A 140961-nucleotide genomic window follows, 5' to 3' on the forward strand; every position below is an offset into this window, starting at 1 on the left:
GCCTCAGCCTGCAGAGTGGCTGGGATTACAGGTGTACATCACTATGCCCAGCAGACATTGCCATTTAATACCACCACCAATACATTTAGTTTCTAAATCAATCTCTCCAACTTAACTCAAAGAAAATGCCCATACCAGCTATGTTCCCTCAACTCCCAAAGTGTTTTGTTCAAGTCTTAGATCTAGTTTTTCTAGTTTTGAAAACTGATTCCTTGTTCTCAGATTATTCAAATCCTTACTATTTTTCAAGGTCCACCCTCAAGTGATCCTGCCAAATAATCAGTCCTTGGATAATCTTATTCTTCTTGGAACATGCAGCAATTTGACTCGAGTATTACACATTTGGCAATTAATCATATCACATTATATATGCCCATGATTTATTTTTCAAGTCTATTCAACAAAGGCAGAGAGTGTCAGTTTTCTTCTAGTGCTAGGAACTGAATCCAGAGGTGCTCTACATTACTGAGTTACATTCCCATCTTTACGTTGCCCAGGTTGGCCTTGGGATCCTCCTGCCTCAGTCTCTAGTTGCTGGGATTATAGGCATGTAGTATCATGCCTGGCAAAGCTTGTCTTTTCTGAAGGCGGTTGAGGGAGGGAGCACCCTCAAACAGCAAGACTCTAAGTGAAGAAAGACCTCTAGATAGAGCCATCTGTATTAGTGGGAAAGGGGGATAGTAAAAACTTCTAGAAAACCAAATAAAGTGAATCAACATTGAGTAAAAACAGTTCCAACACCCAGGAATCCCCAGTGATAGGTGGCAGCAACTCCTTTCCTTTATTTCTTCCCCTTGTAAAGGAAATCCAAGTTCCGCAGCTTTCCTTTCCTGTCCTCAAGTCCCCAACTGGACAAGTGACCACAGGCACCAAATATTAGGCTGAATAACAGCACAGGCCTCAGAAACTTGCTTCCGGTTCTGAGGTCCAAATGGATATTTGTGTTAAGTCAGCATTAAATCCATCAAAAAAGAAAAGCACCACTCAAAACCAGGGGGAGCTAAGCCTGAAGCTTTAGGGTAGACCAGAGGCAGGCTTCTGAGTAATGAGTCTCAAGACAAAAGGCCACCTAAGTTTGGTTGGATGGAACTCCACAATAACCATGGTCACCTCAGTTTGTATAGAGGGCTGCTGACGGTAAGTCAGCTCAATTGTCTGAAGAAAAGTGCAACACACAAGTCTTTCAAAGGAAGCAATGAAAGCAATATCCTGGTCACAGCTTCACCTTCATGTGCCCAAGTGGTTGCTGGGTCAGTTGCAAGGCAGAGGCAGGCTTCCAAGGAAAGGGGGACAACAAGCTATTTCTAGGCCATGTAAGCCTGTCTCTCAGGAGACTTCCAGGAGGGAAAGCTCATTCTCGGGGTCGGTTGACCATGACTTCACCCAGGGCCTCCAACACCTCCCGCTTGTAGTCCTCAAAGTCCCCATCAATTTGGCTAACACTTTGCTCCTCCACCACCCACAGCTGGCAGTTGGTTTCTGTGATGAGTCGGGCATCATGGCTGACGACAATCACGGCTTGAAGAAAAACGATGAGAACAAAGGGCAGGGAGAAAGGAGAAAGAGGAATCAGAACATGTCAGAAGGGAGTTCTAACCAAAAGACACTACAGCTTAGTCCCCAGTGGGAGAAGGAAGGCATGTTCAGAACTGACTTACCACCCTTGTATTCATTGATGGCCTCTCCCAAAGCATCAATGGATTCTATGTCCAAGTTATTGGTTGGCTCATCCTATGGAGGAGGAAGAATGTCATTACAACTCCTACCTTATATTGCTATTACTCTTTTCCCATTTCTACTCAGTTCACTCACCAAGATGAGGACATCAGGCTCCCGACAGGCCAGCTCTGCAAACACAACTCGAGCTTTCTGACCACCTGTCACAAAGAAAAAGATGATCTATCATAACTCCCACCACCTTGCACTGCTGAAGGTAACCCTCAAGGTGTGCCCATGTGTGTGCTAAGGCTACCCCATTCCTGGTTCCTCCTCCTCCTCCTTTCTGCTCTAGGAACAGTGTGTACATGAATGATGAGAAGGGCACCTCCCCAGCCCCTGGAGTGGTACCAGAGAGTTTGCAGATCTGGATGGTATGTGCATGACTCTCAAGGCCAAAGCGGCCCAGGCACTTGCGTGCATCCTGGTAGGGCAGGTTGAAGCTCCGCTGCAGATACTCAGTGGGCGTCTCCTCCATGTGCAGCTGCTCTGCATACTGCTGGTTGAAGAAGCCAATTTTCTGCCCAGGAGGAAAGGGAGGTAACCAATCAAAGTGGTGCTTCTCCTATAAGATTTTCATTCCCTGATTTCCAAAGCCAACTTACCAATCGGTGGTTCTTTCTCATTTCCCCATGTGTCTGCAAGGAAAAAGCAAGTTGTAAGGGTAGGGAAAGGGCAAAAGGGGATGCACTTCAAGATTCTAACTTTTCTAAAAGGAGAGAAACACTAGAATTGAGCTGGGAACAAGTGCATGCAGTTAAGAGAACATGGACATTTTTCCTAACAGGATGAAGGCACACCCAGGAAATTAGAAGGGGCAAAAGGAGTAAGAGAAGAAAGATAAAGGAAGGAAGAAAAAAAGGACAACTGGGAAGGGACTGACTGTAACCAACTTTCCGTATGGTAAGACTCATGAATAAGTATAAGGCCTCTACCTTAGATAAGGATTTAAGACGGCTGCTGGAAAGACTTAAAAACACCTTTCTAAAGATCTGCTTAGTGTGGCTCCCCTCCACTGGGGGAGGAGAAATGGCTATTGCCTTTCTAAAGCTCCATATAGTAATACTCTGCAAAAACCTATTACCAAATAAATCATGGTAGACCATATAAAATAAATGTATGAGTATATAATAAATAGCACAGAGGAACACTAAATATGTGTTATCCAGAAAAGGCTGGCTACAAAACAATTCATGTGATAGACCCCTTTGTAAGAATAATAATGTATGTTCACAAAGGAAAAAAAGGAGAAAGCTATCCACCAACACAGAAATACCAATCATCTCTATACTCTTCTCTTGGCTTATACAATTCTTTTTTTTCCCAAGATGCAACCTACTTCAGTGTCAGTAGTCTACAGGCACAGAGGCCAGGGCTACAGTATGCTCTGGCATGAGACACTATGAGAGGCCCAGGGGATGGGCCTGCCATTAATCCAAACCCGCATGGCTTATGTAATTTCTAATCATTCTATATTGGATATGTATTTCTTTTATAACCAAATATGGAGAAGTGCCCTCAGTGTAACCCAGGCTCTCCTTTCTTTCCTCCCTGAACTTATCTACACTCTCCTCCTCTAGCACTTCTTAGGGAGATGAATCATCTGTGATGGGGCTTTCAACCCACCCTACCAAGGGGCTTCCCTGATTCTAGCCTCCAGTGGACAGGTGGGCTGTCACACTTCTCACACTCTCCCTTCTTGGCTCCAGGACTTACCGGCGTCAGCTTGCCGGTCAGCAGCAGGAGTAGTGTGCTTTTCCCCACACCATTAGGGCCCACGATGCATACTGAAAGAAGGAAGACAATGATCAAACCAGAAGATCTCCAAAACTCGCCCTCTTACTCCTGCTCCACACCCAAGTCATCCTATACCAACTCACTCCTTGAATCCATGTCGATGCCAAAATCCAGGTTCTTAAAGAGTGGCTTCTGCCCCTCATAGGCAAATGTCACACCTAAAAATCAGGAAATGAAGCAATTTATACTCCTTTCAGTTACCCTGAAGGTGACCCTGAATGTTCTGGCCTCAGAGGAAAGGAAAAGTCCCTGCTTTGGTGGAGTCTGGGTGCACATACTCCTGCTTCCTTTTGGCAGTGTGTAGTACTCACCATGCAGACCCAGCACAGGAGGGCTGAGTGGCGGGGGATTTGGGAAAGTGAAGCGCACGGTGTATTCCTTTGGGCGCTTCAGGAGCTCAGGGGCTTCCTGGGATTCCTCGTCTTGGTTTTTTCCGTCGGCATTTCTGCTGTTTTCGAGTCAGGGCTTCCTTTGTTTGCTTTTCCTGGAAGGAAAAGGGAGAAATTGTTACGCTAAACAGTGTACTGATCTTGGACACTGTTCCCTGCCCACTGTTAGGAGAACAGTGGCAGTGGTGCTCACCGCCTGCTTGGTGGACTTGCCACCAGCCTTTAGCTCCTTTAGCTTTTTTTCCTGCTTCTCATACTGCTTCAGTAGTTCTTTCTGCTTCTGCTGGTACATTTTCTTGAAGGTCACTAGTGTGTAAAAGGGAGATACGTTTCAAAGCTTGCCCCTTTCTCCAGCAGAGGGACAACCAAGGACAGGCAAGACTGGGGGAGACCATCACTGCTGAGAAATCTGCAAAAATGCAGTTTATCACAATGCCCCTACAGCCCTGCTACCCAGGCCCCCTGTCAAGGGTCAGTCTCTTTCCTCCCCCCACAAATGATCCTACTTACTATAATTGCCTCTGTAGTAGTGCAGCCGCTGGGCATCAAGATGGATGATATCAGTGCACACATCATCCAGGAAGCCCTGGTCATGGGAGACAATCAGCAATGTCTTCCGCCAGCCCTGAAGATAGCTGGGTTCAGAGAAGAGTATGAAAGTGTCACAATGGTGAGGGAAGAGACAAGTCAGGAGAAGCAAACAGGCAATAGGGGCAGGAAAAGAGAAGGACTGGACCAGGAGTTCTCAAGGGCATTGCAGACAAGAACTAGAGGGAATGATGGCAGGGAGGGATGGGAAAAAGAACACAATGGGAACCCATGACGCAAAGGCTATATCCAGGGCAACGTACTTATTGAGCCAGATAACAGCATTGAGGTCCAGGTGATTAGTGGGTTCATCCAACATCAGTAGTGTAGGCTCCATGAACAGTGCCCTAGAGAAGAGAATGGTAGATGCAGAGTCAAGGGGAAGAAGATCCCTGCTCAGCAAATGCCAGAGAAGCCTGAGAAAACAAACACTCCTTCTCAACTTTTCTTCAGAGGTCTTGGGCAGATGTTGACAAGAACATATCATCAGTAGGGAGAGAAATGGAGAAAAACTCCAAGCTCTCAAAATGTACATGGTAAAGGGAGATGTTGACCTTGAACCTCCCTACTGGCCTTGAAAGAGTGGGAAAAAGTCAGAGGGCCCTGGTAGTTTGGGGTTGTAAGGGAGGTGGTGAGGTGGATGGCCCACCTGGCCAGAGAGACACGCATGCGCCAGCCCCCTGAGAACTTCTGTGTGGGCCTATTCTGCATCTCAGGGTCGAATCCCAAGCCAGCTAGGATCCGTCGTGCTTTGGCCTCAGCAGCAGCTGCCCCAGTGGCCCGCAATTCCTCATATACCTGGGAGGAAGAAGAGAACACATGCCTGAGGGCCCAGAGACCCCTCCCTACAAGTCTTAGCCCAAATCCCCTGCACCATCTCCTCTACCTTCTCTAGCCTTTCAGCAGCTGTGTCATCTCCCTGCTCCAGCTGCCCCTGAAGTCGTCGTTCCTCTTCCAGAAGCTTTAATCGCTTGGTGTCAGCTCGAAGAACAGCCTGCACTGCTGGTGTCTCATCTGCTACCACCTCTGGAGGGCAGGGGGACAACGGTTAGGCCATGCCTAACTGTTGAAAAAAGAAATTTTTTCTCTTTCCCCTTTAGTTCCACTGCTGGTCTGCCTAATCCTGCCCAGCACTTTGCACTTATTCTAAATAAGATATATTCTCAAGTCCTTCATTTATCCTCCCCTCCTGTCTTATTAACATCCCTTTCTTAGACCCTAGCTTCCCTCATGTCCTTCCCAACTCCACAACCACAACTTCTACTACTTTTGGCTGGCTCTTCTATTCCAGCTGCCCACCCTGTGCCCTTCTCCACACTGGCTCACCCTGCTCACATAGCAGCACATCAATGTTAGGAGGGATGCTCAGGGCACGGTTGGCGATGTGCTTGAGGAGTGTGGTCTTGCCCTTGCTGGGGAATGAGAGCTATGAGGACCAGGCCAACATGGAGAAATCCCTTCCTGCCCCTCGAGTCCCAACTCCTCACCCGTTAGGTCCCACTAGCCCATAGCGGCGTCCAGCTACGATGTACAGATCTGCATTCACAAACAACTCCTTGCCATGGGCGGAGATACTGAATTTTTCCAGCTATAGCCATTAAACAAAGGGCAGAGGGCAGGGACAAACACACGAGAAATCTCATTCTGGGATAGAAGCTGCAGTTTTGGCCCCACAGGGGAAACTGACAAACCACTACTTCCAGAAGAATCACCCTTCATTCATCACGGCAGGCTACTGCCTCTCATGGGAGTCTTCCCATCCTCTGCCAGGATGGTACACTCCACTCTTTTCCCTCCCAGGGTGGACACCCTCTGCTTCCACTGAGTTTTCTGTCTCCTTGCTCAGGTTGGTAGAACCCAAGGTACAGAAAACACCTCCGTATTTTCTTCCCAGTGGAGCAGCCCTTTCACATCCCCATTTCTGAGGTTGCCACAGCCACTCAGGGAAGGTAAGAGAACCCACTCCTCCCCAGGTGATGAGGACAAAGGCCTCTCAGACTTTACCTTGATATCAGATGCATTTTCTAACATGGCCTGTCGGGAGGACACCTCTGCCTGGGATACAGAGAAGTCATTTTCGGCAGCATTAGCTGCTTTTAATGAAGCCACCTGGCGCTCATAATCCATCTGAGAAGAAGGAAAAACTACATTGGAGGCCATCTGTATCATCACCAGTTTCCGTCACCATGATACAATCCCATGTCACCAGGCACTGAGATGACATTCAGAACAAATTCTTTCCTTGTTCTGTTTTACTTCAAGTAGCCCCCAAAGCTCTTCTTCCTGCCCTCAACTTCACATATGCCTTAAAGATTTAAAAAAAAAAAAAAAAAAAAAACACCCCAAAACAATCGCTCCCCCAAAAAACCCCAAATGCCCTTATTTTGATCACTAGGAACCCATAACTTACCTGTTTCTTGAGCTTTTTCTTCTCCTTTTTGCTAAGGTGAGCATAGGGATCATCTGCTTTAGACTCTCCTTCTTCCTCTTCTCCTTCCTCTGAACCCTGTGAAAATCAGTGAATGATGGAAAAAATAAAAAATAAAGACCCTTCTATAACTCAATTTTCTATCATATACACCCACCCTCCCCTCTCCTCCCACCTGGCCCCAGTTCCACATTTGGCTCTGTCCTCCTTCACCCACAATCATGAGAGGTCTTGGGATCCTAGCTTCTTCTCACCCACAGCCCTTGGTCTCTTTGCAGTACTTTATTAATCTCTGCCACCAGGAATAGTACAACACAGATGGTATGAATAAGTGTGTATGAAGTTTAACAATGTTTATGTACCTAGAGATACAACTTTTTTTTTTTTTTTTCTGCAGTACTGGGGATCGAACTCAGGGCCTTGTGCTTGCAAGGCAAGCACTCTACCAGCTGAGCTATCTCCCCAGCCCTAGAGATACAACTTTTAAGAAAATGCAACTGAGGGTGGAATAAATGAGTTTCAAATGAGATTCATTTGTATCAAATTAATTTCTGTAGTTTATATATTAACATGCAAAGCCCTAATATGCAACCACTGAGGATCCAGAACTCCAGAACCAGAAACTACTAGTGGGGTTAGGGGAGTGCAGCTCAGTGATAAAGTGCTTGCTGAGCATGTTTGAGGTCCTGTGTTCAATCCCTAGCATCACCAAAAATAAACAAATAAATAAACCTGCTAGATATACCTAGAAAACACTAGACTCCCTTACATCACTCAGATGTAAAAATGGAGAACAAAGGAGATGGAAGGGTCACAGATAGTGAACAGAAGAGCTGGACCTGACTGAGACAAACTACAGGGCTCTTTCCTCTCTGGATCAGGAGTCAAAAACTATAGCTCTTCAGTCAAATTTGACCTGATGCCTGTTTCTATATGGCCTGTGAGATAAAATGGTTGTTGGATGTAACTCAGTGGTAGAGGATCACTGGGCTCAATCCACATGGTTAAAGTGAATGTCAACATGTGGTCAGGCTGATGTGAGAAGGAAGAGTCCTAAGTGAAAAAACAGAACAAAATACAAAAAGGAAGGTATGCAACAGATTGTTTGTAGACTATAAAGTCAAAAATATTTACTATGTGGCCCTTTATAGAAAGTCTGCAGACTCCTGGCTCTGGTAGTGACAATCTCCCTAAGCACGACTCTCCCAGAAGGGCCACAGAGCCCTTCCTCACATTTCCCTAAGCACAATACATACCTGTTCTGCCTTTTTGGCCTTCTCCTTTCCTTGTTTGAGAGGCTCCTTTTCTTTTGTCATTTCATCTTCTTCATCTTCCTCTTCGCTATCCAGGGCAGCAAATTTATTTTGAGGCTAATTGAGAAAAGATAGGAATTATGAAATACTCTAATTCCTGAGGCCCAATATCCAATCCTGTCAGTCATCTCACCTTGGCCTTCCCTTTTGACTTTTCCTCCTTTCCCTTTTTGCCCTTGAGCCCAGGCTGTTGCTCCTCAGATACAGCCTGCAGGAGACACACATATACACAAATTTGTTACTCTGCTGAGTAAAAGCATTTCTAGGGATCCTATTGTGTTCCAGTTAACTATACTGAGTGCTACTGGGGAGAAATGAGACCCAGAAAAGCCCTAAATAAAGAGAACTAGGAGAGAACAGCAGTAAAGCTGGGTGGGACAGCACATTCTTGCAACCCCAGCAACTCAGGAGGCTGTGGCAAGAGGCTTACGTATTTGAGGCCAGCCTCAGCAATTTAGCAAGACCTTGTCTCAAAATTAAAAAGGGCTGGCAGTATAATCAGTAGTCAAGTGCTCCTGGGTTCAGGGAAGTGGGGGTGGGAAGAGAACACACGTGAGAGAACATCAACAAAACTAAGGGACTCTGAGTCAGGCAAGTGTGCACAAAGTGGGTGGTGGTGTCAACGCAGCACAGCTTCCTTGGGAGAGTCAATCTGGAGAAGAGGTACTGAATGTCGGTTTGGAGGTTTCTAGGGAAAGGAAAGAAGCAACATGAAGAACAAAGGCTTCAACACAGACATGGTTAAAGTGAATGCCAACACATGGTGAGGCTGATGTGAGAAGGAAGAGTCCTAAGTGGAAAAGCAAGGACTAAGGGCCTTTGTTTTAGATCTTGAGTTTAAAGCAACAAGAGTCACTGTAGATATTTATTTATTTATTTATTTTCACTGTAGATTTTTAAATGATAAAGAGTATTTTTTTTTGTGGGGGGCACTGGGGATTGAACTCAGGGGCATTCAACCACTGAGCCACATCCTGACTTTTTTGTATTTTATTTGGTGACAGGGTCTCAATGAGTTGCTTACTGCCATGATGTTGCTGATGCTGGTTTTGAATTTGCTATTTTACTGCTTCAGCTTCCCGAGCCACTGGGATTACAGTATGCTCCACTATGACCGGCGATACAGAGCATTTTTATAGTATGGTTTTGATAGTATAAATAAGACAAATCTAGAACAGTTAAGTTTAAAACAGGAAACTACCACACTGGCCAGAATGGGGTGGAAGTACACCACTTTCACCTTATTGATCCGATTCTTCTCTGGTTTAGCGGGCTTAGGAAGATGTTTTTCTTCCTCTTCCTCTTCTTCACTCTGATCCTGAATTAGGGCTGCAAAAACATTACCACCCTAAAAAAAAGAAAGGGACACAAAAGTCAATGTGATGGTCACAGTAGCATGCTTAGGGTCTTTGCTTACCACGCCAATGGCTCACCTTGGTCTTCTTTCCTCCTCGGGGTATTGGGGCTGGTACTGAAATGACAAGGGGAGAAGATGAGGTAGGTCAGCTCCTCCCATTTAATCCACATCCATGATTAAGACATGAGGCATCACTCATCATCATGCACGGATTCCAGATACCTACTTCCCCTCAGGTCACTTACTCTCATCCTCTTCATCACTGGCAGGTACAGAAAGCTTCTTAAGACGCTCCATGAGTTCTTTTTCCTCTCCATCATCATCCACATCCTTCTTCCGCCGGCCTTTTCGAGTGTCTCGCTTCTTCTTTTGCAGCTGAAAGAAAAAGAAAGGGGAGAATGAACGCCCCTGCTTTTTCTCTGCCCCATGGAGGAATCCCCAACAGATGAGCAAACCAATGTGGGCTGGAGGTGGAACCCATATACTCCAGGATTAGAGGCACCTATCACTTATACCTGTTGCTGCTGCTGCTGTTGTTCTTTCTCCTTGAGCACTTTCTCTTCTTCCCCAGCCTGTTTATCTTCTACTGCTAGCTCCTCAAAGAACTATAAAAGGGTTAAGATGTGAGCAAGTTTGGCTCCAAGATCAAGATCAATCAGGCCCTGCATCCCACCCTCATCTTGGCCCCTTCTCAATTTTCAAAAAAAAAAAAAAAAAAAAGGAAAAAAAGAAAAGAATGGAAAGAAAAGCTGGGCACAGTGCATGCCTGTGATCCCTCAACTATGGAGGCCCAGGCAGGACTACAAGTTTGAAGCCAATTTGGGCAACTAGCAAGACCTGTTTGGTGGGGGTAAAAAAGGTGCAGGACAGGGGGAAGCTGGGGGAATAGGTCAGTGGTAAAGCAACCCTGGGTTCAATTCTAATATGCCACTCCCCTACAACAAAAAGAATATAACATTAAAAAAAGCCCAAAACAAAACAAACAAAAAAAGCCCCCAAAACAACAGTGCATATTTTATTTTTACTCCTAGGCTCAAGTAAGCCTCCTGTCTCAGCCTTCCAAGTAGCTGAAACTACATGTACCCAGCTCTTGGCCCCTCTCTTGACAAAATCTTTTTCTCTTCCTCAGACCTCTCACACCGCTTCAGAAGGCCATTTATTTATTTATGGTACTAGGGACTGAACCCAGGGACACAATCATTGAGAAATTTCAGTCCCTTTTTTCTTTTTATTTTAAGACAAGGACCTGCTGAGTTGCTTAGAGCCTTGCTAAGTTGCTGAAGCTAGCTGTGAACTTGTGATCTCTTGCCTTAGTCTCCCGAGTTGCTGAGATTTATAGGCATGTAGACCTACACCCGACATTGCCATGTATTTTGCCTGGAAACACCCACAGTCATTGCTCTTCCTCAATCCTCATTTTCTCACCGTCTTTTTGGTCTTCTTGTCCTTCTTTCCTTTCTTCACCACCTTGTCTGAAAGGTTAAGCAGACATCATGAATGCTCAGCTACAAATTCCAAAGCTGCCTGATCTACCCTGCTAAACTTGCAGTGGCCCTCACCCAACTGCGCTATTTTTCTAGCTCAAGTACTACTCCCTAGACTGTGTGCTGCCCCACAGCTCCCAGCATTCCAATCCCACCCCACAAGTATTTCTTTACTAAATAGCTACCATGTGTCAAACAAAGCAGCTAATGAGACAACTGTGCTTCCCTCTGAAGTGTGTAGGCTTTGGGAAGATTTTTTTGCCTCCCCTTTTTTTGGTACCAGAGATTGAAACCAGAGGGGCTTAACATCTGAGCCTCAACCCCAGCCCTTCCTATGTTTTTATTAGAGACAGGGTCTCATTAAGTTGCTCAGGGCCCTGATAAGTTGCTGAGGCTGGCTTTGATCCTTCTGCTCCAGTCTCCCAAGCCACTGGGATTACAGACGTCCACCACTGTGCTCAGCTTGGGGGAGAGATTTTTCAAAGGCGATTACAAGCTTGGCATGGTGGTATGCCTGTAATCCCAGCAACTCAGGAGGCTGAGGCAGAAGAATCACAAGTTTGAGGCCAGCTTTGGCAACTTAGTGAGGCATTCAGCAACTCTGTGAGACTGTGTCAAAAATAAAACAAAAAAAAGGACTGGGAGTGTCAAGTGACCCTGGGACCCTGGGCTCAATTCCCAGTACCAAAACAAAACAAAACCAAAACAAAAAAGGTAAAGCCTACTTGGCAGTGTGTACAGGAGGTCAACCCCACTGTCCTCATCTCTGGTACCATCCACTTTGTGGAGATGCATGTAACCTGAAACATGAGTGGGGTTCTAGTGCTGCACACAAGTCCAGCTGTAAGAAAGCATATCCACTGGGCAAAAGAGAAAGGTTTTCTATGGCTAAAGCTTAGGGGCTGAAGGGTAGAATGGCAGAGGTAAGGCTGGAGTAAGGTTTTATAATCAGGCGAGGGGATGAGGCCTTTATATGATCACTTTTTTTCTTGAAGTTTCACTCTGGCTTCAAGTGGAGCAAAGACAGGCGGGAACAATAATGGGCAATCTGTCGGGAGACCACCATAGTAGTCCAGGAGACAGACAACAGTGGCTTGATCAAGGGTGGTGGCAAGGAGAGGGAGAAAAGCAGAATTCATAAGATGGAGGCAGTTGTAAGAAAAAGTGAGGACATTATGACCCTACGTGCAGATATAATTACAATCATGTACAACCAGAAAAATGAGAAGTTACAGTCCATTTATGTATGATGAGTCAAAATGTATTCTATTGTCATGATACCTAATTAGAACAAATAAATTTAAAAAAAGAAAAGAAAAAATGAGAGTAGAGTACTCAAGAGACCATTTCCTATCTTTGTTTTATTTTTTTTGGTACCAGAATTGAACCCAGGGGTGCATAATCACTGAGACACATCCCCAGTCCTTTTTATATTCAATTTTGAGACAAGGTCTAAGTTGCTTAGAGCTAAGTTACAGAGACTAGCTTTGAACTTGTCATCCTCCTGCCTCAGCTTCCAGAGCTGCTGGGATTACAGGCATGGGCCACAATGCCCACTCATTCCTATCTTTTTAGCTACCAAAATTAATTGGTTACTGGTTCCATTCACTAATTTAGGACAGTGGAGACAGTGTACTTCCTTCAACCTCAACTTCCATGGGGGAAAGATAGGAAGATTTTATGAATTCAGTCTGGGATATGTTGTGTGTGAAACCTACAGGCCATGTAAATAGTTATCTGGTAAGTGAAAAACAGCTGGGTCCCTGCCCCATCCGCTCTGCTCACACATTAACAACACAAATCACAGTGTTATATTTACCTGTGTGCCAGTCTTTCACTCTAAAGAGCCACCCGAACAGTTTAATTTGTGTTCACAGGGAACAAAGTGGGAGATCAAAAAAGGTTTGCTGATTGGATTATTTTCAGGTCTTCCCTTCTGTTCATCTGTTTCCTGAAGGTAGAGCACTATGTCTAATGCCCACCACCCATCAGATTGAGAAACAGCAGCCTTTTGATTTCTCTTTATATCAGGCCTATCCACTATTAATGAAAACATATTCAACAAAAGCATTCCTATAATAATTTAACTTAAAAAACAAAAAACCACAGTAGTTTTCCACTATCTAACATATTAAGTATTCTTAGGCCTGAATTCTCAAAACCAGAATTCAGAATTGCATAAAATTTTATTTTTTATTTATTTATTTTTTTGTAGTGGGGATTGAACCAAGGGTATGCTTTCCACCACTGAGCTATATCCCCAATTCTTTCTGTTCTTTATTTTGAGAAAGGATCTCACTAAGTTGCCCAGGCTGGCCTCTAACTTGTAATTCTCCTGCCTCAGCTTCCTGAGTTGTTAGAATTACAGGCTTGTGACACCAAGCCAAGCTACATTTAGGAAAGTTTTACTGAACATCTACTTTGCTAAAAAACCAGAGACAATGAAGGGTAATCCCCATAACTTAGGGCTTCACAGTCAAAAAAGGTCTATCCTATCCTTTCTGTTTCCTACCCCCACTTATGCTCTGGACACTGGCTTCTCCCTGATCCCTGATGAAGTCCCTGGCATTCTTATGTGTTGTTATTCACTGTGTCCTCCATCCAGAATACATTTCAAAATCTGATCCCAGTATTAGAAACTAGTGTGATAGGGCTGGAAAGATGTGTAAAATCAGTAATGAAAGGCTTTACATGCCAGCCCAAGAAGTGTAATCCTAAAAACATTGAGGGAGGACTCACCCAAGTACATACAAAGAAATGATGTGATCAGCTTGCCCTGACAACAGAGTGACTCATTCAATACACTAATTTCTCTGCAAAGACTAGCATAACCACACTGTCTTCTTCCTTTCTCTCCATTTCTACCAGGGACTGTACCCAGAGGCATTTAATCACTGAGCCCCATCTCCAGCCCTTTGTAATTAAATTTTTTTGAAAAAAATTTAAAAAATATTTTTATTTGTAGATGGACATAATACATTTTGTTCATTTAGCTTTTTTTTTTTTAATGTGGTGCTGGTGATCGAACCCAATGCCTCATGTGTGCTAGGCAAGTACTTTGACACTGAGCCACAACCTCAGCCTCCTTTTTATTTTTGAGACAGTGTCTTGCCAAGTTACCTAGGGCTTCATTAAATTGCTGAGGCTGGCTTTGAATTTACAATCCTCCTGCCTCAACCTTCCAAGTTGCTGGGATTACAGACCTTTGCCACCATGCCCAGTTTTAATTCTGTACCCTTCATTTGATCAGTTCCTAGTTCTGGACCACGTCGCTTTCTTAGTAACTCTTTTTAGTCTTCATTCTCTTATTACTTCTTACTTGAATCACTGCCAGTCTCCTAAATGGTTTCCCTTGACCAAATTCAAGGTCATTCTCCACTGATCAGTATTGGCAGGATAAATTTGATCCTGTCATTCCTTCTGTACTTCACTTCCCTCTCAATTCCTTTAGGATTAAACTGTTTGTTTTTTGGTACTGGGGATTGAACTCAGGGGTGCTCAACCACTGCGCCACATCCTCAGTCCTATTTTGTATTTTATTTAGAGATAGGGTCTCACTGAGTTGCTTAGGGCCTCACTGTTGCTGAGGCTGGCTTTAAACTCTTGATTCTCCTGCCTCAACCTCCCAAGCTGCTGGGATTACAAGAGTGCATCACTGTACCCAGCTAGGACTAAACTTCTTGTAAGAGCATATGAAAGATTTCATATCTTTCCCCTGCACATCTTCTCTACCCCTTCACAACAGTCACGAGGTGCCACGAGATACATTTCTGTCTTTACACAAACTACTTCTACTTGGAATGCTCTTTCCCCTTATACTGATCTTTCAAGAATGAGCCCAGCTACTTCATATTTCTAGAAGGCTTTGCTGATATACCTACCTTACCTGAGACACTCCTCTGTAGTCCCATAGCATTCTCAGGCACTTTTGTCACACTCATCAATCACTGTGGTGAAAGTTCTGTCCTTTCTATTGGACTGGGTGCCCCTTGAGGGAAAGGTGTGTTTTTTGTTTTTGTTTTTGATACAGGGTCTCACCATGTTACCCAGGCTGGTCTCCAACTGCTAGTCTCAAGTGATCCTCCTACCTCAGTCTCCTGAGTAGCTGGGACTACATGGATCTGCACCACTACTTCCAGCAAAAAGGCTTATTTTTATTTCATTTTTTAAAGTTATGAATGGACTTTTATTTATTTATATATGGTGTTGAGAACTGAACCCAGTGCCTCACACATGCTATGCAAACACTCTAACACTGGACCACAACCACAGCCCCCAAAAGGCTTATATTTAATCTTCATATTCCCAGTTACTCTGCACAGTACCTGATATACAGTAGCCATCCAATAAAAGTTTGTAACATTAGTCACTGTGTACCTATTGTTATTTGGTCCATTTTATCTACTCCTTGACTTCAAGTCTGGGAAGATGTCTTCAAGTTTTTTTTTTTCTTTCTATTCCCAAAGCAGTATATACCATACCTAATTGAAAACAAGCTCGCCACATTCTTTACTTTTAAGTAAATCTTAACCCCCATTTAACGTCCAAAATCTGTAGTCTTGCTCCAGTTGAATTCGATGGGACTGACACAAAAAAAGCCCAGGAGAAAAAGCACACAAGGAGTCATCCTCTCCTGAAAAACTAATGGGATAATGGGCTCAGGCAATGTGAGCTCGCGCGGTGGGGCAGGGGAGGTTAAGGAGGGGTTTACCTTGTTTCTGAGCTATACAGAGCGACGGAGATGTCCAAAAGAAAAGAATGGAGGAACTTCTCATTTCTCTCCATCTCTTCCTCGGTACCATATGTCTCTTACCTAGACCCTTGTAAGCTCATAAACGATATTCTGGCACTTCCCCTTTTCCCACTTCAAACACCCTCCTGCCAGGGCAAACACTTCTCGGCCCCACAGCACACATGCGCATGACCCCCGGCGCGGGCCTGGTCACTCTCGCGCCCTGAGGTCCCTCCTAAGGCACACACACTCTCCTCTCTCTTGTTTCCTTCTTACACACGACCCTCACCTGCGGGACTTGTGCTCTCTCCGTCCCCAATCCACTCGGGCTCCGGTGGCTGCTGCTTGGGTCCCTTCGGCATTGCGGTGGCAGTTACTGCTACCCTGGCTGCGCCCGTTGCTATTTCCGCTTCCGGTGGCGTGGAGCCCCGAACGGGGTGGGCTCTCCGGGCCGGCTTGGCTGTCTCCGCCCCTGCCCCAGGCGGCCCACGTGCGCGCAGCGCCGTCATCTAGGGGGCGTGGTCTGCAGTTTCGGGGCGGGGCTGTTGTCCACCACCTGCCTAGCGTGGGTAACGCGTTTATGACTGTCGGGGAAGCCTGACACAGTGACCCCGCGACACTAAGAGACTCAAAGAATTTACATAATGATTTCTGGATAGTATTAAGTAGTTGAGGCATAGGCATACTTTTTGTTAAAAAGTCAATGCTATCTTCTACCATCTCCTTATGACGGATCAGGGACAAAAAAGAGCAGAGTTCTACTAAGACATGGCCTTGTCGGTCCAGGGTTGACATGTGTATGACAAAATCTCGAGGTGCACGGGTGTAAACGAGTTACTCCAGCACATAAATCACAGTGCGGCAGAGCTTGGGTTCACTACTTTTTTTTCCCTAGGTGATTACTTGGCTGCCTATGATTCAGCTACGATAAATTGCACATACAATGAAATGATATACAATGCGAAGTGTACACTGATAAATTTTGGCATCCACACACTCTTTAAACCATCACTACAATCAAGATGTGGGTTGATTTCAAACTACTGCTTAATAGATGTTGGGCCCAGCACTGTGTCACACAATGCTAATCCCAGTGCCTCTGGAGATTGAGATAAAAGGACAGCAAGTTCGAGGCTTTCCGGGGTAACTGAGACCCTGTCTCAAAAAAGAGGACTGGGGATTTAGCTCAGTAGTAGAGTGCCTCTGGGTTCAATCCCCAGTACTGCAGCAAAACTATAGGTGTGAGAGCTTGAGCAAGGAGCTTCTGTAGCCCTGTCAGCTCCTGAATCGTGTTTCTTGCCAAAGGCAATAGGCCAATTTTCCTTTTTCTTCTTGGCACTGGGAAAGCACTGAGGGGTGCTTTACCAGTGAACTACATCCCCATCTCTTTTTAAAAACTTTAAGACAGGGTCCAAGTTTCTAAGGGCTCTCTATGTTGCCGAGGCTGGCTTTGAATTTGTCATCTGCTTCAGCCTTCCAAGACTCTGGGATTTTAGGCATACACCACCATGCCTGGCAGGGACCAGTCTTTTGAATTCATCCTACTTACTTTCCCAGCATGATAGCAGTTGGTAACTCCTCTTTTCTTCAGTGACACTGTTTTCCATCTCACTGGCTGCCCCCTTTCATTTTCTAGACAGGGTTTCACTAAATTGTTGAGGCTGGCCTCAAATTGCCATCTTTCTGCTTCTGCCTCCATTGAATAGCTGGGACTATAGGCATGTGCCATGTCTGCCCACGGATGGGAAGCTAGAGCATCCTTAGGACTGTGAATGATTTTGTAGTCTACAGAATTGAAGCTGAGGGTTTGTTGCTTTTTGGTATCAGGGATTGAACCCAAGGGCACGTAACCACAGAGTCACATCCCCAGCCCTTTTTATTTTAAGACAGTTTCAGTAGGTTACTTACAGATTCACTTAGTTTCTGAGGCTGGCTTCAAACCTGCAATCTTCCTGCCTCAGGCTCTGGAGTGCTGGGATTATAGGCATGCACCACTATGCCCAGCAGTTTTGTTCTGAATACCTAAGGACCTTGCAGTGGCATGATTGTCACACATGCCTTGGACTATCTCTTTACTTGTGAGAGAAATTAACTATTTACTTAAGACTAACATGAGGCATTACAACAAATACTTACACCTGATTATCTGAAACATGGTAGGTGCTTTAGAATACATGCATGATTGTGGCTTCAACCATCAACTATATGCAGATAACTCAGATTGATGTTTCTAGTAATCTATCAAAACCTGTATATCCAACTACTTACCTCTGCTTGGATGCCTTAAAAGACAACTTAAAATATCCCCAAGCCAAAATTAGTGGCTCTTTCCTCCCAGTAGCTTTTTAAAAAGAGAACTACATAAGCCAGAATAACCTGGAGAAACCTAAAAATACTTTCATTTTGACCTGTCACTTCCCAATATTCACTTTTCTCCAACTCAAACCTATGCCATCATCCTGCTCACCTGTACTAACTGAAGCAACCTTCCAGCCTCCATTTCTAAGTCAGGCCATCTCCAAATGGATTTTTTTTTTTTTTTTTTTTTTTTTTCAGTGCTGGGGATCAAACTCAGGGCCTTGGGCTTGAGAGGCAAGCACTCTACCGACTGAGCTATCTCCCCAGCCCCAAACAAATGGATCTAAAAAAAAAAAAAAAAAAAAAAATCCATGTGATCCATAATCCTCACTAGTATACTTTAGACTTCCTTTAAAATCTAAATCCTTATGTTCTGCAACCCTGAGTGGTCAATTCATCCTTCATCTCTATCAAAGACCTTTACTGGGACTACTCTCCCACCCCACCTTGTTTCTTTCAGGGCTTATCTTGGGTGTCATTTCCCTTCCTGACTCCCTTTATTATGCTCTCCCCTTTCGCTGTATCTCTCCTTTACAGAAGTTTTGACAGGTATATTTTTACAGCTATTTGTGTGTCTCCACTACTGGGGATTGAACGCAGGGGTACTTTAAAAACTGAGCTATACCCCCAGCCCTTTCTACTTTTTGAAACAGGGTCTCATGCAATTGCCCAGCTGGCCTTGAACTTGTGATCTTCCTGCGTCAGCCTCCTGAATAGCGGGGAACACAGGCATGCAGCACTTGGCTATTTGTGATTTTTGATGAACACTTTAAAATGCACTGGTTTTAGCTATTATCATTAGTGTCTGGAATACTGCCTGGCTCACAGGAACGCAATATTATTATTTTTGTTGAAATACTGTGCTTCATTATATTTACTTCATATACACCAAACTGACAAACATAGGTAAAATGTTTAAAAATTACTCCCCGCCACCAGGTCTTTCCTTTCTTCTATAATACTTCACCCTTGACCACATGTAGCCTGGTTTGGTTGATGCCTGTTGGCTAAAGGGACCCCACAGATTCCCTTGAGTGGGAAGAGACTTAAGCATCACCATCTGAATGACTAGAACACAGGGATTAAGGAAAATGCTGGTTTCCACTGTGTTTATTACTAATATAAAAAAATGTTAAAAAGAAAAAAATTCATTCTCAGTTCAACAGCTCCCATCCCTCCCTCTTGCCCACACAACTCCTGACCCATTTCCCCAGGGCCAGCTCAAAACTGAACCTGTTCACTGCCGTTTTCACAGAAAACAACCAGTGCCAGGGATGTGAGGGAAGAGTGTCAGAAGAGAGCAACAGTACTGTCCAGGTTCCACCCAAAGATAGGCCAGGTGGAGATTCACAGAATTCAAATGAAAGGGCTGGTGGCCTCGAAATGACATCTAACTAAAATGGACTGAAAAGGAGCTGGGTAGGGAGGCCCATCTGAGGCTTTACAAGACATCACTGGCCTGTGTCAGACCCAGAATAACCAACACCAGAAGAAACAGGGAGGCAGTCTTGTGGAATTCCACAATTCTCCCAAGTTGGGAGGTGGGGAAAGTCTATAGGGCACCAAGAGCCTCACTCATTTTGGCAGGAAAAATTATTCTAGTGTTGGGAAATCACAAAAATGCCACGGACACTGAGAAAGGCTACAAGGGGATGCACAGTTTCACAAAGCACAGTGATCACAGACCATAGCGGTGGGGATCATGCTACTGACAGAGAAACTACAAAATCCAAAAGCAGGGGCAGTTGCCTTTCAGGGAGCAACTCTGTACCAGTCACCCAAACCTGCAGAAAACCTGGTGAGTTTCCCGAGCAGCTGAAAACATTGGGATGTCACATAAAAAGGACTTAAAACGCAGCTAAAGGGGGTAGGAAACCACTCCAGGGCTCTCAGGAATTGAGGGCAATACTGGGGACAGGTGGACAGATGCACAAGAAACAGCACCAAAGAGGTTTCCTGTTCAGCAGTCATTTGGCGAAAGGGAAGAAGATCCAGGAGGCAGTTGAGGGAGCAAGAAGGGGTCCCGAAGGCAAGTCTCTGGAGGCTGGATTAGAAGACAGAGCGCACTGTGCACCAGTGATGAAACACAACTCTGGACCCCAAACCAGGGAGGTGGTGGATGGGGGTGGACGTGTCATTGACCGAGGGTGTCGGGTGGAAGAGCCTCACAGTAGCCATCACGGGGCCAGAGGGAAATAAATGGCCACTAGGTCACAAAGGGCTCTTTTCCAGCCTGGATGGGAAGGCACAGTCTCACAGAGGAGGTCCATTGACGCCTGGGTGGTAGAAGGCACAGAGGTCTTCATATCTACAGTGGCCCTTTTTGGAAAAGTGTCGACAGACAGGGCGGTCGGATTTGTCTGTGGACAAGTGAAAATAGGTAAATTTAAATCTGAGTAAGAAAGAAAACGAATGTCATAAAAAACAGAGATAAAACCAGATTTGCTACCCTGTACCACTTCCAGATAGTTTGGCTTTTTTTTTGGCAGGGGGAGCTGAGGACCTGGGCCTTGGGTGTGCTACGTGTATACTCTACCACTGAACTAAACTCCCAGCCCTCTATGTTTTTTGACATGGTAGTCTTTCTCCTGGGAGAAAGAACATTTAGGACTACTTCTATTTCTGGATATAGTGGTATATGCCTGTAATCTCAGTGACTTAGGAGACTGAGGCAGGAGGTAGGAGGACAAGTTTGAGATCATCCTGGGTAACTGAGAGAGATCCTGTCTCTAAAAAATAAAAAGGGCTGGGGGTGTAGCTCAGTGGTAGAGTACCCCAGGTTCAATTCCCCAGTGCTGAGAGGGGAAAAAAAACAACAAAAAACAGTTGGTCCAGGGGCTGGGGGTGTAGTTAAGTGGTAGTGTGTTTACCTGCCATGCCTGAGGTCATAGATTCAATGCCCAGAATCACGAAAGGAGGAAAAAATAAAATAAGTACAGCCCCAAGAAGAAGAGTCATGGGAATCCTGGGAATCAGGCCACTGTGGGATTTAATGGGTATGAAATATGCACAGGCATAACAAAGTGGACCTCACCTTCCATAACCTGGGGGCCATCCTTAGGCGGGCAGGTATTCTTGATAAGAGACCAGCTTTTGAGCCTTCGAGGGTTTCTCTGCTCTTTGTGAAAGCTTTCCCTGGAGGGACCCCCATGGCCTGGCCCCGGAAAAGGGGGTTCAGCATTGACCCCCCACCAACCACGACCATATGGGCCAGACCTGGGGCCGAGGCCTCCCCGGATTGGGCCTCTGCCCCGGGGAGGAGGTGGGAGACTCAGCAGTGGTGGAATCATCAGTCCCCTTGATCCTGGAGGACCTCTGTGAAGAGCTGAACAAAGAAAGACACAGAAAGGTGACCAATGGGCAGCTTAATCCTGACACAGAAGACCTGATCCCTCCCCTCTTTTACTGAAGTACAGCATACAGACAGAGATAAATCAGTTTTAAGTGCACAGCCCAATTATCACAAAACAAACACACCTGTGTTTCCACCACCTAGGTGAAGAAATAGAGCCTTATTAGCACTTCAAAAGACCCGCCCATGTGCCCCTTCCCCCTCCCCAAACATAACCACCATTCTGACTTCAAACACCATAGGTTAATCTTTGCCTGTTTTCAAACTTTGCATACATGGAATCATACAGTCTGTATTCTTTTGTGTCTGGCTCCTTTCGCGCAACATCATGTTTGTGAGATTCATCCAGGTTGCCTGTAGCGGTAGTTCATTCATTTTCATTGCAGTGTAGTATCCCATTGCATGCATACAAACAACTGATTTATCCATGCTACTGATGATGGACATGTGGGTGGTTTCCAGTTTGGGGCTATAACAAGAAATGTTGCTATGAACATTTTTATATATGTCTTTGTTACACATAACGTATGTATTTCTGTTGAGTATATACGTAGTAGAGGAATTACTGGGTCCAAGAGTGTATGCACATTCAAGTGTAATAGAAAAAGTTAAGTTTAACAGATATTGTCAAACTTTGTTTCAAAGTATACCAATTTACACTCCAAGGAATAGTTCCATAGCCTCAACAATGCTTTTTTACTGTGTCTTTCTGTTGTGAAAAGTAGTGGGCTGTTTTTTACTGTGGTAAAAACTATATAATATAAAAATTTACCATTTTAACTATTTTTAAATGCATAGTTCAGTAGTGTTATGTATATTCATATGTTGTGAAACAATTGCCCAGAACTTTATCTTGCAAAACTGAAACTTTATATCCACTAAAAAACTCCCTGCCCCTCCCCTGGACTACTACTAACCACCATCTCACTGTTTGTTTTTCCTTTCCTTTTTTTTTCTTTTTTTGAGATGGGCGGGAGCAGGGGGATGGGGGGAGGGTCTTACCATGTTGCCCAAGCTGGTCTCAAACACCTAGACTCAAAGTCATCCTCCTGCCTTAGCCTCCCAAGTAGCTGGGATCACAGGTCACAGGTGCACACTACAGTACCCAGCTCTATCTGTTTCTCTGAATTTGACTTTAGATACCTCATGGAAGTAGTATCATACAAACTGTTTTTTTTGTTTTTTTTTTTTTGTGTGACCACATTATTTCTTAGCAAAATGTCCTCAAGGTTCACCCAGGTTGTAGTGTATGATAGCATTTTGTTTATCCACTCTTTTGTCAATGGACATTTGGGTTGCTTCCAGCTCTTGGGTACTGTGAATAATGCTACAGCGAATCTACAGATATTCACTCAAGACGCTGCTTTCCATTCTTTTTGATATATATACTCAGAAATGGGACTGCTAGAGCATACGGTAGCTCTATTTTAAATTTTTTTGAGGAATTTCCATGTTTATGGAAGATGATTGTACCATCTTACAATTCTATCAATAATGCATGAGTTCTAATTTCAAAGTGGTATGCTTTTATCTTGCATTTATTTGATAATTAAGGATGTTGAGTACATGTTCACATGTTTTTCTTCTATTTAGATCTCCATTTTTATAAGGTGCCTATTCTGTTCTTTTGTCAATTTTTCTAATGGGCTGTCTCTGAAAGAGGTCCTTAAATATTCTATATATAACTTCTTTCTTTAAAAAATATTTTTATAGCTGTAGATGGACATAATACCTTTATTTACTTATTATTTTATGTGGTGCTAAGGATCAAACCCAGTGCCTCACATGCGCCAGGCAAGCGCTCTACCACTGAGCTACGACCCTGGTCCTATATATAAATTCTTTATTGGTTATATTTGTTGCAAATATCTTCTACTCTAAGGCTTCCAGTTAATTTCTTAATGGTGTCATGATTAACATGATTATCTGAGGTTCAATTTATCAATATTTCCTTTATTATTAGTATACATGTTTAAAAACTCTTAGCTATTCCCAAATTTACTTTCTAAAAGAATAATTCTTTCACTTTTCACACTTTAATCTACAGTTCCCTTGGACTGCCATTTGTATTTGGTCACTGAAATCTGAATAAGTCAGATTTCATTTTTTTCCACATGAATGTCTAATCAATTCAGCTTCATTTATTGAAAAGAGCACTTCTTCAGTTCTACCTTTACATAAATGACGTGTCCCTACATCTGTGGGCCTATTACTGGATGCTAAACTGTTCTATTGACTTATATATGCATTACTGTGTCCAAACTACACTTTTGTAACTACTGGAGCTTTACTGCAAGTCTTGGTTTTCACAGTAAGTCCTCCAACTTTAAAAATGTCATCGCGGTTTTTCACCCCTATCCCCTGCATGTCCACATAATAATGTAGAATGTTTATTTCCACAAAAACATTACAGAAATTCTGACAAGGAATGCAGTGAATCTACAGATTACTTTGGGAAGAAAAGACATTTTTACAACATTGAGTTTTCAAACCTGTGAATACACAACTTCTCTCCATTCATTCAGATTCAGAATCCCTGGTTTTTTCACTTAAGACTTTGATAAATTTTACTCCCTCCCCTGCGCCCTTCCTCTGGACCTCCAACAATGATCTGGGGCCCTTCCTCCTCACCTGACTTGGGGTCACCAGGCTTTCCATTGGCCATGGGGGGAGGGCCCAGAAGGCTGGGTGGTCCTAAGAGTAGACACGAAAATATGGTCATTAGAAGAGACTAAAGAACTTATGTTTCTTTATGGGTTTTTGTTCTATTATTAATTTCTCAATTCATTCAGTAAAAGCAAGTATGTTCTCAACAGTGTTTCGAATTCTCACCCCATCTATCTGCCCTTTGCAAAGCTGCTTCAGGTGTGGCAAAAAGTGGAGTCTTAATCAAAGGACACTGACAATTTCTCTACCTCACACTGCTACTATCCGTAACATCCCAGGTGATTCCAGAGATAATCCAAAGGTTCAACCTTTAGCTGCTGGTCAATCAGACAGTTCTTTGTCTCCTCCCCTTCCCTCAGGGTAGTAGTTTACAGAAGGCTGCACTTCCACCTTCCCTGTGAAATGTGGTCACAAATTGTCAACCCAGTCATCGCAATCTGTGATATCTCTACTGCCCCTCTACCCTGCCATTCGGCGGCTGCGCAAACGGGCTCTTTACCCTCTCCTCCTCCGCCTTGTCCAGCAAGGCTTGGGACCCGGACTGAGATTGAGGGTTCAAGTAAGTGAACTCCTCATTCGAGGTTCCATCGTCAACAGGCCTCCTCTGCCCCACCCCCGCGCGTGCGCCCTTCCTCCTTCCGTTAGAGCCCCCTCCCCCGCACTTTAGCAGTGCTAGCCCCTCGTCTGGAATGGCTGACAAGCATGTGCACACCCTTCCAAGGCCCCTCACCGATGGGACTCTCATCTTCCTCATCTCCAGTCTCTTCCCGCTCGGGCAGTGGTGGCTGCTGTGGCGGCTGCTGCTGCTGCTGATTCTGCTTCTTTCGTTTCGGCATCGTGGCTGCGGCAATGGCTGCAGCGGGATTTGGAGGGCAGTGAGGAAGGGGCACGCTGCGATTCTGTTTCCGCTTCCGGGGGGGCGGTGGGCACTGAGGCCCAAGCTCCCGCCATTCCACTTCCGGAAGGTAGCTGAGAACTTTTGTTGTGTCTGCATTCTCATGTAAACCGCCTCCCTCAGTCTCTGCAGGGAAAACGTTAACTCTTCTCTTTGCCGCGTTTCTATAAGTGCTTAAAAAAATTCCCTCCACGGTGAAAAGCACAAGTAACTCCTCACAGTGCCATAGAGTCGACAAGTTTTCGGGCCAGAAAGCCTGAGACGAAAGGCCTGTCGCGTCTTAAAATCGCCACATCCGGTCCTCGGTTACTATGGTAACAGCTGCAGGCACAACTTCGTGCCCTCTGACCCGTCTCCAAAAGTCCTGTCCCACCTGGGTTTCTCTTCTGGCCTGCGCTTGCACTTATGATCTATGAGCCTGCTTCTTCTCGTCGTTCCCACAGGGAATTTGGGTCCCAGCAGGTCGGCACCGAGGACTCTTCAGACCTCCACTCGCCCCTTAAGACCTGTGACCGTGCCCCCAGTGTAACACAGCAAACTGGCTTTATTCCTTGGACGCGCAGTCTCGGCTTTCCCCTAAGGTCAAGTGCCCGGGTTAGTAGTGTAGCTTCAGCTTGTCCACGCCTCCCTTTCCCCTGGGTAGTAGGACTCGCCCTCCTCTCCACCGCCCCCTCCAGGTGAGTGGTAGCTTCTCTCTGGAGCGCAAGGTAGTGATGACACGCGTCCCCCCTCCTCTGGGCGCGCGTTGGTAGCGTCCGTGACGGAGTTAGTTCGATCCTCCCACGCGCGCCTCCTTCCTTGCCGCCGCTGAGCCTTCACGGTGCCACTGGCTCTCATGTGTCGGTAGCCCACCCCGCATCACCCTCTCGCCTCACTTCTAGGGGGAAGTGAGTGTTTCCCCTGTGCGCCTTCCATCCGGACCGCGGCGGCAAGTCGGTCGTGCCCGCCCGCTGACGTCACCTGCTAGCTCCGCCTCCTCAAGGGTCCCGGGCCCTTGCGGCGGGGGCTACCAGGGGGAGTCAGTTGAGGCGGCCGTAGCTCGGCGGAGGGCGGGCCAGGTGACTGGTCCAGGCCATGCCGAGGAAGAAGCCCTTCAGCGTGAAGCAGAAGAAGAAGCAGTTGCAGGACAAACGGGAGCGGAAGCGAGGTCAGTGCGGGAGCGAGAGGAGGGGGCGGGGCTCGGGCTCCCGCACATCTGGAAGGAGGGGTGTGCCTGCCGCACCTCTGGGGGGGGCGTGGGAGGGGGAGTGGGCTCGCGCGGATCTGCGTGGGCGCCCGCGGAGGGGATTCCCCGACTCCAGCGCCCCCCCATGTCTGGAAGGGGTGGGAAAGGATGGAGAGTTGGGGGAGGGGAGTCCCTCCACCTCAAACGGGGCGCCATCCCAGCAGCTCCCTGGAAGAGTGACTATCCCCACGTACATCCGGAGGGTCCGGGGTAGGGAGGTCCTGAGGACGGAGCTTCGAAAGTAGTTGGGTGGACTGAAAGGAGGGCCAGGCGGTCCAGGTAGGGGGGTCTTTTGGCCCCTGAGAGCTAGCCTGCACTGGCGTCACTGGCCCCTCCCCGCAGGGCTTCAAGATGGGCTGCGCTCCAGTTCCAACAGCCGCAGCGGGAGCCGGGAGCGGCGGGAGGAGCAGACCGATACCTCGGATGGGGAATCTGTAACCCATCATATCCGCAGGCTCAACCAGCAGCCTTCCCAGGGCCTGGGTCCGCGAGGCTACGACCCAAATCGGTGAGGGAGGGAGTGGGGCTCAGGCCTGGGCTTCCCCGCCTTCTTGAAAGTGGGAGTGTTGAGGGAAAGCTAGCTGCTGTTGGTGGACACTTGAAAGTGGAGATAGTGAGGCCGGAACACCAGTGTTCACCCGGAGCAGGCCCCAATCCTCCCTTCCAGAGGGACTGGAGAGTTTGGCTTTTAGAAGGGGTTGGCCTGGTCTTCTGTGAAAGGGGGGCATGGGGGGAGGCCCACTGAAAGGAAATTTGAACAACTGGAGAGAGAAAACTTTGTTTTCTGTAGGGGATGGGGTGCGGGGAGGGGTTGTGGTCTTGCTGTACGTCTGGTCCTTTTCCCCTTAGATACCGGCTTCATTTTGAGCGGGATAGTCGGGAGGAGGTGGAGAAGAGAAAAAGAGCAGCCCGGGAGCAAGTGTTACAGCCTGTCAGTGCTGAGGTGTTGGAACTGGACATCCGGGAGGTCTATCAGCCTGGATCAGGTGAGTGAGAACAAGAACCTGGGCGATTCCCACAGCAAGGGGGCTTGGGGAGTTTGGAAGAGTAAGAGCTGTGAGAAAGGAGTGGTCTGGAATGCACACTTGAATCCTGAAACCATCCTCATACTTGCACGTCTTCCTGTTTTCTCAGTCTTAGACTTTCCCCGACGTCCTCCTTGGAGCTATGAGATGTCCAAGGAGCAGCTAATGAGCCAAGAGGAACGAAGCTTCCAGGAGTATCTTGGGAAGATACATGGGGCTTATACTTCGGAGAAACTCAGCTACTTTGAGCACAATCTAGAGGTGACAGTAGAGTGGGGACAGGAGTGGGGTAGTGTGACCCATGGACAAATCGTTCTGGAATCAGACTGGAAAGGAACTCTGGGTTCAGATTCTCTTACTGATCTTGTCTTTTCAGACGTGGAGGCAGCTGTGGCGAGTGTTAGAGATGTCTGACATTGTCTTGCTCATCACTGATATCCGTCATCCAGTGAGTCCTTGGGATGAGGGTGGGCAAGGGGGAAGAGGGTCAGGTTCTTGTGGGTAAAAATCAGAGGTAGGAGATGGAAGATAGAGAGGTATCCTTCCTTTCTTTCTACCCTTCTTTACTATGTGCTGATACCTGCAGTCAGAAACTCATTTTTCTGTTCATTCTTGCCATAGTCTGTCACTTCTCCTCCGGCTAGCTGACTCCTCTTTACTTCCTCTGATGAAAAACTGCACATCTTGTCTCCCAGCATATCAAAGCTAGACCAATAGAAAATCCCACTCTGTGGGGCTGGTTTGTGGCTCAGTGATAGAATGCTTGCCTAGCACATGTGAGGCACTGGGTTCGATCCTCAGCACCACATAAAAATAAATAAATACGATAAAGGTATTGTGCAAAACAAAAAGAAAATCCTAGTGTGAAGCTCCAGGGACTTTAGTGAAGGCAGCTGGGGGCTTCCGCCTGCCCAGCCCAAAGATGCCCTTTCTTCCTTATTTCATTTTTCTAGCATGTCCACCTCGGTTGCTGCAGAAACTACCTGGAATGTTAGGGTAGTGGTTAAGGCTGTAGGCTGTGCTGCTGAACTGCCCGGTGAATCCTGACTCTGCCACTTCACTGTGGTCCTTCAGTGGAGAAAGGGAGGTCTGTGGGAACATTTAGGTTGGAAGTCCTTAATGAATGTGCACACACGTATGCACAAATACATGCATGATCTATACACAGAGGCACATTTACACATACTCATGTTTGTAGTCATACATACTTAACACATAAACCTGCACTTATAAGCATATATTTGAATGCATGCTCATATGCATGTGTATACACTTGTGCAGTTATGTGCACACAAAACATAATAATTTTTATCCCAATCTCCATTCCTATTCCTGATTTTAGCCTTTACTTATTGTGCTAGGTATCTCTATTTCCTTATCTTATTTTCGGTTCATTTCAAATGCTAATCATGACCTGTAGGAAGCCCACTGAAACTTGCTTAGTTATTACTAACCCCTGCTTTGTCTTTCTTGTTTAGTTTGGCTGACTTACTGTTTTCACCCCAGAATCTGCTACTTCCAGGGCCTTGTCTCTGAACTGTGCTTGGTGAGTGGGGAGCTGGAGACAGAACCCTGGGTTGACCTCTCATTCCTCTATCCCATTACCAACCCTATCCCAGGTTGTGAATTTCCCACCAGCACTTTATGAGTATGTGACTGGAGAACTTGGTCTGGCCCTGGTACTGGTCTTGAACAAGGTAGATCTGGCTCCACCGGCTCTTGTGGTTGCCTGGAAGCATTATTTCCACCAACACTATCCTCAACTCCACATCGTCCTTTTCACCTCTTTCCCTCGGGACCCTCGTACCCCACAGGACCCTAGTAGTGGTGAGTGAGCATTGAGGAGGGCAGCATGGGAGAGATGGTTAACCGGGGGCAAAGGGAAGAACAGAGAGGCTTGTTGGCAAGGGGATACTTAATTTGGGGCCTGAGGGTGGTGGGAGAGATGATGTGCAGAAGCCTTTGTGTAACCCCTGTGTGCATTCTGATTTCAGTCTTGAAGAAGAGTCGGAGGCGGGGGAGAGGATGGACTCGGGCCCTGGGGCCAGAACAGTTGCTGAGAGCCTGTGAAGCCATCACTGTGGGGAAAGGTATGTGATTCTTTGAAGTCACGGGGGAGACCTAAGACCCAGAGTCATTTTGTTCATTTTTCCCAAAGTTGACCTCTATTATAGATGGGCACAAGGAGGGTAGAATAAAGAACAGACTGACTTGGTTGGACAAGAGAGGCAGGAGGTAGGTAGAAGCCTCAGTGGCTTGCTGCTTTCAGTCTTTCTGGTACTTTTCAGAAACTCTGAGAAATTCACATGACTCAAGGGTGGGATCAAGTGAAGTCTGGAGAGATTGTGAGCTGCAGTTGTGCAGATTGGCACTGTGAGACTCCCGAATGTGCTAGTGACATCAGCTGTGCAGCTGTGCCATCATATACAATGGCCCCAGGAAACCTTCTTCTTTTCTGAGCAGTGGACTTGAGCAGCTGGCGGGAGAAGATTGCTCGAGATGTGGCCGGGGCCACCTGGGGCAATGGCTCTGGGGAGGAGGAGGAAGAGGAGGATGGGCCAGCAGTTCTGGTGGAACAGCAGACTGACTCAGCAATGGAGCCAACTAGCCCAACGCGGGAACACTACAAGGATGGGGTGGTGACCATCGGCTGTGTGGGTAAGGAAGCAGTGATCTGCTCACAGAGGCCCCAGAGGTGCTAAGTTTCACTATTTGGAAAGGAGGGATGATCAGTCCTCATTAGGCCCCAGGGTCTTTGAGGGTTGAGTTCTGCCAGTGATCATAGGCAAGGCAGAGGAGGCCATCTGCTCGAGTGGATATAAACTCCATTTCTTCTCATTTGTATGATCTTGAGCAAGTTTTTTTTACAATTGAGTTTCAGTTACTTTGATTTGAGGATGTTTATACCCAGTTCAAAGAATGAATGTGAGGAATGAAAGGAGTAGTGTTGAGAGATTCTAGTGGTGCCTGAAAAATAGTGATATTAACAATAGCAGTGATTATTATTAAATTTTAGTATTTATGTGGTACTGTGTGCCAGGCACTGTTTTGAGTGATTTATACATATTCATTTTTCAGTTGTTATTAGCCTCTAGTACAGGGATCATTAAATCATAGCAGGTTGCAGTAAGTGTTAGTTTCTTTCTGGGTTTTAACACTTTAAGTCTGTGATTGAGGGGAGTCTCTCCTTGATTAGAGCTTTGTCTCAGGTCCCAGTGGGGGAAAATGGATATATGATTAGGTTCCAGGGTCCCTTTTCATTTTGGGTTCAAGAGTTGAAAAGAGACCTTGGCAAAGTTTTATCTGAGATACTACTGAAACCAAAAAGGACACAGCCCATAAATCTAGGAGCATGGAATAGCTAGTAGATAGATAGAAAGAACCCCTGACTTATCTTTCAGTGTCTTGTTTGTGAAAACTATGCTTGATGGTTGAGTGATTACTCTCCTCTTTCCTTCCACTGACTTCTTTCCCTTCCAGCGGCCCTGTTCCTCTCTCAGTAGCCTTTGCCCTAACTTGTCTTTTGGGGTTGTATGATAGTGAGAGTTTTTGCTGTGGTATGCTTATGTGTATTGGTTCTCATTCATTCATCCATTTAACAAATATTAACTGATCACCTACCAAGTGTCAGGTATTGTTCTAAGGAAATACTGGTGTGAAGATAACAGAAAGCTTCTAAAATTCATGGAGCTTGTTTTCTTGAGAGTGAATATATTTGAGATCTAAAATCATATCATTTAGGGGAAATGAAGGAAATAAAGCCATGAAATGGGATAGAGAGTTCTAGGAGAGAAGGGTCTTCTGGAAGGTTCTCAGGTGAGAAGAGGAAGTGAGCCATTTAGAGTTCTGGGGAAAGGGGTCTGGAAGCCAGAAGTGTTAGTGAGGGAGAGAGTCTTGAGGTGAGAATGGGCTTGGTAGTACTGGGACCCCAAGACAGTCATGGGGATTCAGTAAGAGAGGGAAGAGGAAGGGGGAGGAGGATTGCCAGGGGCCACATTATGTAGGGCAATTGTGCCTATGATGTGCATTGATTTTACTCTCAGTCTTATAAGAGAAAAACCATTGGTGGGTTTTGAGCAAGGAATGATAGGATTTGATTTCCTTTTTTAGAAGTTTGTTCTGTCTCTGAGTAGATGAATAGTGGGAGTTGGGTGAGAAAGGAAGCAAAGAGAGCAGTCAGTGGCTACTCCATTCATCTAGGGGAGAAATAAGAGTAGCTTAGAGAAAGAAGGAAAGGGGGAGAGGAAGGAAGGGGTGATGATGAGACAGGTTCAGAAACAGGATATATTTTAAAGGCAAGAAAATGAGATTGCTGATGCCTTGCATTTGGCACATAAGAGGAAGCAAGGTATAAAGAAGGACTTCCAGGTTTTTGTCCCAAGCAACTAGGGATACTGAACTGAGGATATTGGAGAGGATCAGGTTTGGAATACTAATGAGGAAAGGAGAGAGGAATCATAAAGAATCAGAAATTAAATTTGAGATTGTTTTTAAATGTCTTGGGCAGAGTTGTTGAATAGGCCATGGGTATAAGAATCTGGAACTTAAAGGAAAGAAAAGGACTGGAAATTTGAATTTGGGTGGTCTTTAAATTTAGGGAGCCACTGGTAGATATAGGTGGTATTTAAAGCCATGGAATTGGATGAAATGTAGGGGAGAAGAGGAGGAAGCTAATGACTGAGCTGCACTTAGAGGTTGGGCAGAGGAGGAGGAACCAGCAAAGGAGAATGAGAGGAAAGAGGAAAGAAAACCAAGGAAATGTCTGGAAGTGAAATCAACTGTGTCAAATGTGGCTAAAAGGAGTGAGAGGAGAATGAAAACTTGTTCAGTAGGTGTGGTATTGTGATCAGTGGTTTTGAAGGAGGAGGAGGAAGAGTATGTGAGGTTCCCCAATTGCAGCAATATGGGAAACTCACATAATGTGTGATTGGCATCAGACACAGCAATATCCACGCTATACAATTCCATCTGCATAAAGTTCAAAGGCTACAAAATTAGACCACATTGTTCAGAGATGTACAGGTCATAAATTAACAAGAAACATAAGGAGTAGAATCCCTCAAAAGTCAGGATAAGACTCCTGTGTAGAGAGAGGGGATTATTAAGGAGAGGGACATAGGGGGCTTTTGAGGAAGTATGTCACATTCTGGGCTTGTGTCTGGGTGCTTCACGTTCATGTTCTGTGTGGTTTTGTGTATGTTACAGTTTATAGTGATAAAGAAGTTGGTGTGTAAAAGTGGTGATAAGAAATAGTAAATCTTTTAAGGAGTTTTACTATACAGGGGACAGAGAAATGGGCTTGTGGGCTTTCCAAAGAATTGTTTTCTTTCCCCCTCTCCTTTCAAAAGAAGATACTTCATTGTGTTGTGAAGCACAGTCAGTTTGGCAGTGTGGCTTTTCTCAGCTGCCTGGCAGCAGGTGTTGTATGGACAGACAATTGCATTTTACAGAGTTGAGGTTTTGCCTGGAGAATAAGCAGAGGGAAGAGGTAGGACCAGGGAACCCAAGGTCTATAGCTGTAGAACTGGATCATAGACTCTGAGGTGGACATCAATTAAAGTGGGAAGTGGGGTAAGTGAATCAGTATTGTATAGTGTTATCATGCTAGACTCGGGGTGAAGAATTATTGGGATAGAGGAACCAGAATAAGTCAGCTTGAAATATGGGATGTGAGGACAGAGGATTACTTGGAATTGAGGCATTGGAGGAATAAAGTGACAGGGCCTAATGTGACCATGGGTATGGGTAGCTGAGGTGGAGTGAAGGAAACAACTTTGAGAGTGAGATGCAGCATTAAGGAGCCAAAGCCCTGGACAAGAGATCTGTGCAGGAACTAGACTTGACCAGAAAGAAGTTGGTGGTGATTGTGAAGAGAGGGGTTGCCAGTCTTCTTCTTGGACAAGTCATGATAGGTATTATGAAATGCAAGTCTCAACTCTGCTGGTTACTTTGCTGTAGGCCCAGAACCGTGCAGTTGTGTCTGTTGTCAATGTAACCCTGACCCACTCTGAGGTAGGAGCTATCTGTCCTGTAAAATGAAGGAATAAAAAGACTTAGAAAATTGAGTAAATTGCCTTGAGGTTACAGAGCCATAAGTGGAGTGACTGGGATTCACAGCTGGCAGACCAGGACCTGATTTGTAGTTTTCAATGTTACACCACTTCCTTAAATTCTGAGCCCTAGTTCCCCTTTCATCTATAGCCAGTGAGTCCTGCCTGCCATCAAGCAAGGGCCTAGAAGATGTTCAATTTCCTTGCCTCCCTCAGGTTTTCCCAATGTGGGGAAGTCCTCACTGATCAATGGACTGGTGGGGCGGAAGGTTGTGAGTGTCTCCAGAACTCCAGGCCACACCCGATACTTTCAGACATACTTTCTCACCCCCTCTGTGAAGCTCTGTGACTGCCCAGGCCTCATCTTCCCCTCCTTACTGCCCAGGCAGTTGCAGGTATGAGGACAGAGGTGGAGGGGAGGGATGGAAGGCAGAATGCTGAGGAAGGTCCTGAGTGCTGTTCCTGCAGGTTCTGGCTGGTATCTACCCCATCGCCCAGATCCAGGAACCCTACACTGCTGTGGGCTACCTGGCCTCCCGGATCCCTGTGCAGGCTCTGCTCCACCTGCGCCACCCAGAGGCCGAGGATCCCTCAGCAGAACACCCCTGGTGTGCCTGGGACATCTGTGAAGGTGAATTTCATGTCTGGCCGCAGCTGCCCTCCCCTTTCTGCTGCCTCCTGGTCTTCCCCTTTATCCTGCTGTCCTCTCTCCTCAGATTCTGCCATTGGTGAAGTGGCTGTCCACTCATCCTTAGAATTTTATCACAGGACTAGAAAGATCTCTGGCTAGAATGTTTTGGGTGGTGGGTGACTGGTACCTGGTGCACAGGCTTCCCTTCTTGTTGCTTTTATCCTTCCAGCCTGGGCAGAGAAACGTGGTTACAAGACAGCCAAGGCAGCTCGAAATGATGTGTACAGAGCTGCTAACAGCCTCCTGCGGTTGGCAGTGGACGGCCGCCTTAGTCTGTGTTTCCATCCACCAGGCTACAATGAACAGAAAGGTCAGAACCAGATATTTTTCCCTAGCTCCTGCTTTGGGGTGGGCAAAAGGATGTGGGCTTTGTGGCCAGAGGGTCATACCTGGTTCTGTACTTGTTGGCCAGCTTTGTACTCTTTAACATCTCCGAGGCAATTTCCTCATCTGCAGATGAGGGTAACAATCACTCTCAAGCAAAATGGCTGTGAAGATTGAAATTGATATGCCCAAGTATCTGCTCAGGGTTCTATATGTGGGGGGCTGAATGAATGAATGGGTTCTAGCAGCTTTAAGAATTATTGTTATTCCTGGTCTTTGCCTCTTCCACATCTTTCTCTGACTTTAATTCCTTGCTCAAAACGCTCCTACATTCTTTTTCTTGTTTTGGTTCCCTAGGCACTTGGGAGTCTCATCCAGAGACCACGGAGCTGGTGGTTTTGCAGGGCAGGGTGGGACCATCAGGTGACGAGGAGGAGGAGGAAGAGGAAGAGCTGAGCAGCTCCTGTGAGGAGGAGGGAGAGGAGGACCGGGATGCAGATGAGGAGGGAGAAGGGGATGAGGACACCCCAACCTCAGCTCCAGGGTCCTGTCTGGCTGCCCGAAACCCTTATGCCCTACTGGGTGAGGACGAGTGCTGAGTCCCCGCCTAGTGTCATCTTCCCATTATCTTTGCTTTTGGACTGACCTGGAGGCATCTCCCCTCTGCCACCCCAATTGTGAATAAAGATTGTCTGCTTTGTAGCCCCTTCCCCAATTGAACTGAGGTGAGAGCGGTAGTTATGGACTGACAGATATGGGACATTTCTCTCCTCTTCTCCCTTCTATTCTCATGCATTCTCTTTGCGAAGGAAAGTTCTATTAGGAATTAATTCAGTGGGTTCTTAGGCCCTCTGCCCACTTTTTCACTTCGCACCTTAAGAATCCATATTCCACATGGAGAGAAGAGGTCTAAATTCAGCCCTCCTTTGGAGTTTGTCCCATTCAACCCGATTTGAGCTACAGCCCTGTGCGCCCCCTGCTGCCAGACCTGGGTTATACCAGGAGCTTCTGGGAGAAGAAGCAGTAAGAGGAGGAGTCATAAACTAACATCTCCAAGCGAGGTTTTTACAGGAATTTTTCAGATTCAACAAATATTTATTGAGAGTTTACCATGAATCTGTACATGTGCTAAGTACTGATCATATAAAGATGCACAAGCAGGGCCTGGGCTAAATTTGAAGCGTGGCCACAATCAAGACCCCAAACCGAAGTTTTTGGATTAAAAATGGTGTATAATCCTGGGGGCTCATGCAGTATAATTCTAGGACTTTCTATTGTTATAGATTTTTAGTTAAGACAAAAATGCTTGTGAAAACATTGATTAAATGTGTACGAGTAGAGAATTACTGCCAAACAACCGATGTGCACATTTATGATTTGAGCAGAACAGCCCTTAAAATACAGCATTAAGTTTCATTCTTTAAAAGCTTGGCAACTAACAGTGTAAAAAGCACATAGGGGAGGGCACAGAAATAGCCTCTGTAGTCCATTTACCAAAGATGACCCAGTTCAGGGTCTGAGCTAGAAGTTAGCAGGTGGCCAGAGCCATCTTAGGGTGTTATTTCTGCATTTCAGCAGAGATCTGCTCTTTTGTGAGTCAGGGGTCCTTAGGCCTTGCTGGGCTTCACCCTTTCTAAGCAAACAGCTAGACTCTTAGGTTGAATTCCTGGAGAGAAGTAAGACTGAGCTGCATTTTATTGACTGCCATAACATCCTCTGGGGTGGGTGGTAGCAAAAAGTGTAGTTTTCTGAGTTAACCACTAGGTGTAGGGGTGAGAAGACGTGAAAGGATCAGATCCTCTTTGACTCAGAAGCATCACATTGAGTTTCTGGGTCACTGAGCAATTTCTTTAATGCCAGCAGAGACCCTGTCAGTCTAGAAGTAAAGGAAACTACATTGAGAAGAGGCCAAGGTGTTTGGGTCACACATTCTGTCAAGTTCCTTTGATCCAGTGAGGACAGAAGTCCTGCAATTTGCATTGTAGTACAAAGTTTAAATAAAACCAGCAGTGAATGCGCTTGAAGGCTACCCAGAATGTGATAGAAAAGAGAAAAAGTCCTATTTTAGAGAATAATCCGCCTATCTCATCTGGGGGCTCAGCCTCATGAATAGGTTTTTAATGAAGGAAAGGGGATTCCCAGCTCAGCTGAGTTCATGATATACTCAGGCAACTTCTGTGCTGTAGGAGTTGTGGTGGAGACATTGGATTAATTTTACTTCTCTTGATCTTTTGCTGTCTCATAAGTTTCACCAGGAGCATCTAGGGCTAGGGATGGAGTTCTGATCAGTAGCTGGGTGGGCTTGGGGAACTGTGGAGGAGAATTTTATGCTGAGAACCTGGCAGGAGGTAACTCTTATATCCCCAAGGGCTAGACTGTATGTGATTTCCTGGGCCCCTGTCAGTGATTCAGTCCACATGAAAATAGCACCAGGAAAGAACTGTCTTAGGGACAAAGAGGTCAGGGAGAAGGATAATAGTGCTCTAACATTAGTGTCTAAGACTGAGATTAAAACTTATTCGAAGGACAAAGGAAACCAGGGTCTAGTCTCCCTTCTATGCTGAACTACCTAGGACACCTGTCTTCACACCTCTTTTTCCTGGGTCATGTCCACTAAGTGGATTACTTGACCATGGAGGTCTGAAGCTCTGGCAGTACCCACAGCTTGCCAGTCTCTTGGAGAGAAACTGGGGCTTCTCTCATTCATGCTGAAATTTCATTTAGACACTATCTTTTTCCCAATCTTCCCTTTTTCCAGATTGGGTTCTAGTTTTGATCTGAAACAAGTCTATGTGAGGGCCAGGGAGGTTCAATTATCTGAGCCTCTTGTTTAATTTCTTAAACTCATTAATATAGTCAACAAAAACTGGTTGAAAACAGTATTACCAGACATGCTGAGTTCTGGGACAAAAACAAAAATTGAACAAAGTATTGACCCTACCCTCAAGGAGTTGAACTGCCAGACACTAAATAGTAAAATAAATGTAGTACTATATAAGTTATGAAAGTGTAACTTGTCTTGTATCCATTGAACTGTCATACCTAAAGTGGATAATAATCACCCCAAGGATTCATTGACCCACTGACCATTTTTTGAGCATTTACTGTGCCAGTTACTGCTAAGTGGTAAGTGGGTAGAAGCAGTCTTGTGGAGCTCACAATTTATTGGAGAATAAAGACAATTAAGTAGACAATTTTTAGTGTGGAGGAAAATTAGACAACTTTTAAAAAGTGTGATAAGGTCTGTGAGAAAGGTGGTATAAGATCCCTTGGGATAGTGGTGTCTCCATAAGAATGTAAATAATTGCTGTGAGAACAACCAATAGGAGCAGCTAAGCTAGTCTTGGTGAGTCAGAGAAAACCTCCTGCAGGGACAGAGAGGTCCAAGCTGAGCCCTGAAGACTGAGCAGGAATTAGGCTGATGTGGAAGAGGAAAATATTCCAGGCTGAGGGGACGACAAAGGTAGAGAACAAAACTTGGGAAGGCTAACATATTCAACATAGCTGGGGCAGAGAGTGTGTGGAAAAGTGGGGGAAATTGAAGATGGGAGTGGAAGGTTTGGTCCAGCTCTGTGGGGCCTTCTCAGCCATGTTTAAAATGTAGACTACCCAGAAGAACCTTGAAGAACTTTAACCTTAAGATTAAAAAGGAGAGAGTTAATTGTGCCTTAGATCACTGGGTGCAGTGTGGTAACTGATTTGGAAATGGGGAGAGAGATCAGAAACTTTTGTAGCCATCCCAGGAGGAGAGAATGGAAGCTAGAAACAAGATAGTAACAGATGGAAAGAAGATAGTTTATGAAACACTTGGGAGGTAGAATTGACAGGTGTTGGGATAGTTTTGCCGTGTGGGGAAGGAAGAGGGTAAGTCAAGAGTGCACATTCTGTTTCTGATTTGGCAATTGGACAGGTGGGCTGTTTCCTGAGACAGGGTTTATGTAAGTGGAGCTTGGAGAGAGAGGTCAAAGTTTCGGACAGAGATCTGGGCATATCAAGATATAGGTGGGAGGAGAATAACAGATCATCTACAGAGAGAACGTAGCATGAGACGAGAACTTGGTCAAGGAAGAAAGTGCATAATGTATGAAAGGACAGGCAGGGAAAGAGGAGCCAGTGAAACCGAGAAACCTATTTAGTGGAGAGCCATGAAACCAAGGGAAGGGGAGGAACAAAGATTGGGCACAGCATGGATTGCTGAGGGTGATGAAACAAAGAATGAAGAGCTTTCACTGGCAACAAGGGATGCTTTGGCCATCTTGATGAGTTCCATTGGAGAGCTGAGGAGAAAGAAGTGGGGATATAAATTTCAAGAAGTTTGATTGTGATTGCAATGGAAAAAATGGAGCAGAACACGTAAGAATTAAGGAACTTCTTTGTTGTTTAAATTTGGAGTGTTTTAATGTGCTTTTAGGCAGAAGGATTCCCTGGAAGAGAAAGGTTGAAAATGCAGGAAGGTGGGGATTGGTGATGGAACAAGCCTTGGAGAGAGGCAGGGTGGTCCTGGAGTCCCAGTGCAGGAGTAGCCTCAGGCAGGAGCTGTGTGTGGCTTCTGTCATGAGAGGAGGAAACAGCGCTGACATTCAGCCGTCTTGCACTGGTACCGCTCAACCAGTTATTAAAACACTTCTGTACCAGTTAGTAAGTAGTATAAGAGTAACTGCAATAAGCAGTAAAAATAATTTGTAAGTGGGCTTCCCGCTGCATCTGAGAAGCTTTGCAGCGCCATCTGCCGGTGCGGCAGCATCACTGCAGGCTGAGAGATTGCTTTGCACTTTCTTTATTAAACACTAAAACTGCCTGTTTAAATTATAGTTGAACTGTGGAGCTGCTACTGCTTCTAAACAGTTTAGCTTCTTTCTTGATTTTATTGCTAGTACATTGTCATTCTTGTGCCAGTAGCAAGTTTCAGTGTTTTAATATTTACAAATTCAAGAATTTTTAATAAAATATTAAAGCCAAACTTGAATGAAGAGACAACAAAGTTTGCATATGTTTCTTAATGTGCCTTTTGAAATATCACAAATGAGAATGTTTTGGTTCCTCAGAAGAACAAAGAAGAAATAACATTAATGAGCTGCAGCCTGGAATGTTTTCTGTTAATTGTGCAAAAGTTCAAACAGTTTGGAAATTCTTTCCAGTTTTTTATTTTGAACATTTTCTAACACACAGTCAAAAAAGACAATAAACACCTGAACACATAATATAAAGATTCAATGAGTTCCGACGTTTTGCCATATTTGTCTTACTAACCTCTACCCATCTTACATATTCACCTGCCTTCTTACCCTTTTTCTTTTCTGAACCATTTGAAAGCAAGTGGCAGATATCATGACCATTCATACCTAACTACTTCATATATACTTCTTACACAATCACAATACAATTATCATGTCTAATGAGTTAATTCCTAATATCTAACAGTTTATAGTGAAACTTTCCCAACTTAAGTGCCTTTCTTTAAAGCATCTTTTATTTTTTCTGACTTTATTAGGTTTTAATTTTTCAAGCTTTAAGTATAATTGACAAAATTACATACGTACAGCACACAGTATGTTTTGAGATATGAGATTTTCAAATTCTACACATTGCTGTATTTAAATTGTTCTCTCCACTTTTCTCTTTAATCTAGAGCAATCCAGTCTTTTTTCTTCTTGGAATTGATTATTTGAAGAGACTAGGTCAGTGTCTTATAAGAATGCTGTAGGAGCTGGGGTTGTGGCTCAGTGGTAGAGTGCTTGCCTAGCATGTGTAAGGCACTGGGTTTGATTCTCAGCACCACGTATAAGTAAGTGAATAAAATATAGGTCTATCAACATCTAAAAATATCTATAAAAAAAGAACACTTTATATTTTGGATTTTTGTTATTGTTTCTATGATGTCATTTAACTTGTCCCTTTTTCCCCTTGTATTTTGTTTCAATTTTCTAAGTTACTAGGCCATTCTTAATCCATAACCTGTGGCACAATCAACAAATTGCCTCCAAGGAGAAATTGACCAATTACCATAGCTCACCTGAGAAGTCTCCTCTTCAGAACTTTAGATCTTTTAGTCTGTGTTATCTCTGCAACTCTCTGATGTCTTTTTTATTTTTTTAAATTTTATATTTATTTTGGTGGTGCTGGGGATTGATCAACCAACATCCCTAGCCATTTCATATTTTCTTTAATAGAAATGCCATACTTTATTCTGCTGTATAAAAAAATCATCCTTATGTAACATATCCTCTTAGAAGAAATATATTATTTCAGATCATAAATAATCAGCAAACATACAACCGTTGACATCTAAAAAATAAACCAACACTGGTGTTTTTCATTAGTGCTGAAAACATACCTGCTCAGGATTTATTTATAAGATAGTACAGTACTGAAACACAAAAATTAAGATATTTGGTTCTTCTAAGAGTAGACACTAACATTTGTGAAGGCAGACCACCTACAGGAAAAAATATGTATATTCTCATACATAAATGCCATTGGGAATGGTCATAGTGGTAGGTATGTCCAACATGAAGTTTCTAGAAAAAATAGAGGCAAGCAAAAAAAAAAAAATTTCTTTTTGGCTTACATGCGAAGTCCTTTCTCTTCTGTCTTATCTTCTTGATATATGCACTATATATTGGTCCCCAAGCATGCTGAGTTCAAATGTCTTGATGCTTTGTTAGCATTATGACTGCTTAGAGCCCAGTGGAATTCTGGTGAAATTAAATAAGGATCTGCTTTCATGAGCACCTCCCTGGAATTAATGCATTTCTTCTCTGAAAGAAGAGTCTGCAGTCCTGGTGGGATGTGAAGGCCCCCACCTCTATGACATTTCAGCAGCTGGGGGAGGTGACGATAGGGTTCTGAAGGTAGCTGAGGGCATTGTTCATAGAGTGGGCAGGGATGGAGGAGTGGAAGTTGAAGACAGTGGTGGAAGTGCCTTAACCAAGCACAGGCATGGCAGGGCAATGCACCTAGTGGTGTGGGGCCAGCTCCTGGGACTGGAACTGCAGCAGCTGGCCCATGAAGTTGAATTTGGGGGGAGATGATGCTTCTCTTCTTCACAAACTCAAGCCTTTTCTAGTTTCTACCCATTAGTCCTCATGAGGTAAGTGAGGCAGATGGTGGTTGACCAGGAAATAGCCCTAGCATGCAAAAGCACTCTTCTTTCCGCATTCTTGATGGAATCTATGAAGTCGATTGCCTCATTGAACCAGGAGTTGAGGTCTGCCTTGTGATTGTCCTCTACAGGGATTCTCTCCTAATGGTAGTATCCCTCAAAAGGGTTAGAGCAATTGGCTGAGACCAACTGATGAAGGTAGTGATGCCCAAGGCATCCAGCATGTCCTTACGGGAAGCACGGTAGGCACTGCCCAGGTACAAAAAGGACAGGATCTCCACTGGGCCACTCTGTTCGTAGAGCTGGGTGCTGCAAGAACTGCATCCAGAGTCTGCACTGTCAGGGATACTAGTACACGGGGGAAGGCTGAGACCCATCGGGGTCGACTGTTTGCTGTACCGCTCAGAGCCGAAAGCTGAAAAAGCTTCATATCCTCCTTTGAGGAAGATTTGTGCGGCCCGCGCTCCTCACGACAGAGCAGCGCGGTGGGCCAGGCCCGCAGTCGCACTTGACGTAGAGGGCGACGCTGTCCAGCAGGACCACCGCGAAGTAGACGTCGACCAGCAGGCGGCAGCGCAGCTCCGCGTTGTGCAAGATATGCTCCAAGCCCTTGGCGTCCTTTGCCCAGCGCCACACGATGGTGCTGAAGCACGAGTTGATGGAGCCGGCAATCCAGCAACAGGCACTGCACCGCGCGCTCCCACAGCAGCACCCGCAGACCGTTAGCGTCCAGCATGCCCACCTTTATGACCGTAGCCGAACCGAGCGCCCCCAGCGTGACTACACTCGCTACTCTGTCTTCGGAAGCCAAGGGCAGGACGGCGGCTTTCAGGGAACAACGCGACCCTGGGTTTATGCGCGGAAACAAAACCTGCTGTAGGGCCTAGCGAGGGATGCTAGCTGGACTCAGACGTCTCGCTTCCCTTTTTCTGCCCTCTTCAACCTGAGCTCATCTTTCTCACTCCCTTTTTATTTTATTTTGAGATAGGGTCTTGTTCAGTTGCACAGGCTGGCCTCAAACTTGTGATCCTCCTGTTTCAAACTCCCGAGTACCTGGGGTCACAGGCGTGCATCACCATGCTCTAAGCGTACTCTCTCTCTCTCCCAACCCCTCTTGTGATTTTTTCCCCCCTGCAATCTATCCAGTTTTTCTATAATAGTTCTTATAGTGACATATATCCTACCTGTAAACAAGTCCTTGCAGCCTGCCCCTTGGCCTGCCAGTTGGTGAATAAAGACGGTTCCCTCTCCTGCTTTAAGATCCACTTGGTGATTTATTGTAATTTTGCCCTAACACATATTGGTGAAGTGCCCAGTAAATATTCTTGCTTGGTAGTCAACAGTGATGGTCTGGAATGTAGTACAAGGTACTGGGAGATCATGCAGCTGTAGCTTTCAGTACTGATTATAAATAGTGTGGTATGAAATAACTACTTCCAAAGAGTAGAGAGTGACAAGAATAAATTGAAAACTTCTCATGCCTTCTGTAGGCATGAGACACAAAGCAGATACAGCTGAAAACCAAGCCCCCTTTCTCAGTGTGATAATGGGGGTGTTGCGGTACCGGTTAAATATGAAAGCCCATATGTCTATATGCCAAGAAAAAGACACTGATGGAGGACTCTGGAACTTCCTGTTCCTCTTTCTTTTCCTTTCTCAGGAAACTGAACTTACCTCTGCATATTCAATAACATTTTGCTTCATAAGAGGATTCCTGATTCTCTTCAGGATCCACCCTCATCATCTCATTGCCTCTAGGCTCATAATGAAATCATTACAATACTTCTCAGACAGAGGACAGGCATCTGAGACAGCCCTACACCAAAGAGTAGTCGAATGTCACTAATTTGAATGGACACAGCCTTGGGAGCATGTATAGAAGTGTTTTCCAAGGTGTTAATTAAGGACAAAATATAAGACTAGATCAAGTTGAATTTGTGACTATTGGTGCCTTCATTTTAGATATAAAATGTAATGTGTTACCTTGAGCACTTGTCTGATGAGTTAGTTAATTAAAGCCTGCATTTGACAGGTCAGTGAAGTTGAAACACCAGAATTTCTACAGCATAATAGAGAAGCTTGAGGAGAGGGAGATGTCAGAAATTATCTGTTATGTGCAATCTACTCCTTTATTACCTATGTTTATAGCCCCAGGAAAGCCTTGAGTTCAACCTTTTCATCAAGGCTTAAAGGGGTACAGCTGGGTTCCCTAACATTAATGGCAACCTAAGGGAATTTCAGAGTGGCAGAAGCTAGGTTATGGCATTTATCACCCAGTGATAGAGAGATATGATCACCATAGCAAGCCTTGATCAGAATGGTGGTAATCATATGAGGTTCTGCGGAGATGGCTAATCATGGGGCCTGGGAAATAAAAATAAATTAGATGGATAACTTACCAAGATGCTGCTTGATATATATAGGTGGAAATGTTGATGAGCATAAATCTGAATTGAGTCACTGTATTGAGAATTCACAGTCTCTCATCTAGTTCCCTGATTGAGCTGATTCATAACCAGAACTCCTGGATTGATGGAGAGTCCCTTTGAATTAGAAACCTGTAATGGGGGCATGTGTCACTATGACTCTCGCTTCAAGCTTTTCCCTGAGGTCAACTGTACAATAAGAAATGAAAACACTCAGACTCACTGGAATTTTTTAGAACCTATTTCAGAATTGATGTATCATTTGGAAACCCAATATGCTATCTTGGACCATTTATTTTCTGAGTGGGGACTCACTAAAGTTTGGTGATAAATGTAATCTCTTTTTAAATTCATCTAACAGTGGTTTCTATGTTTTTTTTTTCTGCTTGATACTCTGACACCAACTAAAAGTGGACAAGTGTTGCATTATAGCTATTCTCAGCTGTGGTGCCAGGAAACGCTGGTGAAGGGAAATCTTCCAAACAATCAGAACTTCAGGCAGTATATCTGCTTGTCCATTTCAAATGGAAGAAGAGGTGATTGAGTACATATTTGTACTGATTCACTGAGTCATAAATGGGTTGACTGAGTGAGTAGTCAGGGGACTTGAAAACATCAAGATTGTAAGATTGGTGATAAAGAAGTTTGGACTGCCAAGGGTACAAAGATATTGATTTATGTGAATACCCATTGTAAGGCATCCTATAGTAGAAGACTGAAGAGTCAGCTGGAAAGTAATCTATCTAGAAGATGTCAATCAGCCTCTTTAACCCAGTTCCTCCAGGGCTTGTTCAAAGAAACCATGGCTCCAAGAACAGAGGCTACACATGGGCTCCTGAACACAGACTTCCCCTCACTAAAGTAGGTCATGTTCCATCACTGAAAAGCACCTAACCAGTCAATGATAAAGGATGAAGTTGAACCTCTGATTTGGCCAGAATTCCTGGGAAAATCACCTAGTCACTTACTGACAGGTTGATCAGACTCATTGAATCTGTCTTCACAAGGGTAGACATGTATTATGAATACAGATTTGCCTTGTCTGTCCCAAATGTTAATTACTATAACTTTGTAATGAGTTTTGAAATCAGTGAGTCCTTGACTTTATTATTCTTTTTTTTTCAAAATTATTTTGACTGGGCTGGGATTGTGGCTCAGGGGTAGAGTACTGGTTTTGAGCCTCAGCACCACATAAAAATAAAGGTATTGTGTCCATCTACAACTAAAAAAAAATTGACTATTTTGATTATTTTGACATGTAAATTTTAGAAAGTATTTTCTATTTCTTCAAAAAGTGTCATTAGGATTTTTGGAAGGATTGCATTGAATCTGCAGATCACTTTAGGTAGTATTATGGTTTGGATCTGGAATGTCTCCCAAAGACTCAGGTACTTGAAGACTTGATCCTCAGTGATCAAGTCTTCAGCATTGTTCACAGGTGGAGCTTTTAGGAAATGACTAAATCATGAGGTCTCTAACCTCATTAATGAACTCATTTTATGGATTAACAATTTGATTGGATTATTGAAAGGAGTTGGTAGAGGCTATAGGAGGAAGGGCCTCCATGGAGGAAGTAGGCTACTGGAGGTGTGCCCTGGGTATGTTTTCTTCCTTTCTCTCTCTGCTTCCTGGCTGCCATGACTGAGTAGTTTTCTTTTGCTGATTTCTTCTGCCATGATGTTCTGCCTCCCTCAGGCCTAAAACAACAGAGTCAGCTGATCATGAACTGAAAGCTCTGAAACCAAAGCCAAGATAAATTTTCCTTTTAAGTAGTTTGTGTCAAGTATTTTACTCACAACATTGAAAAGCTGACTAACATAAGTAGTGTTGATATCTTAACATTTACATCTTCCAATTCAGAAACACAAGATATCTGTTTATTTGTGCCTTTTAAAATTTCTTTCAGCAATGTTCTACAGTTGTACATTGTACAAGTCCTTTATCTCCTTGATTAATCTAATGCTGAAATATCTTACCATTTTATGGTATTATACATGGAATCGTTTATTAATTTTCTTTTTTATATTATTTGTTAGTGTATTGAAAGGCAACTGATTTTCATGGGTTGATTTTGTGTTCTCCAATTTTACTGAATTCATTTATTATTCCTAACAATGATTTCTTTGGAAATCTTTAGGAGTTTCTACATGTAATCTGCAAAAAGAGATAATTTCACTTCTTTTTTTCCAGTTTGGATGATGTTTATTTCTTTTCTAGCATAGTTGTACAGGCTAGAACTTCTAATCCTTTGTGGAATAAAAGTAATGAAAGCAGGCCTCCTTGTCTTTTTCCAGATCTTAAATATTTCAGTTTTTCACCATTTATTATGATTTTAGCTGTGGGTTTTGAATACATGGCCTTTATTATGTTGAAGAAGGATCCTTCTATTCCTAGTGTTTTGAGTGTGTGTGTGTGTGTGTGTGTGTGTGTGTATCATGGGAGGGTATTGAATTTTGTCACATTTTCTCTGTATTAATTCAGATAATCATGTACTAAAAATAAAATGTGTTATTTTATTTTTGTGGTGCTGAGGATTGAACCCAGGGCCTTGCACATACTAGGCAAGTGCTCTGCCACTGTGCTACACCCCCAACCCACACGGATCAATTTTTGTATGTTGAAATATTCTAGCATTCCAGGAATAAATACCCCTTGGTCATGGTGCACAAATCTTTTAATATGCTACCAAATTCAGTTTGCTAGTATTTTAATTTTTTAAAGATACTAGGAATTTAACCAAGGGCTGCTCTACCTCTGAGCTACATCCCCAGCCCTGTTTTTTGTTTTATTTTGCTGAAGCTGGCCTCAACCTTGTGTTCCTCCTGCGTCAGCCTCCTGAGTAGCTGAAATTACAAGTGTGCGCCACCGTGTCCATTACTCACAGTAATGTGTTTGGATTTTTTTTTTTTTTTTTGCTAATATTTTGTTGTACATTTCTTTTTTCTTTATAATTTTTAAACTTTTTATACCTTTATTTTATTTATTTTTTAGGTGGTGCTGAGGATTGATCCCAGTACCTCACACATGCTAGACAAGCACTCCAACACTAAGCTACAACCATAGCCCCTTTGTGTATATTTCAGTGCTCATAAGGGATGCTAATCTATAGTTTTCTTGGAGTATATTTGTCAGGCTTTAGTATCAGGGAAATGCTGGGCTTACAGAATGATTCAGAAGTATTCCTTTGGGCAAAGATTGAGAGGATAAGTGTTAATTATTTTTTAAATGTTCCAATGAAACCATGTAGTTCTGGGATTTTCTTTGTTGGGATGTTTTTGATTGCTGATTCGATATTCCTACTAGTTCTAGGTCTATTCAAGCTTTCTATTTCTTTATGATTCTGTCTTGGCAGGTTGCGTTTCTGGGAATTTGTCAGTTTCATCTAGGTTATCCAATTTGTTGGTATACCAGTTGTTCATAATACTTGTTCTCTGATAATCCTTTTTACATTTTGAATTGATAACAATTCTCTCACCTTCATTTCTGATTTTAGTAATTTAGTTTTCTCTTTTTTTCTTAGACTGTCAGCTAAAGTTCAGTCAATTTTGTTGATTTTTAATTGTATTTATTTATTTATTTTTAAAATTTTTTTTAGATGTTGATAGACCTTTATTTTATTCATTTATTTATATGCGGTGCTGAGAATTGAACCCAGTGCCTCACACATGCTAGACAAGCACTCTATCACTGAGCCACAACCCCAGTCCCTGTATTTATTTTTTGGTACTAGAGATTTAGCCCAGGGGCAATTTACCACTGAACCACATCCTCAGCCCTTTTTATGTTTCATTTCGAGACAGGGTCTCACTGGTTGCATAGGGTCTCCCTAAATTGCTGAGGTTGCCTTTGAACTCATGATCTTTCTTCCTCAGACTACTGAGTTACTGGGATTACAGATGCGTGCCACCACCAATTTTGTTCATTTTTTAGAAGAATGAACTAGCTTTTCTTGATTTTCCTATTGTTTATCTATTCTATTTTATTTATCTCCCATTTAATATTTATTATTTGCTTCCTTCTATTTGCTTTGGGTTTAGTTTACTCTCAAGGGAGAGCCAATGATGTAGTTTATGTCTGAAAGGTGGCTCCTCCCGGAATTCCTCCTTACTTGGGTGAGGCCAGCCTTTGGTTTTACTTGTGCCTTAACTAATTGGATGAGGGCCATCTCCATTATAGAGGGCAATCTGCTTTCTTCAAAGTGCACCAGTTTAAATGAATCTTACCCAACAATCCTCACAGAAACATCTAGAATAATGTTTGACCAAATATGTGGTCACTCTGGTCCATCCAATCTTAACAAGATCTTCACAAGATGTCCCTGGGATTCCTGTGTACACCAAAATTTGGGGCTCTCTGGCTTTAGATGTGGCACCCAAACTGTGCAGTCTGCTATGGGTGTATGGCCTGATCATACTGCTTAACACAGTGAACACTTCCATGGTTCAGTAACTGTTCCCTTTCTCTTTTTCCTTTGTTTTGGTGTTGCTGGAAATTGAACTCAGAGTCTCAAACATACTTGACAAGTGCTCTTGCCAATAAGCTATAACCCTAGCCCTCCCTTTCTCTCTTTTTTTAAAAACTATATTTTTAATTGTAGCTGAACATAAATAAATAAATCTTATTAATTTATTTAATGTGGTGCTGAGAATCAAACCCAGTGCCTCACACATGCCAGGCAAGCACTCTACCACTAAGCCACAACCTCAGCTTCCCTCCCTTTCTCTTTTATAGCTAATCACTCCCTTGGTGATCTCAATCATTCTCAAGGGTTTAAATATCATTTATATGTTGTCATCTTCTAAATCTGTTCCTCCAGCCCAGGCATTTCTCCTAAACTACAAACTCATATATCCGGTTGTCAACCCAACACCTCACTTATAATTCTAACAGCATCTCAGATCTAACCTCCTCTATACTGAGTGTCTATGATGCCCCCTCCTTGAATACTCTCCTTTCAGAGACTCCAAATTTCAGTTTAGACAGTCTGAAATCTTTGGTGTCCTCCTGGGCTCTTCTCTTTCTCTCATACTTCAGATTTAATCCACTAGGAATTACTGTAAAATTCCTAATGGATTTTTACATTATGGATTCCTAATCCATCTTAAAAATTTATCAGGGGCTGGGGTTGTGACTCAGTGGTAGAGCACTTGCCTGGCATGTGTGAGGCACTGGGTTAGAGTCTCAATACAGCATATAAATAAATGAAAAATAAAAGGTCTATCAATATCCAAAAAAATTTTTTAAAAAACCTCTGTTTTAAAAAAAGTATTCAGAATTTAATCACTTTCTACTATTTCCACTGTTCATACCCCAGTTGAACTAACTGATGTCTCCATCCTGCCTAGTTCCCTCCACTTTTTCCTACTTCCTCACCTAACCCTGCTCTTGCTCTTTTTTTTTTTTTTCTGGGAATTGAGCAGAGGGGTACTTTACTACTGAGCTATAGCCTCAACCTTTTTTGTCTTTTCTTTTGAGAGAGGGTCTTGCTAAGTTGCTGAGGTTGAACTTAAACTTGCTGTCCTCCTGCTCAGCCTTTTGCTGAGATTAGAGATGTGTATGTACCACTGCACTCAGAATCCCCTAGTCTCTTGATTCTGTTCTCAGCACAGCAGCCAAAGTAATCTTTCTCTGCTCACAAATCTCTCTCTCTCTCTCTTTGTTACCAGGGATTGAATCACTGAGCCACGTCCCCAGCCCCTTTTTTTTTCAGAGACAGGGTCTCGCAACTCCTTGATAAGTTGCTGAGGCTGGCTTTGATTTGCAATTGTCCTACCTCAACCAGCTAAATTGCTGGGATTACAGATGTGCACCACCATGACTGGCTTTCAAAACCGTCTTCTGTCAGTTGGCAGAGTGCTTGCCTCACATGTGCAAGGCCCTGGGTTCAATCCCCAGTGTTGCAAAAAACAACAAAAAACTGTCTTCTAGCAGGGCACAGCGCACACCTGTAATCCCAGTGGCTCGGGAGACTGAGGCAGGAGGATTGTGAGTTCAAACCCAGCCTCAGCAACAGTAAGGCAATAAGCAACTCAGTGAGACCTTGTCTTTAAATAAAATACAAAAGAGGACTGGGGATGTGGTTCAGTGGTTGAACGCCCCTGAGTTCAATCCCCGGTACCAAAACAAAACAACAACAACAACAAAAACCTGTCCTCTAACTTCTCTGGGTACTCAGAGAAACTCGCTCAAGGCCTACATGTTCTCCATTGCTCTCTGCACCAGCCATTCAGGCCTCCTTGCTCTCCTGGAGGCACACAGCATGCTTCTTCTTCCTTAGTGCGCCGGCACCAGAGGTTCCTCCTGTCTGGAAAGAACTTGCTCCAGACACCTGGGGATGATTCTTCATGCTTTTCGAATCTTTCCTCAGTGGTCACTGTATCATAAAATTTTAAGAGTTCATATTTTCTTGATGCTTTAACCTCACCACAAACAGAGAATGAACACACCACCCAGGGAACCAGGTGCACCTGTGTGATAAGGGTGGTCCCTGTCATAAGTCCCTCAGCTTGTCTCCCTTGACCATGACTTGAAAACATTCAACTGTACCAGTAAAATACCCTTATGCCTTTTGCTCTGTACTTCACCTGAATGCCAGGAGGCGCACCTGCTAGGATGAGCCCACTCCCCAGGAGTTCCTCCCATCGTCTCCTGTTGGTGTGCCATACATGCCTTTCCTAGTATCTGTGAACACAGTAACTCCTTCCATTTCGTATGACTCTCTGAGTAATTTATGTAGCTGTGTTGGAATGATCCTTAAGGATTCCACAAATAAACTTACTCCCCCATTTACAACCAAGTCGCCTCCTAAATGAGTCCCATACTGGCCACTATATTAAAAGAGCCATCTTCCCTCTCCCAACAAACCCACACTCTGGATCACATTCTTTACTGTAGTTTTTCCTCTAGTACTTACCACCCTCTAATATAAAACTTGAATTTTAAGTGTATGTTTGGTAGTCTGAATAATGGCTCCCAAAATGTCCACATCCCAATCTGTGGTACCTATGAATATATTACCTTATATGGGAAAAGGGAATTTGCAGATGTAGTTAAAGCTATGGAGATGGGGAGAGCTTCCTGGATTAGTTAGGTAGAACAAATGACATAATCATAAAGTCTTTGTAAGAGGAGGCAGGCGAGTCAAAGTTTCAAAAAGAAGAAAAGTTGGAAGCAGAGGTTCAGAGGTGAGAAAAGATTCTGTGCTGTTTGTTTTGAAAATGGAGGAAGGGATCTAAAATCAAGGAACATGGGCAGGCTCTAGAGGCTGGAAATGACAAGCTAAAGGGATTCTCCTCCAGAGCCTCCAGAAGCCTGAGAATCCATTTTAAACTTTTGACCTCTAGGGATAAATTTGTGTGTGTGTTTTTTTAAGCCACTAAACTTATGGTGATGGTTTTATATCAGCAAAAGAAACTAATATGTCTGGGGAGATAGCTCAGTTGGTAGAGTGCTTGCATCACATGCACAAGGCCCTGGGTTCAATCCCAGCACCACAAAAAACAAAACAAAACCAAATACACTGAGTTTGTAGTATAAAGTCTTGTTTCTACCCAATAAAATATATATTCCACAAGGCTGGAAAATGTCATCTGTTTATATTTCCCCAGTGTTTCTCAGACACAAAAATAAGATGTGCCAAATATTTTGCACTGCTCTTGGTCCACACCCAGCAGGGCTGTGGCTGAGTTACAGGGCCATTGTATTTTATTTTTATTATTTTGGTACTGGGGATTGAACCCAGGGGTGCTTTACCACTGAGTCACATCCCCAGCCCTTTTTATTTTAAGACAGGGTCTCTCTAAGTTGCTGAAGGTCTTGCTAAGTTGCTAAGCCTTGTGATCCTCCTCCTCAACCTCCTGAATCACTAGGATTATAGGTATGCACCACCAAGCAGGGCAGCTATTTTGGAATCTATTGTGGGACTAAGGTGAGCAAACCTGTCCTAGGGACAGAGATGGGCAGGCTTCCTCCAGGTGACATCCCAAGTGAGTCAATGGGCTAGTGTATAAAAGCAAGTTTGAACAAATAGTAGAACATAGGGTTTGCTGGACAGCAGGGCACATGAAAGGAAAAACTGGATCAGTTTAGTGACGGTGCTTTCTTGAAGATGTAGATCAGAAAAGCAAAGGGGGGATACTTTCAGAGGACATTATGTTTACTCAGAACCCAAGAGCACATTTTCCAGAGACATCTATGATGGTCATATCCAGCACCATACTTTGATAAACACAATTGAGCTCTGCAGACCATCTTGTGCAAAGCTGGACCTACAGTTGTAATGATGTTTGGTGGTGGTCCAGTCTGTGCGTGAGCATGTTTAGTGTAGAAAGCCTTGCTACCTCCTATTCCTACTGTCTCTCACCAAGAAGCTCCTGATGCAGACAGACTGTAAGATGCTGCTCATTGAACCTCCTCCTGGTTTTCATGCCCTTGTGAAATCTCCCCATGTTGGGAGTGCATGGGACCAGTGACTTGCTTTTAAGCAATGGAATCATGGCAAAAGTGACATGATCATGTGCGATTGTGACTTCTGCTTTGCTAGCTGACACATTTTTTTTTCTGTGCTGGGCCTTGAACCCAGACCCTTGCACATGCTAGTTAAGCACTCTATCACTAAGCAACATCCTCAGCCCTTTTTCTTTTCTTTTCTTTTCTTTTTTTTGTTGAGACAGGGTCCCTCTAAGTTGCTCAGGCTGGTATCAAACTTGCAATCCTCCAGCCTCAGTCTCCCAGGTAGCTGGAATTACTGACACGCATCACTATGCCTGGCACTGATATTGTTTTCTACCTTCCCTGTTTGAAAGCTCTGATGAAGGGGAAAGGCCCACATGGCAATGAACTGAGGTCAGTGTCTGGCCACTAGCCAAGAGGGAAGTGAGACTGTGAGGCTAACAACCCATTAAGACTGAATTCTGCCAACAACACCTGAGCTTAGAGGTGGGTCCTCTCCCATTTCAGCCATTGGGTAAGACCCCAGAGTGGCTGACACTCTGATCGAAGCCATGCAGGTGGGCAAAAGTGTGGCTAGTCTGCGCCTTTCCATCCACCCTGGAGTGAAGCTGGAGGAAGATAGATTAGGGGCCAGCAGGGATTGGAAGGGCCGCTTGATGTTTCTTGGGCCCATGTGAAGCTGGGCTTTGGGGCTGTGGAATAAAACAGTGATGAATAATCTGCTTGGCCACTGCTGGTCTTTCTCCTTCAACATTCTGGACTGCCCGCATCACACACCCTGATGCAAATGCCATTGATTCCAGTGACAGCGCTGATGTCACTCTCCCCTTCCCACCACTTCCAGCAAGCACACTCCATCAGTTAATGTGTCATTTCACACTGAACAACCAACTGTAAGAATGGTGAGAAATGTAATAGATTCCCATTTGGTCTTGATGCCTGCTGGAGAAAGGGAACTGGCCGGAGCCCACAGCGGGAGGTGATCTGGAATAAGGCAGATGGACGGGTGCAGGAATCGACAGAACAGGGTGGTATTTTGACTCAGCAGTCAGACTGTTTCCCTAGAGTCCTGGTTCAGCCCCCTGAGAGTCAGTGCCTTGTTTCCTTATCTGTAAAATGGGATTGAGAGCTATCCCCATCCCATAGGGCTCTTATGAAGTTTAATTGCTTTATTTCATGTAAATCTCTTCAAACATATGGAAATTTAAAGCACATAAAATTTAAAAAAAATTGTTATTTTTAGTTATACATGGTATAGAATATATTTTGACATATTATACATACATGGAGTATAACTTCCCACTTTTGTGGTGTATATGATGTAGAGTTACACTGGTCGTATACATTCATATGTGAGCATAGAAAATTTATGTACAATTCATTCTACTGTCTTTCCTATTCCCATTAACCCTCCCTTCCTTTCATTCTCTTTTGTCTAATCCAATGAACTTTTATACTTTCTCTCCTCACCCTCTCTTGTTATGGGTTAGCATCCACATAACATTCAGCCTTTGGTTTTTTGGGACTGGTTTATTTCACTTAGCATGATAGTCTCCAGTTCCATCCATTTACCAGCTAATGCCATGATTTCATTCTTTATAGCTGAGTAATATTCCATTGTGTATAATACCACATTTTCTTTTCTTTTCTTTCTTTTTTTTTTTTTTTAACTAATTGGACCTCAAAACCTGAGAAAACACTTCTAAGTTTAAACCTTAGCTTAATGAAAGAATGCTAAACCTTTTTGATCATCCTGGGATCACGGCAACACTTTGCTACCTGGGACTTACAAAGACAGTGAATATAAATGAAGCTGCGGGGTCCTCTGAGACTGGTGAGGCTACTGCTACCTCCATAGCTTTGGATTAAACCTGGGGTATGTGGCCTCACATAAAAATCATCCTAGAAAGGAGAAGGAAGAAGGAGGCAATGAAAGGCCTGGAAAAGAGCCAGGGCAGACAGACTACTTTAAAGGATCTATAAAATCTTTCTCTACATGGAATGTGTTCTGATACAGGTCTTCATGGTATATTTTAGCCCCACCCCCAGTCTTAAAGGACCCCAGGAGACATTCTGAAAGACAATACTGTACACATGGGACATTTTTATCCCTAGTTCATTAGTGCCCCATCATCCTTCTATAAGCAAAAAAGTGACTGAGATGGGTGCAGACCTCACGAATTTGGCAAAGCCTTTATTCACCAGTGGGGTCAGAAGTTGGAGGGCTCACTTTCTGAGTGGAAAATGGCTCTGGTTACAGGGGAAGTATGGGTTATATAGGTCACATCGGGGGTGTCTCAGTCCTTGTAAACTTCAACAAGATGTGGGCAAAATGTTTAAAAATCTGGAACTTGATTTTACTGGGCAGTTTTTTTTTTCTCATTTTTTTTTATTGTAAACAAATGGGATACATGTTGTTTCTCTGTTTTGTACATGGCGTAAAGGCATACCATTTGTGTAATCATCAATTTACATAGGGTATTGTTGTTTGATTCATTCTGTTATTTTTTCCCTCCCCCCCACCCCTCCCACCCCTCTTTTCCCTTTATACAGTCCTTCCTTCCTACATTCTTGCCCCCCTCCCTAACCCTAACTCTAACCCTAACACTAACCCCTCCCACCCCCCCATTATGTGTCATCATCCACTTATCAGCAAGATTATTCGTCCTTTGGTTTTTTGAGATTGGCTTATCTCACTTAGCATGATATTCTCCAATTTCATCCATTTGCCTGCAACTGCCATAATTTTATCATTCTTTATGACTGAGTAATATTCCATTGTATATATATACCAGTTTCTTTATCCATTCATCAATTGAAGGACATCTAGGTTGGTTCCACAATCTGGCTATTGTGAATTGAGCAGCTATGAACATTGATGTGGCTGTATCTCTGTAGTATGCTGATTTTAAGTCCTTTGGGTATAGGCCAAGGAGTGGGATAGCTGGGTCAAATGGTAGGTCCATTCCAAGTTTTCTAAGGAATCTCCACACTGCTTTCCAGAGTGGCTGCACTAATTTGCAGCCCCACCAGCAATGTATGAGTGCACCTTTCTCCCCACATCCTCGCCAACACCTGTTGTTGCTTGTATTCTTGACAATCGCCATTCTAATTGGGGTGAGATGGAATCTTAGGGTGGTTTTGATTTGCATTTCTCTTATTACTAGAGATGTTGAACATTTTTCCATGTTTGTTGATTGCTTGTAGATCTTCTTTTGTGAAGTGTCTATTCATTTCCTTATGGGCACAGTTTTTAATTAAGCAGCATTTTACAGGGCAGAGATGGAGGGTTCAGGGTTCAGAGTCCAGTGCTCATTTGACTTCCAGGGGTCATTGTATTGCCATGGGGACAAGATTAATGTGTAGTTTCATTGTCATGTCACTGAGAAATGATTTCTTGGAAGGATCAAAGCTATGGTTTCTCTTTTTCTCCCTTCTCCTGGGTCACATGCTGTTTGGGGGTTTATTATTTTCATATCCTTCACCTTCCATCCCATTACCACTCAGTCCTACCCTTCTTCATGATAAAAAATATCAAATCAGTAAGGAAGGTGTGGGCTTCTTGCCCAGCCAAACCTCTTTGGCATATCTCTTCTTCTTGAGTTCATTAATGGCTTCAGGGTTATAGACTGCAGGATTTGGTGTGGGGTTCATGTTCACTGTTGATGGCACAATGGGAGTCAAGTCCACAACAGGGGCAAGGCTCAGGAATGGCATGGGCAAACCACTGATGAGTGCTGTCCCATGAATGCCATATGGCTGGTAGCCTGCTTCACTGTGCATGGGGGGCAGGCCGCTGTAGAATCCTCTACTGAAGGTAAAGTTCTGCACGTGTCTGCTCCCTGATTCCTCCAGACCCAGGGAGCCAGGGCCCTCCACATGCTTTTTCTACATTGGGACTACTGGAGTTTGCACCATATTCCAGAAGTGACCAACTGAGGGATCCACATCCTCTGGGTTAATGATCTTATCATTCTCACTGAAAGTCACATGTGAGTTCTTCCTCTTCCTCTTTGGTCTCTGAATGTTCAAATTTCTTTCTTCAATGGTGAGGGTAGAAATCCACTTGTTGGGCTGGAATATAGCTCAGTGGTAAAGTGTCTGCCTTGCATTTGCAAAACCCTGGATTCGACCCCCAGTTAAAAAAAAAAAGGAATCTACTTGTTGTAGGTCGTGTTGAATTCTGTCAGGTTATCAAGCTCAGTTTCTTCCTCTGGAAGCCCCAATAGGTCCTTGAGTTCAGCATCCTCTCTACTCATCTTTTAATCTCCTTTCACAGTTGATGGCAATGTTTGAGGATTCTTGTGCAGTGTGTGCCCTTGTGGAAGCACACACATGAGACTGTGGAATCAATGGGAATTTGTTGTGGATTGTGAGGTTCCAACCAAATGTGACCTAAGAAAGTGCCATCTCCTGCATGGCCAAACTTGTGGTACTGGCAAAGGTCAATGGGAGATTAGAAAATAGACACACATGCAGATTGTGAAGATAAATAGCTGGGATCAGGTGGTGTGCTGCTCTCTGAGGGAGAAGCAGATCTAAAGAGTTATTGTCAGCAATCTATTTATATATGTCTCATCATAGGGGTGGGGGAATGAGAGAAGAATGGAGGAACTTTAGATTACATAAAGGGAAATGAGAGGGAGGAGAGTGTCGGGAGCCAGCAGGTCACGCGCCCTGCCTTGCCTCAAGGTCATGTGCCTTGGCTCATGGTCACGCCCCCTGCCTTGCCTCATGCTGAGCTAAGATGGCACCTGCCGGATGCTGGCGGGGCGTGCCTCTACCTGTTTACACACCTGTCAGACTATACCAGGTGCATCAGACTAGATTGCGTGGTGCTTCATGATTGGACAACTACACTTCCTTATTCGAGTTCTGGCGCGAGACTAGTCTTGCCTTCGCGCGCTTTCCTCTGATTGGTTTTTATACTTTATATTAACTGTGTTTATTCCTCTAATAAACGAGACTTGATCAGGCTTTTGTCTTGTCTCCATTTCCTGTGTCTCTTGTCTCTCTCAATCCCCGCTCCCCCCTCCAGGTACCCGTTGATGTCCTGCGGGCCGGGACAGGAGAGGGTGGGGGTATGAAAAATGGTGGAATGAGATAGACAACATTAACCTAGTACACGTATGATTACATGAATGGTATGAATCTACACCGTGTACAACCATATATACAAAAAGATGTACCCCATTTGTGTATAATGAATCAAAATGTGATCTGTAAAAATAAAAAAAATTAAAAAGACAATGAAAGCATTATTATTTGTATTCTGCAAAATTATAGAACAAGAAACATTTATGCAAATTTCACAGTTGCAATGTGCAATATTAGAAGCTCTATGAAGTACTCAAGGAGGTCCATTGTTTAAAGTTACTGTTCAGCAGGCAGGCTCAGAAGTAGCAGAGCTGGTGAAACACTGTGGTTGTCTAGCATGAGAATTCTTCTATCCCCGGGAGCTATGGGCCTGAGATCAATGTTGAAGCTGATAAGACTCTTGCACATAGCCTCCTCAGGCAGGGTGTTACCATAGCAGCTAGGCATCATCTGCCCTTTCATAGAAAGTTTCCCAGGTACCAGAGTGCCACAGTCATGAGATCAATAGAGACCCCCAACCTCCCATTCTCTGTTACCATTTTCAGTTGAGATTTATCAGGAAAGCTCTCTTCAGATGCTTGTGGTAGACAAATGCAGTGTGTACCTGAGAGCAAGACAGGTAGTTAATGGTAAAGTCACACAGATCAGGGCTTCTCTCAAACAAGTAATATTTTTTCTCATTAAAAATGAGTTTCTCAATTAGTTGGTCTCCTTTGACTACATCCAGATGTAAACCAGGTGGGGTCGACCTGCCCAGGTTGGGCAGTTGAACAGCAGGAGGCTGGAGCTAGAGTATGAGGTGCCACATCTTGTCTCCCCTTCCCATTCGGCAGGCCTGAAGCCTGGGAAACTCCAACGTTTTCTTTATCTATTCAACTGTTGAGGGCACATAGGTTGGTTCCGTTGCGTGGTTATTGTGAATTGAGCTGCCTGTACGATTTATTCTGTCTTTCCTATTCCCATTCCCTCTCCCTTCCCTGCATTCCCCTTTGCCTAATCCAATTAACTTCTATTCTTCACTCTGCCCCTTATTATACATTTTATTAAAGTGGAACCATCATTATTCTATGTACAGCAAGGATCTCTTCTCAAAATTTATCGTGGTGCCCTGCAAATGGAGAAGAGTTTTTTTTTTTTTTTCCAACCTGTTGAATAGGGATGGAACAACCAGTATGAGGAAGTCCTAAAGTAACACACACACACACACACACACACATGCGCACAAACACACACACGTCCCTAAATGTGCACAAATGCATAGATATACAAAAGATCATGCATGCTTATATACATACACAAATATACATAAACCCACAAACATACAAGTTTTTTGTTAATATTCATGCATAGGCATGTACACAGACAAGCACATTACATACTCCCTTCAGAGTTGCCAATTCAACCTTGGAGTTTGGTCTATTCTCACTCAATCTCCTTTAGGAAATTTAGGCACCTGAGGAAGAGGGACCATAGAAATTTTGTACCAGAAGTAAGCGCACTTCTCAGGCACTGTGAGACGTTCTAGGCCTTATGTATCCCTGCTCCTAGAACCCTCCTAGAGAAGCAGGAGATCAATCCTCAGATCAAGACTGTGAAGTTTAGAAGCAGTCATGGGACCTGGACAGCCTCTGAACTGAGCACTTAGAACAGTCTCCAGCGAGAGTCTCCAGCATCTCTCCTCAATGGCAGCTTCCTAGCCTTCCCTTCCTCCAGCTAGGTCCCTCCCGGGCTTTGCTACACCACAGGATGTTACCACAGTAGCCCCAGAAGTAAAAGCTGCAGGAGTTGCAACTCAGCCCTCTGGGATGAGACAACCTTAGGCCAGAATGAGGGAAGCCAAACCTCCTTATCGCCTGACATCTTCTCCAGAGCATAATTCCTGGGAGCAGAAGTCCTACAGCAATCAAAGGTACAAGGATCACAGCTTGAAAGTTCTTGTTGGTGTGTTCGTTGGGCTGAGAAAGTGGATCTGAGAAGGGAAGAGAAGGTGAGGGGCCCTCACCACCAGTTTTCAGCTCTGACTTGGCTGAAGGCTTCCTGAACACCTCCCGCTTTCCCCAATAAACAGGCCCTGTGCCTTCAACCCCTCCTTACCCCATCTCAGAGTGAGGGGCTCAGGCAGCCCCTCATGATGCACATGGCACATATATCTCTGCTCCTCTCCAGTAGGCACCTCTATAGCTGCCCACTTCTGGAAGGTTCCATCCCCTGAAGGCCTGGTCTCCACAAGCTCCATGTCCTGGCTCTCATCTTCCCCATCCTGCTGCCAGGTCAGGGAGATCTCTGCAGGGTAGAAGCCCATGGCCCAGCATCTCAGGGTGACTTTATTATGATCAGGTAAGGGATGGTAGGTCACGCGTGTATAGGGAGGCTCTGTGGATAAAGCAGGGAGGACCCATGCAAAGACTTACTGTAACATCTACTCTAATGAGTAAGAAAATGCAACTCATGATGGTTTGGCTGCCAATCAGGGCAAGGGATGGGATGTCAGCTAGGCAGGTGTGGACTAAGCACTACACTAAATAGGGACCCAGGGAATGGTCCTGAGAGCTCAGTCCCAATATTCTTCAGAGCAAGAGCAACTTCAAGACTCTCCACAAGCCACTGGTTAATGTTTCTAGGTAAATGTTGATAGGTGCTCACAGCTGCTATATCTCTAGTGGAAAGGGGGTAGAAGTGTGAGAAACCCCCAAGAGCTTAAGAACATGCCCAGAGGTCATGAGAGAAGTTTTGCCCTGGCGAGGACTTAGAAAAGGGGCAGACAGCACTTTCCAAGAGACTTGCCCAAATCCACATCTCCTGCTCCAAGGAGACTTCAGTACAGTGGCCCCACTCACCCACACAAGTGAGCCTATAATCCTATGCTTATGTAACCCTGGGGAGCCCTCCATCAACTCTGCAGAAAGAACTGAATGGGTGGGCTGAAGGAGGTCATTACCAGTTCGGGTCAAGTTCTTCCCTCCAAGCTTCAAATATCTCTGCAGCCACAAGATGCATTCCTTCTCCAAATAGCTCTTGTCTTTTTCTATGAAATTCCCATTGGCTTCCCACTTCTGCTTGGTATAGCGGGCAATTGAAGAGACTGCAGTGTATTGCAGAGTCTCCAAATCCAAGCTCAGGTAGTCATTGCCGTCATAGCCATACCGCCAGTGCCCCCAGGTCCTGCTGTCTTCCTGCAGCTGGCAGCCATAGGTGAACTGGAGGGTATGCAGGCCTACCCATTCCCCAGACAGGCATGTCAGTAAGGCCAGATGTACCCCCATCATGGTCCCTGCTCCCTCCACAACTGATCCCTTGACTTCACACTTTGAATAACCTAGTTTGGTCCCTGATATTGATCTCTTTTATTTGCCATTAGCTCTGTAGCAGAGAGTGGTCTATGCTGGGTTCCAGGATGTCTTGAAAAAGACTTGGCACTGCCATGAAATATGTCACTTGGACAAATTATTCAACCTCCATAGCTCTCTAAGTTTGGCCTCTGCTTTGTCTAAGGTTTCTTTTTTTTTTTTTTTTTTTTTTTGCGATGCTGGGGATCAAACCCAGGGCCTTGTGCATGCAAGGCATGCACTCTACCAACTGAGCTATCTCCCCAGCCTCAACCTCCATAGCTCTCTATCTTGTGTACAGGAAAAGGTTAGAGCATGACCCCAAAGATTTCCTTCTGTGTTAACTGTCTCAGATTCCAACTGTCGCTTCCTGTAAATAGGATCACTGTACACAGAGTTAATGTCAGAGGACACTGAGCTCAGTGTCGTTTTCCTTGAAATTCTAGAGAAGGCACACTTAACAGTAAAAAGTATGAACTTCTCTTTTTTTTTTTTAACAAGTGCCAACTTCTGCTAAAAAGGTCTCTAGTGAATTTCCAAGTCAAATATAAATAACTCTTAGATTGCCCCAACTTGGATTAATCATGCCCTCCTGTGGGGTCCACAGTCTACAGGATCAAGCCTCTAAACCAACACTCAAAAACTACACCAAACTTTGTGTATTGTCTCTCCCCTTCCACATCATGAGCCCTATGCAGGCTGTGACTCTGCTGTTACCTTTCTCATTGATCTGGCAAATCCTGTTGAACACATTTTCCTACCGGGATCAATTAGTAAAAATCTGAGCAGCTTCACTCTTCAGCTTTCATTATATCTCTCACTAGTTTAAAGGCCCTTCACTAACTTATTTCAATAATCCTAAGCAGTCAGGAAACACTAACTAGAGACTAACTATTAAGTAAGCTACCATTCTGATCCCTGAATGCACTCTGCCCAGTCCCACCCCACCCTTGCCTGCACCCTGACTTCTGGCTACATGAGATGTCTTCATCTTCATAGATCCAAAGCATATACATCCCATAGGTTCTATCCAAAGTTCCATCTCAGTCAGGAAACTCTCCCTGACCACTGGGTTGTCTTGCCTGTCTACTGTAGTAAACTATTTTCTGCTTCTCATTTGGCATTTAAGGAGATACTAGACTTTTACCTGTTGCAATGTCTTATAGGGTCACTAAAGTGTTCCCAATCATATGGGTGCCTCCTCATAGTAATTGTAAGTGCTTTGAGGATAAACACTTGGTTATGTTTTCTGGTTGTCCTCCTCCAGCACTGAAAGATATATGCTAGCTATATGTCTGCAATTCAGGGAGTCTGCTGAATACTGAACCAAAGAATGTCCATAGATCTTGACCCCTGGGACCAAACTGGGCTAGCTTTTATTCCAAAGTGAGGACTTGTCAAAATACTTGCTGAGGGCCTCCGGCCTGTGGGGGCGGATCGAGGTGGTGAGTTCTGCCCACCCCCCTTTCTCAGGAGCACTAACCTGATGGCTCTGGTGAGACCTCTTTGCTCAGACTCCCATCCATGCAGTTGTTGTAGTACTGCTGCACATTTCTCAGACTTAACTGGAAAATCTTCATCCGAGTTTTGAAGATCTTGGTCTCATCATCAAAGTAATCTGGATTTTCCCTCAACCAGTCAACACATGGATCCGCCTTCATCTTCTCGCTGTCAAAGCGAATAAAGACTTGGTCGTCCACGCAGCCAGAGGCAGTAAATACAGGGGTTCCTGGGCCTGGCTCAGACACAGCTGTGTAGAAATACTCCAGAGAGTGTGATCCTGAGGCAGAGACCATGGGTTCACAGTAAGCTTTGGTAATTGTTGAGAACAGGGCACACAGCATAAAACAGCAGGAACACCGGTGTAGAACAACCCACCCGCACAAGTGCATTCAAATTCTATATTCTATACTCAGAGAGAATTCAGGGAATTAATACAGAAACGTTAGTGCAAGATCTCAGTAAAGTTTCTATGAAGAAATTGTTGATCAGGGATTGAGAAGAAGAGGGATCTGGAGCACTGGAGGTTTAGAAATATCCTGAGGGTGAGGACTGAGGTGACAATGCCTGAAACAGGCCTCTTCTCCAGGTCCCTGCTATAATGCTGCATCATTTCAACCGCAGAGGCCACTCATCGCACATCCGATTTAGGTGTCAGTGCTAATCTTGCCACAAGTGTTTTCTGTAGAACACTTTTTTCTTTCTGCTTTTTTTTCCCTGTAGGCCACTTACTGTCTTAATAGTCCAGCTTCTTTATTTATAGAACAAAGCTGAAAATGCACAGCTTTAGCTGTACTTGTCCCAGCTTCTGGATCTGGTTTCTGCTCTTTAAATGTGTCCTTTCTTTCCCAGACTTTGGATCCTTTATCATCCCCCATCTGGAATACTCTACTTCACCTATTGGCCACCTTTGGCCTTGACCTCTTCAGGTCTTTGTTGAAATGTCACTTCCTCTGGGAGGACTCACCTCACTCCCCAACACTCACCGCAGGCAAGGAGAGTTTTTTCCTGCTTCTGTGCCTCCAGGATCAAGGGACATCACATGATTATGGACTCAACCTCAGCCTGCCAAAAAATCCCACAGAAATGGCAACTTTTCCTTCTTGTTGCTTATTGTATTCTTAGTGCCTACACCTACTGTATTAGTCAGGGAGCACCAGAGAAAGAAAACCGTTAGGATGAAGAAACTATCTCATGCAGTTCTAGTAAAAAATGCAAATTGTTTTATGCAGTGGAGGTGGGGGAAAATTCAAAATCTGCAGTGTCGGCCGGCTGGTAACAAAAATCTGACTCAAGACTGAAGTCACTGTGGAGGCAGAACTTCCTCTTCCTCAGGTACCTCAGTCTTTTTCTCTTAAAAACTTCAATTGATTGGGTAAGGCCCATCCACAATTATGGAAGGCAATCTGTTTTACTTAAAATCCATTGACTTAAATGTAAAACTCATCCAAAATATCCTTTCAGAAACATCTGGAATAATGTTTGACTAAAAATCTTCATTGTTCCAGGCTTGGGACAATGGCTTCTCATTAGTTTGTTTAAGGGAGAATGGAAATATGATAGCTACGGGGAAACAAAAACTTTTATATAAATTTAGTGATGGAATTTTCCTGGATGAGACACAATTGAGTACATTAATGATACATTTCCATGTGGATATATTGTTTGTGTGTGTGTATGTGTGTGTGTGAGAGAGGGAATCTCTGTCAGCTCTAACTACACTTTAAACCAAGGATCAAAATGAACTCAGAGCCAGACTGTCAAATATCTGTATCACAAATTGTTAAAGCATAATTTTCTTTTTTTCCCTTCTAGTACTGGGAATTGAACCCTGGGCCTGGCCTATGCTAGGCAAGTACCCTACCATTGAGCTACATCCCCTGACCTTCTTATTTTATTTTGGAATAGGAACTCTTGCCCAGGCTGGCCCTGGGAATTGCCATCCTTCTGCCTCAACCTCCCAAGTAGCATGAATTACAGGCCTGTGCCACCACACCCAACTAAAGCATACTTTTCAAAAATAATTAAGCATAGTTACATTGCTGTCACTTTAAAATATTATAATTAATAACTTTATGAAGTGTTTAATTAAAATTACTTACATTATTTTATTTCTATTCCACCCTTTTGAATTTATATTTTTGGTACTGGGATTGAACCATGGGTACTTTACCATTGAATGAAATTGGCAGCACTTTTTTTTTTTTTTTTTTTTTTTCTGAGAAAGGTTCAAAGTTTGCTGAGGTTAGCCTCGAAATTAGGATCCTCCTGCCTCACCCTCTCTAATGGCTGGGATTATAGGCAAGCTCCACCGTGTCCAGCATGAATTTCTAGTTTTAAATATTTTATAAAGTGCACAGTGTATTGACATACACTAAATATTTCATAAACAAATATTTTTAAAATAAGGAAGAGAAAAAAAAGTAAGAAGGATACTCTGAAAACCTTAGTTGGAGATGGTGGGTCCCGGACACCTAGTTCCTGTCTGGGGTTCTTTCTTAATATTCACCAAGCCTCTTTTTTCTACGTGGCTTTAAAGCGCCAAAAGCGTCTGCGTTGAGCACACAGGGTGCAGCATTCAGAGATCTGCCAGCTTCTGGCTTGTCTGCATCGCCTGCCCTGCTTTGCCTGAGCCCTTCTTCACCAGAAGCTGGGGAGTGGTGAGTAGGGACCTGTAACCACCGCTACGATTTAGGAAAGTTACCCCGGGAATTGCAAAATGCCCTGAAGTTTTTGGGTAAGGGGTTTTCCCTCCCCCTCTAGTTTTTTCCACAATTCTTGGCAGCCCGCAGCCCCTGTCGCTACTGCTGTTTCACTCACGGGCGCGGGTGTCCTTCAGGAGGCTCAGGAACAAATGCAGGAGGACAAAAATCGATAGCATTCTCTAGGCTCTACTGTTGATTGACCGCCAACCCAGGGGCCGCGATCCACACCGCGAAAAGCAGTTCTGCCAGAAACTGAGAGAGAAGGGGAGGCGCTTTGAGAGAAATGGAAGTTAAGTGACTAAGATAAAAACTTGGGGTGGAGTATGTGGAAAGAAGGTTTACACAACGGTCAAAAAAAAAAAAAAAAAAAAAAAAAAGTGCCATTTAGATTGGTTTTCAGGGAAGACTAAGAGCCCGGAGCCAACGTTACATCGACATAGGAAAAACCAGGGACCAACTAAAAGGAAGACCCGCAACTTGGAAAATCGTAGCTCTGTATGTTTAATGAGGGGAAAGTATTAAACATGAAGACCGAGATGGTGCCTATGTTAAAAACAAAAGTTACATAGTGGGGGAAAAAACCTGAAAACAAATACATAGAAATCAGATTCTGCTTTGGTGTTCTGGGTTTGGATGATATCCCGCCTCTAATCGGAACATATCTTTCGTTTTACAGTCTTCAGCCCTGGGTTAAGCTCCCAGTACTGGAGGTGAAGGGGACACACAAAAACCCCCACAACCAACAACTGCAGAAACTCAGAACCAAGAAACGCTCAGGATCGTTCTTTCTCCCACGTCGCGGGAGAGCGGGGCCGGGAAGGTTTCAGCGCAGTTGAGTCTGTGGGCGCAAGTGGGCGGGGTCTCACAGGAAGCATCCTACCCCAGGTCTGTACCGGGACTAGGGTACAGACTCGGAGTACGAGTCTACCGACCTTTCTCATTAAATGTTCTCAACTGATGATTTACATTTTTCTCTACTAAAGTAATTTTGCACACATCTGATTACTATGGGATTCGAGCGCTGCGTCTGGCCGTTCACTTTTCACCCAGTTGGCGGCCGCACTTCCTGGTAAAAAGGAACTTAGATGGCTCTGTTTACTTTGCAGGAAGGAAAAAAGATCTGTTCTAGTTACCCAACCCAGCCAAGTCCCGAATCAACAACTCGCCCAGGAGGTCAAACAGGGAAGATAGGAATCCAGAGAGGAGCCAGGCTTGCTTCTACCCCTCCTCCCTCTCCTCCTCCTTCTCCTTTTTACAACAACCTCTCAGAATTAGCTGAGTGCCAGGTAACTACCTTAATCCCTTTGAAGGGCAGTGCTCCTAAGATCCAGGGGTCTGTCATTAGGCCCCACCTCTTAAGGGTCCCACCACATCTTAACATTGACACACTGAGGACTAAGTTTCCAAACTCGAACCTTTAAAGTTCCCAAACCATAGCAAGGTCTATTCAGATTTTGTTTCTTCTTCATTAATTTCAGAAGTTTGTGTCTTTCCAGATATGTGTTCTTTTCAACCAAGTTACCTAATTTGTTGGCATACAGTTATTCAAAGTATTCTCTTGAACTTCATTTCAGTGATAATGTCCATTGTTTTGTTTTTTATTTTGTTCATAGTTGTTCATTGTATTCCCCTTCTAGTCTTTTAAATTTCAGTGAGGACATTAGTGATCTTTCAGTCCTGACTTTGGGACTTTGGCTGTGTGTGTGTGTGTGTGTGTGTGTGTGTGTTTCTCTTTTGGTCAGTCTAGATAAAGTTTTATAAGTCAATACTGCTGATCTTTTCCTAGAACTTACTTTTACTTTCATTGGACTTCCTTGTTGTCTGTTTCTTACTTCATTAATTTCCAGTCTTATTTTTACTCTTTCCTTCCTTGTACTTGCTTTGGTTTCAGCTTGATCTTCCTTTTCTAGTTTTGGAATGTGGAAGCTTAGTTTATTCATTTTATTTTAGCTTTCCTGTGCTAGGGATAGAACTGAGGAGCTCCTGCACACTAGTTAAGGTCTCTACTGCTGAGCTACCCCAGCCCAGGTTATTAATTTTAAATAGTTCTTTTCCAATATTGACATTTACAGTTATGAATTTCCCTCTAAGCATGATACTAGCTATATCCCATATATTTTTGTGTGTTATTGTTTTTGCTTATTCAGCTCAAAATATATATTTTTTCCTTTCTTTTTTGACCCATTTGTAATTTAGAACTGTGCCATTTAATTTCCAAATTTTCTTCTATTGTTGATTTTTATTTAATTCATTGAAGTTGGAGAATACTTTGAGAATACTTTGCGAATACTTTACATCTATCAAGACTTCATTACTGAGTTTGTGACCTATCCTAGAGAATGTTTTGGTGTGCTTGGCAAAAATATATGTTCTGTGTGGGTGGTTGAGATGTTCTGTAGATGTCAGGTTAAGTTGGTTTTCACTATTAAGGCTTCCACATATTTGATGACCCTTAAGAATTTTTTGGCTACATAGTCTATATTGAGATTAGGGTATTTAGTCTCCAATTACTAATGTTGAACTTTTTCTCCCTTCGATTCTATCAGTTTTGTTTCATGTGTTTTTAGGCAATTACATGTTATAATCATTTAACCTTCTTAATTAATTGACCCTTTTATTATATTACTGTGTCCCTTATTTTCTCTCGTAATGTTTTTCATCTTAAACCTATTTTGTCCAGTATTAGTATAGCTACTTGAGCTTTCTTATAATTACAATTTACATGGCATATCTTTTTCCCCCCTTTTAAAAAAAATTTCATCTATTTGTGTCTGAATCTGAAATGTTTCTTATGGAGATCATATAGTTGGTTCTAGTTTTTTAAAATTTGTTCTTTTCAGTTATAGGATGTATTTTGACTTATCATACATACATGAAGTATAACTTCCCATTCTTGTGGTTGTACATGATGTGGAGTTACACTGGTTGAAGTCAGACATTATTTAGATCTCACCAGTTTGTACATGGGGCCCAACCCAGGATAGAGCACTGAATTCACTCTCATGTCTCCTTCGGTTTGATTTGAAAGAGCTTTTCTTATTTTTCATGACTTTCACAATTTTGAGGACTACTAGTCAGATCTTTTATAAAATGACCCTCAATTTTGGTTTGTAGATATTTTTCTCACGAGTAGACTAGAATCATAGGTTCAGGGAGGAAGAAAACAGAGGCAAACTTCTCATTTTAAGTATATGGTATCCACATAGTGTTTGTCAAATCTGGTTCATGGGTTGTAACGTATGTATTATTCTGACAGGGGATGTTGATAAAGAGGGAGGCTATACACTTGTATATATAGAGGGGGGCAGGAAGTATGCATATTTTAAAAATTTTCCTCTCATTTTTTCTGTTAACATAAGACTGCTTTAAAAAATACTTAAGGAAATGGTAGGTAAAGAGAAAGGGCCAACCTCACTGGCTTCACTAAAAAATGAGTCTTTGTCCTGAGCATGGGAAAGAATTTCCCATTTTTCATTCCCTAAGGATGAATAAATTAGAATTTCTTAGATCGATAGTGAGGTGAAGACATCAAACTGATATGTCTATTGTGGACAAACACTTTTGCCTATGATGTGAAAATTCTTCCTACAAAATAAATATTGAGCATGAATCATACAATCTTGTAATTTTATTAATTCTGACAAACTCACAAAACATGCAAGCAACCACAGCATATGCAGCAAATCATTTTATGTGCCACAAAATATGATCTTCCTAAAAGAGAATTGAGTCAACACAATTTTGCTTTTCACACTGTCTTTGACACTGTCTTCATATTTAAAAACAGAATAAAGTCACATTCAAGAAGATACTTTTGTTTTGGACTAGGGATTGAATCCAGGGGTGCTCTACCATTGAGATACATTCCCAGCCCTTATTTTTTAGACAGGGTCTTGCTAAGTTAATTCAGCCTCCTGAATTAATTAGAATTGCTGGAATTAATAGGCATGTACCATCATGCCTGGCTCAAGTAAAAAATACTTAAAAACACTAAAGTACAGTATTGTTGTCTTCAACTGAGAAGGACTGCCTGAGTTAGAGTTCCCAGGCATAGTTTCCTGACTTAATCCCTGGGCATTTGTGGTCAGTATGAACAAAAGACCTGACAGGGAAATTCAAAGAACCATCAGGGTAATGCCATATAAAGGAACTGTTGGCAACATTCACTGAACTCACACCTCCACCAATCCAGTCCTGAGGCTTCACTATGTAGTGAGGAAACATTGGGGAAGTGATCAAGAGACTTGTGATCATCCTCCCTCACACGCAGGAGGAGAAACATGTCTTCAGATTCAGTCAGTGTGTGACATTCCTTACCCAGGAATTAGTACAGACTCCTAGAGCCCAGTCCCAAGGGTCTTTCACATCTAATTTCCAGTAATATTTTCCAGAGTTGAAACTGTGTGTTCCCCATGCAGCAAAATAGTTAGATCTATCAGAATTCAAAGATGAGTCTGGATGGACATGCCCAAACCTCAAACTTCTCACATCATCAGGTACCCTGAGGTTATGATTGGTTACTGTATTTTTGAAGGAAATCTCCACTTGGAAGCAATTGAGAGTGTCTGTCAGTCCAGTGATGGTCTGGGCAGAAGTGCTGGCTTCACAGGCTGAGGCATGTGCGGCTGTACTCTTTTCTTGTCAGTAGGTCTCCCAAGTCCTGCTGCTGCTCCACATACAGCTTACAGAACATTTTCACCAGCTCCACATATATTTCTCTTAGGTGTTTCCTCTTTTCGACTATCTTGGTTTCACTTTTTTGGAATTGCTCTAAAATCCTTTTGCTTTCCTTTTTAAGACTTTAAATATAGTTTTTCTTCCTCGTGGAGAACTGGATGTAGTTTCCCATACTCAACCCTGTTAGCTCTTCCTGTGGATTCACATAGCAGATCCATGGACTGGTTATATGGTTCTCTTCATTTAGATTTCTCTGATTTACTTGGATCTTTTCCCATAATGATCTTATTTGCTTTAAGAGCTTTTCCCCATACTCCTCAGCAGCCCCTTCTATTGAAGGGTGTCTATGAACTCTATGTTCTCAGAGTTGGAGCAGAGTAAACAGAGCAGGTTCTTAATCTCTTCACTGAAGATCTTCTTTCTCTCCTTATGGGTCACACACATGTTTTCCTCAGAGCTCAGAAATTTCCTGAGATTGGTTTGTCTGGCAATGGATACCAGATTCTTCAAAGGAATATTGGTCTTGAAGTCTCTCTGCTGTGATGACTCCCTACACACAGGGCAACAGGTGGGGGTTTGGGCTTGTTCCCAGGAAAGGCAGAGACAGGGCCATCAAAAACTGTGCCCACAGCCTATGGTGACTGGGTCTAAAAGGTAATTCAGGCAGATGGAGCAGGTGAGTTCTTTCTGGAAGACTTGTGGGATTTCTGAGTCCATTTTTCTAAGGAATGGGTCTATGTTTTCACCAGTGCTTGCTGAAGAAGTGAAAATATGAAGTCAGCTCCAGGATCAGGTGCTTGAGGTGTGGAGGTGGTAGATTTAGATGTCTCTACAGTCAGGTGAGTTCCAAACTCTGTTCTAGAGAACAATCAGTAGACTATATTTTGACATATTTATGTAAACGTGGAGTATATCTCATTCTCATTAGGATTCCATTTTTGTGGTTGTACATGATATGGAGTTTCACTGGTCATGTGTTCATACATGAACGTGGGAAAGTTGTGTCAGATTCGTTCTACTGTCTTTCCTGTTCCTGTCCCACTTCTCTTCATTCCCCTTTGTCTAATCCACTGAACTTCTATTCTCCCCTTCTCTACCTTGTTGTGTGTTAGCAACCACATATGAGAGGATCTAGTTTTTTAAAAAAATTGAGTCATAAGATCTTTGTCTGTTGATCAGTATGTTCAGTTTATACACATTTAATGTTATTTTTCAAATAGTTGTGTGTTAGAAGTAGTACTGAGTCAGTGGAATGCAGTCCAGTAATATTGCTGGTTCACAGGTTTCTTTAAATTGCCTTTAAGTATAATGAATAATCAAGTAATTTGTAGGAAAACAACAGGTGTACTAACCAGAAGAATAAACATGGAAACAAAGGGAACCAATTAAGAAATAATTGATAATCACTGAAAATAATAAATAATTAAGAAATAAGAAGGCAAGATCAATGGGGATAACTTCTGACAGGGCCTACCTAGATCAGTGTAAAGCTAGAATTTATGGCAAGGGTGATGTAGGGCAGAAGAAGCTGGATACCTGAGGAATTTTCAGGAAGTGGGTTTATTAGCTGCCATGGTCCAGAGGAGGCTATTGTCTAAAGTTCTCTGGACCATGAGTCTGAAAATTCTTTGACCTTTATACCCAGTGGGAGGAGAGGTCTAAAGGTTTACATGTAAAGTGTTTTCTGTTCCATTATTTAGGCTAGATGGAGGTTTTACAAGGTTTTTTTTTTTTTTTCCTGCAAACCTGGCATTTAAAAAAAGAGGAAGCTACAAGCCACAATGCCCTCTGCAGAAGTTATTGCTGATATACTATGTAAAAATCTTTCTGACAAGAGAAGCTCAATTATGGGGGGGTTCCCTTGAGAAGCTTATATGTTACAAATATGGTAGGGGATCTCTTTGGTGGGGGTTCCTGGTCTGCTTCAAGGAGTTTCTCAATTTATTTCAGAAGGGGAATTTCATTAGTAGCCAGACACACTAAGATGAAGTTTGCCTGATCCTGGACCTCAGCACCTGCATTAACATAGGATTGACTTGTGATGAAACCCCCCTGAATGGGATGGTCACCAGACAGTTCCAGAAAGGACCAAGTAGGATCAAAAACTCTTCTGATTAATGTGAAGGAGGAATTAAATATTGGATTGCTGAAGGTGCAGAAGGTGAACCCTAGTTCTCTTAGAAAACATCAGACATTAATAAATCTGGAAGCAGTGTTATGTTTCCTTTCTCTGCTTGTCGTCAACCCACTCTCTCTCTCAAGAGTGTTCTCCGCTTGAGCCTTACTTTCACTTACATAAAATTCTCTTTTTTGATTTTTATGTCTGACTTTAAATTTTCTCTTGTTGGAACACAAGAACTGAGGCTTGGACCTTTAGCTTCCCATTTGACTGTAACAGTTGAGTTTATGTTTGCCATTTTTCTTTTTCATTTTTTGTACATCTCATGTATTTTTTTCTTCTGTTGCTTCTTTGATGTCTATTTTTTAATTAAATGGTTTCTTGAAGTTTTTTTTCATAGACATTTATTCTTCCAATTACTTAAAATAAGTAACAAATTTGTGTCCTTCAAGTTATCTAGAGCTTGCATACATATTTTGTTTTCACACTCTTAGCAAAAAATTAAAGTGATAGTTAAAATTTGCAAACCAGTTCTTTTTATATAAAGCTTTAGATTTGTGGAGTCTCTTGGGGAAAAAGTATAATATCTAACAACACTCTTTCCAAATATCCACATTTCCATTGTAACTCTGCTGCTGAAGCAGATCAGGTACCCATCCCCACCATAATTGTAATTATTAACCTTCTCCAGGAACCCCTGCCTCCATAATTAAGCTTCTCTTCTTGCCAGGAAGATTTTTACAAAGAATGTCAGCAGAATTTCTGCAGAGCTCAATGTGATTTGAAGTTTCCTCTGACTCTTAGGGTCAGGTTTCTCTTTCTTGTAAAAGTCAAGTCTGCAATCAAGCTTGCGGCTGTGAAAACTTTTCTGTCTAGCCTAAAATATGAAATGGAGTAACTGCTAAGTACCACCCATTGTTAACGTAAATCCCCCCCACTGGTATAAAGTTCAAAATTCCAGACTTGGGGTCTAGAGACTTTTAGGCATTAGCCCTCTGTACCACTGTAGCTTAAGTAAACCTGCTTCCTGAAAATTCCTCGGTGTCTAGCCTCATCTGTCCTACATAACTGCTTCTAAAGAGAGCATTCACTAGCTGGTTGTGGTGGCCCATAGCTTAATTTTAGCAATATGGGAGCCTGAGGCCAGAGGATTGTGAATTTGAGGCCAGTCTCAGCAATTTAGCAAGGCTCTAACCAACTTAGCAAGACCCTGTCTCAAAATTAAAAAGACTGGGGATGTGACCCAGTGGTTAAGTGCCCTGGGTTCAATACCTGGTACCAAAATAAAATAAAATAAAATATAAAATTAAATTAAATTAAAAATATGAGAGGTGGGAGAGAGAATGTGCTTTCAAGGTTCAACACACTTGGGTTACTCTCATTCTTCTGATCAAATCCCGTTTATGACAGTGCTCAGGCTATTAAATTTTTGGCTATTTAAAAATTTTATTTAAATAAATTATTAACTGTAATTGTTTTGCAGTTGCTTAAAAGCATTTTTTCCCATGCTTTCCAGTGAATCTTTTTTTTTTAATTTTTGAAATTAGTTCCTTTTAGGTAAACATTAATTATTAGGGTTTTAAAATAAATATTTTGTAGTAAACCACATGTAATTTTCTTAATTTTTGTTTATATTTTGGATAACTTTTATAGTGGTTTTGCTAAAAGTTACAGTATACCCCTTAACTTGCCACATTTTTCTTTGATAAGTTCTAATTTAATTCCAATAAGCAGAGTCATCTTGCTGTTTCATGGTTTTGTTACAGCTCCCCCCTTCGTGCTACTGTTATACATATCACATCCATATGTTACAAACCCAGAAATATAGCATCATAATTATTGCTTTATGTTATTTTATGTCTAAAAAAGTGTTGACAGAAAAAAGGAGTAAGATACATTCAACCAGTTCTTTTATATTAAAATTACTTAGCATTTCCTGGCACTCTTAATTTCTTCTTGTAGATTGGAGTTACTACCTCATAATACCTTTTTCTAATATAGCTCTATCTCCTCTCCCCATCCTCTGTGCTATTATTCTCATATGCGTGTGTGTACATATACATGTATCATATCTTGATGCTATAAGCCCCAAACTATAATTTTATAAGTATTATTTAATGTAATTTATATTAGTTAAGAGAAGATTAAAATGTATAGGTATTTTAAAAATAATGATCTACATATTATGTTTTCTTATTTTTAAAAATTTCTTCATTAGATTGGCTTTACTGTCTGGTGTCATTTCTTCTCATCCTGAAGATCTTACTTTAATATATATTATATGACATATCTGCTAGAAATATATCTTTTTATTCTTTACTTATCTGGGAAGGTAGTCATTTTGCCTTTGGTTTTGAAGGGTAGTTGTGCTTGATACAGAATTTGATTGATAGGTGTTTTAAATTTTTTTCCTGTAATTTGAATTGGCTATTGCCTCTGACCTCCATTGTTTCTGATTTGAAGTAAGCAGTTATTGTGTGTTTGTGTGAGCACACACACATACAATACTGAGAGTGGGGTCATTACCACAACTATACCTGAAGATGTGAAGGAGACTTTGGAATTGTTTAATAGGAGGAGGTTGAGGGAATTTGGAGGAGCAGGCTAGAAAAAGCCTAGAATGCTGTAAAGGGAGCATTACAGGTAATTCTGGTGAGCACTCAAAAGACCAGAATGCTGATGGTGATAGGTGACAGATGTGAGTGGTGGAAACATGATGCTAAGGGAATAATTCTATAAGATAGTCCCACTGTGCTGACCCTAATGATTTCTTTTCCAAGAAGCAATTTACCTGAAGCCTTGCCTGGCTTAAGTGGACAGGATGTGTCACATTTCTCAGCAAACTACCTATTGTCTGCAGGAGAAATGTGGGCCTGAAATTCCAATAAGAAGAACATAAGTTACCCTGAAGGGGATACTTTTGTGACCCTACATAGTCCAGATCCTGGAATTCAAGGAGATAAGGATTATTCCCCCTAACCATAAAATCTATAAGAACAGGTTCCAATTAGAACCAGTCAGCATGGGTCAAAGTGACCGAGAGTTGTCATGGCTATGGAGACTTGTCTTCCTGCTGTCAGTCAAAAGTCAAGAGGTGGACATGGTGGGACTCTCTGGAAACTTCCCTGGGACCACCGGGAAAAAAAAAAAAATAGAGGGCAGGAGAGGCATGCTGCTCTTCTCTTCTCTGAGAGGACCCACTCTCTTTCTTGAGAGTGTCCCTTTTCTCCTTTCCTAGCCCTTCTAGTAAGCTTCTGCCTGTAACTCTGAGTGACTTGTCTGAAATCTTTCTGACTTGATCACAGGATAGGAGTTTGAAGGGGTGGGGTCTTCAGGTGCCTCAGTTTTCCAGAAAGCCCCAGCTGTTTAACATTAGGAGTATGGACAGTAAATATCATGCTGATGAGGTCTCAGGTGGGGAGAGAATTCTATTGGAAATTGGAGAAAAGGTGACCCTTGTTACAACATGGTAAAGAAGTTGAATGTATTGTGTCCATTCCCTAAAACTTTGTGGAAGATCAAAATCAAGAATGATAGTTTATTGGCTGAGGCTTCAAAACAGCAAAACATTCAGGCTGAAGTCAAGAGACTTATTAGCTTCTTTTAGTCAAATTTATAGTGAACAAAGAGAAGCAGAGTGGAAGATTTGAAAAATTTGCAGCCTGGTCAGGGATAGAGCAAAAAAGTTTATTTGGCACAGGAAAATATGGCAGTTGAGCAACCCCTTGCCAAAGAAACTAGTGGAAATACAAGTCATTGGAACAACAGGAAAGAAATCTTTAGGTCACTTCTCTCTTCGCAGGCCCAATCAGAAGTCTAGAAGTGCAAATTTGTTTCAGAGATCTTCCAGGGCAAAATTATTTCAGGAAAGAGCCCTGTGGCCCAGGGCTGACTTGGAATTCTCTTACCTCTGAAATACTTTGTGGCTGCTGCAGTCACAAAATGGGCCCAGATGTAGATTATGATGGCTGTAAGACCTTAGTATTTTCCACATTATGCTGGTTTTGCAGTTGTGCAGAATGCAAGAGTTGTGGGGTCATGGCAGCTTTCACCAAGATTTCAAAGGAAAGCCTGGAAGCCAGGAAAATTGTGTGATAAGGTTGTAGTTCTTCATGGAGACCCCAATGGATGCCTAATGGAGCTTTAGGGGTGGAACTGTAGGTAGAGCTCTAGCATTGGAGAGCTACGGATGTCCACATGCAGCCTCCTCCACATGTAGCTGTTATGTTGCCTGCCCAAAGCCTTGGGGGCCCATCTTCTGCCACAGTATGTTCTGAATGCTGCACTTGGAATTTTAGAATTTAATGTTTGCTCTGCTGGTTTTCAGTCTTGCTTTGGCCTATTTCTTCTTTCTACTTGTCTGTTCCTGTTAGAAGTACCAAGGTGCTGCAAGAAATCAAACGTGTACTTGGAAGTGGATTGGCAAGGCAAATTTGTACTTCTGCAGAAGGGTACCCCCCCAAAGGGAATCTGGCAAGCAAGTACACCTGGGTGGGTACGCTGCCAATATTTATCCCTAAGGAAGCACTGCCCTTTGCTCCTGACAGGAAGCATTCAAGGGTACAATTGGATACCTGTTAGGGAGTTCTAAAAATGGCTCCTTCCGACGACATGGTTTCCTAACTTAGGATGGCTCCATCATCCATGCAAAACTTAAGTTATAGCAAACATGGCTGTGTTGCAGTACAAGGTTTAACTTTGACAGAAAAGAAGACAAATCTTACATTTCTCTTTGGAATATTTACCCAGTGCCTGGCTCATGATTGTATCTTGGAAGTAGGTAAATCATTTTTCTTTCTTTTGTTTGTTTTTGGTTTTGTTTTTACAGGAACCCACAGCTGAAAGTTTTCCTGGAGTCTCAGACTTTGGTCTTGAACTTTTCATGATATTGGAACAGTTAAGACTTAAGGATGGAATGAATGCATTTTGCATTGTGAGATGGACATGAACCCTTAGGGTACAGGGACAGAATTATGGCTTAGATGTGGTCTGAGTGTTCCCAATGTTCATTGACACTGAAGATGTGGTCCATAGGGTGACAGTGTGAGGAGGTGGAAACTTCAACAGCCAGGGCATAAGCAGGAGGTACTTAAATCATTAGGAGCTTTCTTACAGGATCACTGTCCTATATACACTCTGTCATTGGTAAACATCCTTGTGTAATCAGTGTTTATACAAATTATGTTTTTTGAGGGGGATTTTTGCTGTTTTAGTCCATTTTCCATCACTAATAATACTGCATACCACAGACTGGATAATTATAAGGAAAAGCGGTGTGATTTTGTTCACAGTTCAGGTCCAGGGTTGAGGAGTCACATCTTTCATGACTTCTTTGCTGACAGAATCTTGAGGCAGAGCAGCACAATATACTGTGACAGATGGCGGGTGTGGGTGTTCATGCTCTGGTTTCCTTCCCTTCTTCTTGCTCTCTCTCTTTTTCTCTTCTATTAAAGCCACCAGTATTCAATCATGGGCTTCCACCCTGAAGATCTGATGTAGCCCTCATCACCCCTCCCTGGCCCCACCTCTAAACACCCATTTGACTCACTTTCCAACATCTTCACATCTATCCTTTTGCTTTCTTTTTCTCTGGTTGTTGTATAAATTGCTGGGAAGAGTGTAAAGCTCTCTGGTGGCTTTCTGGAGTTGTGTATTTCTCAGTGTAATTCTGTCACTTTTTCCTTATGTATTTTAAGGCAGTGTTGTAGGAACCATGTACATTTCTGAGTGCTATGTCATCCTGTTGATTCTTTTATCCTCAGGAAGCATGCTTCTTTATCTCTAATAACACATTTTATTTTGAAATGTGGTTGTTTAATAGTGTCATGGTCACTGCAGCCTCCTTAGGTTTCCTGTTAGCATGGTGTATCTTTCCCCATCAATTTACTTTCACTTCCATCTTTATGCTACAAGTGCATATCTTGCAAACAGCACACTACTGCCAGTCAACCTATAGGGCTTTTAATTGGGTGACTCGTAAGGTTTATTTTAGTTTAACATCAAAGGTTGTGGCCTACCCATTACATTTCCTGTTTCTTGGTCTCCAGAACCTCGTTGTCTGCCTGATGACTTATCAGAACAAGAAGAAAGTGAGCAGCACCTTTAAGGTTCTGAGCAAATTAAAGTCAATCCATAAGTGTAAATCTAGCAAAAGTGTCCTTCAAGAAAGAAGAGAAAATAAACAGATTTTATTATGAAAGTTAAAGAATTTCATCACTAACAGATCCACACTATATGAAATGGTAAAGGAATTCTTAAGTTTGGGGGCAAATGATACCATGGAAATCTCAAACTCCTAGAAAAGGTGAGAGTATCAGAAATGGCAAATGTTTGGCTCAATGCAAAAAGACTACCTTTGATCTCCCCCCCCCCCTCTCTCTCCCTCTCTCTCTCTCTCTGACCTGTTGCACTTACTTAATAAATACCAATATAGCTTTTTATTATGCACTTCATATTCTAAATTATCATATATTAAATATGATACCTATAACATATCAATGGGTACAGTTTAGAAGTCTAAATGGTTGCAAGATTTCTATATTTATATGAACTTAGACACTGTTAACTGGAAGTAGTGTAAAGAGTTAAGATGAATACTGTAGTCCTAAGTAAAACCCCTGTGAAAATAGTGCAAAAAATAAAGCTAGCAAGAAAATTAAAATGGAATTCTAAAAACAAGTGAAGTAATTCAAGCAGTCTTTTTTTTTTTTTTTGTACAGGGGATTGAACCAGAGGCACTTAACCATTGAGTCCCATCCCCAGCCCTTTCTTGTATTTTATTTAGAGATAGGGTCTCCCTGAGTTGCTTAGGGCATGGCTAAGATGCTGGGGCTGGCTTTGAGCTTACCATCCTCCTGCCTCAGCCTCTCCAAGCTGCTGGGATTACAGGCATGTGCCACCAAGCCCGGTTAAGAGCTCACTTTTCAAGGAGAGTTTTAGTGGATATTAAGTCATTTGGCAGACTGAGCACAATGGTGTATACCTGTAATCCCAGCGACTCAGGAGGCTGAGACAGAAGGGTAGTGAGTTCAAAGCCAGCCTCAGCCACAGCAAGGCACTAAGCAACTCTGTGAGACCCTGTCTCTAAATAGAATACAAAATAGGGCCAGGGATGTGGCTCAGTGATAGAGTGCCCCTGAGTTCAACCCCTGGTACCCCTCCGCCAAAAAAAAAAGTCATTTGGCAGTCTTTTTCTATCAATTATTTCCATATATTCCTCCAATCTCTTATGGACTCCTTTGTTTCTAAAGAGAAAAAAGTCCTTGATTGCATAGTTGTTACTTACTGGTTCATAACAATCACTCCAAAACAGAGAAGCTTAAAATTATCAGGGTTTATTATCCTACCGTTTTCCTATAGGCAACGTTCAAGGCCAGAACTGGAAGGCCGATGGGCAGGGAAGGATCTCATTCACAGCTCATTCCTGAGCTCTTCCACAGCCCCTCAGTTCCTGGTCATGGGAGACTGCCTTTAGATGACTGTCCAGTAGAAGATGACTGAGCCAGGAATGAATGATGCAAGAAAGAGCAGAGCAAGCAGGAAACCCCAGTGTCTTTTTTTTTTTTTGGTACCAGAGATTAAACCCAGGGGCCATATCCCCAGACCATTTATTTTTTATGTTTATTTTGAGAGAGGGTCTCACTAAGTTGCTGAGGGCCTTGCTAAGTGCTGAGACTGGCTTTGAACTCGTGATCTCCTGCCTCAGCCTCCTGAGCCACTTGGATTACAGTCATGTGCTCCACACCCCGCCCCAGTGTCTTTTTGTCTGTGGCTGCGCACTACAGATTTTGTTTTATCTCTTTACTAAGTCCAGCCACATTCAGGGGGAGAGGAACTAGTTTCTCTTCTTGAGTATCAAAGAATTTGTGGTCATTAGTAAACCACCATAGTCATCCTTCTGACCACAAATTATTAATATTTCTGCCACATGCTCAATAAACTCCTTTCCATTCAAGGCCTCCAGAAGTCTCATTTCATCGTCTAACCAGTGTCAACTCCAGAATCTCATCATCTGAATTAGGTCCAGTTCCATGTGAGGCTCCTTAAATGAACTGATGGAAGTGTAGCTCTCCACATACGGTTCATGAAATCTCACCCTGTAGATTAAAGAGAAGAGCTATCTGCACCCTGACAAATCTATATATAGTGATGAGGCACAAATGCTGGTCCCAGGAAGTCCTGGCTCATTTTGATATGATGAGAAGTTTCCGGTGACTCAGAAATAGGCAAAACCTGTAAAATTTCTTTGGGCCACAATGACTCCTAAGGAGGTAAAACCTGTGAAATTTCTTTCTTCCTAATGTATCCCTCCCATTTTTAAAAGCTTTCCATGTCCCAGGGCTTTTCTGACATGGAACTTTTGAAACAATTATATTTTGTCCGTCTTCCTTGAGTGCTGGTTTTGAGTAAATCCTATGTTCCTATTGTTATGGTTTAGATATGAGGTGTCCCCCAAAAGCTCATGCTGAGGCAACGCAAGAACGTTCAGAGATAAAATGGACTATGAGAGCTGTGATCCGATTAGTGGATCAATCCACTGATAGCCATTAAGTGGGTGGTAATTGTAGTCAATTAGGGTGCAGGTGGAGGAGATAGGTAACAGGGGGCATGTACTTTTAAGATGTATATTTTGCCCCAGGTGAGTGGAGCACCCCCCCTCTCTCTGTTTCCTGATTGCCATGTCCTGAGTTGCTTTTCTTCTCCACACCCTTCTGCCCTGATATTCTTCTGTCTCACCTCAGGCCTGCAGCAATGGAGTTGGCTGTGGACTGAGACCTCTGAAACTTGAAAACACAAATAAACTTGTCCTCTTTTATGTTTTTCTTGTCAGTTTTTTTGTTCACAATGACTCAAAGCTGACTAAAACACCTTCCGATTTTGAATTAGATGAAGTTTGGGGGACACCACATCACTGAATTGGGAATACATTTCTTCTGCTGAGAAAAGGAAGCTAAAGGCCAGATCCTCCACCCTGGCAGTCTCCACAGAAAATGGGAGCAGAGATGCCCACTCAGGCTGGTCTATCTGAAGGATCACTAAATCTGCATAGGTACATTTCCTGCCCGTGTCACTTCCTTGCCTCTTCTGTGCAAATTCTGCAAATTTCAGTGATTTTGGAGATGGAACTTTTGAAACAATTAAGTTTCTTCCATCTTCCTTCAAAGGTGGCTTTGAAATAAAACCCATTTTCCTACCAATTGGACTTCCACATTTTCTGGGACAGAGAGCATTATGATCTGGTTTCTTTCCTCCCAGTTGGTATTAGAGCTGCTCAGTAACAAGGTAACAATGTGAGTCCTAATCTCTTTCTCCCAGCTGGGATATTGTGCTACCTGGTAACATTCTGGCCTTTTTTGTGTGGGCTAATGGAGAGAGAAAAGAAGGAGAAGGAGGAAGGTCTTATAGGGTAACAGTTTTACTGGTTTCTGGCTCCATTATTTTTTTGTTGTTGTTTCCTTCCTCCCTTCCTTCCCTCCTGTCCTCTCTTATGACCATATTTAGCCTCAATTTTCTCTTAAAGACCCTATCTCCAAACACAGTTACATTGGGGGTGAAAACTTCAACAAATCAATTTTTGTTGGTGGGAGGTGGGGGTTGTGCAAGCACTCTGTCCTCCCCCAGACCCTTGTTGCATGCAGAATACATACATCTTTCCGATACCCCCCAAATCTTAACTTATTCCAACATCATTTTTATGTTTTATGTTCATAGTCTCCTCAAAATGTTATTTAAATTAGATATGGGTCAGACAGACGCATTGTACAATTCATCCTGAGGCAAATTCCTCTTCTGCTGTGATCCTGTGAAACGAGACAAATTATATGCTTTCCCCCATACAGTGGTGAAATGAGCACAGGATGGACATTCCTACTCAAAGGGAAGAAGCTGCAAAGAAAGGAGGGGTGATGGGTCTAAGCACATTCAAAACCTAACTGGGTAAATTCCACTAGTTTCAATGCTCAAGAATAATTCTCTTCAGTTTGATGCTCTGTCCTCCTGGGCCTCTGGGGAGGTGGTCTCACCTTCTGAACCTACTGGGGAAACAGCTTGGTCACAGGGCTCAGCTGGGCAGTTCTGACTCCTAGGTCCCACACAGCAATAGGCTGGCCTGTTGAAATGACAATGGGGTCTCCCGCTTTGAGTACTTTTTGGAGGCGACCTTGCCTGTGCACTCTGATGAAGTTGTGGCCAGTGGTGGGTGTGGCAGCCCCAATTTTCTACTGTACTGGAAATTCTCTTAGTTTATCCCCTTCAAAGTTTGTCATTGTACTTTTTTTTAGTGGACTCTAGGACTTACTGTCCCAGAAATGACTTCAGATTTATACTAAATTAATTTCTCTATAGCTGTATTTCCTTTTCTTTTTGTGCTGTTATCTTTAAACATATATCTGAATATGTTAAAAACCAAAAATATATTGTAAGAATTGATTTATGTAATTTTGAAAAAGTTTCTATTTCTTTGTCTTCTGGCTCACTTATCTTTTATTCTCCAGTACAGGGTCTACCATTAATCCCACCTCATGTCTCTGATACTTTCATCGTTGAAAGTTTGATTGTGAACTTTTACGTACCCTGTATTATTTATTTCTTTAATTTATTTTTGTCCCGGCGGCCCGGGCTTCTGTGAAACATGGCGGTCGACTGGGACCGTAACACAAGAAGGTGGACCTGAGAAGGGGAAAGATGGTTGAGAAGGATGGAAAAACACATTACTTCTTTAACCTATGAGTCTCTGAAGTGAAGTGAAGGATTAGAAAGGAACTACCACCAGGAGAAAGTCAGGTTTCATAAAGAGAGTGGCATGACTATATGAAGGAAGAGGAAGGTTTTCCTGAAGATGAGGTGACTGAATTGGAAAAAAACCTTAAATTTGGTGAAAGAGTTGGATGCCTTTCCAAAGGTTCCTGACAGCTATGTAGAGACTTCAGCCAGTGGGGGAACAGTTTCTCTAATAGCATTTACCACTATGGCTTTATTAACAATAATGGAATTCTCAGTGTATCAAGATACGTGGATGAAGTATGAATATGAAGTAGACAAGGATTTTTCTAGCAAATTGAGAATCAACATAGATATTACTGTTGCCATGAAGTGTCAATATGTTGGAGCAGATGTATTGGATTTAGCAGAAACAATGGTTGCATCTGCAGATGGTCTAGTTTATGAACCAGTAATATTTGATCTTTCACCACAGCAGAAAGAGTGGCAGAGGATGCTGCCGCTGATTCAAAGTAGGCTGCAAGAAGAGCATTCACTTCAAGATGTGATATTTAAAAGTGCTTTTAAAAGTGCATCAACAGCACTTCCACCGAGGGAAGATGATTCATCACAGTCTCCAGACGCATGCAGAATTCATGGTCATCTATATGTTAATAAAGTAGCAGGGAATTTTCACGTAACTGTGGGCAAGGCAATTCCTCATCCTTGAGGTCATGCACATTTAGCAGCACTTGTCAACACTGACTCTTACAACTTTTCTCACAGAATAGATCATTTGTCTTTTGGAGAACTTTTTCCAGAAATTATTAATCCTTTAGATGGAACTGAAAAAATTGCTGTAGATTACAACCAGATGTTCCAATATTTTATTACAGTTGTGCCAACAAAACTACAGACATATAAAATTTCAGCAGACACCCATCAGTTTTCTGTGACAGAAAGGGAACGTATCATTAACCATGCTGCAGGCAGCCATGGAGTCTCTGGGATATTTATGAAATATGATCTCAGTTCTCTTATGGTGACAGTCACTGAGGAGCATATGCCATTCTGGCAATTTTTTGTAAGACTTTGTGGTATTGTTGGAGGAATCTTTTCAACAACAGGCATGTTACATGGAATTGGAAAATTTATAGTCGAAATAATTTGCTGCCGTTTCAGACTTGGAGCCTATAAATCTGTCCATTCTGTCCCCTTTGAGGATGGCCACACAGACAACCACTTACCTCTTTTAGAAAATAATACACATTAGCACCTCCGGAGTGAAGGAGATAAACTTTTTGCCTGAGACATAAAAACTTTTTTAATAATAAAATATTGTGCAATACATTCAAAGAAAAGACGAGTGAGAACCTGGAAACACACTTATTTATAAAAAAGGAAAAAAAAAAAAAAAAAACCAAACGGAAATCCTGTATATGTTGTGTCTGTTACAAATGTCCTAGAAGAAATTATGCAGCTAATCAGTGAATAAGTCCATCTGGAGTGTTGGTTTGAAGAGGACTCCTTCTGATACTTTCACAACAAATGGACAGTGTTGAACTCAAACCTTACTTCTTGATAAAAAAAGCCTAAAGGAAGGAAATGAAACCACATCTAAAGAAAAAGGCATTGATAACTGCAATTGTTTGCGTCCTTTTGTTTTTAAGAGATATGATGTCAGAATAAAATATGTAAAACATATGGAAAACCAGTCTAGACTTTAAAAAATTGTGATCAGGTCACAATGTTAATAAAGAAAATAGGGACTAGTCCCTATGTTATAGCCATATTAAAAAAAATTATTTTTGTGATACTAGGGATCAAAACCAAGGCCTCATGAAAGCTAGGCAAGCACTGTAACCTAGATTTTTGTATTTTATTTTGACACAGGGTCTTGCTAAGCTTCCCAGGCTGCAATTGAACTTGCGATCCTCCTGCTTCAGCCTCCTGAGTGACTGGGATTACAAGCTTGTGCTACCCTGCCTGATTTTTTATTTTTGTCTATCTTTTATGTGTCTTATGGAACTTTCTGAACATAAGGAATTTATTTACAATAACTGTCTTAGGGTTAAGTTAGTCTGGATTTCTTTTAATGCTGTATGTGTTGCATTTTCTTGTTTTCCTTGCATACTTGGCAATTCTTTATTTGATGCCACATATTATTCACTGACAGGGTCTCAGACCCTTCCAAATACTCTATCCAAAGTCCAGCAAACTGTGTTTTTCCAGCATGGACAGTGAGAAGACACACTTTTTCTGTCCCTGCTTATCCCTACATATCATTGTTCCCTCTGGTGCTTTTGGACTATCTTTTCCTGTCCTTGCGTGGTGTTCTTACGTGTGTGTGCTGATGAACTGAGGGCATGAGAGGTGCCCTCCAGACCTCCAGTGCTGTTATTTTCTGCAGCCTTCTCTATCTGCCTTTATCTTGCATACTCTGCTGTTGTGACCTCTCCAAATACATATCTCTGTGCCCTCAACTCCCTGAGGCTTCTGGGCTGTGTAGGGCTCCTCCTCCCTGCACTGTGTCCTGGGAACTGCATCCAGGAAGGCAGACGGACAACTGTAGAGCTCAGCTCTTTCATGTCTTTTCTCAGAGATTGCAGTCTCTATCATATTTCCCAATGTCTGAATGTCTTTCTATATGATCTTATGTTTTTATGAATTTCTACCTATTCCATTATGGCTCAAAGCAGAAGTCAATGAGCTGAATTTTTGAAACAAATTTGAATTTACTTTCTAGTAATTAAATATGGCATTTTTCAAAAACAGTTGGGTCATTGTTAGTTTTTTATATTTTGCAGGCATTTTGAAGGTTGTCATACTTTTCTTTATTCATAATGCTGGTTATGATATGTTATTTTCTGTGTTTTTTTTTTTTTTTTTTGCGGTGCTGGGGATTGAACCCAGGGCCTTGTGCTTGTGAGGCAGGAACTCTACCAACTGAGCTATATCCCCAGCCCCTATTTTCTGTTTTTAAATTCAAATATGGACATATTATGAGCCTCTTTCTCCTATCTGTTGTTTCTACTGATTTTGATCCTGTTGGCATTTTCTACTTGTACTTGCACATTTCTGTTCTGAGCTTCTCATTTTCTTGTGTTATAAATTGTGTAAGTTGTTTGACACATTGGTTCAATATGAATTCCTTTAGAAATCTTTATTCCGTCCTTCAAATTTTGAGTCAACACCAATCAAGACATTTATTTAAAAAAAAAAAAACCATGGTTTAAAGTTATTTGACCCTAAGTTATAAAACCAACAAATCTATAGGAGTGCAGGGTGGCGATTACAAATTCTGAAAAACAGTTGTGTTTCTTCCTGTTTTTTGATTGGCTTAAGTTAATTTCCTAAGAATAATTTTGAGTGGTGAAATAAAAAAATTTCATTTCTTGCTCAGAGGATATAAATCTTGTTTCCCAGAGTTTTGTTTGTTTGTTTGGGTGCTGGGGATCGAACCCAGGGCCTTATGCTTACAAGGCAAGCACTCTACCAACTGAGCTATCTCCCCAGCCCCCTTGTTTCCCAGATTTAATGGAAAGCCAGAATATCTCCTGTTCAAACTACCTCTAAAGATCATACCTGTGTGCTTGTTATGATTGAATGTCTAGTGTTCCCAAAGCCCATGGGTAGAAGCCTGGTCCTGGGTGGTGCTATAGGAAGATGGTGCAATCCTTGAGAGGTGGGGCCCAATGGGGGATCCTGAGGACATTGGGATTGTGCCCTTGAAGGACATTGTTGGATACCTGTCCCCTTCTTGTTCTCCTTCACTGCCTGGTAAGGAGGTGAGTGGTTTTGTTCTGTCCAGTGCTCCCAACATGATGTGTTGCCTCACTATAAGGTGTAAAGTGGCAGAGCCAGTTATGGACTTGGCCCTTCAACTGTAAGCCATGATAAGCCTTTCTTCTTTATAAGTGAATTGCCTCAGGTGTTTGGTCACACTGACTGAAAACTAACACAGTAGTATATCTTGAGTCTAAGAAAAAGCTAAGGTTTTTCCAAATTTGGCAAATGCCTTCAGAATAAGACCAACTTTTCTCCATGAATTCCTGCCCACATTCACATTTTCAGCTAAAGGATTGCTATTTTTCTTATATTTCTCTACATTTAGATGCTTCTTCTATTTTATGTCATCTTTTTAGTTGATTATAGTTGAAGGGGCAGCCTTAAAACCGTGTTAGTGAAAATGGAATCACCATGAACTACTACTGATTCCTACCTGCTGTTGATCTGACACCAGGGCAGATGCTGGAATACTATTCTGTATAGAGCAATGTTCCAAAAAGTGTACTGTGTGCACCAGGACTGGACTGAGAAATGTTTGTTTATAACCCATAAGACACACAAGGAAACCTCTACCATACTTTGTCCCAGACTGATGTCAGTCAAGCAAAAGATGCATACTTGCATCAAGCCTTTGGGTCTGCTGAGAGCAATTTAATCATCAGCTGTTGGTATAGCAGTTTGAATACCTCAGCTCAACATCTCCACTGTAGACCTGTGAAGTTCTCTCTTTACACATGCCCTTTTCAATCTTCCCTTCTTTGTTGATGCAACTCTTATATTTCTGATTACAGCATCACAAATTTTTGGTGTCCTCCTTACTTTCTCATACCTCAATTAATTTCATTAGAACGTGCTGTAAAGTTCATCTTCAAAGTATGTGTAGCATCCAAACACTTCCACTGTTTCCCCTGCTCATACTCCAGGTGAAGTGATGACATCTCTAGCAAAAGACTGCCTGGGTCCCTACAGTTTCCCTGTTGCCTTGCTAGTCCTCCCATATCAATTCTGGTCTCAGTTTGGCATTCAAAGCGATCCCTTGAAAAGTTGCACCATGAGCCTGCAGCCCTGTGAGGGCAGGAACTGAGTCTGGGGGGCTTGTCGCTCTATGACAGGTGGTGGGCTCCGAGGTGCTCAGGCAGCTGGAACAATAGGCCCCAACGATGCTAGGTGGGAAACAACAGCAGAGGGAACAGCTGGACCCATCAGCCAAAGGCTCGTCAAGCGGCTGGCTATCTCCTGTCCTGCAGCTTTCTTATCTTTCTAGAAAAGCCAGGTAATTTGACTTTTTATAGGAAATGTCCAACTTTGTGTCCTTGGCCTCCAGTTAGTTTTTATCAGTGCCAGAAGCACTGCAAACCTTTGAGCCATATTCAGCTCACAGTCACCTCTGATTGGCACCTGTTAGGTACTAACCGCAATAAAACACTGCAGGCAGCCCTGGGTGCTGTGGATTGTTCTAGACGCAACAGACTTTAGCCCCCGGAATCTTGCCTGGCAGGAGTGGCAGGAGAGCCCTGTGCCCACACTTGCTTTCCATGCAAGGGATGTGGAATTCCGAGATGAGAGGGGACTTGCCCGAGGTCCCAGAGAGGAGACGGTGGAGCTGGGCACTGGTTCCAGAGCTGGTGCTGGTAGCCTGTATCCTAGCTGCTCACACAAGCTGCACCCTGGGCAGGGGAGCTGGATCTCACTTGACCAAAGATTCTGGTTGAAACAGCAGAGTCCCTGGCGATGTTCCCTGAGCAGGAAAGGGGTCACCCCAGCTTTGCACACTTCTGCAGCCCAAGTCCAAGTTCTGGGGTGACTGCTGAGCTAGTTGACCATGGCGCCTATCCTGATCTCAGCTCCTGTCTTCGGTATTTCATTTCCTAACAAAAATTGTTAGAATTTTGTTAAAAATAGTTTAAAAATGGAATTTCATAGTTTTTAATATGATGAACCATTTGTGGTCAAAATTTTTAAAAATAATAGATGATTTTATTTATCTTAGCACCCCCTTTCACTTCTCAGAGGCTTGGTCCCTTCACACATTCTCACGACCCCCCTCCCTGTGCCCAGCAGGGACCTGGGACATTAGGTGCAAATACTTGGCCATTATTTGTTGAATAGCAAGTTATTTAAAATGTTAAAAATGAATGTTGGATTTACAGGTTCAGCAGATCACTCAGATGAAGACAGTGTCCAGTGAGTCTCCTTTCTGTCATGCTTTTCGAGCCTTTGATTGTGAACATTTTTAGTCTGGGATTTTGAATTTTTTAGAAATAGGATCATATGCATATTGTGAAAAAAACCCTTTTTTCATGTGTATTCTTTAAGATACAATATTTTTAAAAAATCTTTATTTTGAAATAGAACATGTGGAAAAAAAATAGCTTATTGGAGTAAAGATTATGTTTCCCGTTGCTTTTTAACTGTTATGCAGAAAGACAACCAAAGAGACTACCTAGCTTCCTGTGTGTACAGAAAACTCTTCTTATGGATATTTTTGTATGTGAGCAAGTATATGAACTTTTATAAATATTGTTTCTAGCACAATTCTATATTTGTAAATTAATTTATAATGTGAACCAGGGCAGCAAAGGAAAAAAAAAATTTTCCCAGGAAAGTCAAGTGCCTGCTGAGAAGATCACATAAAATAAATTCCAAGTGGGATGTCAAAAAAAAGAAAAGTTGCACCATGTCTGTCTTTGCTCAAAACTTCCTCAGTCAATGTAACATTATCCATCAATCACCAGATCTTGTGTCTGGCTGTGCCTCTGAGCTCCTCTCTGACCCTGCTCAGGACATCCCAGATCCTCCCTCTCCCCAGAACACACACAAGATTCTGCCCTGGTGCATTTGCACTGCAGCTTCTTCCTGCCTAGAAAGATCTTCCTCCAACATCCTCATGATTAAGTTCCTTCATGTCCTTTGAATCTTTCCTCAAAGGTCACCTTGCTAATTAAGTCCTATGCTGAGCATCTTAGTAAAATAACATCTTCCCCGTTCCCACACACCCACTCCAACACTGGTCCTGCAACATTTATCACCTAACATGAACACTGTCCTTGTTTACTGTGCATCTTCTTCCTCTTTCCTACAGAACACAGGCTCCACCAGGGTGGCACTTTTAGTTTGTTTTCAGTTCCCTGATGTATCCTAGGTGCAAACTGTGTGTCACCTATTCAGTACTCAACAAAGAAGAACTGAAAGAATGATCAGTGTCAGCCCCTCCCTCTTCTAGAGACACTCACTTTATTAAAGGAGACTCAGACCAACTGCTGCTGTGGCAGGTGCAGCACGAGGGCTTCTCACACTGAGGTCAGAGCCATCTGGGCTTTTCTCACAAGTGCTGCCCTCCCTCGCTGCACACCAGCCCTCCTGTGCTCCCCAGCACCCAAGCACATTTTCATCTTCAGAAAAGATGGTCCTTAACTAATAAGTCATATTTTCCAACTAAACAGAAACCTTTATTAAACTGTTTTCTCTATCCAGGAATCTGTAATGGAGCATGTTCTAAGAGTAGTGTTGTTAAGGACAATGAAGCTGTGGAATAGAGAATATGGAACCCTAAGAGGAGTTTATCTAAGATGAGAAATCATGAGATCCTTCCTCTCTGCTATTCCAATAATCTGTTCCCTTAAAAATATTGGAGGAATGATAGAAAATACAATCCAGGAAACTGCCCTGGGTTTTGTGGAACAATGACAGGAAAACAGACTCCTGCTGCTGTCACAGATGAGAGACACCCAGAGGAGAATGAGAACAGAACTCGTACTTAATAACCAGAAAAGGGATAATTCTCTATAGAAATGGAGAAGCAAAAAAGAGATGGAGCAGAAGGTCAGACTCAGGTCTCAGCTATGCTAACCCACTGGCATGACGCTGTCCCTGCCCGTGGTGCTGGAGACAGGACCAGCCCTGGTTATGCTTGAGTCACTGTCATCACAGGTCCTGGTGGGATGATGTTCAACTAAAGGGACAAGGACTAAGGAGCAGGGAAGAGATTGTAGCAGAGGAGTGACCACATCAAGGCCCAGGATGCACTGAGCACAGACTGGGTGCCACCTTGTCCACCCTCCGCTCTTTTCATCCTTCTCCAGTCCCCACCCGCAGCAGACACAGCACAGCAAACACATGGATTCTGGAAGGTTTCAGGTTTTATTTTCTCTCAGAAATTTTAGGAGCCCTCTTTTCATTTAATTAACCATCAACCACACTTTATGGCACAAATTTGAAATACAAATCAATATCCAGATTCTGTTTTTCAATAGGGAAGAAAGAAGCTACAGCCCAGGGCAACATAAAGCTAAATCAGGGCTGAAGACATCCAGCCTCACATCTGCTACAGAGGAAAGCTGATTGAAGAAGAGAACAGACAGTGTGGGGAGGGGTCTTGGTGATCAGGGATGTGCTCCTCTCTCCATTTCCTCACATGATAATGACAGGAACACAGGCACATATGCCAGGGTCCAGCCCTAGCAGGAGTCCATGGGTTCCACACTGGTAATGGGGCGCGGGGAGACAGCGTCAGCAATGGATGGAGAATGAAAGACACAGACTCTAGTTCAGGTGCAATCACTCCCACTTTATTCTGGGGAAGGCTGGGTTTATATACATTTTCTTCAGGCTATAATGGCAGTCTTGTGGTTAATGAAATTAAAGAAGTTTCCAAAGCATAGGCAGAAAACAGCAACCTTACAGATTGTCCTCACCTAATCACAATTGTTTTAAGAATATCTAACTAGGTCAATGAGTTAATACAATGTTTATTTCCTTGATATCTAAACTCTATGTGACCTAAACTATTCTTATTACTCTCGCGGTTAAAGCGATAGACAAGTAATCTCATGTGACCATCTCTACTAGGTCCATCTGGTTAATATCTAAATTGCTGAGTTAAGGGCTACAGGAGGGCAGCAGTTGCAGTGGTTCTTGTGGCCAAGTTTTTTTTTTTTTTTTACCGAATAGATTACCTTGTCTTATGTAACTCTTTTTTCCAGAACAGGGCATTGTGCACCAACGTTTATTATAGGGGTGACCTATTCTTTGTAGGAAGGAAGGAATGCTGTGAAACCTTATTCTTTCACCCCACCACCACACATAAACAAAACCATCGTTAGAATTTAACCAGCTTGTTGGAGACAAAGGCAGATCTATATCTATTTTCAGGGACTCATTGCACGGTTGCAAAATTGTTTTTAACTTTATTAGTGGTAAAGACCCATTGTTTTTCAGATTGTAGGTAATATTTTCTGGAATTTTTGTTGTATTCCCCTCATCCCCTTAAGCAATCTGTTCAGACTGAAATGAGTAATATATTATTTCTCACAGCAGAGAAAACACCATGCTCCGGAGCAAAACATCCGGCAATTCCCTTTAGGATGAGCCTTTGCAAACATCCTCCAGAGGATCTTTGTCAAGCACTGGATGGAACTTTGGATGCCACGCACACATACAGTTAGATGCCAGCTGCACAGAGAAGTCAGGATTTCTTGAAGTCACAGTGGGGAGCAGGAAGATAACTGAATCATTTCTGTGGTGCTCAGTCCCACAGAAGGCAGCTGTCTCAATTGTAAACGAAAGTATTTTGAACAAATTCAGATCACTCATTGTAATGGAGACACCATGAACAACCCATTGAACACTCAAAATGTCAAAAATCATGGCGAGAGTCCCTGTAACCCAGGAGTCTCCCTGAATCCCAGCTCCTCTCCCTCTTTAGACCCTCCAGGGTCTCACCTTTTTAAGCAGTCAGAGACACATCAGAGCCCTGGGCACTGTCATTACCTGAGCAGAACAAAAACAGAACCTGGTCAGAGTCCACAGGAGATATGGGCAATGGAGAATCATGGAATGGATGGACTCCCCATCCTCTCCACCACACTATCCCCTGGGTCACCGAGATCACAGTTCTTCATACTTACTGGTAGCTCGTGCATAGGTCCCTTTTTTTACGCCTGTGGGAAGAAAGCATCCTGTGAGGGAACAGGTTGAAAACAGGTCTTAGAGCTACCTCCTAGTACTGGACACTGGGGAAGTATCCAGAACTGTGCTGCAGATGTAGGGACGGGTCAGGAGACAAGAAGAAAGTAGACTGGTAGGGATAAAACCAGTTGCTCTCCTGGTTGTTTGTCCTCAGCAGGGAAACTCCCCATGGCCTCTAAATGCTGGTAATTAGGACCCCATAACCATAAAAATCAAGAGTCTATATCTGTCCTTTAGTGTCTATGTGATTTACAAAGAGTAAACAGTGTAGATGTCACGTCCCATTAACAAGGCAGAGCTCACTTCTACCAGGTACCTGAAACCACCAGTGGAACAAAAATTCAGACTGTGCACTTTTCCTACCTCTGTTTTTCTTCTTCCACAAGACAAAAGCAGCGACCACAGTTCCAGTGACAGCAAGGATAACCATTCCAGCAACAATTCCCACAATGGGGACGATGGGCTGAGGGGGTGGCTCTGAGAGAGGAATGAGAGAGGAATGAATGAGGGGCCCTGATCCCCAGCTCTCAGTCCCTATCCCGTTGAGGCTCTCCAGAAAGCCTCCAGCTTTCCTGACTCAGGCTCTGTGCCCTCACCCCCTTCTTACCCCATCTCAGGGTGAGGGGCTCAGGCAGCCCCTCATGATGCACATGGCACGTGTATCTCTGTTCTTCTCCAGCAGGCACCACCACAGCTGCCCACTTCTGAAAGGTTCCATCCCCTGCAGGCCTGGTTTCCACAAGCTCCATGTCCTGGGTCTGGTCCTCCCCATCCCGCTGCCACGTCAGGGTGATCTCAGCAGGGTGGAAGCCCAACGCCCAGCACCTCAAGGTGCTCTCGTGGTCTGAGATGGGATGTTGGGTCATGTGTGTCTTTGGGGGTTCTGAGAGGAAGGTTCAGAAAATGTAGGCACTTTGCATTTCTCATGGGAATAGAGCAATGCTCATCTGAACATTCTGAAAATGAACAATTAGGGTGAGGAAACCAGACACCAGTCAGGACATAGGCATCTGAGTTTATTTTCTATTCCTTGAGAAGTTCTAAGATTAGGGTGAGATAGTCCAGAATAGAAGACTGTAGGTCTTTGAGGGTGGGTCAAGAGGGAAGTGATTCTGGTGATGACCTGGATGGGGGCTGAGAGAATCAGAAAAGCTGGGAGTCAGACCTACAAAGACTCTGGATGCCAGGCAGAGAGATAAAAATTTCCCCAGGGGTTCCCAAAGCCTTTTCCAGAGTCAAAGAGAAGGCTGATCAATTATTCCAGAAAGGTCTTCCTCTAATCACAGAGACTGGATTCCTAATTGTCCCTGAGGGAAAAGTGTCTGACCTAGCGTGTTACTCCCTGGTACAGGATCTGGAAACCTAGGCTACTTTTACCTCTCTTAATTCTGACCAGAAACCTATGAATCCAGGGCCTCCAGCCTGCTAGGCAAAGCTCTACTACCGTGTAACATCCCAAGACCTTTTCTCTACTTCTTTTTTTTAATTTAATTTTTATTTGTTCTTATTAGTTATACATGACAGTAGAATGCATTTATGCATTTTGATAAATCATACATAAATGGAGTATAATTTCTCATTTTTCTGAATGTATGTCAGTCATGCATACATGTCGTAATAATGTATGTTTCACTCTACTATCCTTCCCATCCCCACGCCCATTCCACTCCCTTCACTCCCTTCTATCTTATATAAAGTAACTCTATTCTTCTCTAGCGTCACCCCCACCTTATTGTGAATTAGCATCCGCATATCAGAGAAAACATTCGTCTTCAGTTTTTTTGGGTTTGGCTTATTTCACTTAGCATGATATTCTCCAACTACAGCCTCAGCGTGAGGGAAACTTGTGTTTCCTGTAGCCCCTCTTACCTACTCGCTGCAGAGTCTCTTTCCCGCTCTCCAGGTATCTGCGAAGCCACTCCACGCACTCCCCCTGTAGGTAGACTCTTTGGTACTCAGCCTCATGGGCTGCCTCAGATTTGTGCTTGGAGATCTGAGCCGCTGTGCTCGCCGCGGTCCAGGAGCGCAGGTCCTCGTTGAGAGAGATGTAATCCGTGCCGTCGTAGGCGAACTGATCATGCCCGCGGAGGAAACGGCCATCGGGTCCCAAGTCACAGCCGTAGGTCCACTGGAGGGTGTGAGAACCTGGCGGGTTCCCGAAATTAGCCACACCCACGTAGCCCCGCCCCTTGTCAGTTCAGCCAACTGACGCCCGACTAAACCCAAAACGAAACCCAAAACGAAACCCAAGCGAATCTCTGCGGACTCTCCCTTGATTGAGAGTCTGGGCCAGGTCAAGGAGAATCTCCGTCCCAGTGACTCTGGAGAACCCCGGCGCACCCGTGGGGGATGAGCATTATGACTTGATATCCGGGCCTGAGTCACTCACCAGAATCACTCTGGTTGTAGTAGCCGCGCAAGGTCCTCAGGTTTACTCGGAAAATCTTTGCCGTGTCCTTGGCGCGCTGAGTCTGCTGCTCCCAATACTCGAACCCCTCTTTCTCTATCCACGGCGCGCGCGGCTCCATGCTGGGATCAGCAGAGTCGCTGTCGAAGCGCACAAACTGCGTGTCATCCACGTAGCCGACTGCTATGTACCGGGGCTGCTTGCCCGGCCGGGACACCGCAGTGTGAAAATATCTCAGGGAGGAGGAACCTGCGGGCCGGGGAGTTGCTTAGACCCTCCTCCTGGAGAGGGTATCTTGAGACAGAAAAGAGGCGGCAGGCTAAGGGAGTGGGCGAGGAGAGGGGACCAGGGAAGAGGTCTGGGGCTGCGTAGATTGTTTCCCGGGGTCCCTGCACCCCTGCGGGACCCATCCCTTCCCTCCTTCCCAGCGGAGGTTGTTTCCTTTCGGACTCTGCACTCACCCGCCCAGACCTGGGTGACGATCAGGCTCCCAAAGAGCAGCAGGAGGAAGGTTCGGCGTGGCCTGGGTTCCATCTTCCCGTCCTGTGCGAATTCGATGATCCGAAACCGCAACTGTAAAAACTTGGTATGAATAATGATTGGCTTTTCCAGAAACCCTACACTCAATGAGAGTGAGAACTGGGTCCACGTCATTAGTTTCCAGGAAGAAGGACCTGATCCAGGCTGAGAGAGCAAATAAAACTGCGCAGACAGGGACTCCCCAACACCAGACTTCCTCATTCCAGACACTATGTCTTAGGGACAGGACTAGAGCCATGTCAGGGAACCTGGGACATTGCCCTGACTCCTATCTTGAACGCAGCACTCTGTTACATTGCCTCTCTGAGTCTTGGCTCAGTGACTGTATACTTTTTCAGCTCTGAAACTTTCAGGTTTCAGGGTCTCTGTACAGATACTCTGAGAATTTAGTGAGAACACATTCAAAGGAATTTCGTTTCTTTGGATTATATCAGTATTTATCATGTTAGAAATTAAAACAGAATTTTGAAAAAAATAATTCATTTGAATAACATTAATAGATCATTGAATGTTAGAAGTAATATTTTTTTTAATAAAAAGTAAACTAGTTTCCAAAACAATGTAACCAGAAGAGTGATCATTTTACGTTTTTGCAAGTGTCATTCTTATCTGTGTCATTTAAAGACTGCTGCCTTTATATTTGCTTCCAGATTCTTAGGTTTTTTTTTTTTTTTCCAGTGCTGAAGATTTTTATGTTTTAGTTGTAGGTGGACACAATACCTTTATTTTGTTTATTTTTATGTGGCGCTGAGGATCGAACCCAGTGCCTCACAGGTGCCAAGCAAGCGCTCTGAACCACAACCCCAGTCCAATTTTATGTTTTAAATTATAATTATTATTTTGCAGTGATGGAGATGGAATCCATGATTTTGCCCATCCTAGGCAAACCCTCTACCACAGAGCTACATCCTTATGCTCTTGCTTTGATTAAAGCTTATCAAAAAGAGAAAAGAAAGAAATAAATCCAACTTGGCACAAATATTGAGATGAAAAAGAAAGGATTATGGATTACTTTTAATAGTTTTTTTCAATGTAATTGTGTATATCCATCTTTGACACTACATGAAAACAATACAAGTGATAATTTCATAAAGGTTAGTTATAACCTGGAACCTTATTATCAAATATTTCTGTTCTCTTACATTAAAATCAGTTGTTTTAAAAAGCCCATTGAATGGGTCTTGTACTAATGGATGACTTTTTAGAAGCATAAAGGGCTGGGTGTGGTGGCGAAGGCCAGTCCGTAATTCCAGCAGCTCTGGGGGCTGAGGCAGGAGGATCATGAGTTCAAAGCCAGCTTTGAATGAGGTGCTAAACGGCTCAGTAAGATCCTGTCTCCAAATAAAATACAATATAGGGCTGGGGATGTGGCTCATTGCCCCTGAGTTCAATCCCTACTACCTGCCCCCCCCCCCCACAAAAAGTAAGGATCGGTTCACTGAGTGTGCAAATCTTTCAAGTGTTAACCCATCTCAACAAATTACCAAAAGTTAAATTTGGCTGGGCACATGATTTATGTTCATCTGGAGAATCATATGGGTTAACAATGAACATCAGGCCAGCTTCACATACACTGAGGCATAGTTTTAAGAGTTAGTTCCCAGATATAAGAGGCTACCTTTTTTTTTCCCTTAAATTCAGTATTTTAAAATCCCTACATCCCATTTGGAAAATAACTAATGAATTATAATGCAATTTGGAATAGAAATATGTAAAAATCAAGTAATTATGTTAGTAATAAATAGGTGAGAACAAAACTAAAACGTGGACTAAGAGATGGGAATAAAATTTAATGAAAGCAATGATAATATTGATCAGAGTAGAAGAAAAATGTACTGCCACAAAGGTTGATGGGATTTAACACTGGCATAAATTTCTAAAGAGCATATTTGTAAAATGTATCAGTAATAATTATGGTTGCATTTTGAAATAAGAATTTCTCTGTCTGTCTCTCTCCCTCTCTTTCCCCCACTTCCTCACAGTTTCCTCTCCAGTAAGGTCTTGTTATGTTGCCCAAACTGGTCTTGAACTCCTGGGCCCAAGTGAACTGTAGGCATGCTTTGTGCCCAACAAAAATTTCTCTTAGGAATTTATCCTAAGAAGATACCATACACACTTTAAAAAATATATAACAAGGATATTCTTTGAATTTTTGTTTATAAAAGCAAATGAATGAAAATAACCTGAATGATATGTATAACCAATTTGATGGTAGTTACAAGTAGTGGACACTTACTGTGTCCCAGGCAAAAATACCATGTGTTGTACTGAGAAGGTCAAATATGAACTTCAAGCAAAGCCATGAGGACCCAGTATGTAATCCTTTGTACAGATAGAGAAAGGGAAACTCAGAGAGGTTAGGAAGCAGGGTGAAGCTAACTGGGATCAGGGAATTTTCTCCCAGGGGCCCTGTTGACTCATCTGCTGTTGACTCCCTGCCCATCAGTTGGTGGGTGTGACTCTGTACCCCATGCAAGTGATCTGTTCTGAAATGTGCTATGAGAGGAGGTCCCAAGACTTGGAGCTCAGGAGGACATCAAGGAGCAGTGTGACTTCACTGTCCACATTATACTAAAGTCCATCATATGCTAATATGTTTCAAGGACTCTGACACATCAGGTTATCATCTAGATACCAAAGATACAAGAAGAACTAAAGCAAGTTCTTAATGTATGGAGCTTGTACTGTTATGAACAAGATGGACATTTAGCAAAAATTATCAAGATAAAGGTAAACTCACTACTGAATTGTGAGGAAAATTTTCATGATGCCATGAAAACAGATAACAAGGAGACCTAACAGGTCCCCTACCACTATTATCAATAATATATAAAAGATGTAAGAAAATAGGTGGCATTTATGAAATAGGGACACATGTATATAAAATTATGTACAAGAACAAAATAGAATCATAGAATCATGGATATGACTAATTCAGCAGATGAATTAGAGGGTAAAATTAAAAAATGGAAGAGTGATTACAAAGAGGAAAAAATTAACAAAACTGGGGATGATAAAATTAGCTGCAAACACTGAACAGTAAAAAAAAATGGAGATGCTAAAAATTAATTTGGGGGTGATAAAAATGACAAAGCGAGGGTCATTTAATCACCTACTCAAGAATAAGGGAAAATATGTAAAAAACGCCAAACAAGAAATTGCAGGTGGCCTGTGGATTTGCTTTTCTCAGCTAGCAGAGGATGAAGACCTGATGAAGCTTTAGTGGATCCTGGATCTCAGGCATCCCAGCTGGTGAGCTATGACCCTGGACTTGGGGACCCAAGGCTCTTCTTTCCTCCTTGTGGAGGAAAGCTTGCAGCATGAGCAACCCTTCTGCTGAGCACTGAGTTTCCAGATCTGGCTCCTCTGAATCCAGGCTGGTCACTTCAGAGAAACTTGAAACACTGAATGGGCATGGACACCTGGATTCTCTGGTGAAGCCGAGCAGCTCACTGCCCACAGAAGCCCAGCTGTGCTGGCAAGAAAGACCCTGACCTCATTGTGAATGTGACCAGCAGATGGGCTCACAGTTTCCTCTCGTGTAATGAGACTCTGTCTGGTTTTTAGGACAGAGATGGACAAATGGACCTATGCTGAAGCCCAGTCGATCATTTGGGCTTATAGATGAGAAACCCCAGCCTAGCCTGACAGGGCCTTATTATCTGGATAAAGGTTTCCCATCCCCATTCCCAATGACCAGCTCAGGGTCTCTGTTATGCTCCAGATTCCTGAATACTAAGGGCAAGATCCCATCCTGTTTTGATCTGGAATCTCCTTCCCCACTCAGAAGGAAGGGCTTTCCACTCCTGACTCCCAGACCCCCAAATCTGCCTACCAGGCTCAGGTCCATCTTGGACTCTGCTCCCTTGCTCCCTCCAACAGGGCAAAACTTTTTGGCTCAGCACTCTACTCTAGAGAACTCCTGTGGGGTGGTACTGTTTTCTGAGAAATGGAATCACAAATAGCAAATGTGACCCAGCTTTCGGGAGGAAATTGACTGCTCTTTCAATTGGCAATAAAAACAGATATTATCTAGCTACAAACTCGAAAACAAGAGCAAACTGCTAGGAAACACAAACCAGAAAATGCAAGCAGCAACTAGCCTCAAAGGAACCAAACTATTCCACCAAAGCAAAATAGTTAAACCAAGTTGTGGACTTGCTTTCCTCAGCTAGCAGAGGACGAAGAACTGGTGAAGCTTTAGCAGAGCCAGGACCTCTGGCTTGCAAGCTGTGGCCCTGGGCTTGGGGACCCCAAGGTTCTTCCCCTGGTGAAGGAGAGCTTGCAGTGTGAGCAACCCTTCTTCTAGGCATTGAACTTCCAGTTCTGACTCAGAAGTTACACTGGCCTCTCTGGGAATCTTTTTTTTTTTTTTTTTTTTTTGCAGTACTGGGGATCGAACTCAGGGCCTTGTGCTTGAGAGGCAAGCACCCTACCAGCTAAGCTATCTCCCCAGTCCTCTCTGGGAATCTTGAAACTCACTGAATCCTGTTCCAGTTGGGCACCAGCGCCTTGGTTTCTGTGAAAACAAGTTGCTTATTGCCCACAGAAGCCCATCTGGGCCGACAGGAAAGATCCTGACCATGTTGTGAATGTGACCAGAGGATGAGATTCTGCTGCCTGGTGACCCCTTCTGCCCCGACCCTCAAGCTTATATCCCTAACCCAAGTGTTTAGGGGGACCAGGTTGGGGAACCACTCTGCTTTAAGGGCATGCTTGGGGCTTTCCTGGGAGATCAATCACTGTGAAGGAGGAGAAGGTAGGCAAGTAGATTCAGGCCAGCCTTGCATCAAGCCCAGGTCTCCCTGTTCCTACATCTGGTCTCCCAACTTTTCCAAACAGGGAAACTGAAAAGAGATGATTTTCTTGCTTCTGTTCAGTCCTCTCTTTCTTCTTGTGGTCAACTGGCAGGGGATATAAGATGTAGAGGGGAGAACTTCAGTCCACAACAGTGGACAAAAGTGCCCTCAGCAAGCCCTGGCATGGTAATGGCCAGCTCCCAGTCAAGTTAAACTCTCTTAATTTGTGTTTGTGCATCAGGTGCTCCCCTTTCAGTCTTCCTCTGCCCCCTACCCATCTCTCTCAAGTGGGACTTGGCCAGAGTTTTCCTGACCAGTGTGTTTTTTGGAGAGTGGTCCAAAAAGGCATGTGAAGGAGAAAGGACAGTGAGATTAGTGGAGAGAAATGGGAAACTTGGAACTTCAGGGTTGGGACCCAGGAGGGAGCTGGAAGCTTGCCTTCACAGCAGTGATTAAATTGTGGACTTTGCAGGTGTAAAAACATCTTTCCATAGTTGGAGACTAGGATGTGCCATCAGTTTTATTCCCTATCAGACAAAGATCTGCAACTCTATCCTCAGTGAGTTCTGGCTGCTTCTGGGGAGAGCTGAGCCAAGAGACATTTTTACTTTTTTTTTTTATTGTAAACAAATGGGATACATGTTGTTTCTCTGTTTGTACATGGTGTAAAGGCATACCATTTGTGTAATCATAAATTTACATAAGGTATTGCTGTTTGATTCATTCTGTTATTTTTCCCTTCCCCCCACCCCTCCCACCCCTCTTTTCCGTCTATACAGACCTTCCTTCCTCCACTCTTGCCCCACTCCCTAACCCTAACTCTAACCCTAACACTAACCCCTCCCTCCCCCCATTATGTGTCCTCATCCATTTATTAGCGATATCATTTGACCTTTGGTTTTTTTAGATTGGCTTATCTCACTTAGCATGATATTCTCCAATTTCATCCATTTGCCTGCAAATGCCATAATTTTATCATTCTTTATGGCTGAGTAATATTCCATTGTACATATACACCACAGTTTCTTTATCCATTCATCAATTGAAGGACATCTAGGTTGGTTCCACAATCTGGCCATTGTGAATTGAGCAGCTATGAACATTGATGTGGCTGTATCTCTGTAGTATGCTGATTTTAAGTCCTTTGGGTATAGGCCAAGGAGTGGGATAGCTGGGTCAAATGGTGGTTCCATTCCAAATTTTCTAAGGAATCTCCACACTGCTTTCCAGAGTGGCTGCACTAATTTGCAGCCCCACCAGCAATGTATGAGTGTACCTTTCTCCCCACATCCTCGCCAACACCTGTTGCTTGTATTTTTGATAATTGCCGTTCTAATTGGGGTGAGATGGAATCTTAGGGTGGTTTTGATTTGCACTTCTCTTATTACTAGAGATGTTGAACATTTTTCCATATGTTTGTTGATTGCTTGTAGATCTTCTTCTGTGAAGTGTCTATTCATTTCCTTAGCCCATTTGTCGACTGGATTATTTGAATTCTTGGTGTAAAGTTTTTTGAGTTCTTTATAGATTCTGGAGATTAGTGCTCTATCTGAAGTATGATTGGCAAAGATTTTCTCCCACTCTGTAGGCTCTTTCTTCGCATTGCTGATAGTTTCCTTTGCTGAGAGAAAGTTTTTTAGTTTGAATCTATCCCAGTTATTGATTCTTGCTTTTATTTCTTGTACTATGGGAGTCCTGTTAAGGAAGTCTGGTCCTAAGCTGACATGTTGAAGATCTGGCCTACTTTTTCTTCTATAATTTGCAGGGTCTCTGGTCTGATTCTGAGGTCCTTAATCCATTTTGAGTTTAGTTTCGTGCATGGTGAGAGATAGGGGTTTAGTTTCATTCTGTTGCATATGGATTTCCAATTCTCCCAGCACCATTTGTTGAAGAGGCTATCTTTTCTCCATTGCATATTTTTGGCCCCTTTGTCTAGTATAAGAAAATTGTATTTATTTGGGTTTGTGTCCGTGTCCTCTATTCTGTACCATTGATCTACCTGTCTATTTTGGTGCCAATACCATGCTGTTTTTGTTACTATTGCTTTGTAGTAGAGTTGAAGATCTGGTATTGCGATACCCCTGCTTCACTCTTCCTGCTAAGGATTGCTTTAGCTATTCTGGGTTTCTTATTCTTCCAGATGAATTTCATAATTGCTTGCTCTATTTCTGTAAGGTTCGTAATTGGGATTTTAATTGGAATTGCATTGAATCTGTATAGCACTTTAGGTAGTATGGCCATTTTGACAATATTAATTCTTCCTATCCAAGAACATGGGAGATCTTTCCATCTTCTAAGGTGTTCTTTAATTTCTTTCTTTAGTGTTCTGTAGTTCTCATTGTAGAGGTCTTTCATCTCTTTTGTGAGATTGATTCCCAAGTATTTTATTTTTTTCGAGGCTATTGTGAATGGGGTAGTTTTCCTGATTGCTCTTTCCAAAGATTCATCACTTATGTATAAAAATGCATTAGATTTATGTCCATTGATCTTATATCCCGCTACTTTACTGAATTCACTTATGAGTTCTAAAAGTTTTCTGGTGGAATTTCCTGGTTCCTCTAAGTATATAATCATATCATCAGCAAATAGGGATAGTTTGAGTTCTTCTTTTCCTATTCGTATCCCTTTAATTTCTTTGGTCTGTCTAATTGCTCTGGCTAGGGTTTCAAGGGTGATATTGAATAGAAGTGGTGAAAGAGGGCATCCCTGCCTTGTTCCAGTTTTTAGGGGGAATGCTTTCAGTTTTTCACCATTTAGAATGATATTAGCCATGGGCTTAGCATAAATGGCCTTTACAATGTTAAGGAATGTTCCCACTATCCCAATTTTTTCTAGTGTTTTGAAAATGAAGGGGTGCTGTATTTTATCAAATGCTTTTTCTGCATCTATTGAAATAATCATGTGATTCTTGACTTTAAGTCTATTTATATGGTGAATTACATTTATTGATTTCCTGATGTTGAACCAACCTTGCATCCCTGGGATGAAACCCACTTGATCATGGTGCACTATCTTTTTAATATGTTTTTGTATGCGATTTGCTAAAATTTTGTTGAGAATTTTTGCGTCGATGTTCATTAAGGATATTGGTCTGAAATTTTCTTTCTTCGATGTGTCTCTGTCTGGTTTAGGTATCAGGGTGATATTGGCTTCATAGAATGAGCTTGGAAGGGTTCCCTCCTCTTCTATTTTATGGAATACTTTGAGAAGTATTGGAATGAGCTCTTCTTTAAAGGTTTTGTAGAACTCGGCTGAGAACCCGTCTGGTCCCAGACTTTTCTTTGTTGGTAGGCTTTTGATGACCTCTTCTATTTCATTACTTGAAATTGGTCTATTTAAATTGTGTATGTCCTCCTCGTTCAGTTTAGGCAATTCATATGTCTCTAGAAACCTGTTGATGTCTTCAAAATTTTCTATTTTGTTGGAGTATAGATTTTCAAAATAGCTTCTAATTATGTTTTGTATTTCAATTCTATCTGTTGTGATATTTCCTTGTTCATTCCAAATTTTAGTGATTTGGGTTTTCTCTCATCTTCTCTTTGTCAGTGTGGCTAAAGGTTTATCAATTTTGTTTATTTTATCAAGGAACCAACTATTTATTTTGTCAATTTTTTGTATTGTTTCTTTTGTTTCAGTTTCATTGATTTCAACTCTGAGTTTAACTATTTCCTGTCTTCTACTACTTTTGGTGCTGGTCTGTTCTTCTTTTTCTAGGGCTGTGAGCTGTAGTGTTAGGTCGTTTATTTGTTGAGTTTTACTTCTTTTATTAAATGTGCTCCATGAAATAAATTTCCCTCTAAGTACTGCTTTCATAGTGTCCCAGAGATTTTGATATGATGTTTCTTCGTTCTCATTTACCTCTAAGAATTTTAAAATTTCCTTCCTAATATCCTCTGTTATGTATTCATCATATAATAGCATATTGTTTAAGCTCCAGATGTTGGAATAGTTTCTGTGTTTTACTCTTTCATTTATTTCTAATTTCAATCCATTATGATCTGATAGAATGCATGGTAGTGTCTCTATCTTCTTGTATTTGCTAACATTAGCTTTGTGGCATAATATATGGTCTATTTTAGAGAAGGATCCATGTGCTGCTGAGAAGAAAGTGTATTCGCTCTTGGTTGGATGGTATATTCTATGAATGTCTGTTAAGTCTAAATTATTGATTGTGTTATTGAGATCTATGGTTTCTTTGTTCAATTTTTGTCTGGAAGATCTGTCGAGTGGTGAGAGAGGCGTGTTAAAATCACCTAGTATTATTGTGTTATGGTCTATTTGGTTTCTGAAATTGAGAAGGATTTGTTTGACATACATGGATGAGCCACTGTTTGGGGCATAGATGTTTATGATTGTTATATCTTCCTGATTTATGCTTCCCTTAAGCAGTATGAAATGTCCTTCTTTATCCCTTCTGACTAACTTTGGCTTGAAGTCCACATTATCTGAAATGAGGATGGATACTCCAGCTTTTTTGCTGAGTCCTTGTGCATGGTATATTTTTCCCCATCCTTTCACCTTTAGTCTATGAGTATCTTTTTCTATGAGGTGAGTCTCTTGTAGGCAACATATTGTTGGATCTTTCTTTTTAATCCAATCTGCCAGTCTATGTCTTTTGATTGATGAATTCAGACCATTAACATTCAGGGTTATTATTGAGATATGATTTGGTTTCCCGGTCATTTGGTTCATTTTTTAAATTTTATTTATTTATTTATTTATTTGACACGACTTGGTTCCTCCTTTATTTGACAATTCATTTAGGATAATTCCTCCCTTTGCTGATTTGCTTCTTTGTTTTTCATCTCTTCCTCATGGAATATTTTGCTAAGAATGTTTTGTAATGCTGGCTTTCTTTTTGTAAATTTTTTTAGCTTTTGTTTATCATGGAACGATTTTATTTCATCGTCAAATTTGAAGGTAAGTTTTGCTGGGTATAAGATTCTTGGTTGGCATCCATTTTCTTTCAGGGCTTGAAAAATGTTGTTCCAGGCCCTTCTAGCTTTTAGGGTCTGGATTGAAAAATTTGCTGATATCCGTATTGGTTTCCCCCTGAATGTAATTTGGTTCTTTTCTCTCACAGCCTTTAAAATTCTGTCTTTATTTTGTATGTTAGGTATTTTCATTATAATGTGCCTTGGTGTGGGTCTGTTGTAATTTTGTGTATTTGGAGTCCTATAAGCCTCTTGAACTTGATTTTCCATTTCATTCTTCAGATTTGGGAAATTTTCTGATATTATTTCATTGAATAGATTGTTCATTCCTTTGGTTTGTTTCTCTAAGCCTTCCTCAATCCCAATAATTCTTAAATTTGGCCTTTTCATGATATCCCATAGTTCTTGGAGATTCTGTTCATGATTTCTTACCATCTTCTCTATTTGTTCAACTTTGTTTTCAAGGTTAAATATTTTGTCTTCAGTGTCTGAGGTTCTGTCTTCCAGGTGTTCTATCCTATTAGATATGCTTTCTATGGAGTTCTTAATTTGGTTTATTGTTTCCTTCATTTCAAGGATTTCTGTTTTTTTTTTTTTCAATATCTCTATCTCTGTATTGAAATGATCTTTTGCTTCCTGTATTTGCTCTTTTAACTGTTGATTGGTGCGATCATTCAATGCCTGCATTTGCTCTTTCATCTCATCGTTTGGTTCCCTGATCATTTTAATTATGTACATTCTGAACTCCTTTTCTCTCATTTCTTCTGCCATGCTGTCATTGGGTTTTATTGATGTAACATCTAGATTTGTTTGGGGCATTTTCTTCCCTTGTTTTCTCATATTGTTCAGGTATCAGTGGACTGCTGAGATATTGCAGATTTCCTCTACTGACTTATAATGTCCCTGGAGATTTCTAGTATATCCCCTCTTAGCCTTCAGTAGGCTGAAGTCTTGGAGGAAGTTGATAGTGCAGTGCTCCACAAGGAAGCTTCCTCTCTAGGGGTGGTGGCCTTCAGGTGGGGTATATTCCCTGCTAGTGGGCAGAGGTGCCTCCACTTGTTGACCGATGGTCATTCAAAGGGGAATAGGCTGCGGGCTGAGGCAAGGCCTGTTTGGGCCTTTGTCTCTGGTTTTACCGTCCTTGTGGGAAAACCTCACCGGGCAGGGAAGACTCACCTGGTGGGGAGGTCTCGCTGGTCAGTTCCCCTCCTAGAGGTTCCCCTCAATCTACAGCTACCACCTGGGCTGGGTTGCCTTCCTCTGCAATGTTTCCAGGGGCCCGGCCCTACCTCCTGGGCCTGGGAGCCTCACCCTTCGCAGACGAGTCTCCTTAGGCTGCCTCTCCTCAGAGAATCTGCCTGCAATCCTGGAACCTTTGCTCCGCCCCTACGTGTGTCTCTGTGTGGCTCTTCCACCAAGAAGCCTCCTAGGTCCTGGGACCCTGCTCTGCACCTAATCACCTGGCTATGTGGCCCCTCCTCTGAGCCTCCACCTGGAGCCCCGTACAATCACTCCGAGTCCCAGTGACCCGCCGCACACCTCTTCCTACAGACAGCCGCCCAGTGTTCCGGTGCAGTCGCTAGGAGTCCAAGCAACTCACTGTGTGCCTCCTCCTCCTGCCAACCGCCCGTAGCCCTGGGCAGTCACTCCGAGTCCAAGTGACCCACCCCGTTCCTCCTCCTCCTCCAGGTAGCCCCCCGGGTGTTCAGGAGCGGTCACTCTGAGTCGCTCTGAGTAACTCTGAGTCCATGTGACCCGCTGCACACCTCCTCCGGGCAGCCGACCGGAGCTCTGGTGCAGCCACTCGAGACCAAGCGACCCACTGCGCTCCTCCTCCAGGCAGCCCCCCGGTGTTCAGGAGCGGTCATTTTGAGTCCAAAAAACTCACCATTCACCTCCTCCTCTGAGCAGCTGCCTGGAGCTCCAACGCAGTCACTGCGAGTTCAAGCGACCTGCCGCGCTCCTCCTCCTCCTCCTCCTCCTCCTCCGGGCAGGCCCCGTGTTCAGGAACGGTCGCTTTGAGTCCAAACAGCTCGCCATGCAGCTCCTCTTCTGGCAACCGCCCGTAGCTCTGGTATAGTCATTCCGAATCTAAGCGGCCACGCTCCTCCTCCTCCTCCTGCAGGCAGGCCCCGGTGTTCAGGAGTGGTTGCTCTGAGTCCAAACAGCTCACCGAGCAGCTTCTCCTCTGGCAACCATCTGTAGCTCTGGTGCAGTTGCTCCCAGTCCAAGCGGCTTGCCGCACTGCTCCTCCTCCTCCTCCTCCTGGCAGGTCCCGGTGTTCAGGGGTGGTTGCTGTGAGTCCAAACAGCTCTCCTTGCAGCCCCTCCTCTGGGCCGCCGCCCAGAGCCCCAGTGGTTGCTCCGAGTCCAAGCGCTGTGCTGAGCGGCCTCCTCTACGATGCTCCTAGCTGTCCGAGTTCACTGCTCCAGCGGGGGGAGGGGTGTCTTGCCAGGCAGCTCTACTTCACAAAGTTCCCTGCGTTCCGGGACTACCGCCCCATCCGGGACGCCTCCCCAACGGGTGAGACTCACCCGGCTGCTTTGAGTTGGTCCCAAGTCTCTCAATATCTCCTCTTTTGAATCCTGAGTCCTGGAGCAACATGAAATGCAGCCACCCTCTAGTCCGCCATCTTGAAAACCTCGACATTTTTACTTACACAGATAAAAGTTCTAGGATGAGGTTGTCTCTGGATCCAGAGAAGTTAGTCTAAGTATATTAGTGTTTGTGAAAATAGGAAGGCATTAACAACCTCTACTCCTTACTCCATTTTTTTCAAGTTGTCAATGGACCTTTATTTTATTTATTTTTGTATGTGGTGCTGAGAATTGAACCTAGTGCCTCACACATGCTAGGCAAGTGCTCTACTGCTGAGTCACAAACCCAGCCCCTGAAAAGAGTTTTTAAAAGGAAAAAAAATAGCATTTTTCTTTCCCCTACTGAATACAGATCATTAATTAATTGGTCCCAGGGGTGACCATGATAGCACTAAAATGATTTCTCACTCCTATTCATCTCCTCAACCTCATAAAGCTGCATCTCCGTACCTCTTGAAAAGAGTAAACCCTCAGCACAGGATCCCAGATCCCCAGCCTGAAATTCCATTTTTGGTGACCCCACAAGCCACACTGACCAGGAATGGGAGAGTAACTCTCTAGAGAGCCATTTATAGCCCAAGAGCCTGGAAGAGTATTCCTGGTGAAGGAGTGCCTCAGGGGACCTGGAGCTGATTGGGCATCTGGGGCAGGCCCCCACTGAACAGCTCCAGAGCAGAAGCAGAGATCCCTGAGGACAGTAGGAAAGGGCAAAGGTAGAACTGGACTTTGCTGCAGAACAGGGGAGGTAGATGAGAGTGGAGGAGTAGGGAGCCTTGCTTGGAAACCTAGAACATGGCGGGAAATTGGAATGGGTGTGTTGGTGTCTCAAGGTTTTGGCAGTGAAAAGAGCACTTACTTAAAAACAACAACAGAAGTAACAAGGACAAATTAAGTTAACTAGAGAAAAAGTACTGTGAGAGAAGAAGCAAATAAAAAGGACAACAGAATCATGTAATTCAGAAATTAAAATAATAACAGATTTCAATATGACTAATCTTATTATGATTAAAAATAAACTTTAGAGTATTCTCAGTGAATAAGAAACTACATCTAGAAAAATTTGAAAAGACAAATATACATTTGGAAATTAAAATCTAATAAAATCAAAATTTTGATTGATTTTTCCTGATAAGGACAATTGGATGTAAACAGATCTTGACTGAAGAAAATGCTGAAGAATGTACCTCAGGAAAAAGGAGATTCTAAGTGGAAGGTATGAGATGAAAGAAAATATGAGCAAAACTATATTGGTAAATTGAAGTTAAGGTTGACTATTGGAGAAATAATGTCACAAGGTTGAAAATAACAGTATAAAGTTGGGAGAGGATAAATATAGTTAATTTAAATACAAATACTTTTTCTCTTTTCCCAATAACAATGCTAACTTTTTTGTCTTTATATTCTGATTAAAATTTTTAATATAAACTTCTCTTTCATAATGTGGTCTGTTTTGGTTTTGTCTTGTACATTTTGGTATAGGGAAGAAAAAGAGAGTATTCTGTGGGTCTTTGTATGTTATCCTCACACCTTATTGCTGGATTGTTTGGTGTTTCAGATACTCTTAACCTTGTAAATAATGAAGACAGAACTTTCTGTTTAGTGAGCAGTTTTCCACAATAAGAATGATATTCATGATGTTGGTGGACCTGCCTGCCAGTGTATTCCTTTCAGAACCGTGGACAGATCCACACATCCTGAGATGTAGGGAGCTAGAGTTCTTTCTCAACGTGGTACAATGGGATACCAGGGATGAAGATTTGAAATAAACCCTAAAAGTCTTGGAATTGTGATTTCTAAAATAGTAAATAATCAGTCTCAAATACTGCATTCTTCCCACCACATGCTACCCTCCATACTCCCTGGGCTGTAGATTTCATGATCACAACAGTCTTGGCATGATAATATAGTGAACTAAGAGGAAGAGATCCCAAATAAAACAGACTGGACTGAGTTTTGGGGCCTAATTATTAATAACTGTCTAACTTTGAGCAAGTGACATAATCTTCATTGACCTAATTTTCTTGAACAAGTTACCTACATTTTCTAGATTTTCATTCATTTATTGTGGATAATAACGTCCTTCTTAAATGATTGTGGTCAATATTGAACTAAAAAATAACTCAAGTACTTAAGTATTCAGTGACTGAAATATAGAAAGTGCCCTTTTAGTACAGTCATTGTGATTATTATCCTTGTTGCTTAGTTATTTTCCATATAATACCATCAGGAAGTCTCCTTTTTATAGGTTGCATACAGAATCTCTGATTTGAAGTATCAGCACTTCTTTTGCATGATTTGCTGAGATTGTGAAAATTCTCTAGGTAAGCCCAGTCAAAATTTCACACAAGTTTCCAGTATCTTATCCACAGGTTTCCTTTGATTTCAAATACTAGTTTTATTTAGGAGCATCTTCTGGAGTCCTGATATGTTTATACTTAGTGTTCTGGGAAATATTATTTCAAAGCAAAGTTTATTTTATTAAGGATGAGAGTTTAGAAAATTCCAATCTGGGAAACAAGGGCAGAACAGTTACTTTCTCAGTAGGAAGAGAAGAATATGCTAAGTGCAAGGCAGTTAAGAATGTTTGCTTTTTGTCAGTGATTATAACTGTGTTTTTATTATTTAAAGGTATTATGTAGCATATTCTTCCAATAAATTTCTTTAAAAATCTCTGCAATACTTTACCTATGGACACCACTATCCTCCAGTCAGGTGACAGCAGAGTAGACACCAGTTCATTCATGCAAAGCTCAAGTTTCCCAGCTGCTTGGGAGGCTGAAGCAGGAGGATCACAAGTTCAGAGCCAGCCTCAGCAACTTAGCAAGACGCTGTCTCAGCGTCCCTGGGTTCAATCCCTGGTACCAAACAACAACAACAAAAACCAACCAACCAACCAACCAACCAAACAAGCAAGCAAACAAAACCCATCAAGTTTCAAGTTCTACACAATTAAGTTAATTGTGAGAAGAGAATTAGAGAGAATGCAACATACATCTTGCATGCAGACCCTGACATTTTTGCTTAACAGTTTATATGTCCCAGAGAATGTTTAGAAGAGATGTGATGAACATATATTTGGTCTTTTAGGTACTATTGCCAAAGATCTCATAGATACTCATAGGTACTCGGAGTCTGTAAGAAAGGTTATAAACTTAGTTCCTAGAAACTAAGTTCAAATATTAGTACCATAAGCAAGTAAGCATTTGAAAGAAATCCTGGCTACCCTTTGCCATCTAGTATAAGGACTGGGTGACTGTATCTAGGCAGCTTCAATTTTAGGGCTGTAAGGAATCTGAGAACTCACCATAACCAAATACTCTCATTTGCAAATAAGATGAAAGATAAGTACCTTAAACTTTCTAACACCCTTCATTGGTATTTTCCAGTATCTATTGCTATTATCAGTTATTTCAAAATATTATTTCTAATTCTACATCTAGTTTATCAGAATAACATTTGCTGTATGTAATTTTTGTGACACTTTCATATATGTGAACTCACTTGATCCTTACGAGCCTGTATTGTTGTTAGGAACTTATTATATTTTTACCAATAAGTAAAGAAAAACTAAAAATGTTAAAATCTCTAAGGTGAGAGTAGTGAACTCCCGGACACATAGATCTCTGCCTTTCTAATGTTTCCTTTCCCCCTCTGTTAAATATATGAAAAAACATCAGGTTGATGGTATTTTTTAAAATAATATTTATTTATTTATTTATTTATTTATTTATTTATTTATTTATTTATTTATTTATTTATTTATTTATTTATATAATGCTAAAGGTCAAACCCGGTGCCTCACATGTGCTAGGCAAGTGCTCTACTACTGAGCCTCGACCCCAGACCCTGGTTGATATTTTTATATTCCAGTAATGAACCGACAGAATTGAAGGATAGGCTAAGACAATGTTTAGACCATCTTGATGTCAGAATTTTAAAACTTTATCCTGTACTGTTGTTACCCAAAGTATGTATGTATGTATGTATGTATGTATTTCTGTAGAGGCATGAAAGACAATGAGGGATTAAATAACACCTACTGTAATTCCTCCAGTTAGTAAGCTGCCAATACTTGTTAAAAATGAATGTATAAAGGATACAATTTGGAAGGGGTGGAGGGAAGTCTAAAAGAAGAAAATAGAAAGTCTTGATCCTTGAGATAATATGATCAAAGGTCTGTAAGAGGAAGAAGACAAGTCGGTCTGGGAATATGCAGGAACAATCTGGGAAACTGCCAGCATGTGGTGTCTGACTCTCATAGAGGAGAAAGAGAGAGAAGAAAGGAAACTCAAAGGTCAACTGACTGAAGGAAGCAGATATTTAAAAGTACTGAAGTATGGTATGGTGAATACCAATCGCAGGTCCATTGACTAGTTTCTTAGGATTCCCTAGAGTTTTTAAATGACCAAAATTTTCTGCTTCTGAAGATCTGATTCAGTATACCTGGGAGGACCAAAGTCTTTCTATGGGATTTGGCATGAATCTGGATGGATTCTAGAGTCTAGAATACAATATCATCTAGGCCAAATTAGTCACTTTGAAGAGGAAAACTGTATTTGGAAAATGCCCTAGGGAAGTTAAGAGAAATAAAGAATGTCCATTCTATTTGAAACTAGAGGTTACTACTGACTCTTGAGAAATGGGAAGCAGGTGAGAAAGAGCAAAGATGCAGAAGCAGAGAGAAGCAGGGCATAACCAAATGATGGTGAGGAGAGTGGCTTGGCAGGAGCATGTTCCTGGAAAGGTGGATTGGTTCTGAGAGTGTAAGGAGCCCAAGTATAAATTATATCTGTGCAACAATCACTTAAATTTTTGAATAAAGCTAAGGTATGAAAAAATCTACCATGGTGTTCACAGTGACTGAAAGACTACATACAAGAATGTTTTCAACTCAGCCTACCTGGAAATTTCTTAACTAAGTATGAGTGAATGGAGATAAACACCGTATTTACTTACCTTCTCCTGATGACACTTTCTATCAGTTAGGAAATGGTAAAATCAGGACTACAGGACTCGAACAGCTCTTGGGTTGCAGTACAAAGATAGTTTCAGGGACAGAGAAATTTAGAGGCAGTGAAATCCTCTGAGACTGGGAAAGAGCAAGTGTAGCTGGGTCTGGAGAATTTGCATTCCTTAGTATTATATATGAACTAGTATTTAAGGTGTGAAATTGATGAGAGGCCTATGATATAGTATGCTAAATAAAACATGAAATAACACTGTGAATAGGATAGTTTCAAGAAAACTAGAATAGAGGTGGGAGGTATAGCTAGCATGTGTGAGATCCTGAGTTCCATTCCCAACACAAAGACACACACACACACACACACACACACACACACACACACACACACATGTACTTATACTAAGCAAGAAAATGAAATAAAAGACAACCAAATTGGAAAGGAAAAAGTAAAACTATCTCTACTGAAGATGATATGTTTTTTTTTTAATCTTAAACATGATTTTAATACAATATTAACCTTTGTAGCTGATTCATCACTGTCTCCAGTTTAATATGTTGTTACATGAAGAAGCTCCAGTATCCCTTTTCTGATTATTTTTTTAAAAATCCCTGAATAAAACAGAAGCCAGCCTGTGACTTCTTTAGGCATTTCAGTAGAATATTATCATCTATGGAGACTATCTCCACCCAAACTCATGATTACAAAACAGAATCTAAAACATATCTGGGGCAGATTACAGAGTTAAAAATTTAAATTTTTTATATTTCAAAAGGAAAGAAAGGGTGCTGATTATTAGCATTTAAAAGGATACTGCAACTTTAACAACTGTAAACTTTGTGTCAGAAGGCTGTGGCAGACAGTTCTATGCTACTAGGTTTTTAGCTTGTAAATAATGCAAACATATCAACAGTTTTTAAATGCTATAGACAATAAAAACACAAAAGGAAATGCAGAAAATAAAACCAAACCAAAACAAGATTGCCTATCTAAAAAGAAGCTCTGTAACCGACACATCTAAAAGTACCAAAAAAAAAAAAAAAAAAAAAAAAAGCAACTGATTAAAGAAAGCCCTCTGATAAAAATTTGTTTTAAATTGACATGAACTTTAAATTAAGATGGAGGGAAAAAGAGCTTTACAAATTGATAGTTTCAACTGTATTAAAATAATGCCATCAAGGTAAGCTTGCATAGAAAAAAATTTTGAATTATTACTGGCTACATGCTTTAAAAATTAGAAATGTAGGTATTATAATCATAGTGCAAAACCATGGCAGTTTGTGATGTCTTTTACTGCCTTAGGTTGAGAAAAAGACCGTAGTACCTCCAGTTATCACAGTTTCTGGTCTTACAATGAATTATTTCTGCCAACTAGAAGCAATGTGTATGTAAAGATGGGCAGCACATTTGCTGTGCAACTATTAACGAAGTTTGAGATCACCACCACCACCTAAATTGGAACCAGGACTAGGGTCTTGTTGTCTTCTTGCCAGTTACTGCCAGCAGCTGTGAAACTCTCACCTCCATTTCCTCCCGATGTGACCTGTCTCTATCTTCAAATTCACGTGTCCTTCTCCGGGCCTCTTCAAAGGCCTGTTGTACTAATGCATCCTCCTGCTGGGCTCGCTCCTCATCAAACTCCAAGCATCCCATACCATCCAGTCTCTGAAGATCAATCCATCCTTTCCAGATAACACAGACTCCATTCAGAATCATGGGAGCCTTCAAATACACGATCTCCGAGCGGCCGTCGCGGCAGGCGTTCTGGAAGCGCGCCTGGCGCTCCTCGTGGGGCCGGTCCCTGAAGCCGGTGTACTTAATCTCACACTCGCGGCTCAGCTTTCTGAAGAATTCTTCATTCTCGAACTTGCTTCTCTGGTCAGGCACGACGCGCGGCATCTTCCCGCCTTGAGGCCGTACCGGCCGGCCAGGCTACAGGCTAGTGCGGGCACCCGCTGGCCGGCTCCGCGCTGACGACTGACCGCCCACCCGCGGCGCCCCGACTCCCTCTCCCCTTTGTTTCAGGCGCCCGCCCGCGTGGGCTCCCGCTCCGGGGAGTCTGAGGTGCCACCGCCCGCTCGAGCCCAGCCCACGCCGCCGTCGCCTCAGCCGTTGCCTGCCGCCCCCCGGCCGCCGCAGTCGCCGCCGCCGCCACTTCCTTTCGCCGCCCACCTCGCTCGCTCGGCCGCCCCGCCCCCGCCGGCCCCACCCCTCCTCCTCGCGCGCCCGCCGGCCTCTAACTCCGGCGAACAAGACGCACCAATCACAACTCCCGATGATTTGGTTTTATACCAAGATATCCAAATAATTCACTAAAATTACAACTAATAAACAGGTTTAGCACATTGGCAGGATATAAGATCAAAATACAAAAATTGTATTTCTATACTATCAATGAATGAATTGAAATATTATTTTAAAAGGTCAATTTATAAAAGCATAAAATAGAAATTAAATTAAGATTCCAGAAATAAGTCTCATATTTATGACTACTTTTTCCTTTTTCATGCTAGAGAGTGAACCCTTTGCCACTGAACTACATCCTCATCCCTTTTTATTTTCATTTTGATACAGGGAGGGTCTTGCTAAGTTGTTTAAGCTGGCCTCAATTTCCAGTCCTCCTGCCTCAGCCTCCTAGGTTGCTGGGGTTACAGGGTTGCACCACCTGATTATCAAAAGCACAAGTAAAAAAAAGGAAAATAAGGATAAATCGAATAATAGAAAAGTTAAAAACTATTTTGCTTAAGGACACCAGCAAGAAAGTAAAAACGCATAGGGTGGGAGAAAATTTTTGCAAGTCATGCATCTGGCAAGAAAAGGCTTTGTACTTAAATTACAATCAAAAGAATAAAAAGACAAAGGATCTGGGTTTATAGTTCTCCAAAAAAAAAAAAAAAAAAAAATGCAATAGACCAATAAGCACATAAAGGCATGTTCAACATCATTAGCCACGAGGGAAATGCAAATAAATACTACAATGAGATTCTACTTCCTACCCACTAAAATGACCATAATAGAAAAGATAATAATGAAATTCCTGAGGATACGGAAGAATGGAAACACTCTTACACTGCTGATGGGAGTGAACAGTGGTGTAATCCAAAGCTCTTGCTATGTCCACAGATGAGTTGGTCCTTGTGGGAGGGAATCTGCAGCTTGGAGCCCAAAAAGGTCAGTCACCATGAACAGGGTATAGAATCAAAATAGCCTTCTTGGTATTCCTTTTTCTTCTCCACCACCACCCCAGCAGTCACTGCCTAATTCACAGGTACTGCTTATTGAGAAATCTGACATTTGGAGACTTTGAGATATAGATAATTTTTAAAACTCTTCTGAGGTAGGGAAAAATATCATTGTAGGTTTTTTTTTTTTTTTTTTTTTTTTTTTTTTCAGGGAAACAGACCCATTCTGGTAGTCTGAGAATAAAGTGCCACATTAATGTTTGGAAATCTGGGGGTGGGAGGAGCAAATATCAGTGAAGTCATGTGGTAGGTAGAATAACAGTCTCCCAAAGAAGCTCATGTCTTAATCTCTGAAAATGTCACCAATATGGCAAAAAGAAAATTTTGGATATCATTAAACTAAAGCTCTTGAGATGGAAATACTATCCTGACCATACAGACATGTTCAATGTAATCACAATGGTCCTTACAAATGAAATAAGTAGGCAGGGATGTTAGAGAAAGTGATGTGACAGCAGAATCAGAGGTGAAAGTGATGTGATTGCTGATGTGGAAGATAGAGGATGGGGCCACAAGGCAAGGAGTGCAGATGGCCTCTAGAAGCTGGAAAAGGTGAGGAAACAGATTTTCCTTTCAGCCTCAAGAAGAATGCTGTCCTGCCGATACTGTAATTTTAGCTCACAGACATCCATTTCATAATTCTGACCTCCAGAACTGTAAAATAATAAAGGTGTGTGTGTTTTGTGGTGCTGGGGATTTGAACCCAGGGCCTTAATGCTTGCGTGGCAAGCACTCTACCAACTGAGCTATATCCCCAGCCCAGGTGTGTGTTTTAAGTCACTTCCTTTTGGTAGTTTGTTATAGCAGCAATAGCATACAACTACCAGTTACCACTAGGGCTCTTGGAAGCTACAGTTGGAAGGTCAGGGAAGCACATGCTGAAGAGCTCAGCCTATAGATGAGAAGTTTGGTTGTAGACATTAACCATGAAGATCCAAAAGTGGGGGCAGGGGTTATGGCTCAGTGGTAGAGCGCTTCCCTGGCATGTGCAGGGCCCTGGGTTCCATACTCAGCACCACATACAAATAAATAAAATAAAAAAATCCATTGACAATTAATAAAATATTAAGAAAAAAAGATCCAAATGTATCTTGGGTTTACTTTTGGCCTAGAGCGATTGGAGATCTGGAAGTGTTGAAGCTCTGCAGAGAGCAACATATTCATCTGTTCCCCTGGAGAAAACAGAAGTCTCAGATAAGACATCACAGGACCTGATATTTTTCAACACATACTTCAGATTTCTGAAAGAGAAAGTTCTCATCAGATACAAATGTTAGAAATAAGCTTTTAGAGATGGAGCAACTACATAGGCCTGGGTAGGAAAGAACACCCAACCAGAGACTAGGACCGCAAAGCCGAGTACTAAGCCCCAGATCAGATCAGTTAGAAGTCCAGGGGAAAAGAAACGTGGAGCACTGTACTCCTGAGTTGGGGCACTGTAGCGAAAACCAGCTTTTAACCAGGGATTAAATGCTAAGTATTTGTGGACTAGGAATGAACGCGAGCCAAAGAGGAGCGCAGGGCCAGCTCTGTCAGAGCAGAAGACCTAACCGCAACTCAGCCGGGAGAGAGCTGCCAGAGGGCGGCGCCAGTGCAGGGGCTCTGGAGTGGGAGTGGGATCCGTGGCAAACGCGACAGCCGAAGAACTTGAGGAAAACCACTTTTCCTGCGCTGATTCCACCATATTTGGACTCTCGTTAACTGTTTTCTAGCACTAGAGTCCATTGGCCTCTCTTCTTTCTTTCGGTCCTTTCTTGAATTTGCCTGTTTCCCCGCTCCTTTTGAGGGAACGTCCTCCTACTGAGAAGTTGCAAATCTCCAGTAAATCGCGAACTCTGTCCCTTGAGTTTCCGCTATTGTTTCTCGGTGACCAGAGGGTCCTACTCTTCGCACACACAGCAGGAAGCCAGAAGGGCCTAATCGAATACCTTCTTCTCCATTCTTCAGGGGAACAAGGAAGGATTCTGACACTTCCAGAACCTGGGAAGAAACATCTAAGCCCGCAGAATGCAGAAATCTGGAAGACAAAAGTCCCGAGTCCATGTGTGTCGCAAGGTGTGGTAGGGGCGCTCAGCGAAGCGAGGAGCGAGACAATAGGAGAGATCACAGGAAGCCACTGGGTGGAAGTTAGAGCAGGAGGTCCCAGGGATGCCGGGAAGTGGAAAGAAGGAGGAGAGAAGAATCTCAGCAGCTGGAAAGAGTAAGATCTGGAAGTGTTGGGGCCCTGTTGGTTTCTCCGCAGCACAGCGCAGACGGCAGTGCCTAATCACTGATTCCTTGGTTCTACTAATATGTATTTAATGTTCTCTGTTTGCTAGTCACTATGCTGCACTGCACGGATACATCATCAAATCCTCAACACTTCGGGTTCCTTCATTTTAGCAAAAAACATCTGGAATTGCATGTTGCCACAGCTCCAGCTCCTCAAATTATCTTCCTCAATTGAACTGGTTTGGAGGAAGATCAACCCCGTGGTTTAGATGACTTTGGAGCACTTGGAAAAGTTTAAGAGCCTTGGATTATAACATTCATATTCAATTCTGAGATGATGGGAAAATCCTTTATTGAGGAAACGCTTCCAGATCCTTAAGTAATAAAACAGGAAGAAAGCAAATCCAAATGCAGCATCTGAGATAGAGAAATCCACGGACCAGTCACATGCTTAACAATCTAGATACAATGAGACAAATGCTAGAACATGCCAAGAAAACAGCAGCCATGCAAGAAATGATTCAAAAAATAAAGCAGAATTTTGATAACAGGTTGAGTGTTTCCCATGTGGACAAATGCTTTAGTGGCCTGAACAATGACCATCAGGACCAAAAGGAGAGACTGCACAAGAGCAGGTTGGTGGTGATTCCTCTCCTTCCTTACTGAGCCTTCTCACACAGAACCTTGAGGCACATTAAACAGCCCATGGCCCACAGCAGTTCCCTCACTTCCCTAAAGCTCAGCAACTAACAGCAACAGCATAGGGGGCTTTCATCCCTGGCATCCCCCACTAGAGTTTTACTGCACCAAATAAAGGACCTAGGATGGAGGAATAAAGAATATCTTGCAACAGATAATTGAAAACCCCAGGTTATGTGCAACGTGTAGGCTTTCTTTTCTACAAGAGCCACAGCACACTGAGAATAGAGAATCAGATTCTAGTCCTTTCTTCTCCCTAGTCTCAGTCCCTCCTTGGGTTTCAAAGGACTTCAGAACTGAGGAATTATTTAGAAACTTTTCTTAGCCATCTGATGCTGGAGAACACAGAATGAGATTGAAGGGAAGAGGTGTGTCAGAGAGTGGGTGCCCAGAGCTTGGAGCTGGCAGCTGCCTGCAACTTGTCTAGGAGCTTTAATTTTCCTAAAAAATGGTTTTCTCATGTACCAGGTGACTTTTCCTTCCCTCTCCCCGCTTTCTGTCCTTGCCATGGGCACCCTGAAAGCACTGCAAAGGCACTTTGGGTGAGAAATGCTAACCTCTTTCATTTTAGGGGATAAGAAAGGGTAGACATAACAGGATGGGTCAACCTGTTCATTTGAGTAGGTATGAGACACAGTTTGGGATATGTTACCTGTAAGTCACATTTTCATAGACACTGCTTTTTTTCTTAAATAAGGGAGCTTTCCCATCTAATAGAGGCTAACCATTTGAAAAAGCTACTTCTATACACATTTTTACAAATAAATTTATTTGGGTTCTACAAAAAAATAGACAACACAAAAGTTAAACACTATTTATTGGGTGGGCAAAGACCAAAGGATGCCTCAATGTGTTGGTGAAAGTGAGGTAGTTGGACATCATTGTGGGTACTGGAAGGGGAGTAAACTGATGTAACTTCTGTGAAAAACAGTTGGGTACCAGGTGCAGTTGTGCACACCTGTATTCCCAGTTACTGGGGAGAATGAGGCAGAAGGATCACAAGCCCCAGGTCTCTGCAACTTAACTAGGAGACCCTGTCTCAAAAAGGGGGGGCACTGGGGATGTAGCTCAGTGGTAAAAGTGCCTTGAGTTCAATCCTCAGAACTGGAGAAAAATAAATAAATAAAATAAAAAAAAATAGAAAAAGCAATTGGTCATTTTCCATCAAAATTTAAATACAAAAGTATTTAATTCAGCAATTTAACCCTTAGGAGTTTATCATGCAAATATAGATCTTGAACGAAAATACTAGGTGCAGCATTATTTTTTTCATTGTTTTAAAAGTTTTTATTGTGAAAATAACATTAAAACATAAATGCAAAACAGCAGAGCTTAATAAAGTGTACATACAAGGTAACTACTTTAATTGAGAAATTAACATTGCTAGGAGCCCAGATATCTTTCACCTTAGCAATCTCATCTCTCCCAATTAACCACTACCCTGAATTTTTTTTTTTTTTTTGTGGTGCTGAGGATTGAATCCAGGGCCTTGTGCTTGCAAGGCAAGCACTCTACCAACTGAGCTATATCCCCAGCCCCACTACCTTGAATTTTAAGGTCATATTCTCTTGCTGGATTTTGGTTTTCTCACCTAAGTTTAGACCACCCTAAACAGTTAACTGTGTATGTGGATATTAACTTTTTGTTGTTTCTGAATAATACATAGAAGAAATCACATTGTATGTATTCTTTTGAATCTTACTTTTTTGCTAAATGATGTATTTTAAAGATTTATCCATGCTGGAGGTATTATTATAGTTCAACTGTAAGTATTATTTAAGAACAAAATGTTCAAAAAATATAAATACTTATCCACAGGGTTTGGGTTAAGTAAATTATGACACATCTACACAATGGAATATTATACAACAGTGAAAAAATAATGACGCTGATCCCTTGGTACTGAAGTGGTAAGAGCCTCAAGTTCTGTTGCTAAATAAGAAGTAATACACGAACTGTATATTATGTTCTATCATTTGTATGAAAGGAAACATATAATAAATATGAATTGATTTGCTTATATGTTTGTAATAATACCAGAATGTTTTTACACAACACTCGTAGCAGTACTTTCTCTTTGGAGAGGAAATGGTGGCTAGAGGATGAGAGTAGGGGGAAAATTAACTCTTCATTATATCTATTTACATTTTGTTTTGAATTTGTTATGTGCACTATTGCATGTTCAAAATGAGGTCAGGTAGTGAACTAACTTGCCCACAGCTGCACAGCTAACCAATGTCAGAAGCTGGACTAAACCATTAGGATTTTAGGCCAAAGCTATTTATGCAACTGCAAGGTCAAGGACAGAGCCAGCGAGTGGTCTCATACTCCTTAACCTGGGAAAGTCTTATGAGCACACTCCTACTGACTCTGAATATTGGTCTCTTCTTTCTTTCCTTCCACTACTTCTTTCCATCTGTGATGGTAGGATTCCACTGGGCTGAGACAGGGGTGTGTTTCAGCATGACCCTCCATACATTCCACTAGAACCTACATCATGGGCTTTAGTTGAAATTGTAGAATAATTTCACACTTGGACAAAGTCCCTCTGCACCAAAGACACAACAATGATAGGAAAACTATAAAGAGTAAACTCATAGGTGAGTTCAAGGACAAAATAATCACCACTCTCTGCCAAGATTCAGACAATGAAGAAACAGTGACAAGTGGCGACACTTCTGTCAGCTGCACTTCAGGGCCATCCAGTGCTGATTTGAAGCCAGGCTATCCCCTGAAGGAAATTGCCACTAACCACTTCCTAGGGCTGTGGTTTCATGAGAAACTCCAGGCCAAGGCAGAAGGGAGAACTAAAGCACAGTTTATAGACAAGGGACTCACTCAAGCCACATTAACTAGCAGATCAACAACGTCACCTTCAGAAATCAACTCCAAATGGATTAAAAACACAAATGTACCAGGTAAAACTCTAACAGAATTATTTTCCATTGTTGGAAAAACAAACAAAAATGACAAAACAATCTTGGGTCTTAATTCATTGCTACAAAAAAGTACCATAGACTGGGTGAGTTAAAAAACAGTTATTTAGAGTGAACGCTGACAACTGGGAGCATCGTAGAGGAGGCCGCTCAGCACAGCGCTGGGACTCGGAGCAACCACTGGGGCTCCGGGCGGCGGCCCAGAGGAGGGGCTGCGAGGAGAGCTGTTTGGACTCAGCGACCACTTCTGAACACCGGGGCCTGCCCTGAGGAGGAGGAGGAGAAGCGTGGCCGCTTGGATTCAGAGTGACTATACCAGAGCTACAGGCGGTTGCCAGAGGAGAAGCTGCACGGTGAGCTGGTTGGACTCAGAGTGACGCTTCTGAACCCCGGAGCCTGCCCTGAGGACGAGGAGGAGGAGGAGCGCGGTCGCTTGGATTCGGAGTGGCTATACCAGAGCTACAGGCGATTGCCAGAGGAGGGGCTGCGTGGCGAGCTGTTTGGACTCAGACCACTTCTGAACACCGGGGCCTGCCCGGAGGAGTAGGAGTAGGAGGAGGAGGAGCGCGGCGGGTCGTGTGGACTCGCAGTGACTGCATTAGAGCTCCAGGCGGCTGCTCAGAGGAGGAGGTGATTGGTGAGTGGTTTGGACTTAAAGCGACCGCTCCTGAACACAGGGGGGCTGCCTGGCGGAGAAGCGCGGTGGGTCGCTTGGTCTCGAGTGGCTGCACCAGAGCTCCGGGCGGTAGCCCAGAGGACGCGTGCAGCGGGTCTCGTGGATTCAGAGCCACTCAGAGCGACCGCTCCTGAACACCCGGGGGGTTATCTGGAGGAGGAGGAGGAACAGGGAGGGTCATTTCGACTCGGAGTGATTGATTGCCCCGGGCTACGGGTGGTTGGTGGGAGGAGGAGGCACGCAGTGAGTTGCTTGGACTCCTGGTGACCAAACCGGAATACTGGGCGACTGTCGGGAGGAAGAGGCGTGTGGCGGGTCTCTGGGACTCAGAGTGATTGTACGGGGCCCCAGGTGGCTGCTCAGAGGAGGGGCCGCATAGCCAGGCGATTAGGTGCAGAGCAGGGTCCCAGCATCTAGGAGGCTTCTTGGTGGAAGAGCCGCACAGAGACAGGCTTAGGGGCGGAGCGAATTCCAGGCCTGCGGGCTGATTCTCTGAGGAGGGGCAGCCTAAGGAGATTCATCTGTGAAGGGTGAGGCTCCCAGGCCCAGGAGGTAGGGCCAGGCCCCTGGGAACTTTGCAGAGGAAGGCAGCCTAGCCCAGGCGGTAGCTGTAAATTGAGGGGAACCTCTAGGAGGGAACAGACCAGCGAGACCTCCCCACCGGGTGAGTCTTCCCTGCCGGGTGAGGTTTCCCCACAAGGACGGTAAAACCAGAGACACAGGCCCAAACAGGCCTGGCCTCAGCCCGCAGCCTAGTTCCCCTTTGGATGACCATTGGTCAACAAGTGGAGGCACCTCTGCACACTAGCAGGGAATATACCCCACCTGAAGGCCACCACTCCTAGAGAGGCAGCTTCCTTGTGGAACACCGCATTATCAACTTCCTCCAAGACTTCAGCCTACTGAAGGCTAAGAGAGGATATACATAGAAATCTCCAGGGACATTGTAAGTCAATAGAGGAAATCTGCAATATCTCAGCGGTCCACTGATACCTGAACAATATGAGAAAACAAGGAAAGAAAATGCTGCAAACAAATCTAGATGTTACATCAATAAAACCCAATGACAGCATGGCAGAAGAAATGAGAGAAAAGGAGTTCAGAATGTACATAATTAAAATGATCAGGGAAGCACACGATGAGATGAAAGAGCAAATGCAGGCATTGAATGATCGCACCAATCAACAGTTAAAAGAGCAAATACAGGAAGCAAAAGATCATTTCAATACAGAGTTAGAGATATTGAAAAAAAAACAGAAATCCTTGACATGAAGGAAATAATAAACCAAATTAAGAACTCCATAGAAAGCATATCCAGTAGGATAGAACACCTGGAAGACAGAACCTCAGACACTGAAGACAAAATATTTAACCTTGAAAACAAAGTTGAACAAACAGAGAAGATGGTAAGAAATCATGAACAGAATCTCCAAGAACTATGGGATATCATGAAAAGGCCAAATTTAAGAATTATTGGGATTGAGGAAGGCTTAGAGAAACAAACCAAAGGAATGAACAATCTATTCAATGAAATAATATCAGAAAATTTCCCAAATCTGAAGAATGAAATGGAAAATCAAGTTCAAGAGGCTTATAGGACTCCAAATACACAAAATTACAACAGACCCACACCAAGGCACATTATAATGAAAATACCTAACATACAAAATAAAGACAGAATTTTAAAGGCTGTGAGAGAAAAGAACCAAATTACATTCAGGGGGAAACCAATATGGATATCAGCAGATTTTTCAATCCAGACCCTAAAAGCTAGAAGGGCCTGGAACAACATTTTTCAAGCCCTGAAAGAAAATGGATGCCAACCAAGAATCTTATACCCAGCAAAACTTACCTTCAAATTTGACAATGAAATAAAATCGTTCCATGATAAACAAAAGCTAAAAGAATTTACAAAAAGAAAGCCAGCATTACAGAACATTCTCAGCAAAATATTCCATGAGGAAGAGATGAAAAACAAAGAAGCAAATCAGCAAAGGGAGGAATTATCCTAAATGAATTGTCAAATAAAGGAGGAACCAAGTCATGTCAAATAAATAAATAAATAAAATTTAAAAAATGAATCAAATGACCGGGAAACCAAATCATATCTCAATAATAACCCTGAATGTTAATGGTCTGAATTCATCAATCAAAAGACATAGACTGACAGATTGGATTAAAAAGAAAGATCCAACAATATGTTGCCTACAAGAGACTCACCTCATAGAAAAAGATACCCATAGAATAAAGGTGAAAGGATGGGGAAAAACATACCATGCTCATGGACTCAGCAAAAAAGCTGGAGTATCCATCCTCATTTCAGATAATGTGGACTTCAAGCCAAAGTTAGTCAGAAGGGATAAAGGTCATTACATACTGCTTAAGGGAAGCATAAATCAGGAAGATATAAAAATCATAAACATCTATGCCCCAAACAGTGGCTCATCCATGTATGTCAAACAAATCCGTCTCAATTTCAGAAACCAAATAGACCATAACACAATAATACTAGGTGATTTTAACATGCCTCTCTCACCACTCGACAGATCTTCCAGACAAAAATTGAACAAAGAAACCATAGATCTCAATAACACAATCAATAATTTAGACTTAACGGACATTCATAGAATATACCATCCAACCAAGAGCGAATACACTTTCTTCTCAGCAGCACATGGATCCTTCTCTAAAATAGACCATATATTATGCCACAAAGCTAATGTTAGCAAATACAAGAAGATAGAGACACTACCATGCATTCTATCAGATCATAATGGATTGAAGTTAGAAATAAATGAAAGAGTAAAACACAGAAACTATTCCAACATCTGGAGATTAAACAATATCCTATTATATGATGAATGGATAACAGAAGATATTAGGAAGGAAATTAAAAAATTCTTAGAGGTAAATGAGAACGAAGAAACATCATATCAAAATCTCTGGGACACTATGAAAGCAGTACTTAGAGGGAAATTTATTTCATGGAGCACATTTAATAAAAGAAGTAAAACTCAACAAATAAACGACCTAACACTACAGCTCAAAGCCCTAGAAAAAGAAGAACAGACCAGTACCAAAAGTAGTAGAAGACAGGAAATAGTTAAACTCAGAGCTGAAATCAATGAAATTGAAACAAAAGAAACAATACAAAAAATTGACAAAATAAATAGTTGGCTCTTCGAAAAAACAAACAAAATTGATAAACCTTTAGCCACACTAACAAAGAGAAGATGAGAAAAAACCCAAATCACTAAAATTCAGAATGAACAAGGAAATATCACAACAGACAGGATTGAAATACAAAACATAATTAGAAGCTATTTTGAAAATCTATACTCCAACAAAATAGAAAATTTTGAAGACATCAACAGGTTTCTAGAGACATATGAATTGCCTAAACTGAACGAGGAGGACATACACAATTTAAATAGACCAATTTCAAGTACTGAAATAGAAGAAGTCATCAAAAGCAAAAAACAAAAAACAAAAAACAAAAAACAAAAAAAAACAGTTATTTATCCTGTTCGCTGATGACATGATTATATATTTAGAGGAACCTGGAAATTCCACCAGAAAACTCTTAGAACTCATAAGTGAATTCAGTAAAGTAGCAGGTTACAAGATCAATGCTCATAAATCCAACGCATTTTTATACATAAGTGATGAATCTTCAGAAAAAGAAATTAGGAAAACTACCCCATTCACAATAGCCTTGAAAAAAATAAAATACTTGGGAATCAATCTCACAAAAGAGGTGAAAGACCTCTACAATGAGAACTACAGAACACTAAAGAAAGAAATTAAAGAAAACCTTAGAAGATGGAAAGATCTTCCATGTTCTTGGATAGGAAGAATTAATATTGTCAAAATGGCCATACTACCTAAAGTGCTATACAAATTCAACGCAATTCCAATTAAAATCCCAATGACGTACCTTACAGAAATAGAGCAAGCAATTATGAAATTCATCTGGAAGAATAAGAAACCCAGAATAGCTAAAGCAATCCTTAGCAGGAAGAGTGAAACAGGGGGTATTGCAATACCAGATCTTCGACTCTACTACAAAGCAATAGTAACAAAAACAGCATGGTATTGGCACCAAAATAGACAGGTAGATCAATGGTACAGAATAGAGGAAACGGACGCAAACCCAAATAAATACAATTTTCTCATACTAGACAAAGGGGCCAAAAATATGCAATGGAGAAAAGATAGCCTCTTCAACAAATGGTGCTGGGAGAATTGGAAATCCATATGCAACAGAATGAAACTAAACCCCTATCTCTCACCATGCACAAAACTAAACTCAAAATGGATTAAGGACCTTGGAATCAGACCAGAGACCCTGCAGATTATAGAAGAAAAAGTAGGCCAGATCTTCAACATGTCGGCTTAGGACCAGACTTCCTTAAGAGGACTCCCATAGCACAAGAAATAAAAGCAAGAATCAATAACTGGGATAGATTCAAACTAAAAAGCTTTCTCTCAGCAAAGGAAACTATCAGCAATGCAAAGAAAGTGCCTACAGAGTGGGAGAAAATCTTTGCCAATCATACTTCAGATAGAGCACTAATCTCCAGAATCTATAAAGAACTCAAAAAACTCTACTCCAAGAATACAAATAATCCAGTCAACAAATGGGCTAAGGAAATGAATAGACACTTCACAGAAGAAGATCTACAAGCAATCAACAAACATATGGAAAAATGTTCAACATCTCTAGTAATAAGAGAAATGCAAATCAAAACCACCCTAAGATTCCATCTCACCCCACTTAGAATGGCGATTATCAAGAATACAAGCAACAACAGGTGTTGGCGAGGATGTGGGGAGAAAGGTACACTCATACATTGCTGGTGGGGCTGCAAATTAGTGCAGTCACTCTGGAAAGCAATGTGGAGATTCCTTAGAAAACTTGGAATGGAACCACCATTTGACCCAGCTATCCCACTCCTTGGCCTATACCCAAAGGACTTAAAATCAGCATACTACAGAGATACAGCCGCACCAATGTTCATAGCTGCTCAATTCACAATAGCCAGATTGTGGAACCAACCTAGATGTCCTTCAATTGATGAATGGATAAAGAAACTGTGGTATATATATACAATGGAATATTACTCAGCCATAAAGAATGATAAAATTATGACATTTGCAGGCAAATGGATGAAATTGGAGAATATCATGCTAAGTGAGATAAGCCAATCTCAAAAAGCCAAAGGACGAATGATATCGCTAATAAGTGGATGATGAGACATAATGGGGGGAGGGAAGGGTTAGTGTTAGGGTTAGAGTTAGGGTTAGGGAGGGGGGCAAGTATGGGGGAAGGAAGGACTGTATAGAGGGAAAAGAGGGGTGGGGAGAAGGGAAAAATAACAGAATGAATCAAACAACATTACTCGATGTAAATTTATGATTACACAAATGGTATGCCTTTACACCATGTACAAACAGAGAAACAACATGTATTCCATTTGTTTACAATAAAATAAAAAAAACCAGTTATTTATTTATTTCAGTTCTGAAGGTAGGAAGTCCAAGGTCAAGGTGTCAGCAGATGCAGGTCCTGTTGAGGGCCCCCTTCCTAGCTGTCCACTTGGTTGTTCTTATATGGCAGAGGGTGAAGGGAGGAAGTTCTCTCCTCTCTCTTCCTCTTCTTATAAGAACACAATTCTCTTCATAAGAGCCCCACCCTCATGACCACATCCTAACCCCAATGACCTCCTAAAGGTCTACCTCTAAAAAGCATCACATGGTGGGTAAGGCTTTAGCGTGTGAATTTTGGGAGAACACAAACATTCAGTCTATACACCCTCCAAATAAAAAATAATACATGATGTGGCTGGGGATATAGCTCAGTTGGTAGAGTGCTTACCTTGAAAGCACAAGGCCCTGGGTTCAATCCCCAGTACCACACACACACACACACACACACACACACACAAACCCAAAAAACAAAAAACAAAATAATACATGAAATCAGTGGAAAACCACAAAAGCATCTGAACAAGCAAGTGAAAGAGGAGGAAAATGAATGCTAGATTATCTGAATTGTTGCATAGTATCACTGACAATTGGAGAAATACAAGTTAACAGTGTCAAGGGAAACACTTGGTACTCACAAGACTATGTGGAAGATTAACTGGTGAGCACAGGAGCAAAAGTAGAACCCTGGTGTGCTGCTGGGGAGTGTAGACAGGTGCAGGCAAACTGTGTAGTGTTAAAGTGTCATATCTGTGCACAGCTGCTGTACAGGTTGGATCCCATAGACAGTAAAGACACTTTTTTTTAATAAGAGATAGCATTTATTTTAGTAGTAATATGAAAGCAAAAGCAAAACTAAAAACGATAGGCAAGAGAGAAAGAGAAGAAAACACATCACCAGATCAGGGGAAACATCAACACCTGAAGTCATATAGTTGGGGAGTCCTGGGGTAACTTCTTAGTGTCCCAACTAGGGGGTCCCAACTGGGAAGTCCAGGGCAGGACAGTGCATCTTATCCAAGGGTGAGACTCCAAAGTCTTTTTCCCAGTGGGGTTCCTTAAATACAAGTTAGAACAAAGAAAGGAAGCTCCTTCTACAACCTGCCTAACCTAGTGATTCCTTTAAGGACACTTCATCCTTCCAAGGACTGGCCAGATCCCTGAAGGGAGGGAGTGTTAGCCTTGAGATAAGTGAATGAGTGACTGAGTTCTCCTGAGTGAGTCAAACCAGGGAGAAGTCAGCATTCTTTAGATGTTCCATCAAGGATATGTGAAATCACGGCAGGCCCATGGACAGGAAGGATCTTTAAGATTTTCCTTAGCCTTTTAACTGAAGGGAAGTTTGGCTTTCCTAAGGGAATTTCCACACGCAAAAACCTAGAATCCACTTTGTCCTCATGGTCACATAGTAGAGAGGTCCACGCTCATGTGTTCATGATTTTTTCAAAAAAAATATGTACATTTTTGTATTGGGGGGAAGGGAGGGAGTAGAAAAGCAGCCCCTATACTGGGCCTTATTCAGTGGCAGCTTCTTGTTCCATAGGGTTAGGGAAGACTTTGAGGAAATAAAAGTTGTTTGGAAAAATCCAGGTGTAGTTGCTTTGTATGTTGTGAGGGTAGAAGGGATGAAGTGAAGGGTGAAGCCCCTCACACCCTCCATTTTGCCTCAGACTACATCCTGGGGTGGAGAAAGCACCACTTTCATTCCTGCTTCTTGGGATTGTTGACAGCCCCATAGTGATAGAGAACCACAGCAAGAAGAGCGACATACCCAGCATTTTGGTGAAGATGGTGAGCTGTGATCATCCTGTGGAGAAGGGGAGGGACTGAGCCTCCATCCAGCACACTCCTCTCCCCTCTAGACAGGTCCTGGCCCCCATGCTCCAGCCAACTAGGAACTGTCCCCCATGAAGGGATTCTATTACAAAGTTTTGTGGTTGGAGCTGGGTGCTGTGGTGCACACTTATAATCCCAGTGACTTTGGAGGCTGAGACAGAAGGATAGCAAGTTTGAGGTCAGCCTCAGCAACTTAGTGAGACCCTCAGCAATTTTGTGAGACCTGTCTCAAAATGAAAAATAAAAAGAGTTGGGACTGTAGGTCAGTGGTAAAGCACCCTTGTGTTCAATTCCCAGTACTAAAAAGAAGAAAAATTCCCAAACCAAAAACATAAAAAAGCCCCAAATAAAAATATAACAAACCAACCAACCCAGAGTATTATAGTATTATACCTCCCCCAAGGCCCATATGTTAAGGGCTCAGTCCCTATGAAGCCAGAATTAAAGACAGCCAGTCAGGATAGATAGGTGATGGGGCTGAATAGAGAAAATGGAGGCCAGTTTGGATAGGGGAAGTTAGAGACCACTGCTGGGGAGATTGGAATGTTATGTCTCCAGAGCCCTTTGATCACCAAGATTACCTGCCAATACTACCTTTCCCGAAAGGTTGCAGAAAGAGAGTTGTTAATTAATGCCCCCTGGGCTGCTACCTGCCTGGCTCTCTCCATCAGGCTCTTCCCCCTGCCCATCTGCTTCCCACCTTTTGGCCATCCCACCAGCATCTCCTGGGCCTAGTCACATTTGCAGGAAGGAGAGAGATAAGGGGGAAGGCAGCAGGAGAACAAAGAAAGGAAAAGTCTATAAAAGGGGCAGGGCGCTCTCACTTCTTGGGATACCAGAATACCAGCCATGGTCCCCTTCTCCCTCCTTGGAGAAGTCTGTGTTACTATCTTTAAATGAAACCTGTTTTGTATGCTTGCCTTGATGTGCTTCTTTAATGTTCAAACTTAACATTTGAGGAAGCAGAACCTGTCATCAATAACCGTTGGTATCACCTGGGGCAGGGCTATGGGTAGGTGGTGAACTTTTAGGAGATGGGGCCTAGTGGAAAATCTTTAGGTCACTGGGGGACATGTTTTTGAAGGAATCTCAGTCCCCTCCTCTGCAACTTTATTTGCTCTCTGGTCATGAGGTGAGTGGTTTTGCTATGCCACGTGCTCCTACCATTGTGTACTACTTCACCATAGGACCAAAGGCAATGGGGTCAACCGATCATGAACTGGAACCTCCAAAACAGAGAGCCAAGTAAATCTTCTCTCTCTCTCTCTCTCTGTTTTCTGTTTACAGGTTAATTATCATGGGCCTTTGTTATAGTGATGGAAAGCTGACTAATAGGTATAGATGTGTATAGATGGAAGGAAACTGGTGATGAAAAACAAGAAAATGGATAAATAAAATATTTTATAAGCATAACCTATGGCAATCTAAAACACTGAATAAGACTTACACATAACTTAGAGATAGATCCTAAAAACACTGTCAAAGAGATGAAATAGTCTAGTGTCACAAAGTTAATAAGTTATGGAGTTGGGTTAGAACAAGAGTTAGCCATCAGTATTACTTGTCATAGCAAAATGTTGCCAACAGCACAAGTGAATGTCTGTTGGGATTGGGTGAAATAAACCATGAAGCATCCATGCAATGCAATAGTATGCCCAAGAAACAATAAATCTCATCTTTATGCTGACTGCAAAAATCTGGCTGTTTATAAAATGTGTGGGAAAAGATGGAAAGAACTACGTTAGGCAATAAATCTGGGCCTGAGTCAGGACTGGCCAGACCTGGTCCCACCCTCAGTGCTGAAGTTCTGGAGACAGGACCCAGACTGGATCAAGCCTGAATCATCCTCTGATCATGTGTCCTTGTGGGACAAGTCCCCTCTGTGAGGGTAAGCACAATGAAGTTGTAGAGATGACATGACTGGGTAGTGTCCAAGCCCAGAACCAACAGTTTTGAGCACTGGCTGTCCAAGCACCTTCTGAACTGTGCCACTCTACCTCCCAACTGGTCTCTAGCTGCACTCAACCAGAGAAGCCTGTGAATTCTAAAAGCTTTATAACTCTTTCAAATATTAAGGAAATTTTCTACAGTCTATAAGTCAATAACAACAACTACAAAGATTTAGGAAAAAACTAATTTTAAGTATAAGTTTTTTTTTTCAGGAAATAAATTGCAATATTAAAAAGTCACAAAAGTCAGTGTAATGTGGAGCAATGGCAGGAGGGGAACTTCCCAGTCCTCTCTCCCAGGGGAAGCAGATATGGGAGGTGTGTGTCTGAGGAAGATGCTTCAGGGTTTGCAGAGACACAACCTGAGTTCTTGTTTCAGAGCACAGTTGCAGTGACCAAATGTACAAGGAGAATCACATCAATGATGATTGCTGTGAATCATCAGATGGTGAGCTAAGGAGACAGCTCTGGGAAGGAAGGAAGGTAAGTGAGGGGGCCTGATCCCCACTCTCAGTTCTGACCCTGTTGAGGGTCTCCAGAACGCCTCCTTCTGTTACTGACAAGAGGCTCTATGCCCTCGTCCTCTCCTTACCCCATCTTAGGGTGAGGGGATCAGGCAGCCTCTCATGTGGCACCCAGTACATGTATCTTTCCTCCTTTCTATAAGGTAACACCACAGCTGCCCATTTCTGGAAGGTTCCATCTCCTGCAGACCTGATCTCCACAAGCTCCATGTCCTATGACTGACTGGTTCTCATCATCGCATCAGGTCAGGGTGATCTCTACAAGGTGGAAAACCCAAATTTCATGATCAGAGGACCAGTGGGTCATGCATCTTTAGGGCTCTCAGGAAAAAGGTGAGAGAAAATTTAGGGAGTTTGGTTTCCTTCTAGTGGACCATTTGTGCAGGAATCATGGGGCCACCCTGGGACTGAACAGAATTTGGTAGCCAGGAGAGGGCACAAAACCTAGACACCAGCCTGGATGCAGGGGTCTGGGGTAATCTACTCCAGTTCTACCCAATACCAGCAGAAACCTCAAGAGTCTGATTTTCATTTTGGTTTTTGGTGGTAATTGACAAGTTGATTCTAAAATTCAACCTGGGCAGAGGTGAGATGCCTGGGGTCTGGGGCTCCAGGTCTGAGAGGAGGAAAGGCAGCTTCAGGTTCTGACCCAGAGTCAGGCTCCTAAAATGTTGTGAGGTGGAGCCAGAGAATGGGGAGAGAGAAGTAATCTTCCCTGCACAGCTTGATTCTCAAGGCCATGCTGGGGTCAAGGAGAACTGTTGACCAGTCATTTCCGTGACTTGCTCCTTTCTGAGTTCAAGGTACCTGCCGAACCACTCCACAAATTCTCCTTCCAGATAGGCCTTCTGGTGTTCTAGCATTATCATTCACCGTCTTCCTGCCACTTGTGCTTGAGCCAGGACCTGTCCGTAGCTCAGGTCCTAGTTCAGGAAGATGAAATTAGTCCCCTGTGCGAGAACTGACTCCACAGTTCAGTAGAAGGCGCCATTCAGGTCCCAATTCCCAGCCTGAAATCATCTGAAGAGCATGAGAAACAGGTGGCCTCAGGTCAACCCTATTTGCATTGCCCTGCCCTCCTGCCCAAGACAGCTTGTGATTGGCCAAAGGCGATGTCAGTTACAACTCGAATTGGAAATAAAATGAACAAAATAAAAATCCTGCAGGCTCAGCCCGGGTGTGAGGTGTCTTGTGGGTGACTACCTCCCCACATTCCTACCAGTCGGTGGGGCATGGGTGGGTGTGCCTACCCCACTCGTTAGCTGAGCTTTCTGATTGTAGGAGCAGCTCAAGGTCCATAGATTCCCTCAGTACATCTGCGTTGCTCTAGAAGTACGGTGTGTTGCCTTACCCATTCCCGGGCTCCCTCTTTCTTAGCAGCGGCTGTGTACTGGACATCCCAGCGGAACCGCCAGGACACCGCGGCTTTGAAACAACTTACGGAGTAGGATCCTAGCGATCCGCAGCGGCTGAGACCCTGCAGGACCCTCGTAACTCAGAACCCAAGTTGTTGGAGCTAGGATGTGAGGGAGAGTGGAGCTCCCAAGATGGGAAAGATGCAGGGATTGAGAAGGGCGGTAATTTAAGAGGGTGAGGTGAGGAAACAGCACCAGTAGATCTAAGTTCATATCCTCCGTACATGGATAATCAATTGTCTCAGCACCATTTGTTGAAAAGACAGTCCTTTCTCTCTCAAGTGCCTTTGCACCCGCGCTAAAAATCGGTTACCCATATATGTGTGTATATATTTCTGGACTACTCGGTTCAATTGTTCCATTTGTCCGTTTTTGCACATCATGACTACCATACTGTTGCTATAGCTTTACAGGTTTTGAATTCGAGTCTTCCAGTAGGATGATAAGCAGTTAAGAGTAGATAACCTTGTCTTTTTCTTGATTTTTAGGGGGAAAGTATTCAACTTTTCAACATTAAATGTGATATCAATCAAGTTTTTCATACAGGCCTTTCTCCCCCACCTCCAACCCCCGCCCCCAGGTTTTTGTTGTTTTTTAAAAAATACCTTTATTTTATTTATTTATTTTTATGGGGTGCTGGGGATCGAACCCAGGGTCTCACATATGCCAGGCAAGCACTCTGCCACTAAGCCACAGTCCCAGTCCCTATTGGTGTTTTATAATTATATATAATGGTGGAACTTGTCACTTATTCATACATGCACATGGTATTAACAACATAACTGGTTCAATATCATTCCTTATATTTCCCCTTTCCCTCCCTTCTTCCTCCCCCCACTCCCCTTCCCCTATTCTACTGATCTCCCTTCCATTTTCATGAAATTCTCCCATCTCACCTTTATTTTCCTTTCTCTTCTACATATGAGAGAAAACCTATGTTAATGGTTTGAGTTTGGTTTACTTTGCTTGACATAATGTTTTCGAGTTCCATTCATTTTCCTGCAAATGACAATTTCATTCTTCTTTATGGCCGAATAAAAGTCCATTGTGGGCCTGGGTTGTTGCTCAGTGGTAGAATGCTTGCTTCACATGCCTGGGGCACTGGGTTCAATCCTCAGCACCACATAAATAAATAAAATAAAGGTATTGTGTCTATCTACAACTAAAAAAAAGTTTTAAAAAGTCCATTGTGTATATACCCCACATTTTCTTTATCCATTCATTCATCGACAGATACTGAGGCTGATATGCATGTATCACTATAGTAAGATTACTTTAATTCTTTAAGATAAATACTGAGGAGTGGTACAGCTGTGTCATATGGCGTTTCCATTCCTTGTCTTTGGAACTTCCACACTGATTTCCATAATGGTCATACTAATTTACAACCCTACCAAGAGTGTAAAAGTGTTCCTTTTTCTCCATATCCTCTCTAGCAGTTATTGTTGTTTGTATTCTTTAAAAAAAATTTTTTTGTTTTTAGTTGTATATGGACACAATAACTTTATTTATTTTTATGTGGTGCTGAGGATGGAATCCAGGGCCTCATACTCACTAGGCAAGCATTCTACCACTGAACCACAACCCCAGCCTATTTATTGCTTGTATTCTTGATGACTGCCATTCTAACTGGAGATGAAATCTCAGTGTAGTTTTGATTTGCAATTCCATAAGACCTAACAGTGTATTTCATATATTTGTTGGCCATTTGTCATATAGACCCTTCTGAGGTTGAGCAAGTTGTCATTTATTCCTCATCTGCTGAGAGATTTTGTCAAGAATGGATGTTAGATTTTATCAAATACTTTCCCCACCTTTACTGAAATTATTGTCTTTTCCTTTTTAGTTTGCTAATATGATGAATTACTGCCCTAGTTCATTCTCCTTTGAAACAGAAAAATATCCTTCTGATTTACACCACAAGTCTCCAAAAGACTCAGAAGGGCAGTGTAAGGTACTTTTGGAAGAAGAAAGTCACCAAAATAAGGATTGTTTGGAAGATTTAATAAACAGCTTGATTCTTAGTCCCTATCCCCACTCCAAGCTAATGGGTAACTGCCCTTTCCTCCCTATAACACAAGGAATCAAATCTGAAGATATTAAGAAAAAGAAATCCATGAATTGGAAACATCCAGCACGATTTGAGGCATGTATCTGAAAACTGGGAAATTATAGCCATCATATGCATATTGAGTTCTGAACACCCTAATCCCAATGTTGAAATCTTGAGATATAAAAATTCTTATCTAAAATTCTGAAAGATCAAAATCTCAAAAATACTGAAAAAAAATTAAAGACATTTATTTACACTTTTGAAAGGAAATTTGAGAAACATAAAAACAACAGAATCCTCTAAAACTACTTTTCATAATAATAGGCAATATAACATCATACACATTTTTGCCAACATAAATACTCAGAGTAAAAATAGTCGTATGGATGTAAGATTTATGAACCAAAAACTGTACTCACAAAGAAATAGATCAAAAAGTGAGATGTATAAACATGTATCATTATGGTTGGTAAGCATGTGAAACCAGCTTTATAGCTGTGGTCATCTGAAATACAGTGGGTGATAGACAACTTAAGTCTTTTGATGAGATTGATCAAAACCTGCTGAGTCACCACCATAATATAGGCAATCACCCAGAGCTGAGAGCTTGAGAAATTTTATCTTTCACAAATGCAGTTGTGAAAAACAAAAAACAGAAAAAAACTCTTCATTTGCTGAGGAAGTTTCAAAAAGTTTTTAGTACACACACAAATACTTAAAAGCCAATATTGTGATACTGCAATTTCCTGGCATCAAATTTGCAAAGAATGCATAAGACAAATTAGAACTCTCTAAAAGTCTTTTTTCCCCCCTAAAAATATTAATACAATTTATACCTCCATATTTGAAATCATGCTAGGATGAAATATATAATATTACAAATTGTAATATAATGCTGACAATTTAAAATAATGGGAAAATACTAAAAAACAAAAACTCCCCAAACTAAACTAAAAGGAAAATAGTGGAAAAACACCAAAACAAACAACCTAAAGATTCCCAAACTAAATTTAGAAAGTTCAACATATGAAAAAAGTGTATTACAGGGAAAGAGTATGAGAAACTGCATAGAAGTAATCTGTAAGAGATTTTATGACTTTTATTAACTATATTTTGAAGTCTTACATAGTAGCTTCTTTTTCTTTTAAATTTTTTTTTTTTTTTTTTTTTTTGGCAGTTCTGGGGATTGAACCCAGGGACTTGTATAGGCTAGGTAACACACTGTACCACTGAGTTACATTCCCAGTCCTACTCCCAACCCCATCACCCCACTTTTTACATGTAGGTCATGTCTCACCTTGGACAATGTTCACATTCATTTTCTACATGGTATTACTCTTTTTGAAATGCTTCCATGATTCAGTTACATCAACATGAAGGTTCTCTATTAAACGTTCCCATCTGCTATGTCATGCTTCTGTGTTGTTGGGTACATGGCAATTCATCCCCTGTGCACTCATATACAGATCATTAATTTGGTGGAAACAATCATGGTGATCAAACAGCAGAACCACTGTGTCAAATGTATTCTTATTCTTTCTTGTACATAATCATTTTCAAACCAGTCATTAAGTTCACTGGCTTCTTCAGGTAAATACAATTTTAATTCATTAGAATCTTCTGGAATTTCTTCAGCTGGAAGGACCACCAGCAGACAAATGATACATTTTTAAGCTGAATTTTTGTCATTGCCATATTGCATGACCAATCTACACATCACAATTTCCACCAAATGCCTTGGGTTGATTGGAAAAAACCAAACTTTATTGGTACTACTTTAAAATTTGCTTTTAGAAGCCTTGATTTCCTCATTCCAACTCTGTCATTATAGCTTATACTTTCAGTTGAAATTTACTTTCTTCTATTAAGTCCATTAAGTCATCAAGTAAGAATTTATAATGTGCCTGTCTTTTCCCAGTCATTGATACATAAATGTGCCAAAAAGTTCTAGAACTTTTGGATTCAACAGGGGTATGGATAAAATTTGATAAAACAAAAACAAAAAACCACAGGGGAGTCAGCCACTGTGGTACATGCCTATCATCTCAAATCACTGGGGGAAGGATGAAGCAGGAGGATCATAAAAGTTCAAGGCCAGTCTGGGCAACTGAGTGAGACACTGTCTCACAAACAAAAAACAAAACAAACAAAACAAAACAAAACAAAACAAACCAAACCAAACCAAACAAACCAAAACAAAACAAACAAAACAAAACAAAACAAAACAACAAAACAAAACAAAAAAAATTGGGGATGTAACTCAGTGTTAAGTGGCCTTGGATTCAATCCTCAGTGCCAAAACAAAAATAAAAGCAAAAAACAGTGGGAACAGTTTTCAAAGTGCCATCCATGAGTCAAAGTGAAGCACACAGGAGTTTTTCTAGGTTAGATTTAGAAGATTTATCTTAACAGTTAAATCCCTAACCAAGAATAATTCACCATTTAAGGAAGGAACTTCTATATCACCAAGAATCTGGTTCAGAAGGTCACTGAGCTTGTTTTTTTTTTTTTTTTTGGTGGTATTGGGGCTTGAACCCAGGAGTGCTTTACCACTTTTAGCCCCAAGAGGGGCTTTTAGGCCAGGCATGATGGTACACACGTGTAACCCTGGCTACTTGGGAGGCTGAGGAAGGATTCAGTGAGGTCAGCCTTTTCAACTTGGTGAGACCCTGTTCCAAAATAAAAAAATAAGAATGGCTGGGGATGTAGTTCAGTGATAGAGCACTACTGGGTTCAATCCCTAATTCCAAAAATGAACTAACAAAATGAAAAAATGCTCAAAGTTCTCCTGCTGTTAATCTACTCTGAATGTTTCATCACCTGCAATCATAAAAAATCTTGGCAAAAGATCAGATTTAGTGTGCAAGAGCCAAAGAGCTCAACCATTGAAACGTGACTCACTTGGGGAGCCAAGGAAGGTACAGGAAGGATACAAAGGGTCCAGATATACCTAAAGTGTACTTTCAGGCTACATGTTTCTGTTGGCTGTCATGCTTGTGTCTACTGGACACAATTCCAGAAATGAACTGTCAAGTAGTATAACTCAAGAAATATTCAGTTACTTGTATACTGTTTAGTATATTATGTAAATAACTTTCAGACACATGGAGTCAGTGGAGAGACCAAGTTAGGGGCAAAGGCAAAACAAGTATGTGTCAGATTTTATCTATGGTCCCCAGGGAATGAATGAAACTCCCAGTATTCATACACAGGCCCTTTCACAAGGAATCTGACCTAGGCCACATGGCTTGCTTTGGCTAAGGGGACACTAGATTCCTGGGTCTTCTAGATAACCTTTCAGCCACCAGCTAAATGCAGTCAGGACTCCAGCTGATTCTGTCCATATGGAACAGAAGTACTCAGTTAAGCCCTTTCAGAATTCCTAATGCAGATTCATTGCTATATTAGGCCACAATATTATGAAGTGAATTTTTGTGCAACAATAGGTGCAACAAAAGGTTCACAAGAGAACCAGAAGAAACAAAACTGCATTCTAGGAATAGTAAATTTTGTGTACTTGTGGGGGTAATACGATTACCTGGAAACAATTAAAGAGGTTAGTCTTAGAATTCTGATCTTGAGTAGGCTCTCTAGGGATATCATAGAAAGTATTTTAGTTTTTTTTTTTTTAACCAATTCTCAAGAAAACTTTGAGTTTACCTTAGGGCATATTTGTGTTCTATCTGCTACTAACCTTCTGTTAGTATCCTTGGCCTTACTATTTCAAGTTTGTATCATTTCCCTGATCAGAATTTTATAGAAGATTACTCAGAGATAAGGAAAAGATCAACCCTGAGTAGGTGAGAAGGACATGAATACTCCATCATTGCTATACTTTTCCACTTGTTTAAATAAAAACGACAGCATCATCGATATTCTGTCTACCTGTCTTCAGTCAGGGCTACCTAAATATGGAATGTCCCAAGGAAATTCAGGTCCTTGCAGAAAAGTATAGAACACAAGTCCTACACACAGCATTGTCCTGAGGAAAAAGGAGTCATAGGGCACTGGAGTCATGGCTTTGGAAATGAGAAATGCTTTAACAGGACTAAGTGGTGTATAGAAATGGGGACCTCTCTATAGTATGCTGGGAGTACAAACATTGTAAGGACAAATGAAAGGTTATATGGTGATCAAGAAACAGAGGAAAATGGAAGTGGGAGTTAAAATATCCACAGAACAGAAACATTCAAAGTGAAAAAGAATTAAACTTTATTTTATCTGGAACATGGGGTGAATCCATCACTGGTGACTGAAACCTGAGACGGCACTTTCTCTTTAGGAAGGTGGGTTGGATGGCCTGGGCTGTTTGGCAAGGGCTGTGGTGGTTTAGAATCTGGGGAGATCAGCAGAATGAGAGAAGCAGAATTAGGTTTCTAAGAGCGTGGCACCCCTTACACTAACCAGTATGCACCTCTGTGTCCTCTTCAGCTCTACCCTCATTTTTGTCTACCACCTCTCACCTGCCTGGTTCCCCAGCTGAGCCTCAGGCCGGTCTCCCCAGAGCAGATGCTTGGGATCATTGAGGAACCGCTGGCTGCGTTGGCATGTTAGGCAGGTCTGTATTGTCCAGCGTTGTCCCCTGCGGCCTGAGGTAAAAGTGAGAAAAAGGAAGAGTGCCCAAGTTTCTGAGAAGAAAGGGTCTTTTGCACCAGTTTTGCCTCCAAGGTTTTCCAGCAGGCAATTCTACTCCCTACTCCCACTTTGAATGTAAATTTCATGGCATTAGCCTCTTTAAGATAAAAGCCAAACTCCTTAACAAGATTAAGATGTGGCTTGTTTCCCTCACTTCTCCCTCCTGCCCATCTCAAATTCCAGCCTCCCCATCTCTCATTTCCTTGACAGTACATCAAATTCTCATGTCTGGGAAGTCTCACCCATGCTTAGAATTTCTCTTTCTAGCTCCCTTTGTTTTTCGTGTACCTCACCATCACTGGCATGAGTAATTCAGCATTCTACCCTCCTCCCAATTAAAGCATTTTTTTCCTACACTATTTTGTTTCTATTTTAGTCTATCTCCCCAGGCTGTAATTTCGACAATGATGAATCTAGTACTTGACATATCTTAGAAAGTAAATATTTCTTGAGTGAATGAACGAATGGTGCTGGGGATCATGCACCATGGGATACCACACAGCATTTATTACCTTGCCAGGGTGAGGTTGTCTCTTAAGGAATCATTTTTCTTTTACCCAAACAGAAATAAAAGCCAAGCCCAGACTTTAGTTTGTCCCAGTGCAGTTAGAAACTTAATTCAGACCTAGAGAAAGCTGGCGCCAGCATATCCAAAGCCCCCTACCCATCTAAGGCGAGGATGGAGTGGCTCGGCCCCTCCCTCCCTTCTCCCAGGGCTCGGCCACCATCCCATCTTGGCAGGAGCACTCACGTCTCTGGCGCTGGATGCAGGTGAGGCCAGGGATGAGGAGGGAGGCGCAGCCGCGACA

The 140961-nt window shown here is 42.6% G+C and overlaps 7 protein-coding genes, 2 long non-coding RNA genes and 4 pseudogenes across 18 annotated transcripts in view; 4 read left to right on the forward strand and 9 right to left on the reverse strand.

The window, feature by feature from the left end:
• Positions 1 to 361: 361 nt before the first annotated feature.
• Positions 362 to 18261, reverse strand: ABCF1 (ATP binding cassette subfamily F member 1). Its single transcript, XM_079147512.1, is given in 26 exon segments — positions 362 to 1518; positions 1659 to 1731; positions 1813 to 1877; positions 2068 to 2236; positions 2322 to 2354; positions 3433 to 3503; positions 3597 to 3671; positions 3825 to 3945; positions 3947 to 3997; positions 4096 to 4208; positions 4413 to 4537; positions 4754 to 4837; positions 5140 to 5288; positions 5377 to 5516; positions 5817 to 5902; positions 5978 to 6078; positions 6495 to 6617; positions 6901 to 6996; positions 8175 to 8288; positions 8365 to 8439; positions 9472 to 9579; positions 9665 to 9702; positions 9834 to 9963; positions 10104 to 10193; positions 11014 to 11060; positions 16094 to 18261. Coding segments are annotated over 26 exon segments (2664 nt in total). The 5' UTR covers positions 16314 to 18261; the 3' UTR covers positions 362 to 1351.
• A 159-nt stretch (positions 18262 to 18420) lies between these two features.
• Positions 18421 to 25714, reverse strand: PRR3 (proline rich 3). Of its 2 annotated transcripts, XM_079147515.1 has the most exons (5): positions 25296 to 25714; positions 24912 to 25202; positions 24146 to 24208; positions 21197 to 21487; positions 18421 to 20522 (listed from the first exon to the last, which is right to left on the reverse strand). In XM_079147515.1, the coding sequence occupies exons 2-5, from the start codon at positions 25015 to 25017 to the stop codon at positions 20416 to 20418; spliced, it is 567 nt and encodes a 188-aa protein (XP_079003641.1). In that variant the 5' UTR covers positions 25018 to 25202; positions 25296 to 25714; the 3' UTR covers positions 18421 to 20415. The 2 variants fall into 2 exon arrangements, with proteins under 2 accessions (XP_079003641.1, XP_079003640.1); XM_079147514.1 differs by having other exon boundaries at positions 24912 to 25714.
• A 167-nt stretch (positions 25715 to 25881) lies between these two features.
• GNL1 (G protein nucleolar 1 (putative)) lies at positions 25882 to 35093 on the forward strand. Its single transcript, XM_079147513.1, has 12 exons — positions 25882 to 26223; positions 26644 to 26809; positions 27151 to 27287; positions 27436 to 27587; positions 27703 to 27774; positions 28946 to 29153; positions 29321 to 29416; positions 29790 to 29984; positions 33593 to 33771; positions 33845 to 34007; positions 34237 to 34377; positions 34749 to 35093. The coding sequence occupies exons 1-12, from the start codon at positions 26151 to 26153 to the stop codon at positions 34988 to 34990; spliced, it is 1824 nt and encodes a 607-aa protein (XP_079003639.1). The 5' UTR covers positions 25882 to 26150; the 3' UTR covers positions 34991 to 35093.
• Positions 35094 to 35264: 171 nt separating this feature from the next.
• LOC306665877 (dual specificity protein phosphatase 1-like) lies at positions 35265 to 46322 on the reverse strand (annotated as a pseudogene). Its single transcript has one exon. The product of its transcript is annotated as a dual specificity protein phosphatase 1-like (transcript).
• A 9510-nt stretch (positions 46323 to 55832) lies between these two features.
• Positions 55833 to 56629, reverse strand: LOC306666724 (nuclear inhibitor of protein phosphatase 1-like; annotated as a pseudogene). The gene is made up of 2 exons: positions 56532 to 56629; positions 55833 to 56435 (listed from the first exon to the last, which is right to left on the reverse strand). The product of its transcript is annotated as a nuclear inhibitor of protein phosphatase 1-like (transcript).
• On the reverse strand, positions 56552 to 67189 carry LOC306666652 (H-2 class I histocompatibility antigen, Q7 alpha chain-like). Of its 5 annotated transcripts, XM_079148868.1 has the most exons (7): positions 65114 to 65891; positions 62277 to 62573; positions 60406 to 60681; positions 59562 to 59840; positions 59310 to 59436; positions 58004 to 58071; positions 56552 to 56688 (listed from the first exon to the last, which is right to left on the reverse strand). In XM_079148868.1, exons 1-6 carry the CDS (start codon positions 65172 to 65174, stop codon positions 58038 to 58040), a joined length of 1074 nt encoding a protein of 357 aa, XP_079004994.1. In that variant the 5' UTR covers positions 65175 to 65891; the 3' UTR covers positions 56552 to 56688; positions 58004 to 58037. The 5 variants fall into 5 exon arrangements, with proteins under 5 accessions (XP_079004994.1, XP_079004993.1, XP_079004992.1 ...); XM_079148867.1 differs by lacking the exon at positions 56552 to 56688 and having other exon boundaries at positions 57772 to 58071; XM_079148865.1 differs by lacking the exons at positions 56552 to 56688; positions 58004 to 58071 and adding an exon at positions 66132 to 67189 and having other exon boundaries at positions 58084 to 59436; positions 65114 to 65250.
• A 1491-nt stretch (positions 67190 to 68680) lies between these two features.
• On the reverse strand, positions 68681 to 70635 carry LOC306666646 (tripartite motif-containing protein 43-like; annotated as a pseudogene). Its single transcript has one exon. The product of its transcript is annotated as a tripartite motif-containing protein 43-like (transcript).
• An 11805-nt stretch (positions 70636 to 82440) lies between these two features.
• On the forward strand, positions 82441 to 84196 carry LOC306666658 (endoplasmic reticulum-Golgi intermediate compartment protein 2-like; annotated as a pseudogene). The gene has a single exon. The product of its transcript is annotated as an endoplasmic reticulum-Golgi intermediate compartment protein 2-like (transcript).
• A 6195-nt stretch (positions 84197 to 90391) lies between these two features.
• On the forward strand, positions 90392 to 92168 carry LOC306666725. The gene is made up of 3 exons (XR_013765376.1): positions 90392 to 90730; positions 91722 to 91845; positions 92015 to 92168. It is a non-coding gene; the product is annotated as an uncharacterized lncRNA (long non-coding RNA).
• LOC306666647 (saoe class I histocompatibility antigen, A alpha chain-like) lies at positions 91996 to 95324 on the reverse strand. Its single transcript, XM_079148858.1, has 7 exons — positions 95117 to 95324; positions 94638 to 94904; positions 94118 to 94393; positions 92856 to 93131; positions 92612 to 92725; positions 92188 to 92220; positions 91996 to 92050 (listed from the first exon to the last, which is right to left on the reverse strand). The coding sequence occupies exons 1-7, from the start codon at positions 95307 to 95309 to the stop codon at positions 92007 to 92009; spliced, it is 1203 nt and encodes a 400-aa protein (XP_079004984.1). The 5' UTR covers positions 95310 to 95324; the 3' UTR covers positions 91996 to 92006.
• Positions 95325 to 108652: 13328 nt separating this feature from the next.
• On the forward strand, positions 108653 to 118069 carry LOC306666727. The gene is made up of 3 exons (XR_013765381.1): positions 108653 to 108738; positions 115613 to 115660; positions 117679 to 118069. It is a non-coding gene; the product is annotated as an uncharacterized lncRNA (long non-coding RNA).
• On the reverse strand, positions 112994 to 114610 carry LOC306666712 (core-binding factor subunit beta-like). Its single transcript, XM_079148942.1, has one exon. It carries the CDS (start codon positions 114386 to 114388, stop codon positions 113957 to 113959), a length of 432 nt encoding a protein of 143 aa, XP_079005068.1. The 5' UTR covers positions 114389 to 114610; the 3' UTR covers positions 112994 to 113956.
• Positions 118070 to 139705: 21636 nt separating the features above from the next.
• The window catches only part of RPP21 (ribonuclease P subunit p21), a 1931-nt gene continuing 675 nt past the window's right edge, over positions 139706 to 140961 (reverse strand). Inside the window, exons 3-5 of the mRNA XM_079148939.1 lie at positions 140904 to 140961; positions 139981 to 140106; positions 139706 to 139853 (exon numbers count right to left, since the gene is read on the reverse strand). The exon at positions 140904 to 140961 is cut by the window's right edge and continues 25 nt beyond it. Of these exons, the coding sequence (XP_079005065.1) occupies positions 139735 to 139853; positions 139981 to 140106; positions 140904 to 140961 (303 nt within the window). The 3' untranslated portion in view covers positions 139706 to 139734. The remainder of the gene's footprint in view (positions 139854 to 139980; positions 140107 to 140903) is intronic.

The sequence above is a fragment of the Sciurus vulgaris genome, assembly GCF_902686455.1.
Source record: "Sciurus vulgaris genome assembly, chromosome: 7".
NCBI classification, from domain to species: domain Eukaryota; kingdom Metazoa; phylum Chordata; class Mammalia; order Rodentia; family Sciuridae; genus Sciurus; species Sciurus vulgaris.

Bases quoted from the DNA above. Each gene is read 5' to 3' on its own strand.
- LOC306666712 (XM_079148942.1), bottom strand. From the start codon at position 114,388: ATGCCGCGCGTCGTGCCTGACCAGAGAAGCAAGTTCGAGAATGAAGAA.
- PRR3 (XM_079147515.1), bottom strand. From the start codon at position 25,017: ATGCCGAAACGAAAGAAGCAGAATCAGCAGCAGCAGCAGCCGCCACAG. The intron at 21,488-24,145 runs GTGAGGAGGAAG...TTCTTTGTTCAG, and splicing joins GCCTGGTGACCCCAAGTCAG to CTCTTCACAGAGGTCCTCCA. The intron at 20,523-21,196 runs GTGAGGTCCACT...ACTTGTCCACAG, and splicing joins TGGCCCCCAGGTTATGGAAG to ACAAATCCGACCGCCCTGTC.
- GNL1 (XM_079147513.1), top strand. From the start codon at position 26,151: ATGCCGAGGAAGAAGCCCTTCAGCGTGAAGCAGAAGAAGAAGCAGTTG. The intron at 27,775-28,945 runs GTGAGTCCTTGG...ACCCTATCCCAG, and splicing joins TCACTGATATCCGTCATCCA to GTTGTGAATTTCCCACCAGC. The intron at 29,154-29,320 runs GTGAGTGAGCAT...TTCTGATTTCAG, and splicing joins CCCACAGGACCCTAGTAGTG to TCTTGAAGAAGAGTCGGAGG.
- LOC306666652 (XM_079148865.1), bottom strand. From the start codon at position 65,174: ATGCTATCGATTTTTGTCCTCCTGCATTTGTTCCTGAGCCTCCTGAAG. The intron at 62,574-65,113 runs GTGAGTGAAACA...TCTCTGCCTCAG, and splicing joins CCTGAAGGACACCCGCGCCC to GATCACACTCTCTGGAGTAT. The intron at 59,841-60,405 runs GTAATGACCTCC...CTTTATCCACAG, and splicing joins GAAGAACTTGACCCGAACTG to AGCCTCCCTATACACGCGTG.
- LOC306666647 (XM_079148858.1), bottom strand. From the start codon at position 95,309: ATGACGTGGACCCAGTTCTCACTCTCATTGAGTGTAGGGTTTCTGGAA. The intron at 92,221-92,611 runs GTAGGAAAAGTG...TTCTTCCCACAG, and splicing joins GTGGAAGAAGAAAAACAGAG to GCGTAAAAAAAGGGACCTAT. The intron at 92,051-92,187 runs GTAAGTATGAAG...TGTTCTGCTCAG, and splicing joins GACCTATGCACGAGCTACCA to GTAATGACAGTGCCCAGGGC.